General features: G+C 36.4%; 5 protein-coding genes across 15 annotated transcripts; 2 read left to right on the forward strand and 3 right to left on the reverse strand.

The window, feature by feature from the left end:
* Positions 1-32,816: 32,816 nt before the first annotated feature.
* LOC149412554 (uncharacterized) lies at positions 32,817-38,368 on the reverse strand. Its single transcript, XM_089646169.1, has one exon. It carries the CDS (start codon positions 38,030-38,032, stop codon positions 37,295-37,297), a length of 738 nt encoding a protein of 245 aa, XP_089502295.1. The 5' UTR covers positions 38,033-38,368; the 3' UTR covers positions 32,817-37,294.
* A 14,546-nt stretch (positions 38,369-52,914) lies between these two features.
* Positions 52,915-63,866, forward strand: LOC149412555 (uncharacterized). Of its 9 annotated transcripts, none has more exons than XM_089646035.1 (9): positions 52,915-53,032; positions 53,930-54,136; positions 56,316-56,430; positions 57,111-57,278; positions 58,594-58,891; positions 59,020-59,220; positions 60,185-60,350; positions 60,968-61,098; positions 61,907-63,866. In XM_089646035.1, the coding sequence occupies exons 2-9, from the start codon at positions 54,077-54,079 to the stop codon at positions 62,040-62,042; spliced, it is 1,275 nt and encodes a 424-aa protein (XP_089502161.1). In that variant the 5' UTR covers positions 52,915-53,032; positions 53,930-54,076; the 3' UTR covers positions 62,043-63,866. The 9 variants fall into 9 exon arrangements, with proteins under 9 accessions (XP_089502161.1, XP_089502155.1, XP_089502153.1 ...); XM_089646029.1 differs by having other exon boundaries at positions 52,920-53,044; XM_089646027.1 differs by having other exon boundaries at positions 52,922-53,123; positions 53,927-54,136.
* Positions 63,867-64,007: 141 nt separating this feature from the next.
* Positions 64,008-69,647, reverse strand: Tudor-SN (Staphylococcal nuclease domain-containing protein 1). The gene is made up of 8 exons (XM_089646025.1): positions 69,506-69,647; positions 69,040-69,158; positions 68,231-68,534; positions 67,847-68,017; positions 67,458-67,704; positions 67,126-67,342; positions 66,336-66,536; positions 64,008-66,240 (listed from the first exon to the last, which is right to left on the reverse strand). The coding sequence occupies exons 1-8, from the start codon at positions 69,548-69,550 to the stop codon at positions 64,848-64,850; spliced, it is 2,697 nt and encodes an 898-aa protein (XP_089502151.1). The 5' UTR covers positions 69,551-69,647; the 3' UTR covers positions 64,008-64,847.
* A 7,173-nt stretch (positions 69,648-76,820) lies between these two features.
* Positions 76,821-102,067, forward strand: alpha-Man-Ib (alpha-Mannosidase class I b). Its single transcript, XM_089646140.1, has 10 exons — positions 76,821-77,063; positions 81,215-81,343; positions 86,576-86,774; positions 90,135-90,320; positions 90,929-91,077; positions 96,681-96,869; positions 97,260-97,447; positions 99,050-99,350; positions 99,967-100,107; positions 101,749-102,067. Exons 1-10 carry the CDS (start codon positions 76,980-76,982, stop codon positions 101,965-101,967), a joined length of 1,785 nt encoding a protein of 594 aa, XP_089502266.1. The 5' UTR covers positions 76,821-76,979; the 3' UTR covers positions 101,968-102,067.
* Positions 102,068-110,460: 8,393 nt separating this feature from the next.
* LOC149412558 (uncharacterized) lies at positions 110,461-120,909 on the reverse strand. 3 transcript variants are annotated; one of them, XM_089645891.1, is made up of 4 exons: positions 120,675-120,909; positions 118,766-118,931; positions 116,147-116,340; positions 110,461-111,405 (listed from the first exon to the last, which is right to left on the reverse strand). In XM_089645891.1, the coding sequence occupies exons 3-4, from the start codon at positions 116,315-116,317 to the stop codon at positions 111,004-111,006; spliced, it is 573 nt and encodes a 190-aa protein (XP_089502017.1). In that variant the 5' UTR covers positions 116,318-116,340; positions 118,766-118,931; positions 120,675-120,909; the 3' UTR covers positions 110,461-111,003. The 3 variants fall into 3 exon arrangements, with proteins under 3 accessions (XP_089502017.1, XP_089502018.1, XP_089502020.1); XM_089645892.1 differs by lacking the exon at positions 120,675-120,909 and adding an exon at positions 120,489-120,668; XM_089645894.1 differs by lacking the exon at positions 120,675-120,909 and adding an exon at positions 119,811-119,832.
* Positions 120,910-121,896: the final 987 nt, after the last annotated feature.

Raw genomic sequence — 121,896 nt, forward strand, 5'->3', positions numbered from 1 at the left:
ACACAACAGTCTTATTTTACCTATCTTACAAACTCACAACCACACAACAACCGTATCTTACCAATATTACAAACTCACTACCACACAACAGTCTTATTTTACCTATCTTACAATCTTCCCTACCAAACAAAAGGGTAATGTTGCCTATTTTGCAAACTTATCACCCCAAAACAACCCTATTTATTAATAATTTAAAAAAAGTTCTTTCCCTTATGAAATAGGATGTATAATAGTTAGTGTAATAATAATAATGACTGCCGCGATGGTCGAGGGGTACGACTTAGCAATACTAAAGCAATATGGCAAATTCCAATGTGGAAGATACTCTCCGTAGAGGCCTAGTGAAATATGTACTGCCCTTCAGAATTACAGACATTGAAGTATCTTACATTTGAAATGTAAGGTACTTCAGATACTTCCCGACCTCCTTCTCCCCCTTACTTTCAGCCGCACACATATTGGGGATGCCATAGCCTTACCGGCTCCGGGGCGATTGGAAGCAGATGGGACCTATTGTGCGGTATTGCCGAACTTAAGTTAACATGAATTAGATGAAGATAATTGAAATGTAAGGTACTTAAGATACTTCCCGACCTCCTTCTCCCCCTTACTTTCAGCCGCACACATATTGGGGATGCCATAGCCTTACCGGCTCCGGGGCGATTGGAAGCAGATGGGACCTATTGTGCGGTATTGCCGAACTTAAGTTAACATGAATTAGATGAAGATAATTGAAATGTAAGGTACTTAAGATACTTCCCGATCTCCTTCTCCCCCTTACTTTCAGCCGCACACATATTGGGGATGCCATAGCCTTACCGGCTCCGTGCGATTGGAAGCAGATGGGACCTATTGTGCGGTATTGCCGAACTTAAGTTAACATGAATTAGATGAAGATAATTGAAATGTAAGGTACTTAAGATACTTCCCGATCTCCTTCTCCCCCTTACTTTCAGCCGCACACATATTGGGGATGCCATAGCCTTACCGGCTCCGTGCGATTGGAAGCAGATGGGACCTATTGTGCGGTATTGCCGAACTTAAGTTAACATGAATTAGATGAAGATAATTGAAATGTAAGGTACTTAAGATACTTCCCGACCTCCTTCTCCCCCTTACTTTCAGCCGCACACATATTGGGGATGCCATAGCCTTAACGGCTCCGGGGCGATTGGAAGCAGATGGGACCTATTGTGCGGTATTGCCGAACTTAAGTTAACATGAATTAGATGAAGATAATTGAAATGTAAGGTACTTAAGATACTTCCCGATCTCCTTCTCCCCCTTACTTTCAGCCGCACACATATTGGGGATGCCATAGCCTTACCGGCTCCGTGCGATTGGAAGCAGATGGGACCTATTGTGCGGTATTGCCGAACTTAAGTTAACATGAATTAGATGAAGATAATTGAAATGTAAGGTACTTAAGATACTTCCCGACCTCCTTCTCCCCCTTACTTTCAGCCGCACACATATTGGGGATGCCATAGCCTTACCGGCTCCGGGGCGATTGGAAGCAGATGGGACCTATTGTGCGGTATTGCCGAACTTAAGTTAACATGAATTAGATGAAGATAATTGAAATGTAAGGTACTTAAGATACTTCCCGACCTCCTTCTCCCCCTTACTTTCAGCCGCACACATATTGGGGATGCCATAGCCTTACCGGCTCCGGGGCGATTGGAAGCAGATGGGACCTATTGTGCGGTATTGCCGAACTTAAGTTAACATGAATTAGATGAAGATAATTGAAATGTAAGGTACTTAAGATACTTCCCGACCTCCTTCTCCCCCTTACTTTCAGCCGCACACATATTGGGGATGCCATAGCCTTACCGGCTCCGGGGCGATTGGAAGCAGATGGGACCTATTGTGCGGTATTGCCGAACTTAAGTTAACATGAATTAGATGAAGATAATTGAAATGTAAGGTACTTAAGATACTTCCCGATCTCCTGCTCCCCCTTACTTTCAGCCGCACACATATTGGGGATGCCATAGCCTTACCGGCTCCGTGCGATTGGAAGCAGATGGGACCTATTGTGCGGTATTGCCGAACTTAAGTTAACATGAATTAGATGAAGATAATTGAAATGTAAGGTACTTAAGATACTTCCCGACCTCCTTCTCCCCCTTACTTTCAGCCGCACACATATTGGGGATGCCATAGCCTTACCGGCTCCGGGGCGATTGGAAGCAGATGGGACCTATTGTGCGGTATTGCCGAACTTAAGTTAACATGAATTAGATGAAGATAATTGAAATGTAAGGTACTTAAGATACTTCCCGACCTCCTTCTCCCCCTTACTTTCAGCCGCACACATATTGGGGATGCCATAGCCTTACCGGCTCCGGGGCGATTGGAAGCAGATGGGACCTATTGTGCGGTATTGCCGAACTTAAGTTAACATGAATTAGATGAAGATAATTGAAATGTAAGGTACTTAAGATACTTCCCGATCTCCTTCTCCCCCTTACTTTCAGCCGCACACATATTGGGGATGCCATAGCCTTACCGGCTCCGTGCGATTGGAAGCAGATGGGACCTATTGTGCGGTATTGCCGAACTTAAGTTAACATGAATTAGATGAAGATAATTGAAATGTAAGGTACTTAAGATACTTCCCGACCTCCTTCTCCCCCTTACTTTCAGCCGCACACATATTGGGGATGCCATAGCCTTACCGGCTCCGGGGCGATTGGAAGCAGATGGGACCTATTGTGCGGTATTGCCGAACTTAAGTTAACATGAATTAGATGAAGATAATTGAAATGTAAGGTACTTAAGATACTTCCCGATCTCCTTCTCCCCCTTACTTTCAGCCGCACACATATTGGGGATGCCATAGCCTTACCGGCTCCGGGGCGATTGGAAGCAGATGGGACCTATTGTGCGGTATTGCCGAACTTAAGTTAACATGAATTAGATGAAGATAATTGAAATGTAAGGTACTTAAGATACTTCCCGACCTCCTTCTCCCCCTTACTTTCAGCCGCACACATATTGGGGATGCCATAGCCTTACCGGCTCCGGGGCGATTGGAAGCAGATGGGACCTATTGTGCGGTATTGCCGAACTTAAGTTAACATGAATTAGATGAAGATAATTGAAATGTAAGGTACTTAAGATACTTCCCGACCTCCTTCTCCCCCTTACTTTCAGCCGCACACATATTGGGGATGCCATAGCCTTACCGGCTCCGTGCGATTGGAAGCAGATGGGACCTATTGTGCGGTATTGCCGAACTTAAGTTAACATGAATTAGATGAAGATAATTGAAATGTAAGGTACTTAAGATACTTCCCGACCTCCTTCTCCCCCTTACTTTCAGCCGCACACATATTGGGGATGCCATAGCCTTACCGGCTCCGGGGCGATTGGAAGCAGATGGGACCTATTGTGCGGTATTGCCGAACTTAAGTTAACATGAATTAGATGAAGATAATTGAAATGTAAGGTACTTAAGATACTTCCCGACCTCCTTCTCCCCCTTACTTTCAGCCGCACACATATTGGGGATGCCATAGCCTTACCGGCTCCGGGGCGATTGGAAGCAGATGGGACCTATTGTGCGGTATTGCCGAACTTAAGTTAACATGAATTAGATGAAGATAATTGAAATGTAAGGTACTTAAGATACTTCCCGACCTCCTTCTCCCCCTTACTTTCAGCCGCACACATATTGGGGATGCCATAGCCTTACCGGCTCCGGGGCGATTGGAAGCAGATGGGACCTATTGTGCGGTATTGCCGAACTTAAGTTAACATGAATTAGATGAAGATAATTGAAATGTAAGGTACTTAAGATACTTCCCGATCTCCTGCTCCCCCTTACTTTCAGCCGCACACATATTGGGGATGCCATAGCCTTACCGGCTCCGTGCGATTGGAAGCAGATGGGACCTATTGTGCGGTATTGCCGAACTTAAGTTAACATGAATTAGATGAAGATAATTGAAATGTAAGGTACTTAAGATACTTCCCGACCTCCTTCTCCCCCTTACTTTCAGCCGCACACATATTGGGGATGCCATAGCCTTACCGGCTCCGGGGCGATTGGAAGCAGATGGGACCTATTGTGCGGTATTGCCGAACTTAAGTTAACATGAATTAGATGAAGATAATTGAAATGTAAGGTACTTAAGATACTTCCCGATCTCCTTCTCCCCCTTACTTTCAGCCGCACACATATTGGGGATGCCATAGCCTTACCGGCTCCGTGCGATTGGAAGCAGATGGGACCTATTGTGCGGTATTGCCGAACTTAAGTTAACATGAATTAGATGAAGATAATTGAAATGTAAGGTACTTAAGATACTTCCCGACCTCCTTCTCCCCCTTACTTTCAGCCGCACACATATTGGGGATGCCATAGCCTTACCGGCTCCGGGGCGATTGGAAGCAGATGGGACCTATTGTGCGGTATTGCCGAACTTAAGTTAACATGAATTAGATGAAGATAATTGAAATGTAAGGTACTTAAGATACTTCCCGATCTCCTTCTCCCCCTTACTTTCAGCCGCACACATATTGGGGATGCCATAGCCTTACCGGCTCCGTGCGATTGGAAGCAGATGGGACCTATTGTGCGGTATTGCCGAACTTAAGTTAACATGAATTAGATGAAGATAATTGAAATGTAAGGTACTTAAGATACTTCCCGACCTCCTTCTCCCCCTTACTTTCAGCCGCACACATATTGGGGATGACATAGCCTTACCGGCTCCGTGCGGTTGGAAGCAGTTGGGACCTATTGTGCGGTATTGCCGAACTTAAGTTAACATGAATTAGATGAAGATAATTGAAATGTAAGGTACTTAAGATACTTCCCGACCTCCTTCTCCCCCTTACTTTCAGCCGCACACATATTGGGGATGCCATAGCCTTACCGGCTCCGGGGCGATTGGAAGCAGATGGGACCTATTGTGCGGTATTGCCGAACTTAAGTTAACATGAATTAGATGAAGATAATTGAAATGTAAGGTACTTAAGATACTTCCCGACCTCCTTCTCCCCCTTACTTTCAGCCGCACACATATTGGGGATGCCATAGCCTTACCGGCTCCGGGGCGATTGGAAGCAGATGGGACCTATTGTGCGGTATTGCCGAACTTAAGTTAACATGAATTAGATGAAGATAATTGAAATGTAAGGTACTTAAGATACTTCCCGATCTCCTTCTCCCCCTTACTTTCAGCCGCACACATATTGGGGATGCCATAGCCTTACCGGCTCCGTGCGATTGGAAGCAGATGGGACCTATTGTGCGGTATTGCCGAACTTAAGTTAACATGAATTAGATGAAGATAATTGAAATGTAAGGTACTTAAGATACTTCCCGACCTCCTTCTCCCCCTTACTTTCAGCCGCACACATATTGGGGATGACATAGCCTTACCGGCTCCGTGCGGTTGGAAGCAGTTGGGACCTATTGTGCGGTATTGCCGAACTTAAGTTAACATGAATTAGATGAAGATAATTGAAATGTAAGGTACTTAAGATACTTCCCGACCTCCTTCTCCCCCTTACTTTCAGCCGCACACATATTGGGGATGCCATAGCCTTACCGGCTCCGGGGCGATTGGAAGCAGATGGGACCTATTGTGCGGTATTGCCGAACTTAAGTTAACATGAATTAGATGAAGATAATTGAAATGTAAGGTACTTAAGATACTTCCCGACCTCCTTCTCCCCCTTACTTTCAGCCGCACACATATTGGGGATGCCATAGCCTTACCGGCTCCGGGGCGATTGGAAGCAGATGGGACCTATTGTGCGGTATTGCCGAACTTAAGTTAACATGAATTAGATGAAGATAATTGAAATGTAAGGTACTTAAGATACTTCCCGATCTCCTTCTCCCCCTTACTTTCAGCCGCACACATATTGGGGATGCCATAGCCTTACCGGCTCCGTGCGATTGGAAGCAGATGGGACCTATTGTGCGGTATTGCCGAACTTAAGTTAACATGAATTAGATGAAGATAATTGAAATGTAAGGTACTTAAGATACTTCCCGACCTCCTTCTCCCCCTTACTTTCAGCCGCACACATATTGGGGATGACATAGCCTTACCGGCTCCGTGCGGTTGGAAGCAGTTGGGACCTATTGTGCGGTATTGCCGAACTTAAGTTAACATGAATTAGATGAAGATAATTGAAATGTAAGGTACTTAAGATACTTCCCGACCTCCTTCTCCCCCTTACTTTCAGCCGCACACATATTGGGGATGCCATAGCCTTACCGGCTCCGGGGCGATTGGAAGCAGATGGGACCTATTGTGCGGTATTGCCGAACTTAAGTTAACATGAATTAGATGAAGATAATTGAAATGTAAGGTACTTAAGATACTTCCCGACCTCCTTCTCCCCCTTACTTTCAGCCGCACACATATTGGGGATGCCATAGCCTTACCGGCTCCGGGGCGATTGGAAGCAGATGGGACCTATTGTGCGGTATTGCCGAACTTAAGTTAACATGAATTAGATGAAGATAATTGAAATGTAAGGTACTTAAGATACTTCCCGATCTCCTTCTCCCCCTTACTTTCAGCCGCACACATATTGGGGATGCCATAGCCTTACCGGCTCCGGGGCGATTGGAAGCAGATGGGACCTATTGTGCGGTATTGCCGAACTTAAGTTAACATGAATTAGATGAAGATAATTGAAATGTAAGGTACTTAAGATACTTCCCGATCTCCTTCTCCCCCTTACTTTCAGCCGCACACATATTGGGGATGCCATAGCCTTACCGGCTCCGGGGCGATTGGAAGCAGATGGGACCTATTGTGCGGTATTGCCGAACTTAAGTTAACATGAATTAGATGAAGATAATTGAAATGTAAGGTACTTAAGATACTTCCCGACCTCCTTCTCCCCCTTACTTTCAGCCGCACACATATTGGGGATGCCATAGCCTTACCGGCTCCGGGGCGATTGGAAGCAGATGGGACCTATTGTGCGGTATTGCCGAACTTAAGTTAACATGAATTAGATGAAGATAATTGAAATGTAAGGTACTTAAGATACTTCCCGACCTCCTTCTCCCCCTTACTTTCAGCCGCACACATATTGGGGATGACATAGCCTTACCGGCTCCGTGCGGTTGGAAGCAGTTGGGACCTATTGTGCGGTATTGCCGAACTTAAGTTAACATGAATTAGATGAAGATAATCGCTTCTTATTTAGGTATAGGTACTCACACATAAATATAAGAATGTATCTTCCCGGAAAAGCTTGCATCGCGTCGCCTTAGTGGTCAAAAGAAGAATCCGACACGTGCATTTCGAAATGTTTTAAACACTCCGATTAAATGACATTTGTGCGGAATATTAAATATGAATGCACGATATAACGACAGCATTGAGTGTAAGCCGTGCGACTTTTGCGCTAAAGCTGTCACCGTACTGACTGGGCTTCTTCCCAATTTATACCTTCCGGCGCCAATAACACGAACACCAACACCGGCTCCGACATCTGTGCACTGGTCGCCGCGGTAGCTTTACTTTAGCTATGCGCTCCCGGTTTTATGTTACCTTTGTCTTCCCTAAACCATTTCATCTTCTCGGACAGAGCTTAAAAAGCTGGCACTACTTTTAGTTTTTGACATATTAAGAATTTACTAAAAGTTTATCTGTAACGGCCTGCAATCCCGTTTTTAGCGATACTCATTTTTCTCCGTGAACGCAGGAACAGTGTGTGTTAATATTTAATGTTGTATGTACATATTTAAGTTAAAAAGGTGAAATGTACATTTTTTAATGACTTTATATAAGTTATTAAGGCGAAGCTTAATGACAAATCACTATTTTGATTAATCTTTATAACGAATTGGTGTACATTATGAATACCAAAAAATATGCTTTAGATAAATTGAAGGTTCCTATTGTTTCGCTTGAGTAGAATACAAATAAAAAATAAATTACTCAATAAAAATATAAATGTAAACTACTAAAAAAATATTTTTTCAATTAGTATGAACGCGTAAAGAAAACAACTTAAAAAAACATTATTATAGCAAATACTATCTGTGACAGTTTCACTTGATTAACTTTTTTGTTTATTATAAAAATATTTACATTTTCCTGTAAAGTTATGTCTGTGTCGGTTAAGTAAATAAAAACTAGTTTTGTGCTTGAAATCGAACGTTTCTAAAATCCGTTTGCTAAGCGATTTTAATGCCTATTACCTACAATGTAAGGTATACCAAGAATATACACATTTTTGGCTTTTAGGTTCCTCTTAAAGGTTGTTGAAACGTCATTGTGTTATCGTAGAACCAATAATATCGCACGTTTAACCCCTGCAATACCAGAGTTCCTCCTGAGGAACATGAACCAAAACATTAATATATCTTGATTTTGTCAAACAAAGCGTCCCGTATTTTGCCTATTGCTTCTTTTTTTATTTATTTTTGTACTGTTTCTTATGTGAAACTTATAATTTTGATATCAAAGTACCAATGTAGAATTTACCTAATAACTCTCATCTATGTATTTTAAATTCATTCCTTCCTATAATTAGTTTTATAACTCATTGCTCTAGCAAGAAATAAAAATAATAAAATGAGGATATTCCTTCATGGCCTTTATTTTTTAAGCTAGGTTGCAACCAATAGCCTCCAGCAACAAATACCTGCTGTAAATAAATTGACAGATCCCGTTTTGGCAGTTTTGCTTGGACTGGGCTCCATTATTATTTTTATGTTTTCTTGTGCTATCTTTATGTTTATGCATGTTCATGCATCCTTACTAATAAAATAACCCTTTGAGACTTAAAAAAAAATCTAATTAATTAGTGAGGGAAAAAAAATCCGAAAATTTTCTAATAATTTTTTTAGGTGTTATCAAGCACGCAATATGGTATATGTGTGGAAATAAAAGTGCAGTACTGAAAAGGGTAAGCACGGTAGAGGAAGACAGGAAAAACTCTAATTACTTACAGTGAAATATAAATATACCAAATAGCAGAATGCTTCGTGCTTTTGGAAAATCTGGTTTCTAAAATAAAATCAGTGTGAGAAAGAGACCACAAAGAAAATATGAAACATTTAGATTATAAATAGCATTTTCAACTCTCTCTCTCTCGCATATGTTGTTCGCATAACGAAAATGGTTTGATCAATGAAACAAAATCACCTTTCAATTTGGAAGTTGGGTATGGGTACCATTTATTGGATAACCAATACCCCTGCCGTAGGTCACCCCAATTGATTTGCTACGATTGGTGACTTAGCAGGGGTGGCTGGGTTCTTGGCCAACTACTACTTGGCGGGCGTTGAGAAAGACTTTTTGACTTCGCCGGGCATCACCTTGCACAGCAGTGCTAGGGATGGATTCATACGTCATTTTATTTATTATTTTTTTTCGTTTCCATCCAATAATACGCTGATGTAAACGACTGATCAACTCCTGACGAGAATGGACTTATTTTTGAAACTGCACAACGGTCCCAACTGCTCCCAACCGTCTTGGGCCAGAGAGACGATGGCATCCCCAATTGGGTTGAGTTGGGAGGCCGAGGGTAGTGTGGAGGGAAACAAGAAGGAAGAGGAAGGTGGAGAAGTACCTGGCTATTCAGATCTGATTAGGGAATGCAATCCCGGTATTTTTTTTATTTTTTTTTTAATATTTACTCCACACAGGAGGCCCTGAAGAAAATAATTTCCCTCAGGGCCTATGTCATCTTTGGGGATGCTGTGTGGAGGGTCTTTTTGTGGAGAGGAAGGAGTGAACATGGGTCTTGAAGAGTCCCATGTTGTAGGAGGGAGGAAACACAGAGGCCGGCAGTTCGTTCCACAGCCGAGCTGTTGAACTTAAGAACGAATCGTAGAAGCGACCCGTTCTCATGTGACAAGTACCAGGATCCCGAAAGATCCCGCTGGACTGGCGGGATAACAGAGAAGCTTCTACAACTCCATCGACGTCCAGTTCTTCCACATCGGCTCATTGTGAACCTCAACCATCAACTTTGGCAAAGAAGCATAAAATCACTGACCATTTTTCAAGCGAAAACAATACCGTTGAAAAGAGGGGTCTAAAGATGGTTTACCATTCCGAGTTTTCTGTACTTCGTCGGATTTGCGAGATCTTTTTAAAGCTGAGGGTTTTAACTTACCAACATCGTCTAATTCAATCAAATTAATGGTTATGAATTACGGCAAGACACTAAAAATGATGGTTATTCAAGATCTTTTAAAGCTGAAAGAGAGCAACTACAGATTTACCCTCACTTACTCTGAATTACTTCGAGTCCGGTGGATTAAAAGGCACATACCTTCAATTCACTTACAATGCGCTAATGACTATTGTGCCAACCAGCGTGGAAGCTGAACGAGCTTTTTCAGCCGCTGGCTACCTTGTGTCCAATATCAGAAGGCGTTTATTAGATGACACAATTAATACTTTAACTTTTTTACGAAGCTATTTCCAAAATAATGTTTAATTAAACTTATGATGCTCATTGTACAAGAATATTGTTTATCGTGTGAACGTTATTATTTAAATTTAAGTTTCAGTTCAGTTTCAATTTCAGTGCCGGCAATCCGGGCGTTTATTTTATTTTCATTTGTGTACATAGATTTCTTTTACCCACCTCACTAGACAAAGTCTGTTCCGAGGCGGGAATGTTATGTAAATTTATGTCTAATCTTATTCTTTGCCAATTTATGACTTAAACTTTACCTATGTCTAACTAAAGGTATACCTATTAATGAATCATTTAAAATGTCCCAAATAACTTGTTTTATTATAGGTATAAATTTAAAACTCTAAAAGCAAGGTTGGTCGATCGAGGTATTTAGTCTTTATTATACGATTGATTAGATATCTAAGTCCACTCTGCTGGATCCCGCAAATACCTGGATCCAGCGGGACTAAGATTGTTCAGTCCCGCAAATACCTGGATTGACATTTTCTTGCGGGATTGCATTCCCTAGATCTGATCATCATACATGACTAAATCCATTTCACGCAACGTTTCAATTCTGAATAAGTAATTACACTAGGGCGATCATATATTATTTTAAATGAGTAAAGTGTAAATTAACACAAATTTATGTTAAAATAAAATCAAATTAAAATTAATTAATGAGTTGAACCCGCGAACTCTGGCTTGCTAGTCGAGAGCTTTACCCCTCGACCACGAAGAACGTCAACACTTAATTTTGACCTTACTTTTCTTTTTGCTTCTACCGATTCGCACCAGTCATTAAAAGTGATGAAACAAAAACTAGGTTTTATAGTTACCTATGTGACCTATTTAATCTAGTTTTTGTTTCATCACTTTTCATGACTTTATATAACTTTTTGTAGGTGTGTTGAATTGTCATTTTGATGAGATACACGGTCACCATTTTCAGCATATATTTTTTCTACATTTGGTACATCAAAACTATTGACAATTTCAATCGAAGGCGTTCTTATGGGTACTTTCAGTATGGTATTTATGATTCCTTTCTGAACTGTTATATACTTAGATACAGCAGATCGCTATCCTATAATTCCATATTCAATACGAGAATGACAAAAAGCGTAATGGCGTTTTTATTTACCACATTTCTTAGATTTAATTTTAAAGATAGATATATAGATCTAAGATTTTCATCAATTACTACCCCGAGATATTTTATGATTTGTGATTTGTCTATAACTCGGCTGTGATATCGAACAATATTTAATTTAAGTGATTTTTTTTACTGCGCTCCAAATGAAATCAATAGTCTCAAGATCCGTATAACTGAATGTCTAGAAGCAATAACTCGTTGGATGTCTTCAAACAAGCTGAAGCTCAATCCATCTAAGACTGAGTTTCTCTGGGCAGCCACAAAAAAACGTCAACATTTCATAGACAATTCACCTATTACTATTTCTGGCAGCGATATCATCCCAAAAACAACAGTCAAACTTCTCGGTGTCAATTTAGATTCAGAAATAAATAGGACTGTAATCACCGGTTTTTTTCAACTAAGACAACTCAAGTCTGTCCGAAGAAACCTTCCTACAGAAGTAACAAAACTACATATGTAGTACAACTCTTACGTAGTCTAACGTCTCGATTACTGCAACGGTATTTATGCCAGCCTTCCAAAATATCAAATTGACAAACTTCAATCAGTGTTTAATGCAGCAGCACGGCTCATAACCGGGGTTTCTAAATATTCGCACATTTCAGAACACCTTCGTAACCTTCACTGGCTCAAGAGCCCTGAAAGAATCCAGTACAAACTGTGCTGGATGGTGTTTAAATCCATCAATGAAATGGCCCCACCCTACATCTCTGAACTATGCGTCCCGGAAAACACTGGTCTGAGGCAGTCAACTCTTAGATCAGCAGCATCATCAGCTGTAGGCAGACTGATAGAACCTAAGCGCAAGACAAATAATAAGTTTGCTGGTCGCGCTTTCGGAGTATCTGGGCCGAAGGCTTGGAATAAACTCCCTCCGGAACTAAGATCCATAACAAGTCCAACAGAATTCAGGTCTAAACTAAAAACTTACCTTTTTAAGCTGTCGTACCCTTAAATTAAATATACCATTCCTAAGAGAAAGTCCAGTTATATTCAATTTTCCAATTATGTCCTAAATCCTGTATCTAAATTTCGCTAATAAACAATTAGATAATGTTAATTAAGTGTTAATCTCAAGTGACCTACCAGGTAAGTATTGTACTGTATATTATCTCCATAAATAGTTAAGTAATAACATAGATCACTGTAGAGATGTATTATAAGTTTGTACAGCGCCCTTGAGGTGATTTTGTACAAAAACGGCGCTATACAAGTCATCCAATTATTATTATTATTATTATTGTAATTGTTGGCCTGTTGAGTTCATTGAAAATGTTATATATTTAGTTTTGCTTACGTTAAGGGTAAGTTAATTGTTTTTTAAGGTAATTTGAATCATTTTGTATCTGAATGGATATTAAATATTTATAATGGAAAAACATATATTTATATATGTATTTAAAATACAGATATATGTTTTTTTGGTATTGCTGAGGATTGAACTTTCCTCCCCCCGGACTACTATCGGATATCAAGAAGTGAACAATCTTAAAATTAAATATGAAACCAATAACTAAATAAACAAACATACCTGTATTTGTCGAAATTCTAAATTTGAATATTAAGCAAACACTTTAAAACTTTGTGCTATAATTAATCAATTCAAAAATACTGTAATTAATTAAATAATTTGGGTTTGAACCCGCGACCTTCGATTCCGCAGATTCGTAGCTGATAATCGTAACCACACAACCACTGAGGCCGTCAATATGATAATTTAGTAGGTAGCGCCGCGCCGTGGGAAACCTTCCTTCATTTACTGCAAACAGTAAAACGATGTTTATGAAGTTGGATGTTAATAATGTGATACCTACTAGGTGCAACGAGCGAATTAGTCTTGCGCATTTGTTAGTGCGATGAAATCAAACCTAAAATATCACGCAAAACGGGACATTGATGGATGCTGGATATGGATACTAGTGAAATGTTAAAACTAATTATCTTTTGTAATAAAAATACTATAAAGATTGTTGTATGTCTTGCAATCAATAATGGTACGGTGTTGTTGTGTGTTTTATGCGAACGGACATTTTAAGACTTGGGTTTATAGGGGATTCTGGCAAAAACGGGAGGATTAAAGAATTAACGTAAGGGGTAAAAACCAATCGAGGCAGGTTTGGGGTACCGCCGCCCCTGGAACTATTTATTGCATAACCAAAACCTCTGCCGTAGGTCACCTCATGTGGTTCGCTACGTTTGGTGATTTAGCAGGGGTGCCCGGGTTCATCGGGGGGTGCGGAGTGCCAGATCGTGAGAGACTGGTTTGGAGAGACCATTTGACCTCTCCAACTGGTACCTCGACTCATCGCCTTGCGCCGCAGTGGGAGGTATATATTTCTGTTAAAATATTATATACTAATGACATATGTACAAGCATATATTATATTACATTAGTGAGGCGGCCCTGGTCCTTGATTATCGACGAAGTCACTCCACACGAACAACATATAAGAATTTTTTTAAATATTTTATTTTTATTTTGTAAAGGACATTTCTACAGATGCTACTGAAACTGATATAGTAATTCTGCTGAACAACGCGGAGCACTTGGAGTTTTTAACTTCAAATGGGATGAATATTTATAAATTACTTTTTATTTCTTGAATAACGTCGATGACTTGTATAGCGCCGTTTTTGTGAAAAATCACCTCAAGGACGCTGTACAAACTTATAATACATCTCTACAGTGATCTATGTTATTACTTCACTATTTATGGAGAAAATATACAGTACAATACTTACCTGGCAGGTCACTTGAGATTAACACTTAATTAACATTATCTAATTGTTTATTGGCGAAATTTAGATACAGGATTTAGGACTTAATTGAAAAATTGAATATAACTGGACTTTCTCTTAGGAATGGTATATTTAAATTAAAGGGTACGACAGCTTAAAAAGGTAAGTTTTTAGTTTAGACCTGAATTCTGTTGGACTTGTTATAGATCTTAGTTCCGGAGGGAGTTTATTCCAAGTCTTCGGCCCAGATACTCCGAAAGCGCGACCAGCAAACTTATTATTTGGCTTGCGCTTAGGTTCTATCAGTCTGCCTACAGCTGATGATGTTGCTGATCTAAGCGTTGACTGCCTCAGACCAGTGTTTTCCGGGACGCATAGTTCAGAGATGTAGGGCGTATTCCTCTCAGTTACCCTATATATGAGTTACCTATGTGAAAGAAGGTTCCATGGAATATGAAAGACCACCATTTAAAATCGAAACGTTGCGTTGAAATGGCAACGGCTGTAGTTAGTAATCAGATCTGAATAGTCAGGTACTTCCTCTTCCCCTCGCCACTCCATTGAGTAACACAACATATTTATTAAGTAACTTTAGGTTTTTTTTTTACAACATCAGCTCGAAACAGGAGGCCCTGAGGGAAATTAATTGTACAGCCAATGTCATCTTTGGGATTGCTATGTGGATGCACCACACAGTAGGTGCCCTCAAGACTTAGACAATCCTCACTCCATGAACACGGCGCCCGTGCTAAGTCACCAAATGTAGCGAACCACTTGGGGTGCAGAAGCGTTGCTATCAAATGAATGGGGCGGCGGTACCCATTCCCGCATCCCAAATACCCATGTAATAAGATAACAAAGGGATACATGAATGTAACATCAAAGCCGCAACGGCCATTATTGAAACCGGAGGAATCCTTTGGTTCAGTTCCAAATACAAACGCAGGAGTCATTCCGATCCGCCAGAACATTTGGCAAAGAATTGAAGAACTCAATCTCACCCGCACGTGCGACCGCCTACAAACTATCTGTTTGATATTCAATATTTCTCGTGTTATTTGTTAATTTAGGCACGTGCTAGAATAGAGTAAGTACATTTAAACGAAGAAAGTATAAATTATAGGTATGAAGTTTAAAAAGTTTTAAAACTTCAGAAGTATTTAGTTACAAAAATTACTCAGACAGAGATACATTAATTTGTATACAAATAAAGATACCAAAATAAAAACAAGTAATATTTGTATAAAATCTCATTCAAATGACAAATAGAACAAAGAAAGACAAGAGACACAAATATAAATACAAGTCATACTTATAGAACTTACTTCTTCTTCTGGGACTAGTAAAATAAGATTGTTAATGTTGATGTTAGTTGTAAGTTTCTACACATGTAAATATATATGATAGTAGTCATGGGCCTAGTCGTAAGACAGCCCTTGTATGCCTCCGTCGCAAGTCACTAGATGTAAGAAATACATTTGTACAGCGCCCTTGAGGTGATTTTTCACGAAAACGGCGCTATATAAATTAGCCAAATATTACTTATTATTATTATAATATAATTAACATTTTTTTAGCAACAGCAGAACAGTTTTTCTGAATCCTGGACACTCTGATGCTGTCCAAAACGTTGGCTAAAGATATGAGGTAACGCAACACGGCATAATACCCCAACATAATATTTTTGGCAGTGAAAATCTCAAATCATACATTACGTAATGTTTTTTCTGAAATAAACATAAATATAATACATGGTGTTTTTAGTTGAGTTGAGTGGTTTCGGATTCAGTCTGTATTAGGTGTAAGTATTCTATTTCTAAGTAGTAATAAGTTTGTAGGTGCATTATTTGGCAATTGGACCGATAGCCCAAAACCAGTGGGACTATGTCGCCCTCGTGTTGGGTTGTGTCTTTCAGAACCAGCCAAATGAAAGTGGAGGAAGTTCGACGTTGCCAGCTCTATTCGATATATGGATGAGCGTAGTAAAGTAGTAGCACTGCAAAAGAAGAATAGAATACCACCCTGGCGGGGTACGTATGAATAATAAAGATAAAGTATGCAGATGCTATGATATGTGAAACTCGCACAACTGTAAACAGTTTATACTTCTACCAACCAGGGGCTTTGTTGCCAACATCAGTTGCAGCTCAGATTGCAACTATGGATTCGATGTATCTGATCTTCAAGTCTTCAATTCCACAAAACAAAGCGCAATCAAACTGAGAAATGTTCTCACAAGAACGGCGCTATACAAATCAACCAAAAAACAGCCCTTCCAAGATAAACCCTACATAAGCCATTTATTTTTAAAATTCATTTGAATGCATTTTTTGACAGAGGTACCAACTTTTAAAAGGGTGAATATTCAGTGTAGTATATTATTATTATTTTTTTTTTTCTTTATTCATGAAATATTAATGTGTACAGTTTTTACATGCTTTTCGACTACCACACTAGACACACGCCCGTATTATGGTAGTCGAAATTTATATACATAGGTTTATATAATTATATAAATGTAATATTTGATAACTTGTTAATCTAAGTATTTTTTTCTTACATGCAATGTATGTGTATAATAGGTGACACTTTTACTGGTTCCCAGTTCAGTAGATTGCTCAAGTGTACATCAACCGTATTTTAAACTGTTGATATTAATGAGATAAAATGAACACAATCAGCAAATAAATAGGTTACTTTACTTGTTAAAATAATGAAAATAAAGTAGAAATTATGAAAATGAACTTGTTGAAATAATGAAAATAAAGATTAATTAATTAATTATTAAACTTTTTTCTTTACAGAATTGAATGAAAAACAAAAATGACTAATAAAGAAAATGAGCTTAATTTAATGATGGCAGGCATTCCTTGAAAAAGTTCCTTCCCTTTATAAATAACCAATTTTGAACACTTATGACATACAAATTGTGAGTTTTTGATTTTCTGATATCAATACTCAGCGAGTTGAATATTTTGGGAGCAATATAAGAAAACTGCCGCTGGGCGAAAGCTGTTTTCGTTTGGGGAATTTTACATTTTAGGTGTGACGAGTAACGGGTGTTAATTTTTTGTTGTGTTTTATTCACCAAGTCATTTTTCCGTATGTATATGAGAATGGTCTTAACATATAATTGTCGAATATCTAATATTCTGAGTTTTCTAAAAAGTGGTTCTGATGGGTTTGTTGGCTTACATTTGAATATTATCCTTAGTAACAGTTTTTGAATTAAAACCATGGGATGAAGAATCGTTTTTGCACAACCTCCCCATCCCACTATACCATATGTAGTAATTGATTGAAAAAGTGCAAAGTATACACATCTTAGTGTTTGTAGGTTAAGGATAGATCTGAGAGAGTAGAAAATGTAGCATAATTTGCGAAGTCTTTTTGTTGTAGAATTTATATGGGCCTCCCATCGCAGTTGATTGTCTATAATGACCCCCAAGTACTTAATTTCGTTTGATATTATAAGGTTATCGCATGAACAATTTTTGTGAGGTGATGTAGCCATGTTGAAGTTCTGTGAACATGAATGTATGGTAAGTTTATGATAGTTTTGAGGGAGATTAGGTTTGCGTATGGAAAAAAGTAAGTATTTAGTTTTCTCAATATTTAGAGTGAGGAGGTTGGAATCTAACCAGTGTTTTATTTCATTTATACCATGATTTGCTTTTTCAAATGTTGAATTCAAATTATTATACATCCTTTTTCCACAAACTGTAATGTTTTTATTGCTCTCGAGGTATCTGGAGATGATGACATTTCAATACATATTTAAAAAGTGATATAAAGTCAGTTAGTGAGTTTATATCACTTTTAAAAGACGTGTTGAATTGCAATTGCATTGAGTTATCGTGCAAATGAAAGATTTTAACAGCGTGCAGTATCGCCACACAGTTTGTACTTGTTGTAATTTAATAACGTTGTTATTAATTTGCTTCTAGACAGTAACAACACAAGAAACGATAATGGAAACGTGTAAGTCGTGTTACAGCCTATCACGGGGGCACCAACTTTTAATTCATTATATAATAGGACGGTTTCATACTGGAAACCAATACTAATCTATCTATATATAATAGCAACCAATACTAATATATCTATATATAATGGAAACCAATACTAATCTATCTATATATAATAGCAACCAATACTAATCTATCTATATATAATGGAAACCAATACTAATCTATCTATATATAAATGAATGATTTTTGGTTGGTGCCTTATAGACCCCAAAACTACTGGACCGCTTTTACTGAAATTTTCAAAGTTTGTTTTAATTAGTGCCAGAAGTATTAGGGAGTAGTTTGATTGGAATAAGAAGTCGGTAAAGCCCGATAAGTACTTAAGGCGATGCACTACGTCGTGTAATATTTTAAATAGAGCCGCTATCAATAACAACCCTTACGTAGATGGCGATAAGGTTTAAATTCCCGCTTAACACCATCCGCCTGTTTTGATTTATGCAAGAAAAAAACATGGCCAAAAAGTGCCTTTTATTTTATTTTGTGGATGTTCAGGCATAAGTATTTTTTTTTCAATCATTTTATAAATAACTTAATTTGCCACATTATACAATAAAATTATAACCGAAAATGGGTTCGTAAGTACGAGATTTTGAACTTTAAAGCAGTTTTCATAGGCCTTTACATTATTTTTTTTCAGGGCTTATAAAAAGACTTATCTAAAAAAAACTCGATTATTTCAAAGGCCAAGATGTATTCTACTCGCAGTATTTAATTAAAGCATCTGAAACATTTCTAGGCGACCAAATTTTCAAACCAAAAACACATGATTTTGCATTACTACGTATGGCATCGCCTTAATGAACTATCTTTGCACTGGAATGAGATAGGAGTCTAATAAAAGATGGTTTAAACTTATTCCTTCCTTACCTTCAAAATAGACCCAGTTTTCGGGTTCACTACAATTCACAACATCAAAATTTAATCCAAACCATTAATAACCCCGAGCTACGCCGGGTACAAAATATTTAGCTTATTAAATAATATGTTAAAGTTTCGAATTATGAGATTTATATTAAAGTGACATATTATTAAAAAAAACAAAGTACGGATGCGGCATCCTTGAGACGATTTTTACAATTATTATTTAAAGCATATCTGAATAATTTTAATGCGCACGTTACCTACCTACCTACGTTGGTACCTACTGCGTGTTATATTTTTCCATTAAATTAATCCATCAGTTTATATAAAAACCTACCGACTGCGAAATGTTTTCATTTTGTGAATATTTATTGTTCACCTTATTTAGTTGAAAAAAAATTTTTTTTAACGATTTTTTTAGTTTTCACCCAGGGTGTAAATGTAATGTTTACATTTTCTCTTCAAATGAGTTACATATATATTTTTTAAACTACAGTTCAATCGAATGAACAAACTTGTAACGATTCAGTAAAGGAGAGTAAAAAACATGTAGAAGAGTGACTAACATAAACATTCTTTATTCTATGACGAAAATATAGTTTTTATAAATAAAATATTAAATGTACCTAACTGTGTTTGGTACATAAGCTTTGTACATCGCGCATGATTAATAAAATCGTTTAAAATTGTATAAAATTAAAAAAAATAATAACAAAGCCTATGTATTCAATTGTGACGGTGTTTGTTCTATAATAAAACAAAATAATGATTATAATGGATACGGCCCTTGTGAAAGATCTTCTGCTACAATCAAAATAGCTTTAGCTATTTGGTGACCATATCTGAATAGCCAGGCATTTTTTCAGTAATCTTACTCCTCCCCTCCCCACTACCTTCAGCCTACCGACTCGGGGATGCAATAGTCCCACTGGCTCCAGAAGGAGAACGGTTGGGCCTCTTGTGCGGTATTCACATAACAAACAAGGTTTTTGTTAATATTTATTAAACAAAGTACATATTAAACGTGATAAGAACATTTCTAATTTTATAATAAACCTCATCAAAAACACACGGAAATCGTAACAAATAATTTAAAAAGATTATTAAGAAATTTATATTTTATGTGAAGGTTTTTTATGAACATCTTCGTCTCTTCTTGACCATAAAGTACTCCCAATAGCAGGATCCCTGCAGACTCACCTTCTGTCGGGGTCCCGGCGTCTCCTTCTTCCGCAGGACCTCTTCTTCCTGCGCCTTCTTCTGGATCTCTTCCTGCGTCTTCTACAGCCATCTTCGGGTACAGGGTTACAAGTGGACGGGACTGACAGTGGCGCCTCTCCTACACCTTCACTGGGATTGGGTATCTCTCGATCTAGTTCATGATTGCTGTATTCAGCAGTGATTCAGACTTGAAGCACGTATTCTTTAGTTTTGTGATTTTTTTCCAAAATGTATGGTGTTTTCATAATAGAACAACTCATTCCAGTGTATTTGCAGAAATTAATATTCTTGGAAATCGTTTGTTGTATCCCCTATGGACTATAAATATAGCAGTGATAACACTGTACCGAGGCAGGAAAGATACTGCAGAATACTGCAGTCAGGAACTAGATCAAGAGATACGATACCCAATCCCAGTGAAGGTGTAAGAGAGGCACCCCGTCAGTCCCGTCCACTACTAAACACGTAGGACTTCTGCAGCATCTTTCCTGCGTCTTCTACAGCCATCTTCGGGTACAGTGTTATCACTGCTATATTTAGAGTTCATAGCGAATACAAATAACAATTTCGAAGAATAATAATTTCTACAAATACACTGGAATGTGTTGTTCAATTATAAAAACACCACACATTTTGGAAAAATATTACAATGATTTTTTCAGTTTCGAATGTTATTGTTTATTTTGAACACTTTTAGTGGTTAATTTTTTTTTTCGAAAGTTTCCGAAGGTTTGGTGCCTGTCTGGGCAATAATCAGGTAATCACTAAACAAAGAAAATGGAGAACATCCTTTTTTTAGGATTTTTACTTTTATAACGCAAAATATTTGAGTAAGATAAAAAAAATGAGTTTATTTTCATTTGTCGAAAACTGTGTAATTTTTTTTTATTTTATGTTTTAAATAAAATTTATCAAAATCCAGTGGAATTCTTAGCTGTTTTTGCACTTGTGATGAAATTAGTATGTCGACGTTACAATATTTACAGTAAGGAGATTATATGAGGCAAATACGACCAAGTGAATCAGATACTTGAGTCGGACGCAGTCAGAAGTCAGAATTACAGAAGAGTATGTATGAGACGATGTATGAATGTGAATGAGGCAATGAGTGTGTGCCAAGTCCGCGTTGTTTGGCGGTTCGTCCTCTCTGCCAACCTTTGTTAGTTAGTTGGTTTATGATTTATCTAATTTATGTTGGTTTTAGTTGGCTAGAGCCCGTTTAATGGTTTAATTAAATTATCCTTATCATGGAATCCCACCAGATCACCACCACCATAACCACTGGAGAAAGTTATTGGTCCCGTTAATCTCAAATGCATTATTACTATATAATTACATAATTATATAGCAATAATGCATTACTATATACACTAATTCTGCTATATATGTCATATTTAAGGTCACAACTCGAGTTTGCCTCAGTCATTTGGAATCCTCAATATCAAATATACATTGATCGTATTGAAAATATCCAATCCAAATTTATTAAACACCTATCCTATCGCTTTAGTGATCATCGGTTTGACCCTACCGCTTTATATAAACGTAGAACAATTTCTGATGCCCTATTCTAGTACAAAATCGTGAACAATCTTGTTGATTCATCATATCTGCTAGAAAATATTGCATTTCGTTGCCCTCAACACAACACCAGATCGAACGACTTATTTAGAACATCACACTGTAAAGCCAAATATGCGCAAAACTCTTTAAAAGGACGTATCTGTAAAACTCACAATGCCTCTAGAGATGTAGACATTTTCAAGTGTAACTTGAAAAAATATAAAATGCAACTTACTAAATTGATAACTTAATTTTTTTTATTTTATTTATTTAATATCAACGGAATAAATATACCATAAACAATGATAACATGTCACAGTTAAAATCGTAGAAATATTTTTAAAAAAGAATTACAAATATATGTGGCATTTGATTGTGAAATGACATTAGAGAGTAAGTAAGTAAGTAAACAAGAGATACAAGTACATAAGTTTCTATAGTGCAAATAAGGTAGAATTAGATTAAATTAATATTGATTGAAAAGATTATTTTGTGAAATAATCCTATCATCTTTGTTTATTTTATTGATTTTATTATAAAATTATTATTATTCTGGAATAAACAATTATTATTATTATTATTATTATTATTATAATCATGCGAAAACTGTATTACTATTAACAGTCTTTAATTGTGTTTATAACATGTAATTGCATATAATGTTTATTCTTTATATTTTTTTGTCATTTATAAATATATTGTATAGGTGCAAATATTGAATCAACGACCAGAATTAATGGAACATTAATGGTCTAATATTGTAAATAATTGCTGTTTATGCTAAATATATAAATGACTGTTTGTTTCCTACATAAAATTAAAAATAATTAAATACATTTAAAAACTATAATAACTTAATATTTACATTCTCTAACTTTTTACGTGTAATGCATATTATTGTTTATGCTTTATAAACATCCCCACATTCCGGAATAAACACATTATTATTTATATTCAACGCCATTAGGGCTTTTACATAATACAAGTGTTCATTATTTTAGCGTATTAATAGCTTAATAAGAGAGGAACAAAACGAATCAACATTCAGCAAATTAAAAGAAAAGAGAAAATAATTATAGATATCTACCTACCTGTAGTAAATAACCAAACTTTACATTTAAAAAAATATAGTAAAGAGTAAAATTTTACCCAAAAAGTGAGTTATAGATTATCTACCTACGTTATATTATAGAGAAGAGTATCTGTGGCTTTATTATATGAATCTTTTATTCCGAGATTATAGAAATGTTGTCCTTCAAAACAAGAGGAAGGTCACACTGTCTACATGATATTTTGAAAAACCACCCACATCCCCTTGTCGTAATCCTTAAGGCGATGCACTACGTCGTGTAATATTCTAAATTGAGCCGCTATCAATAAAAACCCTTACGTAGATGGCGATAAGGTTTAAATTCCCGCTCTACACCATCCGCTTATTTTGATTTATGCAAGTAAAAAACATGGCCAAAAAGTGCCTTTTATTTTATTTTGTGGATGTTCAGGCATAAATATTTAATTTTTTTACGATTATTTTATAAATAACTTAATTTGCCACATTATACAATAAAATCATAACCGAAAATGGGTTCGTAAGAAAGAGATTTTGAACTTTAAAGCAGTTTTCATAGGCCTATACATTATTTTTTTATGGGCTTATAAAAAGACTTATTAAAAAAATACTCGATTATTTCAAAGGCCAAGATGTATTCTACTTGCAGTATTTAATTAAGGCTTCTGAAACATTTCTAGGCGACCAAATTTTCAAACCAAAAACACATGATTTTGCATTACTACGTATGGTATCGCCTTAAAGCAGTATATAGCCCGGCAACTAACGGTACTTCGGTTAATAGTTATTATTAGAATAGTTTTTACTCAAATTTTAATATGGCATTTATTAAAATATCACCGAGATAGAATTTATTTTCAAGCATATAGCTCTTGAACTGGGGAATGAATTAAATATTTAGCTTTCGATTAATGAACAAAGAACAACAGTGGAAGTCTTTTGACGATGTTTTGATGAATTTTATAAGATTTTAAGTCAGGTGCATTCATTGAGTCATTATCTATTTGTATGAAATTATCAAATAGCTCGCGAGGTTCTTCTGCAAGATAAACTGGATAAATCAAGTAATTTCATTAAATAGATATTATTTATTACCTCCAGATGACTGTTTCTCGGAGATTAATTCGGGCAGTACCCGGCTTTACCCGGCTGTTTCGTCCGTCTAGAAACACGAACGGGGAGTTCCTAATCCGAGTGATAAAGGCGCTATGGGGTATGCCCCCGTTATTACGGGGAAATACGCAGAATTCAGTACTGTGTGAAAACAGTATATTATAATATGTTCTTCTTGTTTATGTCATTGGGTCCTGAAGGATTAGGCGCAAAGACAATAAAGTAGAACTAATCCCCACAGTGCGGCCCGTTCCGAGAGAATTCCCAGAGCAATCTGTTATGTAGTGTGATGCATCCATTCATTAAAAAGGCATGTCTTATAATTATTATTGAATAATTCGTATGGCACGGTTTTTGTGAAAAAAACTCGGGTAAAATACTAATTTGACCATAACAAACAAACATGACATGAAATATGTGTACATTTAAAATCATTTAATATATGGGTGTAAATATACGCACCCACAAATTTACGTATACTTACCCCGGCACACTTACTCCATCACACAAAAATAAAATTAACTGTAAAAATGAATTGTTATCTGGGCGAGAATAACCTTTTTGTATCCGTGAAACTAACAACATTTTACTAAAAAATATATCATGCACCACCCCGTTCTGACCCAATTGGTTACACAATAGCACCCATTGGAAAAGAGTCGAAACAAATAATAAAATCATTATTAAAGAGCAATTTATCCGTATAATATAGGGCTCACTACGCACAATCGGATTTACGGTGACAGCACTTCAAAAGAGAATCATGTTCACGGAGAAAAATGAGTGTTGCTACTATTAAAATTCTCATCAAGTCATTCGTAATTCCATTAATAACGGAATTGCAGGCGCTTAATGAATGAATTGATAGGTTTATGTTAACGTATTACTAAAAATTTTAAGATAAACGCAAGTGCATGAACGTGTTCCGACAAATAGAAATTTATTAAACTAATTAACAAGAAATGGAATGCAATTCTGTTTTTGACCGGATTACCAATCATTTTAAGAAATTCTTAATAAATTAGCTGTACTCATTTTTCACCGTGTACAAATTTTCGTAAAAATCGTCGCGTAATTTTCTCTCCGCGTACGGTTCCCACGTGACTAGAAAACTATATTTGTAAAAATGTTAAAGAAAAAACTCTTGAATGTTTTGCATTGAAAACTTGAGGTAAACTTTTAAGATTTTTAAGGTCATTTTATAAAAAAATCTGCGGTCCTAAATTGAACAGTAAAAACATTAATGTTGAAAATAAATATAAACTATTCAGGGAGAAAAAGCGTATTGCTAATTTATGAATAATAAATATAAACTAAACAAAGAGAAAAAGGATATTGCTAATTTATTAAGAATTATTGGTAGTCCGGTTTAAAATGGGATTGCAGGTCTTTAATGAATGAATTAACAGGTTTCCTGATAAACTTTTAGTAAATCTAATTTTTTCCGTGTATTTTTGTCTCTAATCTAAAATAGTAAAATAGCAACCGTAAAATGAGTGCAGTTTCCATTGCGTGCAAAGTCGTATCTTGTCTGTGTATATTCTGTTTGTACATAATTAGAAAGAGCCTAGGAACAAAAGCGGCGCTTTGCAAGTGATGGGAAGTCGCTGGCTTCCCCGGGAAAACCGAATGCCTTCCCACCAACAGCAACATCCTACGCTACCCCCTCCCCACCCCGCCTCCGCCCCGGACCTACGCGTATCTGCTTCCCACGTTCGGCGCACCGCCGGGTGGCGGGGCGGGTCGGACCCAGCAACAGCATCTGGTGATCTGCGCCGACAAAAACCACATTCATCTTCAGTTGCCATTCACAGCCGGGACTTTATTTCTCAATTCTAGGAGTTTTATAAACCATTTTGTTTACGAATATAATGTTAGATATATCTTAGTTCAAGTGTCAGAGGTATTAAGATGAACGGTTGTGCGGCCCTTTTTATATAAAACCTAAATTTGGATTTGAAGTCAAAATACTGAAAGAATTTAAATATTTATTTTTTAATCAAAAGGTTTAGCAAATATCTAGTAATTCTTAATTAATTTGTGTTTTTAGTTACAAATTACAGTCTACAAAGAATTAATTTTTTATTGATTTTAGAGTCAACTTTGGCAATTATTTGTGAGTTAACGATAATTATTAAAAAAATAAGATAAAAATTATCAATACGTGTATTGATGTTAGTAAATTTAAATTACATATAAATGACTTATTTACAAATTTTTCTTATGTAAATTAATATTAATAATATTTTAAAAACGCTTTCTTTACTGTATTTTTAATATTTTATTTTCTTTGTATTAACACAGTATGTGGATAGGGCAAGATTATTTTTTTAATAATTACAATTACTCACGCAAAATTGAATTCTTTAGAGTAAATATATTGCTATAGCTTTTGAGTAAAAACATAATAAGTCAATTTGGTTGCGTGTTTTTCCTATTTTAACTTATGAATGGAGTTTCTTCGTATTGCATTTAAATTGTATTTGAATCTCTGATTAATAAAATATCACCAGTATCCAGTGGCGTGCGTTTATCTATGACTGGCATTTTATTATCATCTTCCGTCGACTTTTTGGCCAGTGAATAAACGAGCGTATTCGAAAATAGTATATTTTTGGATGATTTGTGTAGCGCCATTCTGATGAAAAATCCCTTTTTTATTTGTACAAATGTTGGGCGCGCGTTTGGCGTGTATCCCAACTACGCACCGGTGCCGAAGGGATCAATGACGCTAGTTCCTCAGAGCATCTTCCATTGTAATACCGATAGAACAAGGACAGCATACATACCTGACGCCTGTGCTCTAAAGATTGCAGTCCGTTTGTTAAGATTGGGGAATCTATCAAACGGACCGCCCGTTTTTGCACAGAGTCAAGGGAAAAAAGGGATATGTAATGAATTTGACCAATGAACGAATGACCCGAATATATTCTTTTCAGGCAGATAAGATTCAAGAGTTACCTGTGAGGTCACTTGGGATTAACACTGTTAAATGTTATTTAGAGAAATTTATTATTATTTCTTGTGATTTATTTTTACCATGGTAGGAACAACATTTCAGCTACCATGCCTCGTGGACTGCACGCCCCTGACCAGTAGGTATGTACACAAGATTTTTCTCACTCGCGGGCTACGCCAAATATATTTCAGAAAGGGACTAAATAAGTCGATAAAATTCGATTTCGACTCGGTAGCCGAGTTCTGGTAGCGAAGTTCTGGTAGCCGAGCGTTCAACCTACAAAGGGGTAGGCAGAGAGGATGTACCACTCCTTGCCTCATTCACATTCATACTTCGTCTCATACATACTTTTCTATTATTCTGACTCTTGACATGGTCCGACTCAAGTATCTGATTCAATTGATCGTGCCATGTCTTCCTCGGGCATCCCCGACTTCTGCTACCATTCACATTTGCGTCATATATTCTCATTACACTCCTTTATTCGTTCATTCGCTCTACATGCCCAAACCATCTAAGCGTCCCCAATCTAACTAATTACGCTTACATCAGCATAGCATTCTTTGCGGATCTCCATATTTCTCACGTGATCATACACGATTTTACCACACTACGCCTCAGGTATCTCATTTCTACAGCATTCAGTCTGCTTTCGTCCTTCCTCTGGCAGTTCCATTCCTTACTGTTAGGGATAGGTATCACCAGGGTAGGTACCAACACTGCATTGTGGACTGCTAGCTTCGCTTCTTTGGACATTTTTTTGCTGGCGCCAACCACGTTCAGTCCTCCATTAATGGAGTTACCCGAAAGTACCCTTCTTTCAATATCTCTGTCAGCCTTCCTGTCTCTCGTTTTCTCTTTACTACATTGGCTCCATTTAAAATCGATTTTAACTTACTCGCTCTATTTAAAATTTACATGGTGTTCAAATATCATAACAAAAACCTTTTTCTTTGTTTATAAAAGGTTGTCATGCAATTTAAATACACGAAAATATTATAAATAATGTAAATAATATGTTTAAAAAAATGCTGAATACCAAAAACACCAAAAATAGCTACGGAACCGGTTTATTATTTATCGATAATTAGTATAAATCCAAGAACAGTGGTTTATTTTAACTACAGTTTTGTTACTAGCTCTGAAGCAAAGTGAGGCGATATTTAAAAATAATAATAATATTAAGTTAGTTGTTATTTAGTCATTTTAAATACATGTAGGATTACGAAAGATTTTTAAATATTTATATTGAGGGATCAATAGGATTTATAGGCCCTGTTAGGAGTTCTACCGATCCGAACCCTCTGATATGAAAATATCTGGAGTCGGTGAATTATTTTCCCATTTGATCTCTGGTGAGTTGACGTGTTGTTCTAGTATTGTTTTGTATTTATTTTGCTTATACATATAATGCACTTGCATAATGTTGATTGACTACATGATCATTTGTGGAAAAGTGTGTGGAAGGGTTTAGTTTTTCCTATGGGGAAGATTTAACCCGGACATAAAATCGAAAGAATTTTTTTTTAATTAAATATTTCTTTTTATATGGTTTTATAAATAAAACTCAGTAACTCCGCTATGGTTAGTTAGTTAGGTTAGGTTTAATCGTAGTGTCAAATTAAGCTAAGACTGGTACGGTCTATTATCTCCATATATAGTTAGTGATAACATCATTGTAGAAATATATTATATATTTGTACAGCACTCTTAGGGTTTTTGCACAAAAACGGCGAAATAATCATCGAAGAATTATTATTATTGTTATTATTGCAATATTCCCGGAAATATTATTACAGGGTGTGTCAAGTTAGCAGTTAGCATGGCGAATGGCGACCCATCTTCGGCTGTAGTTTTATTGCCCCCGCCTTGCAACGCCAGATGCGTCTCGTCATAACTATATACCAGACCTCTCTACATATATATAATAATAACAAAATAGTGAAGATTCGTACATAAACACGGACCCCGGGGCTACGGTTTTCGTACTGTTGAGCGTATTCATAGGTATATTCAATTTAAAAGTTTGCTTGGTTTTTGGAGTGAAATTTTTGTGATGTAATTTTAAAAAAACAATCCTATTTAAATAAAATATTAAATTATTATCGATAAATTCAATATTAATTACAATAGTAGTTGAATTAGTAATGCATATGTCAGACCACGATATGCTGAAATAAGATAAGCTACGAGAATATAGCAAGAGTGTATCAGCTCCATAATACAGGGTTTTCCAATAAGAGGTGTTATTTTGAATAGCCCGCTATTTCAGTAGATGTTACTTTCGAGGTTTGTCATTTTTTAACATTTGACAAGTAGAAACTACGCCATTAATAAACATGGAACGATACACGCTTCAACAACGCATTGAAATTATTAAAATTCACTTGAGTGAATCAAATGCAAATCATCTTGAGTGATGAGGCCCATTTCCACCTCGGTGGCTTCGTCAACAAGCAAAATTATCGCATCTGGGGTTCGGAAAACTCAAGGGTTATTGTTGAAAAGCCTCTTTGTCCTCAAAGTGTGACTGTTTGGTGCGGTTTATGGTCCGGCGGAGTCATTGGACCTTACTTTTTCGAAAATGAGGCTGGGGCAACAGTTACGGTGAATGGATTGCGCTATTGAGAGATGATTAATGATTTTTTATGGCCTGAATTGGATGGTATTGATCTGGACAGCGTTTACTTTCAAGAAGACGGCGCTACGTGCCACACAAGCAACGAAACCATTGATCTTTTACGATTGAATATCAAAATAACAACTATTATTGGAAAACCCTGAATAATAATTAATTAACATAATAGTATTATTGTAATAACTGTACAGTTAAGTGGCGCCCTCTGTTCGGTTTGAAAAACGGGATTGCAGGCCGTTTCCTGATAAACTTTTAGTAAATTCTTAACATATATGAAAACGTGTTTATTTTAACCAAAAAAACATAGAAAACTTTTAAATTCATTCCAACCAATAAATATTCGTAGGAATGATAGTAACTCAGTGTTTAATGCAGCAGCACGGCTCATAACCGGGGTGTCTAAATATTCGCACATTTCAGAACACCTTCGTTACCTTCACTGGCGCAAGTGCCCTGAAAGAATCCAGTACAAACTGTGCTGGATGGTGTTTAAATCTATCAATGAAATGGCCCCACCCTACATCTCTGAACTATGCGTCCCGGAAAACACTGGTCTGAGGCAGTCAACTCTTAGGATGGGTTGTTTCGGAGAATTTGAACAATTCTTCAAATTTCAACGTTAATTTGCGAGCTCTGTGAAAGATATTTTCTAGTTCTGTTATTATTTCAGTTCTGTCAAGAAACTAGCCTATAATGATATAATATCAGAACTTGAATAGGACTTTCACAGAACTCGCAAATTAACGTTGAAATTTGATGAATTGTTCAAATTCTCCGAAACAACTGGTCCTTAGATCAGCAACATCATCAGCTGTAGGCAGACTGATGGAATATAAGCGCAAGCTAAATAATAAATTATAAGTTTGGTGATCGCGTTTTCGGAGCATCTGGGCCGAAGACTTGGAATAAACTCTCTCCGGAACTAAGATCCATAACAAGTTCAACAGAATTTAGGTCTAATCTAAAAACTTACCTTTTTAAGCTGTCATACCCTTAAATTAAATATACCATTCCTGAGAGAAAGTCCAACTATAACCAATTTTCCAATTATGTCCTAAATTCGCTAATAAACAATTAGTTAATCTTAAGTGACCTACCAGGTAAGTATGGTACTGTATATTATCTCCATATATAGTTAATAATAACATAGATCATTGTAGAAATGTATTATATATTTGCACAGCGCCCTTGAGGTGATTTTGCACAAAACGGCGCCATAAATTATTAGTATTATTATTGGTGATGAAGAAAGTTCGATAATTTTTGTAAAAAACACATTAATCATAGTTTGGGAGCACAATACTTTAATTCTAAATATATATACATTTAATATTCATTAACCTTGAGAAAAAATGACACGCCGAAAAATCGCAGATAATGTATTCAGAAGCTGTCGGAGAACCTGCCATCAAATAAAAAGTATTTTCTAAAGCAATATTTAACGCAAGCGATGCTAAACTTATTCTTCATACAGTTCCTTTGTATATAGGGTTAAAATCGCTTAAAAAAATTTCATCGATTTTTGTCTGGAGAACACCTATGTCCCATCCACAGTTGAAAAGTTAAAGTAGCGAAAAATTACAAGACGAAAAGACAACATTATTTGATAAATGTTTTTTTACAATATTCTGAAATGTAAAGCAATCCAAGCGCAGACTTCATCATTTTTCATAACTGTTTTTGCAAACGCGGTACATTTGGTTCATTGCATTTCAACCATAGTAATATAACACCCGCAACACAATTTATAACAAATAAAAATATAATTTTGTCGCCAAAACGACAAGCTCGATTAAGATATTGAGAAAAGAGGTTAATGAATCTTAGAAGGTTGCTTCATTAATGTGTCGTCTTCGTTCTCTCGCTCTCTCTCCCTCCTTTCTGAGGGGTGGCTATCATCAGCGCATCTTCATCCTGAAGGCTGCTTAGCGGTGTCATCATATTACCAAAAATCAATAGGTAGATAATTGTAACAATAAATAATAATACATTTTGTAAATAACGATATCCTAACTGGGATCTCCCGTGCTGAGGATTTCTTTTTCATATTATTGTGCAGTTGAGTGGTTTTGGTTTCAGTCTGTATTTGGTGTTAGTATATTTTATATTTCTGATCCCCCTATGTTATGTATCCATCTTTTTATTTGAGATTTAAGTGTTTTAATAATTTTGTGAATTTTGAACGAGATTGGGATCTTTTTTCCCTAAATGTTGTATTTGTAGTTACTTGTTGGATATGTTATTGTAAAAAATGTCGCCTTCGGGCGCTGACTTTTTTTGTATATTTGTGACCTACTTGCACATAATATTAGCAGCATCACACATACTGGTGATATATTGTACATAGTTTATAAGTTGTTGAACATTCTGTTTATTCAAATCATATAATATAATACAAATGATTTAGTAGTAGAACAAAATATTTAAATAAATATCAACTCTACTATTACCACTAATCTTGTAATAAATGTCAATAGTAATGGAGGTTAAATAGCAAATGTAAAATGTGTTTTAATAAAGTGTCCTTTGTGTGAAAAGTTGTATCTTCTCCATTCTTAAACATTCTAATAAAAATAATTGGCGGCTAGTGACTTTTGATTGTGATTGAGTGTTAAGTTTTAATAATTCGACATTGATGTACTTTAGTACAAAACGGTTTATTAATTTTTTCGAAAAATTCTATTTTTGTATGAAAATTTTCAGAAAATATCTGTTTGACAGTGCGCTGCACCGATTTCCTGAAAGTCTTCATACAATAAAAAGGTTTTCGGTTACAACAACATAAATGATGCAGTTTTAATATTAGCACTCTAGTACACCCAAAAATCACGAGCACCCTGCCTGCCATCTGTATACTTATAAATAATATGGTTAAATATAGTTTAGATGTGTTTGTTTTGTGAGATGATTTTTCACAAAAAAACGGCGGCTATAGAAATTATCCAAATACCTACTATAATTATTAAGGGTTACCACAAAAATAAATAAAACAAAGATTAATAAAAATAATATTTATTTATTACAAACATTGTTATATAATTCATTCGCATATTAACATGTTGAAATTACTGAGAGATATTACAATATAGGAAAATAGTAATTCATCTTTATAAAAACTTATTCACACAAAACATTAACCCTTTTACATATTTACTAAGACGTGTCGTTATAAATCAGGAAGAAAACAACCTTAGTCATTCATCTGTAGATATAGGCAGGTACTTGTATCAAATTTGAAATAATTCATTAGTAAACATATTTATGCAATATTTCTATTATTCTAGTTCATCGCGTCATATATTATATTGTGCTGTCAGGGCCGGCCCTGTGCTATGTATTACTTTAATGAACTACTCGGGCCATGTAGTACCATATCTGTCACCAAATGACACGCCCTCATAAAACTCGTTCTCTCTCCTTTTTATTATATTCAGACATAATATAATACAATAACAGATTTAGAAAGAGAGAATGCCAAGCTTTTATTTACCCAAGTGGTAAATACAACGTACAAAAAAAACCGTCGCAAGCGATTTTAAAAACTTTAGCTAAGTTTTCTTAAATTTTTTTTTAAATATTCATGAAAACATATTTCAGTTAGTTAGTAAAATCTGAAATAATATTTCATCCACTTTCTAATTCAGTATTTAATTTTGGGGTACGTTCATAACAGGCGAATCTATGTGAAAGTGAATTTGAAGCGGTAATTTTGGATGACATATTTTGTCTAAACCAGAGGAGTTAAATTGTATTTTTACTAAAAATTTCACGTGTCACGTTAGTAACTGCCTATATGTATATATTTTAGCACGGAGAAAAGTAAGTATTGAAAAATCTCTTCAAATTATTGGTAATCCTGTTAAAAACGAGTCTGCAGGACGTTTCCTGATAAATTCTTTAGTAAATTCCCAATAAATCTGAACATTGGTTCATGCACGTACATTTGCCTTTAAAATATACAAATAATGACAAAATGCGAAAATTTTAGGATTTTCATGAACCTGTTTTTTGAGATCGTGATATTCTAAATTCGTCATTTGCTACAAGTTTGTCAGGACACATATTAATTCATTTGTTTTAACCTTTAATCCCGTTTTTAACCGGATTACAAATAATTTGAAGAGATTCTTGATAAATTATCAATTCTTATTTTTTCGGTGCGTTTCCTCTAAAATAATAAAATATAATATAATCTTATTTCATTTTATCCTACTTATGTAGGTACATACTATACTATCATTTATTTTCATTATGGTTTTATTAAGTGGTGTATTATACAATATATTCAGTAGATAGAACGTTAAAAAAATATTCCTGTCCAAGTAATACCTTAGATAACTCTAACTGACATTCTATAATATGATTATATTATTTATCACAATTCCAAAAACAAAGATCACAATTTTATAAGAACTAATTAATAAAATTTAGACGTACTCGTTTACTACAAATAACTTGTTATATTTTTGATATATCTAGCTGCTGATTAAAAACTAATTTATATCCTATGCACATTGTATTACCCTACCTAACTTTAGAACTGGGCTTATTACAATTCAATGAAACGTTAATAAATGATTGAATAAATCAGGCCCTGATGAACCCTGTCACCCCTGTTAAGTTACCAAACGTAGCGAAGCACTTGGGGTGACCTCTTGGTATGGTATGGTATGTTGGTTATCCAATAAATTACATATACAATCCCGAATTGAGAATTTATCAATAATATTTAAAAATACAATTTAATATCTTCGTTCGTTCTTTTAAAAATGCCTAAAACTTTTTTGTTTTTTTTTCATCAACCCGGAGATAAGAGTAAAACAGTTGGGGGAAATTTAGGGTTTTTAGGTTTCATGAGGAGAAAACGAATCAATGTTTTACTTTGTGAGATATCTAGGAACACACTAAAAACTTTGGGAGGTGATTCTACATGATGGTAGAAGTAAAAAGGATAAATAAATTTTTCGAAATTCCAAAGTTTCAAAGGTAGTTTCAAAAAATATAAAAATATTTTTGTAGGTATATAAAAAAATAAAAATTTCGCAAAAACTTATTTTTTCTTTTTTACTTCTACCATCATATAGAATCACCTCACGAAGTTAGCGCACTTTACCCCCGAACATCCTGTGTACTAAACCCGTCGCAGTTGATGATAGTGCTATGTGGATCTGTTTGCGTCAATTTTACTGTCACAGACAACACTAAAAATAGTAAAAACCTTATGATTTTACTTCTTTTTAATTATATCTGTCAAATTATAAAATCCATTTATCTTTAAAATTTTCAGTACATTAATATATTAATACATTTCTGCGCGTATCATAAAAAAAGTATATAGTAGATAGACGCACTTGCCCCGTTTCAAGGGGTTAAAGCTTTTACTAAAATGATTATTTCATTCTCATATGGTTCCCACGCTATTAGGCTATTCTTATACATTTATTTATCGAAAACACAGGGCCGGCTTGAGTAGGCTCAATTGGAGCGGTCCACTCCGGGTGCGGACTTGTCAAAGCAAAGCGCCAATAAGCCTATACCTAACGCCTAACACAGCGCCCTTAAGGTTTTCCTAGCGACAGGCGCCTTTTGGCCCAGGGCCGGCCCTGCGAAAATGAATGCAATTTTTTAATGCCCATTGAATTTTTATTGGTAATTGAATCCAATTCATTAATGTTTATGCCGCACTTCCCCGACTGACTAACTAATTATAAAAAAAGAAAATATAACATTATTTATAATATTAAGGCGATGCCATACGTAGTAATACAAAATCATGTGTTTTTGGTTTGAAAATTTGGTCGCCTAGAAATGTTTCAGATGATTTAATTAAATACTGCGAGTAGAATACATCTTGGCCTTTGAAATAATCGAGTATTTTTTATATTGGCCTATGAAAACTGCTTTAATGTTCAAAATTTCCTACTTACGAACCCATTTTCGGTTATGATTTTATTGTATAATGTGGCAAATTAAGTCATCTATAAAATGATCGAAAATAAAATAAAATATTTATGCCTGAACATCCACAAAATAAAATAAAAGGCACTTTTTGGCCATGTTTTTTTCTTGCATAAATCAAAACAGCCGGATGGTGTTAAGCGGGAATTTAAACCTTATCGCCATCTACGTAAGGGTTGTTATTGATAGCGGCTCAATTTAAAATATTACACGACGTAGTGCATCGCCTTAATCTTAATTGGCACAATAGAATTTATTTCGTGAGTATTTTGTTTAATACTAACATAGTAGATTAAAAATATACTAATATATGTTTATATAATATATATAAAGCTACGCGGAGATAAATGTGTATTGCTGATTTATTAAAAAGCTCTTCAAATGGTTAAATAAATCGGGTTAAAAACGGGACTGCAGACCGTTTACTGAAAAACTTTTGGTAAATTCGTAACAATATCGGAAAACGTGTTTATGCACCTGCGTTTGTCATAACAATATATTTTTATAAACAATATATATAATAATACCTATCATTTCATTCGTTATGGGCCTGAAATCCGTTTTAACCGGATAACGAATAATTTGAAGAGATTCATAATCAATTGGCAATATTTTAATCAGTAAGTTTTCTCCGAGTTGCTTTCCCAAGTTGTTAAGCAAGTTGAAAGAAACTTTTCACTCTACCGAAAGGAATATCTACATACAGTGATTATATTCATGAAGTACAAACTGTTCCCCGTAATGCTGACACTCATCAACTGCAATAAGTGAATCGTTGTATTGAAATGAGTTTCAGCATTGATTCATGTTGATCCTGCTTATCAGTTATTGTTCAACAGATTTATTCAAAGACTGTATTATTCAAATTTCTAAATTTTATTATATTATTAGTCAGCAAAAATACAGTATCGAAAGGTAGCAAGGATTATTTTGTGCAAAATATATGTAGATGTGCAAATCATGCAATAATATCATGTTTATGAAATGTCGCATAGGTATCGCAAAATAATGTTAATAAAAAACGCCACAATTGGTGCACATTTTAAAAAGATTTTTTTTTAAATATTGCACTGGATTGTACAAAATTTTATTAATTATGCCAGAATTAAAATCCACAAGATTTGAAAATAAATTTCTACGCCATTGGTTCAACGAATATAAAAAAAAGTTAATTTTTTCATCAATCGAACAGACAAGTTATGTTTAAAAGTACTACCCACGCTACAATCGAATAGAAAAATGCTTAGGAAAGAAACTTAATATAATTAATTTTAACATTTTTACCAAATGTAGGAAGGTAGACAGTTTGGTAGTTTAGCCGACGACGATAATGAAAATTATGACCTTTCCTGAAATATCACTGAAGACGCGCTGAAATTATATTCCTACACATCTAGATATATTATTTCAAATACTTCTCTGCTACTCACAAAAAGTATCAAGTGTTTTTATACCTATCTACTCAAACATAATACTATAAGGAAATTTTGTACAAAAATATATTTTTTTATAATCACATTTGCCACATATTGAAAATGTAAAATACGTACGTACATATAAAATGGTTTTCTTAGGGCTGATCGTGGCCGTTGGTCCAATCGCCCTCCATGCGCCACACAGAGAAGGCGTAGCTGAGCTTCTCGTGGGCCATGTAGGAGCCCTGGGCGTGCGCCCCACCCGCCTCGCCCTCGGGGCTGGACAGCACGCGATACAGGAACTCGATGTAGCGGGAGGCCAGCTTCAGCGTCTGGATCTTGGACAGTTTGTCGCTGGGCAGTGTCGGGATGATCTTCCGCAGATTGGCGAAAGCCTCGTTCAAGCTCTGCGTGCGCTGCCTCTCGCGCACATTCGCCATTACTCTTTGCGTCTGGATGTCTTCGTAACTCTGCGCCGCCTTGCGCCTGCTCTTACTGGTCTGAGACCTGCGACCGCTCTGCTCGTCCAGCTCGGGGGAGATGGTATCCGGAATAGCGTACTCGAACGCCCGCTTCCTCTTCCTGTCCTCGCTGGCGCGCGACAGGGTGGGCGAGTAGGGCCTGTAGAGCTGCTGCGCCGGCAGGTAGGGCGAATGAGCCCCGCCGGGGTAGGGCGAATGAGCCCCGCCGGCGTAGGGCGAATGAGCTTCGCCGGGGTAGGGCGAATGGGCCCCGCCGGGGTAGGGCGAGCACGGCCCCACGGGGTACGGGGCCAGGGTCAGGGGGCCCACGGGGTACGGAGAGCAGGGCCCCACGGGGAATCGACAATCTTCTTCTCCGTAGTCGTCCATTGGTTCACTTTTCAAAGCTCCGGACATATCGGCGTACTTCATTATATGTATATTGTTTCTCAAGAAGAATCTACCCTCTTTGATACAAAGATGATTAACACACTATTTGCACAACTTTTTTTATATTCTCGTGAACTCAACAAAAGCACGACACAAAGACAACAAAATAAAACTGTCTAAATTTATTTTTTATAAAAACATTTTGGTAAATGTATTTGACTTCAATGTTGTTTGAATTCACGTTGATGTGTTTCAGTGAAGTCTTCAGCTGTCAATAACAATGCCGGTTGAGGAAAGCGCTAATGGTTTTTGGACAAACGGGCGACGCGCCAACGTCCACGGACTGTGATTCCTGACACACGACTGACACGACTGACGCTGACGCCGCGGCCGAGACTGCCAGTGCCAGTTAAGGGACAGCTACAGCTCTGCCCTGTTAGCACAGACTGCAGACACTACGCTCTACAGGCCGAGGGCCGAGGAGCCCTCCGTGCCCTCCGTGCCCTCAGTGCCCTCCGTGCCCTCTCTGCCCTCGGAGCTCAGCGGGCGGAAGGTTGTACCAAAGTCACTAGGACCGTAGCCGGGTGGAAAATATAATAAGATGATTTGTATATTACCGGTTTTTGTGAAATATCATTTTAAGAAGAAGCTTCAAGCCAAAAATGTATATATTCTTGCTTTCCATTATATTGTAGGTAATAGACATTAAAGTCGCTTGACAAACGGAGTCTAGAAACGTTCGATTTCAAGAATTAAACTGGCTTTTATTTATTTTGTAAATAATTTTATAAGAAAGCAAAAAAGTTAATCAAGTGAAACTGTCACAGATAATCTTAGCTATAATACTGTATTTTTTAATTTTTTTTTAGTAGTTTACATTTATATTTTTAGTTGCGTAATTTTTATAATTTATTTGTATTCTACTCAAGAGAAACGATAGGAAAACCATCAATTTATCTAAAGCATATTTTTTGGTATTCATAATGTACACCAATTCGTTATAAAGATTAATCAAAAAAGTGATTTAGCATTAAGTTTCGCCTTAAGGGCACGGTAAAAATATATTTATATATATTTTAGAAGTAGAAAAGACAAATATTTTTTTACGAAATTCCAACAATTCATACAATTCCTGTAGTTTTAGGTAAAATTGTTTGCATGGGAAAATAAATATTCAGAATAATAAAAATTATTAATTATATTAATGAAATTTTAGAAATTATAAAATATGTAAATTAATTCAATTTAATTGCCGCACTTCAAAACCTACTTTCCTGGTACTAGTTTAGTTACGCTGAATTGTTCCTGCAGGGTAAACGACGATGACAGATAACTGGTGATAGCCAACATCCGATGGGAGAGGGCACCACGAAGAAGAGGATCGAGAAATTACAAAAAAGCACACTTTTAAGAAATAAATGTAAATAGTAATGCGAGAATCATTATTATTTATTTATTTATGATATTTGGATGAAAAATCACCTCAAAGGCGCTGAACAATTTTTTTCCAGTGCTCTATCTTATTAAAAACAATTATAAACATTCTAGGTATATAATAATATATTTTCGTACAGGGGGTGGCGGTTTCAAATCCCGGCGGGCGCAAGCAAATTTTATCTGATTAATTTGTGTTATTTCACAAATTATTAATTAAAAAAATATATATCATGCGGCACTTTCCAGAGTGGAAGATACTCTCAGATCTGAATAGCACGGTACTTCCCTCCCTTCCTCTTTCCCATCTCCCTCCCATTCCCACTACATTTAGCATCACAACACACTTCAATTGGGGATGCCATCATCTCACTGGTTCCAGACGGTTGGGAGCTGTTGAGAACTTTCTCAGTTTTTAGAGAATAATACGTACCTAGTTGTTTTGCACGCAGCTGACATAATATTGGTAACACTGTCCATTACGTGTTGCCGTTTTGTAATCCTGCTATTTATTTAAGTTCTGCATTATTAAAGTTTATTTACCTTAAAGAAAGGAATATAATATTTACAATGGGCGGTACAGTACAGGGATTTAATAATAATTTAGATTTCATTGTCAAAACATATCCAACAATCAACTACACATACAACATTTGGGTTTTAAACTCTACAACCAAATCCCATTCTCATTCGAATCTTACAAAAATATTATAACATTTAAATACCAAAATAAAAAGCTGGAAACAAAACATAGGAAGATCAAAAATAACTGAAACCGAAACCACTCTACTGTATTAAATATATTTATAATAATTTCAGAAAAAACACTACGTAATATATTTATAATAATTTAGGAAAAACACTACGTAATATATTTATAATAATTTCAGAAAAAACACTACGTAATATATTTATAATAATTTCAGAAAAAACACTACGTAATATATTTATAATAATTTCAGAAAAAAACACTACGTAATATATTTATAATAATTTCAGAAAAAACACCATGTAATATAATATTTATAATAATTTCAGATAAAACACCATGAAATATATTCATAATAATTTCAGAAAAAACACCATGTAATATATTTATAATAATTTCAGAAAAAACACTACGTAATATATTTATAATAATTTCAGAAAAAACACCATGTAATATATTTATAATAATTTGAGAAAAAACACTATTTATTTATAATCACTAATTATCCATGCTACAAATTTTTGATCTGAATTTGTGATTGAATTTTTGATGTAAATAAAATCTATATTTAGTGAGTATTGGTGATCCCAGTGAGGAAATCATTATCTCTATTTGTCACAAAATGGAAGATAAATTTAAATTTATTAAAAGGAATAAAACAGCGCTGCTCACTGGTAAACAGATTAAGGCGATGCACTACGTCGTGTAATATTTTAAATTGAGCCGCTATCAATAACAACCCTTACGTAGATGGCGATAAGGTTTAAATTCCCGCTTAACAACATCCGCCTGTTTTGATTTTTGCAAGAAAAAAACATGGCCAAAAAGTGCCTTTTATTTTATTTTGTGGATGTTCAGGCATAAATATTTTTTTTTTTTGGATCATTTTATAAATAACTTAATTTTTCACACTATACAATAAAATCATAATCGAAAATGGGTTCGTAAGTAGGAGATTTTTAACTTTAAAGCAGTTTTCATATGCCTTTACACTATTTTTTTGGGCTTGTAAAAAGACTTATCTAAAAAATACTCGATAATTTCAAAGGCCAAGATGTATTCTACTCGCAGTATTTAATTAAAGCATCTGAAACATTTCTAGGCGACCAAATTTTCAAACCAAAAACACATGATTTTGCATTACTACGTATGGCATCGCATTATTGAATTGAATAATACGAGTAGTTGGGTGTGTAACATTTGCGTCTGTCTTAGTTCTTCTAAACTACGAAACGGATTTTTACAGGGTTTTCACAATCCTTTAGAAAATTTCTTCTGGAAGGTTTATATAAATAATATATGCATATTATATTTTCATAAAGTAGAGAAAATACTATGTTTTGTAATCAAGACAAAAAAAATATTTTCGGGAACATACTTTGCTAACGATGACTAAACCTTAAGAGAGACATCAAAATAATGTACTACGGAATTATAAGGCATACAGAAAGGTCTGTGATGATATATATCTATCTCCTACCCTTAGGTAAATCCCAGCAACGCCGCTACAGCATAGCACGTTTCAACAATAAAAATAAAGTCTTTATTTATTCAAATGTTTTATCATGATCTCCGTGAAAATTGGAAATTTCGCAGTTAATTTAAAGTTTTGTGAAAGGTCTATTCAAGTTCTGTTTTATATCATTATGGGCCAGTTACTTCTTAATGATTTATAAATCACTTTTTAGCCTATATACCAGTTACTTTACTATAGCGACATCTTTAGGAGACTCAATTTAATAATTAAAACAAAATTTTTAAAAATAAATCTCACAAATTATTAAAGAAATGTTAATTTTGTTAGTTGCATTAAAGGTGAGCCTAGGAAATATTATTGGCATTGGTAGATTGGGGTGCACCTTTAGTCCTTTACCGATGAGTTGGTTTTAACGCCCGGGATTGGTTTTTCCTAAATTACAGCAGTAAATGCATTAGACTTATTCCCGACCACGGAATAACCTGGAGGTGTTGATGCTTATTAACCTAAAAAGAGGTAATAAATAATTAAATTTGATCAAATTTAAAGGTACGCTACTTTGGGTGACTTGAGGTGCACGTGTTCATTTATTTTTATTTATTTATTAATCTTAAGTTAGCTCACATCTTCGTGTGTGCTAATAGTTTTATAAACATATAAACATGTACATTGTTTGGCAAACATAATCTTTTTTTAAATATTTCAATAAAGTCACAAAAGAAACATTAATGATTGAGATAGACATATTTTCTTAATTCAATTTTGAACGTATTAATATTTTCTATCACAGCAATTTCCTTCGGGATTTTGTTATAGAGTTGAACGGCCTGGTACATCAGAGATTTTTGGGTGCTTGTTTTTTTCCTTGTTGGCAATCTAATTTGCTTAGAATTTCTCGTCCCGTGTCCGTGTATCTCGTTATTGTAATTTATTTTTCTTTTCAGTTCCTTAGACATCATCCCTATGTTAATTTTATGTATAAAAATAAGTACATTCAAATACACAGTTTGCTTCACCGTCAAAATATTCAGCTCCTTTAACATGTCTCTTATCCGTGTGTATATGTTGCGCTTAAGTATTATTCGCATTGCTTTATTTTGCAGTATTCAATTATTTCATTGAGAGAGGTATGTCTGAGAGCTGGGTCAATCGATCGCTTTACATGACCCGGGTTCACTCAATGAGTAAGTTTTACTGACTCATACACGACCTGACACCCGAAACTCGATAACCCGGTCACTGTCAATTTCATTCGACGTAGATAGGTAACACATTCAAAGTATGAATTCATATATATTTTAATCTTATCGTCATCCGGAACCGGTTCCATATGAATCTGGAAGAAGAGGAGGTCAAAGTTTCCATGTAGATCTCCGGTAACCGGAAACTTGAACGATAATGGTTGCCTATTGTAGGTTTCAGGAATCTACCATTAATTAAACAAATTTTGTCTCTCGAGAGAAAGTGATTCGAAATGTGATGCCAGGTTTGCAAAATTCATACTAATACTCTTCTATTTTATCTTCCATAGTCGCTCGCTACGCCACCCGATGCTGGCATTGCATGGGCATTCGCATCACCACTTCGGCCACCTGCACCCGTGTTGTGAGAGTAGGTCGCGAGAGTGGGACGCACGACCCGGGTGCCGATAAAAAATAACCCGTTCGCTCTTTAGAAGCTCATGAGCGGGTTTCAATCAGCGGATCATTCACGATCGACTCAGGAGTTACAGGATTAGTATATCCACGTCTTGGAGGCAGCTTAGCGGCCGGAACGGGAAAGGCTGGTTAAAGGAGACCCTTTGACCCATCATGCCGGACTTAATCGACCTATCACCACCTTGCACACCACGTCCACCTGGACACATTGATCCCAAGATTCCTACCCACCCCTCATACGTTTCCTTCCCAGAACTTCCTCTCTTTCCTTTCGCGACCTACTCTTTGGACACGCGTGCCGGTGGGTAGGAATCTGGGGATCAATATGTCCGTCCACCTGGACACATTGATCCCCAGATTCCTACGCACCCCTCATACGTTTCCTTCCCAGAACTTCCTCTCTTTCCTTTCGCGACCTACTCTTACGACACGCGTGCTGGTGGGTAGGAATCTGGGGATCAATATGTCCGTCCACCTGGACACATTGATCCCCAGATTCCTACCCACCCCTCATACGTTTCCTTCCCAGAACTTCCTCACTTTCCTTTTGCGACCTACTCTTACGACACGCGTGCCGGTGGGTAGGAATCTGGGGATCAATATGACCGTACACCTGGACACATTGATCCCCAGATTCCTACCCACCCCTCATACCTTTCCTTCCCAGAACTTCCTCTGTTTCCTTTTGCGACCTACTCTTACGACACGCGTGCCGGTGGGTAGGAATCTGGGGATCAATATGTCCGTCCACCTGGACACATTGATCCCCAGATTCCTACCCACCCCTCATACCTTTCCTTCCCAGAACTTCCTCTCTTTCCTTTTGCGACCTACTCTTACGACACGCGTGTCGGTGGGTAGGAATCTGGGGATCAATATGTCCGTCCACCTGGACACATTGATCCCCAGATTCCTACCCACCCCTCATACGTGTCCTTCCCAGAACTTCCTCTCTTTCCTTTCGCGACCTACTCTTACGACACGCGTGCCGGTGGGTAGGAATCTGGGGATCAATATGTCCGTCCACCTGGACACATTGATCCCCAGATTCCTACCCACCCGTCATACGTTTCCTTCCCAGAACTTTCTCTCTTTCCTTTCCTTTCGCGACCTACTCTTACGACACGCGTGCCGGTGGATAGGAATCTGGGGATCAATATGTCCGTCCACCTGGACACATTAATCCCCAGATTCCTACCCACCGGCACGCGTGTCGTAAGAGTAGGTCGCGAAAGGAAAGGAAAGAGAGGAAGTTCTGGGAAGGAAACGTATGAGGGGTGGGTAGGAATCGGGGGAATAATGTGTCCAGGTGGACGGACATATTGATCCCCAGATTCCTACCCACCCCTCATACGTTTCCTTCCCAGAACTTCCTCTCTTTCCTTTCGCGACCTACTCTTACGACACGCGTGCCGGTGGGTAGGAATCTGGGGATCAATATGTCCGTCCACCTGGACACATTGATCCCCAGATTCCTACCCACCCCTCATACGTTTCCTTCCCAGAACTTCCTCTCTTTCCTTTCGCGACCTACTCTTACGACACGCGTGCTGGTGGGTAGGAATCTGGGCATCAATATGTCCGTCCACCTGGACACATTGATCCCCAGATTCCTACCCACCCCTCATACGTTTCCTTCCCAGAACTTCCTCTCTTTCCTTTCGCGACCTACTCTTACGACACGCGTGCCGGTGGGTAGGAATCTGGGGATCAATATGTCCGTCCACCTGGACACATTGATCCCCAGATTCCTACCCACCCCTCATACGTTTCCTTCCCAGAACTTCCTCTCTTTCCTTTCGCGACCTACTCTTACGACACGCGTGCCGATGGGTAGGAATCTGGGGATCAATATGTCCGTCCACCTGGACATTTTGATCCCCAGATTCCTACCCACCCCTCATACGTTTCCTTCCCAGAACTTCCTCTCTTTCCTTTCGCGACCTACTCTTACGCCACGCGTGCCGATGGGTAGGAATCTGGGGATCAATATGTCCGTCCACCTGGACACATTGATCCCCAGATTCCTACCCACCCCTCATACGTTTCCTTCCCAGAACTTCCTCTCTTTCCTTTCGCGACCTACTCTTACGACACGCGTGCCGGTGGGTAGGAATCTGGGGATCAATATGTCCGTCCACCTGGACACATTGATCCCCAGATTCCTACCCACCCCTCATACGTTTCCTTCCCAGAACTTCCTCTCTTTCCTTTCGCGACCTACTCTTACGACACGCGTGCCGGTGGGTAGGAATCTGGGGATCAATATGTCCGTCCACCTGGACACATTGATCCCCAGATTCCTACCCACCCCTCATACGTTTCCTTCCCAGAACTTCCTCTCTTTCCTTTCGCGACCTACTCTTACGACACGCGTGCCGATGGGTAGGAATCTGGGGATCAATATGTCCGTCCACCTGGACACATTGATCCGCAGATTCCTACCCACCCCTCATACGTTTCCTTCCCAGAACTTCCTCTCTTTCCTTTCGCGACCTACTCTTACGACACGCGTGCCGATGGGTAGGAATCTGGGAATCAATATGTCCGTCCACCTGGACACTTTGATCACTTTGATCATAAGCGAAGATTGAGTATGGTTCTGTGGATGTGTGGGTGGGGAGGGAGAGGAGATAGGAAAGAAGAAGGCAGAGATATACACGGAGAAAAAGGATTTTCTTTGTTAATAACGGGATTGACAAACCTGAAAATCCTGGATGTTTTTTAGTAAATTCCTAATATATCGGAACACCTGCATTTGTCTTGATAATATATAATTACGAAATGAAAAATATTGGGATTTTTATGAACACGTATTCCGACATAATGTATTCGTATTTTACTCAAATTTAACCAGGAAACCCATTAATTCAATCGTTAAGGGCCGGTTAAGGGCCGTGTACAAGATTATGTGGTTAATAAACACCGCTAAAGCCATTTCAAGCAACGTGTCGATTCTTCAACCTTTCACCGAAGTGTGGCCACTTCTGGTGTCCGGGGATAAAATGCACTAACTTCGGGATGATTAATAATTAATTTTTTATAACTACATGATTGTAGAAGTAAGCAAAAAAAAAACTTTTTCATAACAATAATTCAACTGAAAACTGCCTTAAAATTTTGAAAAAAGTTATTTGAATTTTTTTTCCTACGCTATGGTGTAATCCTCCAATTAGCTACCTTTACCCCCAGACACCTTGTATAATCATTACTTATTATAAGAAATGACAGTTGTTGAGGTAATTATTTTTAAAATTATTTATAAAACCAAAAAAATATTGTATCATGATTATTAATTTAATTTAAGCTCTTATCTCTTATTAAGTATAAAATATTAATTTATCTATAAGTAAAAATATTAATTTTCGACAAACAAATAGTTGAGTATTAAAGAGTTGAGCGCAGAAATATACACGCATAAAATTATAGGAAGAATATAACCAAAGATACAAATCAAATTAATAATTTATGTAGAAAATGTTTGGCTTTTCCTGAAACAATAGAACATAATATTATATCGGGATGTTCTGCATTAGCGCCGTCCGAGTATACATTTAGGCAAAATCAAGTTTTTAAAAATAATTCACCAAAGTTTAGTAATTGAACATAACTTGATTGACTGCCGTAATACGAGTATAGTACCATATTATGAATACGAACCAAATCAATTTTATTGAAAATGAATTTTATAAAATATATTATGATAAAACTATACTAACAGACCGAACGATTAGTCATAGTTAAACCCGACGGTTAAAATTATTAACCTCTAAATAACTAAACAATTGTTTCATATGTACTTGGGAATGTTTGACCCTTTTTACTTCTCATTCTCATATGATAAATGTTCTCTATCATTTTGTGGTTAAAAACGTCAATACCTCGATATTATCAGTGGCGATGAGTCGTTCACAATTGAGCTAGCTCTTTTTGATGAGCCGTATGCGTACGACTCCTGGTAAACCGTACCACGGCTCTATTGAACGGTTACTCTTTTTGTCAGGAGATATTTAGAAAAATAGCGTCTTTTAAATTATCCAAATAACAATTGTTATTACATACGCAGATAAATGAACGGTGACGAACCCACTAAGAACCTAGCATCTTATTTTTCTCGTGGTACCAAAATTCGTACGATCATTCATTCGCTAAGAGCTGTGAGCCATATCGGTGGGGGGGGGGGGGGCACAACGAGGGAGCACAGTATTCTCGTACGCTCTGAGCTCGCGGCTCCCGTTGAATTGAGCCGTCGTTCAATTGAGTCGACTCTTTGAGCCGTTTGAAAATGTTGAGATGGTACCGTGGCTCTCGCTCTTAATAAAATGAGTCATGACCCGTTGCTAATTATCAGCTCTGGCCTCCAATTGGAAAATGGTGGGAAAATATAGACATATTGTTTAGTAAAGGTAATGTCGCATTTTGGAACCAACGAGTAGCATATTCAGCTAGTTTATTTTTAGTTTGATTATTCAAATTATTCGAAGGCCAACTAAAAACTTTTCTTGGAGCAAGGAGCCATGGTAGCCATTTACGTTAGCATTAACATTACGTTGTACAAACATGGGAACTATATCCTTCATCGCCACCCGGTTGGGCAACGCTGTGAGGCGGGTTATGTGGGTGACTGCAACATACATTCATAATGCCAATTCATGTTTTCTTAAATCGTATATAAATATGTTATATTTTTTAAATAAATTCATTTATGGAAACGAGAAGACGAAGAAGAAGTAAGAGTTTCTATTTTAATAATAATCCAAATTACAATACTTATGTTACGAGAAAATAAAAATAAAATAAAAATAGAATTCAGTAAATTTTGTGATATTTTTATCCTTGTCAAACTTGTTTGTTATAGATGTATTATGTACTTATACTTAAACTGTTATACAGTTAATTTACCATAATGGGATGTGATTTTATACGAATACGAATCTACCATCATCATTATTATACATAATATATCTACATATATACCGATATGTGTGTTATAGATGTATTATGTACTTATACTTAAACTGTTATACAGTTAATTTACCATAATGGGATGTGATTTTATACGAATACGAATCTACCATCATCATCATCATCATATTATACATAATATATCTATATTCTGATATGTTTTGACGGCCAAAAGTTTTACATTGTTTTATTTTTGTACGATATTTCGAGAAAACTGTAGTTGGAATTACTCAACTCTCAAATCTTCAATAATAAAAACAAATAACCACTTTCATATGAAATACAAAATTTTTAATTAGTTTTACAAATTTGTAAACATTTGTTTTTATCGTCTCCTGTAAAATTTTAGATTTGTGGCTTGTAAAATGTTGTCACTGTAAACACTGGTCTACATTTTATTTTTTATGTTAAACCGCACAAGAGTCCCAACTGCTCCCAACCGTCTGGAGCCAGTGAGACTATGGCATCCTCAATTGGCGTATGTTGTGAGGCTGAATGTAGCGTGGGGAGGAAGGTGGGAAGTACCTGGCTATTCAGATCTGGTCACCAAACACGGACAAAGCCATTTCAAGGAACGTTTCATGGTTTTACACCGGGGCGATACTGATAGTATATTTCGCTCTGCCCCTCTGAAAACTCTTGTCCTCGGTAACGGCTCTCAACCTAGAGTCATACCAATAAATTAGGATTTATAATTAGAGATACAAAATACTGATTAAGACTTTGTATTACTTGGTAACAAAAGATAAAAAAGCAATTAAAGTAAATATTTTGATTAAACAATCAATTATAAATGCGTTATCTGTTATTTGACATTAAATTCTTTCTAAAATCCCAGTCTGGACAGTACATATTTGATTGATTACTGTAATACAGATTTCCACAATAAGGCTGGAATGACAAAATGCAATAGTCGATTCCGCACATTAGTGATGCCATGCCATTAGAGCACATCGAGCACCAAACAAAATGCAATAGTCGATTCCGCACATTAGTGATGCCATGCCATTAGAGCACATCGAGCACCAAACAAAATGCAATAGTCGATTCCACACATTAGTGATGCCATGCCATTAGAGCACATCGAGCACCAAACAAAATGCAATAGTCGATTCCGCACATTAGTGATGCCATGCCATTAGAGCACATCGAGCACCAAACAAAATGCAATAGTCGATTCCGCACATTAGTGATGCCATGCCATTAGAGCACATCGAGCACCAAACAAAATGCAATAGTCGATTCCGCACATTAGTGATGCCATGCCATTAGAGCACATCGAGCACCAAACAAAATGCAATAGTCGATTCCGCACATTAGTGATGCACGTCATTGGAGCACATCGAGCACCAAACAAAATGCAATAGTCGATTCCGCACATTAGTGATGCACGTCATTAGAGCACATCGAGCACCAAACAAAATGCAATAGTCGATTCCGCACATTAGTGATGCACGTCATTGGAGCACATCGAGCACCAAACAAAATGCAATAGTCGATTCCGCACATTAGTGATGCACGTCATTAGAGCACATCGAGCACCAAACAAAATGCAATAGTCGATTCCGCACATTAGTGATGCACGTCATTGGAGCACATCGAGCACCAACAAAATGCAATAGTCGATTCCGCATATTAGTGATGCACGTCATTAGAGCACATCGAGCACCAAACAAAATGCAATAGTCGATTCCGCACATTAGTGATGCACGTCATTGGAGCACATCGAGCACCAAACAAAATGCAATAGTCGATTCCGCACATTAGTGATGCACGTCATTAGAGCACATCGAGCACCAAACAAAATGCAATAGTCGATTCCGCACATTAGTGATGCACGTCATTAGAGCACATCGAGCACCAAACAAAATGCAATAGTCGATTCCACACATTAGTGATGCCATGCCATTAGAGCACATCGAGCACCAAACAAAATGCAATAGTCGATTCCGCACATTAGTGATGCCATGCCATTAGAGCACATCGAGCACCAAACAAAATGCAATAGTCGATTCCGCACATTAGTGATGCCATGCCATTAGAGCACATCGAGCACCAAACAAAATGCAATAGTCGATTCCGCACATTAGTGATGCCATGCCATTAGAGCACATCGAGCACCAAACAAAATGCAATAGTCGATTCCGCACATTAGTGATGCACGTCATTGGAGCACATCGAGCACCAAACAAAATGCAATAGTCGATTCCGCACATTAGTGATGCACGTCATTAGAGCACATCGAGCACCAAACAAAATGCAATAGTCGATTCCGCACATTAGTGATGCACGTCATTGGAGCACATCGAGCACCAAACAAAATGCAATAGTCGATTCCGCACATTAGTGATGCACGTCATTAGAGCACATCGAGCACCAAACAAAATGCAATAGTCGATTCCGCACATTAGTGATGCACGTCATTGGAGCACATCGAGCACCAACAAAATGCAATAGTCGATTCCGCATATTAGTGATGCACGTCATTAGAGCACATCGAGCACCAAACAAAATGCAATAGTCGATTCCGCACATTAGTGATGCACGTCATTGGAGCACATCGAGCACCAAACAAAATGCAATAGTCGATTCCGCACATTAGTGATGCACGTCATTAGAGCACATCGAGCACCAAACAAAATGCAATAGTCGATTCCGCACATTAGTGATGCACGTCATTAGAGCACATCGAGCACCAAACAAAATGCAATAGTCGATTCCGCACATTAGTGATGCACGTCATTGGAGCACATCGAGCACCAAACAAAATGCAATAGTCGATTCCGCACATTAGTGATGCACGTCATTGGAGCACATCGAGCACCAAACAAAATGCAATAGTCGATTCCGCACATTAGTGATGCACGTCATTAGAGCACATCGAGCACCAAACAAAATGCAATAGTCGATTCCGCACATTAGTGATGCACGTCATTGGAGCACATCGAGCACCAAACAAAATGCAATAGTCGATTCCGCACATTAGTGATGCACGTCATTGGAGCACATCGAGCACCAAACAAAATGCAATAGTCGATTCCGCACATTAGTGATGCACGTCATTAGAGCACATCGAGCACCAAACGAAATGCAATAGTCGATTCCGCACATTAGTGATGCACGTCATTGGAGCACATCGAGCACCAAACAAAATGCAATAGTCGATTCCGCACATTAGTGATGCACGTCATTGGAGCACATCGAGCACCAAACAAAATGCAATAGTCGATTCCGCACATTAGTGATGCACGTCATTAGAGCACATCGAGCACCAAACAAAATGCAATAGTCGATTCCGCACATTAGTGATGCACGTCATTGGAGCACATCGAGCACCAAACAAAATGCAATAGTCGATTCCGCACATTAGTGATGCACGTCATTGGAGCACATCGAGCACCAAACAAAATGCAATAGTCGATTCCGCACATTAGTGATGCACGTCATTAGAGCACATCGAGCACCAAACGAAATGCAATAGTCGATTCCGCACATTAGTGATGCACGTCATTAGAGCACATCGAGCACCAAACGAAATGCAATAGTCGATTCCGCACATTAGTGATGCACGTCATTGGAGCACATCGAGCACCAAACAAAATGCAATAGTCGATTCCGCACATTAGTGATGCACGTCATTGGAGCACATCGAGCACCAAACAAAATGCAATAGTCGATTCCGCACATTAGTGATGCACGTCATTAGAGCACATCGAGCACCAAACAAAATGCAATAGTCGATTCCGCACATTAGTGATGCACGTCATTGGAGCACATCGAGCACCAAACAAAATGCAATAGTCGATTCCGCACATTAGTGATGCACGTCATTGGAGCACATCGAGCACCAAACAAAATGCAATAGTCGATTCCGCACATTAGTGATGCACGTCATTAGAGCACATCGAGCACCAAACAAAATGCAATAGTCGATTCCGCACATTAGTGATGCACGTCATTGGAGCACATCGAGCACCAAACAAAATGCAATAGTCGATTCCGCACATTAGTGATGCACGTCATTGGAGCACATCGAGCACCAAACAAAATGCAATAGTCGATTCCGCACATTAGTGATGCACGTCATTGGAGCACATCGAGCACCAAACAAAATGCAATAGTCGATTCCGCACATTAGTGATGCCACGTCATTGGGGCACATCGAGTACCAAATATTTTGTTAAAACTTAGCGGCCGTCCCAAATAAGATAGATTTATAGTTTAATTTAAAAAACAAATTTAAGGTACTTAAAAATATATGTAGGTGCCTGTGAATCTATTACTTATTGTAATAAAAATGTAGAGAATTATGCTTTTCTCAAATTACCCTCAATATAGTAATACTTGAGACGAGGGTCGTTTTAGTAAGAAAAAGAAACTACGCCTTTCACTTTCAGGATACATTTCAAGTTTTAAATTGAGATTCCGATTTTGAAAGAATAAATAATAAATTTTTAAAATTCGGAACATTTTATTTTCGTTTTGAGTATTCGGTGGGTTTTAGCCGAGTTCGGTTTTTTTTCACAAATTTGGGTAGATTTTTGCTGAAATCGGTAGATATATTTCAGTAGGAATCGCATCACTGGAAAAAGGAAAAAACATGTCTCATGTTTCCCTAACATGGCTGATTTAAAAGAAAATAAGGAATACAATTTTTCACAACATGGCAATACTTTTTCATCTTTGGTTTTGAAATGACAGATAGTGTTAGGATTTGAGAGTACAATTTAAAAATAATATGGTGATTATTATGGTAAAAATGGTACTCTCATATGGTGGTACTCTCCCAAAATAATATGGTGATTAATATGGTGATTATTATACCTATTAGTAATGTTTTAAACAGTTGGAAATACTTGCCACGGGTCAGGTCTCTCGTCCACAGTGTTGGTATGCCCAAAATTTGTTTGTTATTTGATTCCGAATAAATATGAACCTTATTAAGAGTAATCAACATTTCAAAATTTCTCTCGATTTTTTTGCTTTTTCCCTAAAAATATAATTTTACCTAAATGTAGGGAAATTTCCCTAGACATACCATCACTGCTCACAAGCGATACAAAAATAAATCATTATTGCCAATTTTATAATGTTGCCATAACGCAAAAACTATAGTAACTAAGTATTATACTTAACCTAACCTACAAAACTAGGCTATGTGAATGTTTAACCGTTATCACACAAAATCATTCAAACATATTTTTTTGACGCATCTGAATACAAAACTGGGATGTTTTTGCTTCCGCTGTAAAATAAGCAAAAACTCACAAGGCCAGTCTTGCAAGCGTGACGACTATGTGCATATTACAATTCACCTAACCTAACCTATTCAGTGGGAGATACTCTCAGTATCGCCCTGGTGAAGGACCACCACCCAGAATCGAAACATTACTTGAAATGACTTTAATAATAATAATAAGAATTTATTCCAGAATGTATGCAGGGGTAGTGCAATGCAATACATTCCATATTTGAATACTTTCTTTCTATTCCATACTTTAATGACCATATCTGAATATCCAGGTACTTCCCCTCCCGACATTCTTTAGCTTCACAACCTACCCCATTGGGAATTCCAGTCTCACTGGCGGGAGCAGATTGGACTCTTGTCCAATATTGATATATTTTATAATTACATTTTTATAAGTTTGGTTTTTTGATTCTTGTCTTATGTTACTTGTCACTGATTACAGCAGATACACGCACATTTATGGACACCTGCTTAATCTTATCTCTGAACATTTTCAAAGGTTAATTTGATTTCGGTTAGTGTTATCAAACACTGTAACCCAAAATTAGTGACACATTGGCTGCAAGTTGAGTTGTTTCTGCCTCAGAAGAGGATGGCCCATTTAAATCTGACGGGCTTCGGTGAGGAGTTGAAGCAGTTGCAGTACAAAGATGTACGTATTAGATACAGGGTGTCCGGGGGTGTGCGCTAACTTCAGGGGGTGATTCTACACGATAATACAAGTAAAAAAGAAAAATAAGAATAACTTTTTTTTTCACTTTTACCACTATGTAGAATCACCTGCCGAAGTTAGCGCACTTTACCCCCGGACACCCTGTATATATTATAATATATTTGTGTCAATCCTTGTGAGCGCCCTGAAGGAGTAACCATCTGTTACTTATGCCAGGGCGGGAAAGAGGTGGATAACCTCCAGTATTTCAATCAATCTCTTCAATAATGTTTAAATAACAAAACCATATACCTAAAAAGTTGAACGCTTGGAAGTCACATTTCCTAAATTGTTGAGGATATATGCTTGAAGTGTTTTTTACAATGTACCTATGTATTTCAAACGTATTTTCGGTAACGAATGAATGCAAATCTAGGAAGCGCAAATTAACCCACTTCCCGATATATGATTGAGCTGAAACTCGGCAGATAAACTCGTTGTCCATGACAATGCATTCTATCAATTCTCCATCTACAATACAAATAAACGTACTAATATATGATTCTTGTATATTTCATATGAATGTTCATTAACATACTAATATCTTTGATATGAATGTTATGAACATACTAATATATGATTCTTGTATCTTCGATATGAATGTTCGTGAACGTACTAATATATGATTCTTGTATATTTGATATGAATGTTCATTAACATACTAATATCTTTGGTATGAATGTTATGAACATACTAATATATGATTCTTGTATCTTTGATATGAATGATATTAACATACTAATATATGATTCTTGTATCTTTGATATGAATGTTCATTAATATTTTTATTTTATTTTATTTTTTTAAAAGAAAGACAAACATTCCTGGGTTACGAATAACCTGACAATATTTGAAAATCTCCTACTACCACCACAGTAAGCTGAAAGTGTTGCTTGTGTTGTGATGGAGGACTTAGCCAGCCGAGGAATTGAACACACTACTCCTGGGTGGGACCCAAACGCGATGTCAACTCGGCCACCGACCGGTGGTGAATTTGATATGAATGTTATGAACATACTAACATGTATATGATTCTTGTATCTTTGAAATGAATGTTCATTAACATACTAATATCTTTGATATGAATGTTATGAACATACAAATATATGATTCTTGTATCTTTGATATGAATGTTCATGAACGTACTAATATATGATTCTTGTATATTTGATATGAATGTTCATGAACGTACTAATATATGATTCTTGTATCTTTGAAATTAATGTTCATTAACATACTAATATCTTTGATATGAATGTTATGAACATACTAATATATTAGGAGAAATATTGCAATGGTGTTAGTGGCGCACAAGCTGCTAAATGGGCACATTTGCAATCCAGATATTCTGGAACGAATTTCTTTTTATGTCCCTGATAATTTCATCAGAGCTAGACAGCACAGATTATTTATTTTTCCAAGGGGCAGGACCAACCTACCAATGATCATGCCTTTGGGGAGAATAACTACTTTGTTAAATCACATTTCTTCTGTGATTGACATTTTCAATTTGAACCAAAGAGAATTTAAGACGGCAATAAGCATACTATTTAACAAATCTGGTTAATCAGATAGTATTGATGTATTTACCCATGCAAATAAATGTATGTACTGACTTCTTATAAACTGTTATTTATAAACTGTTATTTGTGAAATGTAAATGGAATATACTGTTTTTCACAATAAATCAATAAAATAAAAAATGATTCTTGTATCTTTGATATGAATGTTCATTAACATGCTAATATCTTTGATAAAAATGTTATGAACATATTAATATATGACTCTTGAATCTTTGATGTGAATGTTATGAACATACTAATATATGATTCAACATACTAATATATGAATGTTCATGAACATATGAGCACAATACGAAGACCGATACGGTATTGTTTGATCGGAGTGATACTATGTAGGTTTTGACTATATTTTTAGAATGAATACCGCCTTACTCATTAGATTTAGCACACCGGTTCAGCATTGGTATAAAGACCGGTTTAACTATTCCAACATTAAGCACCCTGTAATATTAACACTGTTCTATTAATTAAGCAAGACAGATAGTGTAAACAAACTTTTAGCCTCACATGCTTAATAGATTTTTGTTTTGTTTTAGAATCTGGACTGGTTTGTCCGTTATATAGATATCAATGAACTATGGAAAGCACAGCCGACATATGTAATATCCCAAATTGTTTTTACAATAGGATCACTCCTTACACTAACACACGGTAAGTTTATTCAGAATCTTACAAATATACAATTTGGGAAGCGGTTTTGGGTACCACCGCTCCGGAAACCTGTTATTGGATAACCGACACCTCTGTCATAGGTCTCCCCAAGTAGCAAGCTCCGTTTGGTGATTTGGCAGGGGTGCCCAGTTTCATCGAGTGAGGCGTGTTTAGGATGCGCCAGCCGGATCGGGAGAGGCTGGTTTGGGGAGCCCTTTGTGATGTCTGTATGAATGTGTGTAAGTGCAAGCGAGATAGCATGCTAGCGAGATGCTATAAAAGGCCATGCATACTAGGATTGTGTCTCTTTTGTTACAAGCAGCTCCCCAATAAATACCAGTACATAGATCACCTAAAAGTATCATGCAAGACCTTCACACTCCATACATTACACCCTTTGACCTCTCCAACTGGTCTCTCGACCCATCACCTTGCACCGCTGTGGAAGGAATAGATTCATAAGTCCGTCACTCTTCCTCTTCTTAAAAAGACCCTCACAAATCTCACAAATCCACACAAATTCCTAAAGATGACATAGGCCGAATATATACAATGTAATAATATTATGGCGCTTTAATGAAAATTGGCAAATGCAGGAAACTCCATTGATGGAGGACTGACGTTTGGCAAGGAGTATGTGGATGTGTAGAGTATTCATAAAATGTTATTTTATTTTGCAGCATTAAAGCGGGGAGGAAGATGGCCATGGTTGTGGCTGGCGACAATTCTCCATGGAATGGTTGTGGAGACCATATCGTACAACTTACCCGACATTGACAACTTTTGGCATTCACAAACCACCATTATTTTTCTGGGAGGAAGATTTCCAATTCACATTGTCTTGCTTTGTAAGTTATATCTTAAAATTTAATAAAAACAATCTTACTTTACAACTAGCGTTTCTTAAGCCTAAAATAATCTTTATGATTATGAAATAATATGCTGCATTTGGTGACTGGGTACAACATACCTACAATAAGTGATGAAACAAAGTTACCTACGTAACCTAGTTTTTGTTTCATCACTTTTAATGACTCTATATCACTTTTTAAAGGTGTGTTTAATTGTCAGTTTGATGAAATATCATGTAACTGCAGAATTTATACGTATTGATGATTTTAAAGAACAAGCATACCTCATATCCCTTAAAATAATTTAATTGACTCTTTGTGTGTTACCAAATTAAAAGAATGACCTTATATCTTATTTTCAATTAAACGGAATCATCATAGCTAATTATGGAAATTAACACGTTCAGATCTGAATTAAAACTAGCAGTGGTAGAGCATACGTGATGCTTGATAACAATTGGTAATTTTTGCGAAAAAATCACCTTAAGGGTGCTGTACAAATATATAATATATTTCCACAATTGCTAATTTCATTTGAAAGAACATTAGGTTGATTTAGATTGAACATAAAAATCAAATTTCAAAATATAAATATGCCAGAACTATTAGCTACAATCCAAAATAGAGTGCAAGCCAGTGCTACCAGCAATTGAAAAACTGACAATTCTTATTCACTCTAGAGAGGAAAAAAATCTTAAATCTTAAGTATTTATAAATACATATACACACAGTCCACTAAAAATAGTTAGGTATTTTTTTAGATTTATTCTACACAGGATGACATAAGTCCTGAGGAAAATAATTTCCGTCAGGACTTATGTCATCTTTGGGGATGCTGTGTGAAGGGTGTTTTTGTGGAAAGGAGACCCACGTTGTTGGAGGGAAGAAACACAGGCCAGCAAGCCATTTCACAGCTAAGCTGTTGAACTCGAGAACGAGGGGTAGAAACCACCCTTTCTCATGTGACAAATGTGAACCGGGTGCAATGTCTGGAGCGTATTTGGTATATTTCCAGAATGCACCGGTGTCGAAGGGATCAATGACACTAGTTCCTCGAAACATCTCCCATTGAAATATCAGTAGAACAAGGACAGCATCTCCACACGATGTCTGTGCTCTAAGGATTGCAATCCGTTGGTTAAGATAGGAGAATCTATCAAACGGATCGCCTGTTTCGCAGTCAAGGGTCTCAAAATTCCCAAAGCGTGTAAATTTAAAAAAGCCAGAGCTCAACTTTTGTTGCTGCTTCATATACTTAAGGAGATTTTCTGATTTACTTTTGAGAAGATCATCTTGTATTTTGTATTTTTAGATTCGGTCTTCATATATCACGCTTCTTATGCCGTGTCGCGGCTGCAGCTGCCCGCCTGGGCCGAGCCCTTCGCCGTGGGGCTGACAGTGGTGCTAATCGATATCCCCTACGACATCGTGGCCGTGAAGTTCGTCCACTGGACGTGGCACGACACAGACCCCAACATATTCGACAGGCACTACTGGGTCCCGTGGAACTCCTACTACTTCCATTCAACGTTCGCGGCCAGCTTCTCCTTCTTCTTCCATACTTCTCGTAAACTTTTCAACACTAAAAGTAACAAATGGCAATCTGCAGGGTAAGAGTTACAAAGACGAGTTATTTTTCTTAAAAAATACAAACAGATTCTCGTGGCTGTCGCAAATGTTATCCATCACCATACGTGATTGTGATTTATGAAGTTTTGTCGACATAATTTGTTTTCAGGTTTGTGAAGGAATTTGTCTGCATGACTATTACTGGTCTGCTTGGTATGCCCGGTGGTGTTTGCTTATTCCTCCCCATCTACCATCCCCTTCACGACTTTGGAAAAGTACACTCTGAAGTAACATTCTTCATTATTTTTGTTATATTTTTGACAATCTCTTGGAGCGGAGATAGGACACAAAGAATCACAGAAAAGCTCAAGTAAGTTACAAATAATAATTAACAGTGTTGCCGAAAAAAAGCATGCAAGATTTCTAATCTGCTACATAATGTTAAACTTCTAACAATAATGAGATGCGAGGTTGTTCTGACCATCTCACGCCGACCTATCTGCATAACTAAACTGCTATAAATCCCACAGAACAAACTTTATTGTATCGTAAAAAACAATGACATGGGAAAAATAGAGTAATCTTTTGCCATTCAAATATGTATAATCTATCTTAGAAACATTGTTTTTAGCTCTTCAAGCTAATTTGTTCAGTTTTTTTTAACAAACAGTATTTATCCGTAGGGGCAATTTGTTCGCTTTTCGGAACAGCTCGTACTGTTGTGTCCCCCTTACTGTTATGGTTAGAAATATGAACTACACTTTGAAATATAGAAGTTAATCACAGAATAATTTAAATGTACACCTCTATGAAACCAAAGATAAACTGCAATTTGAGAAAAATTTATGATTTTTTTTAAAATATGAAACAACAACAAAGTGAGGTGACAGTAATAATACATTTGTCTAATAAAATGTGGTTTTTTTTTTTCATTATCTGTAATTTAAGTTTAGTGATTAGATGAAAAAACTTAAGGTGAGCCATTTTTAAAACTTATGAAGTTCGATTTCAATGTTTTTATATTTAAAAAATTATATTTATTTCTGATAGTAAAATTTAAAAGGCCTTTCAAAAATAGTTCTTAGTTTTCGAATACATTCAGAAATAACTCATTTATTTGGATTTTATTGAGAGGCAGAAATGTACACAAATTCTAATAAATGTAATGGTCAATATGCCAGAGGCCTAAAGGGTTAAACATGTTTGCGAGAAAATGGCAAATGATAGTTCTAACCTCAAGTTTTGCAAATTAACTTCTTTTTTTCTTTTCCAGTGCAAGCAAATCTCTTTGTCAATCTTTTGCGCTTGAAATGTTAAATAATTATAATTTGTAGAGTTGACTGGGTGGATTGGGCGCTCATTCTGCACCTTATTTCTCACTACGGCATATATATGGCCTTCACTATCTGGGCTTATCCAGAAAATGAAGTGTCTATTGGATACCACGAGCCTGTCGGACCTTGTGACAACCAAGTCTCCTTGACAACAGCATTCGGCACGGTAAGTAAACTTCTTTCTTTTTAGGAACTGCTAGTATTTTTTACCTCGGTCACAAATTGCAATTGAAAGGAAGAAGGGGAATAATATAATTAGTACAACTCTAAATAGAATGACATGCGTGTATACATATGTTATTATTTGAAATAGGGCTTTAAAGCAGAGAATGGGCGGTTACCTTGGTAGGGTGTCCTCTTTGGATGAGAATAACCTCGTTGAATTTAATGTTTCAAAGGTCCAATCATCTCTACCAAGGTACAAAGTGCTTAGTGCTTAGGCACAGGGGCTTCATCGCAGCCAGTTAAGTTAGTCCCTCAGATACTTAAATAATTAACAACTGCTAACAATCGCAAGTTGAATCAAAGCAAATTGAATTTAGCATCCACCTCTGGTCTGACAGTTCATTTGATAGATTCTCATGTCTCAACAAACGGATTGCAATCGTTAGAGCACAGGCTGGGTGGGAATGCTATCCTTGTTCTACCAGTATTTCAATGGAAGATGCTCCGAGGAACTGGCGTCATTGATCCCTTCGGAACCGATGCAGTTGAGAAATATGCCAAACACGCTCTCAACATTTGTACTCAATTTACATTTATCACACGATATTTTGTTTACAGGTAATACCTAAGCAAGAGTTTTTGTGTATAACAGACTATGATGAAGATTACTTTGACTTTAAATGTTTGCCCAAAGGAAGGACCCCCAAACATGGTTCTGTTTGGTACACCATTTGCGGAACTCCGTTCAGGTTTGTTTGCATTGTTTACCTGCTACAGTTTCACTAAAACCAATATGAAATGCATAGAACCAACACTACAAATTATTACTAAATCTTACTTCAAATATAATAAACATAATCGCGTGAGACCTTTGGACATTTTATGAAATAAATAAAGAGAAATAGACAAACAACAAACACACTGACAAATGAATACAACAGTTTATTCTTTATATGGATCCAAAAACATCATCAAGCCCGCATCGTTTGGCAATCTTATTAAATCGCTTGGACCAGAACTAACTCTTTTCACTTTTTCTTATTCAATCAGTCTGGCTGGGGCTTTACATATGTACGGAAAACACAGCCATATAATCAATAATAATGTAATTAAAAGAAAAAATTGGATTTTTTCTTTTTTAAATGGTCAATACACGGTATGACCAAAAATGCTTGGATACAGAAGACATCAAGAAGCACCAAGTCATAAATTTTATTGGATTAATTAATTCATAGAGTATTTTTGAAATATTATGAAATCCGTGTCATTGTGGGCCTTGCTTGTCAAATATAAAAATAAATATCATAGTTGCGCTTGTAAAAACAGCTATGTACCAGATTTCAGTAAAATACACCAAAAATTAAGAAATCTGTCACAATCTCGGCTATGTCCATAAGTTTAACCGTTATCGCACAGTACTCATTAAAACGTTGTTTGTTAGCTTGCACTTGGAGAGAATACTGGGAAGTTAGTAGTTGGTCTTGCAAGTGCAATGACGATGACAAGCAAGTTAATTAATAAAAAGTCAATTATAATTTTGTTTGTTTCTTTTTACAGAAACCGATGCGAGTACATAGCAGTGCTGGCTACTATTTGCCTGACAGCCTTTGCGGTATTTTACAACTACTACTTTAGAACTGTGAATAGTAACAATGAAAAATCTGACAAAAATAAGAAACTTAAAGTTAAATAAAATATTTGAACTTTATAAATACTGTTATATAAATCAAATTGTTTTCATGTATACATTTATCAAAATAGATACTTGGTTTATTTTGCCAATTTTTGTGAAGACAGTTTTATATAAGTAGAACTAAAAATCAGGTAAATTTCTTAATAAATATTGAATTTCTCACCTTTAAAACCAACATATTATAAGAAAATAACAGAAAAATAATGTACATCATTCAAGACCTGTATTTATGCCATTTAATTTTACAAGATTCATTCATGAAGTCGACAAGTGACTGTTGGGTGAACAAGGAATAGTAATTAAAACGTGTCAATTTGTTGAAGTTCCATAACTCATGAAGACAGATAAATTCTAAGTTAAAGTTTTGGTTCTTCATTCTCTTTTCTTTTCCTAACAAACAATATGGGAAAACTAACAAAATATATTGTAGTAATAGAAAAACACCTTTTTGTGCACAGAAACGCTGGACTATTCCCACCTTTCATAGCAAAATATAGGTTTTTTACCAAATTTCTGACTTCTGTTTGTAAATTCCGACCCATGAATTGTTGTTTTCAGTTTATAGGTTAACTGTCACAAAATATTGTGTCAGAATTATTATGCTTTACAAATTTCGCAAAAATAAAAATATCTCTCTTAGCAGTTGTGGCACATTCAAAAATCCTACAACTGTATAACAACACAATTTAAATAAATAAAAAAAATTATAACTTGGATACACGTAATGAGGCAATAAAGTTATATTATGCGACATTTCACAGTTTTGTGGTGGTAGTATTATGCAAAATCAGGTAGCTTTTGGATTATATCTTCACAAAAGAAACTTCATCATCAAAACTGTGAAGAAATGAATATAAAAAAATAATATTTACTTGCTATAAAGTGTTATGGTAAAAACCACTGTCAAATAAAAAACTAACCTCAAAATGCTTATACACAATTTCAATCAGAAGCAATCTAATTTCTTAAAAAAAGTTTAATGTCCGAAAGAAAATAGCTTGAATTTGAAACGCATGGTTTATAAAGTCATTTATGAACATTCTAAATAATAGGACCTGCATAAGGTCTTCTGTCAATGTTAATTAGGTTTTCAAAAAACATTTTTAAATGAGAAAATAAATATATTTTTAAATAGTCTAAAATCATACCCTCATTCATAATGAATTGTTAGAAAGTTTCAAGAGTTGACAGCTATTTGTATAGAAGGTGCAAATATTATTATGCCATTACACATAAATGTAAAATTTAGAAATGGTGACTAGGCCAATTAAGATCAGACCTGCTTAAAGAAAGGTGGTAAGTTGCGTAACCACTTTCTTTAATTCATCCAATAGCAGCCTTTCATGTGGTTTAACTTTAATAATATTGTGTACCTACACATGCCAATACGCTAGCCATATTATGACCATTAAGTAAAAATAAAAATGCAACGCATACTTACTTCTGCAGTGCAAGATCGTTACCATGTTGAAATATCTGTCTCCAAGTTCATCCTTTGAAATTACCCACTTTCCAAATATTTGTTTGCTGCGATTTTTAATAATTTCTATATCTGCAACTGTTTTCTCTAACAAGTGCTGCAGAAATAAACTGTTTACGCACATTTCGAATTGGTTGCAAGAAACTCTCAATATCTGCAAGAGCAACTCGAGCAGAAATTGTTTTGAAAAAATTGAAATAGGTGTAGTCATCAAAACAGACTTGAGTTATAAAGTTCTGACTATTTAATATGACTAAGGACGGATTGTTTCGCAGAATGTGAACAATTCATTAAATTTTAAAGGTAAAATTCAAATTTTGTGAAAGTTCAATTAGTTATAATTATTTCATCATGGGTTTCACATTGCTTGAATTAAGTTTAGAATTTGATGAATTGTTGAAATTGTGTGAAACAACCCATCCTTCATACATTTATTTAAAATAATATTATATTATAAGAGTTTTCAATGCATAAAATAATAGAAATATTGACATAAAAGTTTAATATTTTGATTTCATTCATTTTGACAACTTGCAGCAACTGAAAGGACATCAACATAAATAAAAGACAAGTTATTCAGTAATTCGCTATGAGTCAGGTAATGGGTAAAACATGTAGCTATCAGAACGCAAAGTTCGCCAAGACACCTCCCTCTACGAGTTGGTAGGTTGGTTGGGAGTTGTGATGAAGGGATGGACGGGGGCGAAGGGAGTCAAGCAACTAGTTCTAGGTCGCACATGTCACCACTTACGAGGTGGTATGTATTACAGTGATGCAGATTCATAATACATATATCATGTCTTGGTATATGTAATAATTAAACATTTCTTTAAATTACCTAAATGTAAATATAATGAGTTCCTATCGAGAGTATCGTATGCAAATCAAGTAGCCCCCACACAATATAACATATGTAACTACACATCCAACTTCCTTGCCAATGAATGAATACACTAACATAGGAAATAGAAGCCGGAATGAACAATACAATCCATTCCATTCCCTTCCCTTTCGATACAATGTCTCCTTTTTGAGCAGTGCTAAAATATAATGCAGATATTATGATGAAAGACCAAATAAGACCCACACCAAATAAGACAAATTGGGAATTTAGCGCTCTTGTTCATTCGTCTCTCAAGAAAATAGTACAAACTTCGTTTCTCATCTCATTAGAAAATATCTTATAGTCTATTCATATAAAATAATTGTAACAAATTTATGTAGATAAAATTATTTTGAAATATTAATAAATCAATTTTGAAATATCGTAACAAAAATGTAAGTGTACCAATGGTGAATACACTTATTCGAGCAGGAAGAAGTAATTAACGTCCGGCTCCGAACTCCTTGGCGTCGTCCTCGGTGATGTCGCCATACTGCCAGATGGCGATGTGGTTGGTCTTGGCGATGTGCTGCGCTGCCTTGTAGTCGGTGACGATCTTCTGCAGGCGGCGGTCGCGACGCTTATCCACCAGCAGCAGGCCCTCGGCGATGAGGTTCTTGGCAATGTCATTTCGCTGGCTGTCGGTCAGCGTCACCTCGGGCACCGGCCCGCGGCTCTCCACGTTCAGCAACACGCTCTTGTTCAGGATGTCGTCCTTCAGCGACTTGATTGCTACTTCTCTGTAGTCCGTGTCGGCGGGTAGGGTGACACAGGCCAGGGTATACTCTTGTGCATACGCCTTGTCTGTTGTGAAGTGGGAGGGGAGGGTTGCCAAGCTTGAGCTGTTCAAGATCTCTCTGTTGCCGTAATCTACGTACAAAACTGATATGTTGGCTCCCTGAATTTTTTCTATTTTAGCACGGTACCATTGCTTGTCGAAGGAGAATCGTGCGGCACACAGCTCTCCCCGCTTGGGGGTGTAAGCTCCGGGGAGTGGCGGGCTGGCACTGAATTCCTGGTGGATCTTCTCCATTAAAAGTTCCAGTTTAGGTCCTTGTTCGGTGTGCTGCGCATAGAAATGTCCCTCATCTGTTACTTCTGTGACAATCACTTTCTCTAGGTTCACTTTTCGTTCTTGCTGTACTCGCTCTTCTTCTGGGCGTTCCTCATCCTTAGGGGCCTCAACGTAGTCTCTCCAGATTCCGATCTTAGAGGCCTTAGCTCCGTCTTCGGCGGCTTTAAGGGCACCTTTGTGTTCGGCGGATCTCTCAGCGGTGGAGTGCATCTGAGCAAGGCCGGCGTTGACCAAAGCAACAGATAGGTTGACGTCGTCAATCCACAGCCATCCAATGAAGTTACCAGCTTTGTCCATGTTTTCGATATTGATAGTGACCTCGCGTTGTAACACTTTCTCCTTTGTGAAGGTGAGAGCTTCCTCGCCGAAAGGCTCAGACTCCTGTAAAGGGCCCCCGTTAATTCCAGGGCGGGCTCCGCGTGGGCAGGTGATTCCAGCTAGCAGGAAGGTCAACAGGCGACTGTCCTTGGGGATGAAGAGACGCAGCCTGGAACCGCTGGCCACAAACTCCACCACAGCCTCGAGGCGGGGGTGGCGCTGCAGACCGGCCAGGGACAGTTTGGCCATAGCCACGTCGCCACTGATGTTGGGCACCTTGTGGGCGGGGATGTCTTTCTTAGCGTGCACTCCAATAGCAGCCTTTGTTGCCTTTAGTTCGGACTCTACCAATTTGTCGTAATGAGCACTCCTTTGATCATCATCCTGCCGGTAGCGAACCACGTGGGCCAGTCCTTTGGCCACTAAATCCACGGCTACATTTCTGTAAATTAAAAAATTAGCATTACATAATATGCAAACCAAAAAATATGATCAGTCCTGCATACATCAGAAGGTGAAAGTACGGGAAGAACTTACGTTTTCCCAATGGTGACTGTGCAACAGCTCTTTTCAGGTAGGTTGTCTCGAGCGGGTTGAATATAGTCGACAGACACATTGACTTTCTTTCCAATCAAGAGTTTCCTCAGGAACTCCCTGGCCTCAAACATCCACGGGATGTCGTAGAGCGGCCTGAAGCCCTTGGGTCTCTGCACGGGCTTACCATCTTCTTCAGATGCTCTAAAACAAACAAATCAAAACATTGGTTAACAACAAGATTCCGTGTTTTTATCCTTTCCATTTTGTTGCTTTTAATGTTCCACCAATACCACAAATTCTGGGTCTAACTACCCAAATATGTACTTCTCATTGCCTGAATACTAATGGAGGGTTATAATATGGATTCATCGGCAGAAATTTTTTAACTTAATAAATACCAAAGATTGTTGCTGGAGCAATGCAGTTATGAATAAAACTATTCTTATGTAAAAGCCCTTAAAAGGACGTTAAATATATATATGGTCACGGAATAAAACTAAAACTAACAGATTCTTTGGCAGAAATGTTAAATGGGATTTTTTTCAATATTGGTCAAAATTTGTAAAAACTATATTTTATAGAAGTATATTATGTGTGCTACCTAAGATTATATTACAAAATCAGACTTTTTTTCATTGAATGTAGAAATGGGACATGTTAAAAACACACTACCTTTTTATCTAAATAATTAAAATCATGAGACAAAAGACAAAAACGCAGTGTGTAAAAATGCAAAAATGCCCTGCAAAAAAATTGAGAAAAATGCCCTCTTAAATTTTTTTATTATTACTTTTCTTTGGGAGGGCGGATGCTGGATAAAAAGATCTTCTTCTGTACTCCATTGTTCTGCTTGATGGTGAGGGCATCACCGTTGATGATCTCCAACACGGTTCCGCTGAACTCCTTCTCTTTGATGGGTACAGCGGGTGCTGAAATGGGGTGGTTCTTCCAGATCTTGAGGTGGTTCTCTCGTGCGTATTTCTCTGCCGCTCGAAGCGTGGCAGCTCCTGGATTATAAAGATTTATCTATAGATACATGTGAAGAAACATCCCGTATTTGTTTGGTTGAACCCTTCATTCTATCGTACATTCTTAATTTAATAGTTTATTAAAAATACTAACCAGATTTCAAGTAGGCAATTGACCAGTCTACACATCTTGCGAATCCCTTCTTGAGAAGGAGCTCGGCGATGTTTCCGTTGGGGTGGACGATGGTGCCCACAAAGTTGTTGTTGTTGATGGACTCCAGTATGATGTCCACATCTCTCTGCAGCAGGAGAGACTCTACAAAGTATTTGGCTTCCTCCACTAGGGGGTCGTCAGATGTGGGGTCGGGTTTGCCAGAGTTATCGAGCTTCACGCCCGGGCACTGAAACAACCAAAACATACAATATTACTTGGATTCTTTAACTTTTCAAAACCATTTGATAATTTATTTTTTTTACTTTTCCATTTGAAATTTTTCATCTCTAAATTATTAAATAAAGATAAAATTTAAAAAGATGACTTACGCGAATCCCGGATAACATCAGTGTAATATAGTAGAATGTGTTGTCTTCAGGCATCAGGAAAGCTCTGACGGTGGATCCATCTCGGACGTGTTCGATAACGGCTTTAATGGGTTGTCCGTTGAACTTGGAAACATCTCGGTCATTGGTCCATTCAATCTTGCGCACATGGTCCTGAAAGAAATATTTAAGGTTTTGTACTAAGAATAGAATTACGAGTCCACATTACACGAATCCCTTCTGAAGTGTATTTGTAAAAGTGGATGAAAGGTATCTCAAGCGTGTCTTATTCTCTCTCTTACATTATCACTTCTCGAATAACCTGTACATAACCTACCTACATGCTTTAAATAAAATGACTCACACCTTCTGAAAGGGAGTGCTTACCTGGGGAGGGTCATGACTGTAGATTCCGCGTGCCTGGGCTTTCGCCATCTCTTCGAACTTCTGCAGGTTTGCAAAGTCTGGTGATTTGGTATCACCTCGCAGAGACACCAAGCCCTCGCTGACCAAGGACTCTACAATGTTCTCGGACTGGGCCAAGGTGGGGCCGAGGAAGATGAATCCACTCTCCCGTGTGGCGTTGGGAGCCTTATCCGCTGTGAAGAACACTTCTTTTCCAATCAATTTCTTTCTGAGGAACTCCCTGGCCTCCCACGCCCAAGGTTCATCTTTGGTGGAGGGTTTTGAGCTGTAAACAAATATATATTGTAACAACATGAGTGTGGAAGCGGCGTTATGAAACGGATGTGTACATTGGTCCAGTCCAACAGGGAGCAAGATAAAATTAAGTCTAAATAATGAGAAAACAATATGGAAGCAAGCTTGTGCATCTAATCATAAATGTACTAACTAATGTAAATAACTGCGATTGATATCATAGATTGATGTGTTATTGTATTGAGCACCACACAAGTGAAACATATGGAATGCATTGTAGATAAGTTAACAGAAAGACATATTGTTGAAGGCATTAAATTAGCTGTATAGATGTAAAATCAATGAATCTGAACTATTAGATATCAATTTCAAAACTTGAATGCCAAATACGACTAAATAAGATGAGAAAAACAAGAAACCTGTCAAATTTCCATTTGTTGCATTCCCAGTGTGAAAAGGGTTTAAGAAAACAATAGGGGAGGCAAAAAGCACAATAAGACGGAAAAGAAACGAAAACAATGGGCTTTTCAACTTACTCATTGGGGCGACGTTCTAGCTTGGGCGCCTTGACAAAGGCGAGGTTAAGCTGCCTCTCAGAAGGGGGTCCATCAAGTCTCGGCCTGCCCTGTATAGTAACAGAATCCCCCGATAGAACCTAAAATAACGAAAAACGCAAGTGTAAATTTCCGCCATTGCTGTAGGCTTTAACTCGGGACAAAATATGGTACTTTTCGGGGAGGAAAAAAAAGCGAAAGCGACGTAATCCGAGCGAAAGCCTTAAGAATTAGAGAGATTCAAACAAAGATGACACCAAATTAAGAACTTTCACCCACGATTAATTCATAAAACCCATATGCTATTGCAATTTGTCAGTGATTGTGGGTGCCAACTCGGCAAATGGACGACATCATCTGGGAGTTACAAACTTAGTAATATTATAATAACTAGTACGAGTTCCATGCGAGTAAAACTCAGGCAATTCATTAATAAGTAACTAAATACCTGTTTAATGGTCCCTCTTTTAATGTTAGCCAACGAAGTATTCATTATAAGTTTATGAACCAAAGGCCACGCGATTCCGGAGCAAAGCAGTCGACGTTGTGAGAAGTGGTGTGTTGGCCGTTGTGGATGCGCGCGCAACCAACTCGTCACAGGCACACTGAGACTAATGCCGTTCACACGAGTATGCCTTAGCTCTCACGTGGCAGACATTCTTTTCTCAAAAACCAAGGAGAGAGTCACGAGATTGGTCGAAATAACAAAATGGCGGAGCTGAATTTATTACGTTTATGAACGAAATATTTCGCGATAGCTTGAAAGACGCAAAGACAATAATATTTACAAAACTTTTTTTTTTTAAATAATAAAAGGTCGTTTTCAAATAAGTCGTAGTCAACCTCAACCAATGCATAGCTAGCGGTGTATTCTGGAATGTTCGATTCCAACTAATTTCACTTCTTCTATTTGATTCTTTCTAATTATTTTTTAGGTACATATGAGTTTTCAACTAATACGTACGCCATGTGCCGTACCTTTTTCTTATCTCCCAGCTCAGACCCCCCCCCCTCTCCTCCACCAAGCCTGCCGACAAAAACTAAGGAATTACAATTTTCAAATACGTCTTACCTATTGTCAAATAATTCATTACTATGGGTTAACCTCCCACTTCAAAAAATTAAATGATTTTTTTTCTAAAATATTGACAAAGTATAATACCAAGAGGGGCATTTAGACACATGAAAAATTTGTTTATGGTAAGTAAATTATTTTATTTATGGTTTTGACTTTGACAGATTTATAAATGGTAAACAAACAGGGTAAAATAATATTATTATGTGACGTTATTACTTAAGCAGTCGGTTTACGAATAGTCTTCTAGAATCAGTCGCCAGGTAAATTTTGATTATTCAGACTCGTTTTTAATACGCAAACCCAAGCCGAGTCCCAATTTTGTATCTCTAAATATTAAAAAATAAAGTTGCTATCCGTGTCTGTTTGTGCGCTTAGTTCTTCTAAACCACGCAGCGGATTTTGATAGGGTTTTCACTATCATTTAGAGAATTTCTTCCGGATGGTTTATATATTTATAAAACATGCATATTATATTTATAGAAAGTAGAGAAAAGTCAATGTTTTGTAATCGAGTCGTAAAAATAATATTTGCGGGAGCTTACATTGCTAACGCTGGCTAAACCTCATGAGATGCATCAAAATAATGTACTGCGGAGTTATATATCTTAAAAAGGCCTACAGAAAAGTCCTGGATGGTATATGTCTATCTCCTAAGGATAACCCCTAGCAACGCCGGGTGCACTCAGCTAGTTAAATATAACATAGGTTTGTTAGGTGTTTATTTTTATCACTTTAGCTCGAATCTAAAATTATTTTCCATTTCATATTCTTAGTTATTTCTTACAGTAATTAGTTGAAACGATGTGTTATTTTAATGACTGCACGATATTATAGAAATAATTAGGTAATTCAAGCCTAATGGAGACTCCAGGAGATGTACGGGATGTAGAGGGTGTACGGAAACTCGTAGTATAAGCGGGAAACTGGTTACTTAAACTACATCAAATTTGGAGTCGATTTTTCTGGTGTAACTTTATTTTACTTGAGTTTTCGTTTTCGAGTAAATCGAGTCCAAAGTTAGGATTTTTAGTTATTTTTTTAAAATCTGTCTTTAGGATAGGTCCTGCGTGGAACTAATGTAAAAAAAACCTCTGTTGATCCTGGGGACACTTTAATATATTCTCATTGGCAATTTGTGCAATGAGACAGGGGAAGATGTGGCTCCTCTAAAAAAATATTGAAAAGAGAAAAATTGGAACTGATTGTTTGAAGTATTCCGAAAAGCGGTAAAGTATTTTAATAATGATGTAATATTTTTGAACATTTTAGAATTATAAATATTTTTGAATTACAGTCAAACTTGGTTGTAACGATCACGAGGGGAGCAACTAAATTTGCTCCTTATAGCTGTTAATGGTTATATCCAAAAATGTTTGTTTAAAGGTCACATGTACCGACCTACCTGCCTCTACTATCAATATATTCGCAATAGTACAGTATATTTTCAAAATACGAGTAGGTATTACTTATTAAAAAAAATAATTACAAAAATACATTTTTACTATTCAAATTTATTTATGTTTAAAAAATTTCGCTTTCATGCTTCTCAATTTCCTCCTCAAAACAATGCATTATAATTATCATCACCTTGTTCAAGGCTTCCAAGAAAAATATCACTAAATTGTCTATCAGAACAAAATTACTTTATTATAATACTAGCTGCACCACGCTACGCATTGCTGTTACTCAGTCCATGATGCTTTTATGTCCAACATGTTTTTCATGTTTGTCCAACAGATTTATATACTTATTTGGAAAAACAGCGCCATATGTTGGACGTAATAGCAACACGCAATATTGTTTCTCTAATATAACAAAAGAGAGTCTCAATAAACTACATTTTAGTAATATATCAAGGAGTGCTTTTTTATATATTTGAAATACATATTACTTATAATTATTTTAAGGTAGATCATATGCATGTATAACTTATACAAATATGTACATGCATATATACACACATTAATACATGCACACATAGACACATATACTATACACATTATAAAATAATAATATAACAGAAATAAAACTTTTTGAATTTCGACTACGAACTAGGTCTAACAATAATTAAAAATACGTATTCATTGTTCCATACCAGATAAACGGGTTGGTTACTTATATTAATCTAAGATAAAAATACGTATTCCAAGTTCCGTATTGTTCCATACCAGATAAACGGGTTGGTTACTTATATTAATCTAAGATAAAAATACGTATTCCAAGTTCCGTATTGTTCCATACCAGATAAACGGGTTGGTTACTTATATTAATCTAAGATAAAAATACGTATTCCAAGTTCCGTATTGTTCCATACCAGATAAACGGGTTGGTTACTTATATTAATCTAAGATAAAAATACGTATTCCAAGTTCCGTATTGTTCCATACCAGATAAACGGGTTGGTTACTTATATTAATCTAAGATAAAAATACGTTTTCCAAGTTCCGTATTGTTCCATACCAGATAAACGGGTTGGTTACTTATATTAATCTAAGATAAAAATACGTATTCCAAGTTCCGTATTGTTCCATACCAGATAAACGGGTTGGTTACTTATATTAATCTAAGATAAAAATACGTATTCCAAGTTCCGTATTGTTCCATACCAGATAAACGGGTTGGTTACTTATATTAATCTAAGATAAAAATACGTTTTCCAAGTTCCGTATTGTTCCATACCAGATAAACGGGTTGGTTACTTATATTAATCTAAGATAAAAATACGTATTCCAAGTTCCGTATTGTTACATACCAGATAACCGAGTTGGTTACTCATATTAATCTAAGATAAAAATACGTATTCCAAGTTCCGTATTGTTCCATATCAGATAACCGGGTTGGTTACTCATAATAATCTAAGAATAAAATTATAATAATAAGTTTAGCAATTCTAATTAACAATGAAAATTGTAATAAAAATTGCCTAGTGTAACCATAGTTTTACTTTTATGAGTAATGCTTGTGTTTGGATAACAAAATGACCACCCTCACATTCCAAATCTCAAATAGAACAGGTGAAAGAGTGCGAAGAAATAATAATTTGTTATTTGTGGGTTTACACAAAGGTTTCGTAAACTACACAAAAATAATAAAATCATAAGAATAACTTTTTTAATGAAAAAAAGATCTTCGTGAATAACCATCCCCCAAAGTTTAGCGGTATGAGTGTAAAATACGCGTGGTGTATACAGGGTGTCCAGTCCGTAATCCTTTGGAGGGCTGATAGGCCAACTTATGACGAACCAGAATATCACAATATAAATAATAAAAGGTCATTAGTTTTAGAGATTTTTATGAATTTTGTAAGAATCAACATTGCAAATCAGTTTTTCGAGTGCCACAGCTACAAAATTCTTTATTATAAGATTCTATTTTATATTACACAACCTGAACCTTATGCACTTTACCACCCTGGACACCCTGTTTTAATATAATTTAACATTAAGTTAATAAATATTATCGCTTTAACTTAATTCATAGAAACCAATAAACGCTGATTCGAAGTTTATAATTTATTTAAATCTTTGCTTTTTTAAATTTAAGTACTTAATTTTGATTAAAGTTTGATTGCTCTTATAGAAATCCATTATTATTCTTTATTATATTTACATTTTCGTACCTAATTTCGAACTTGGGGGACCCTACGTTTATAGCCACTGGTTAAGTGATTTTCAAATTGGCAGTACCTACCCATACCTACCTATCGAACATCACACCGATCAGCTTAAGTGTTTTGTCAAAAATAAGGTTTTACGCGTATATAATAAAATTAAATAGCCCTATTTTCCATAATCGTAAATGCAAAGAGTCGCATATTATTGTCATTAACTCTAATCCAGCCAAGTTGTGCAATGGTTTGCAGGTAAAATCTTCAAAAATGTTAATAATAGAGTGTACAATACTGGATTAGTTGTTTTAATTCCCCGGATTCAATTAGGATAATCCGTTAATTAAAGCGCTGGGTAAACAACTCGCCAACGAATTTCGATTTCAACTACTAACATAGGATGCCCAAACAAACACCTCATCATGAAGTTCCATGAGAATGGTGATAGCGACAGCGAAGAAGAAGATGAAGAATATTATTAATAATGTATCCTTTTAAAGTCATAAACTGTTTTTCTCCCAAATTATTTTCTTCTAAATGATTTTCTCCCTGCAGTTAGATATGCAGGACCACCGAAGCGAAAATGACGCAGCCGAAAGATGCAAAAATGAAATATTTACATTCAGTAAATCATATTGGCAAAATAGAGTAAAAAGTTCAAAACTTTTTTGTTTTTATTTTCCCTGTCATTTGTACGAGATTTTTTTATCCATTTAAGAATTTTTCGTAATAAAACACAATCAGTCTTGTAAATACAACCATCAGATGGTAATAGTAATAATTCCAAATGAGCCGCAGTACTAGTTAGTTAGAAACATGAAAGGGTATTGTTATAAGCCCTAGCTAGTTAGAGGATTACGAAAGAATCCATAAAATCAAAAAAGAAAAAAAAATCATTCCCCGGATTCTTTTAATATCAACGAATATACAATTTCAATTAAAACGGCTGCAATTTTCTTGTATTTTTCAATAAGAAACAGTTTCAAACATTCAATATTGCAGGTATAGATTTGAGCGAGTGTTTTTCACGGACAACTAACTATATGTAGCCCTTTCGCGTGTAACTTCTAAGCAAAATCTGTTTGTGCTGTCTAATGAAAAAAACAGCTGTAATCATTGTACATTCTGTAGTTACTGGCAGTATAGACTGATTCAAGAAAAGACTTCGATATTTCAGCTAATATAACCTAATGAAGTTGCTAAATCGGTAAGCTGTGCAAAAAATGTATATTAACAAAATAATATAAATTAAAAAACAAAACACATTATGTAAAGTCAACTGATTTTTAAAATAATTACTAAATGCACTTTTTGGAACTGTTAATGTCGAAGCGCCAAAAAATTGATCGGATAGTAAATGTGTCTAAATCGCTCGGACACATTAATACATTGCGCCCGTGCGAGGCCGGGGCGGGTCGCTAGTTGTTTATATTGTAATCTACTTAGATAATATTATGTACATTTGATATTACCATTGCTGATTATGATAATTCGAACATAATAGGTACTACAAAGAAAAATATACAGAAATTATCGTGTAATTTAAAAATAAAATATGCGGTTGAATTACAAGTGTAAACAAACTTTAAATACAATATAACTAGGTTAAATTTATAGCAAACATTTATAAGATGACCTAAATTAAACTATTGTACTTGCATCGAAATGACATTGTTATAACCATTTTTCTAATGGTTAGTTTGATGGCGTCACAACATTTTTTCGTAGTAATGCAGGTTTTTAAACACCGGGTGCGGTCATGGATGTATTTTTGCACTTTGGTTCATTACAATAAAATTAATGACGACGTGCTAACACTTAGTGTGTTTTTAATGTTATGATCATAAATATACCACTCTATTATGATTTTTGACAGAATCGATTCCTTGTTCGATGACATGAAAATGAATATAAATATTTCGATGATCAAAAAGACCGAGTAAATCATCGATGATTTCTGGATTGTGCCCATCGCTAGGGGTGCGCCTGTTCACACATTGCCGGAGGATTGGGGGCGGAGCTACGAAGTTTGCCGAGTGAACACGAAGGCTCAAAGCGGCTCGGAACTACGAAGTTTGCCGAGTGTACACGAAGGCTGGCAACAATCAACTTGATTTTGAATAATTTGTTTGAAGTCTTGAAGTTTGACTGTGGTTTGACGTTCGAAAATCTCTCAAGTATGAGGTTTTGAGATTTTGAGTTGAAAGAAACGAAACATGGAGGTCGTTATTAGTAAACATTTACAAGACATAATCAACCCTACGGACGAAAATAAGTATTATTCTGGATACTTCGACAGCCAGGAGAAATACGCTGCATTCAATACTGACTTGAAGGCTTCAGGGTTTTCATTCTCAACCAGAACCAGTTATGGTAGAAAAGGTATGTAGCCCTACCCTACTACAATCACAGAGCGTGCAGCGTCTAGCCCTGCCCTTTTGGCCAACATAAACTAATTTGTATTCCATTTTTTTTAACCTAACCTAACCTAACCTTCTACTTCCTGGTTACGAAACCATTACTAGGATAGGTTATTGTACTTTTTATTACTAACCTCCAACTTACCTAGCTCTGGTAGTTTGTATTGATATTTGAAGCTTATGTTTGTATTATTTAAGCTTTCTGCCAGAAGCCTGACCTCACAATTGTTATTTAATCTTATATATTCTAGGTTTTCCGAATAAAATCACAAAGTAGAAGAAATTTGTGTTTAATCCGTGACCTATCCTGATATTCCTTTACGATAGGCCTACTTCACTAGTAACTCTTAAGATCATTTAAACTTGAATGCACTACTTGTATTTTTATGACAAAGTGCCTTCTTCGATGTAATTGTTATGCAGTCTTATGGAGAAATAACAACCAACCAAGAAAGCCAAGTTCTCATTGTCACAGGTTTAAATTTGCCGGGCAGATATGAAGTGAAGTTCGGATTTCGTAGCTCCGCCCCCAATCCTCCGGCAATGTGAGAACAGGCGCACCCATCGCTTGATGAAACACAGCGGTTCGAGCGGTTCTATGTGATGGCAATCTTGTCTATGTCAATATTTATGACAATCTATGCTTTGAATCTATGGACTAATATTTTCAGCAGTTGTGTGGATTTGTGCATCTTCAGTTTGAGAACTATCAAATAATTATTGTTCAAAAGTGACTAGAGTTATTTTGAAACAATTTTATTATGAGGCTTGGATGCACAAAGCCATGCTGATTTAATTTATAAAATTGTTTTCTAATATGTACGGAGGAAACATCAAACCAGATGTATCATTGTTCTTGCCTGTCAATGACGATACTGCAACTCGAAGAAGTCTTTGGAGGGTACGTTATTATTATTATTTATGTAGCGGTGTGAAATAAATAAATTTAATTGCTAGCTATTGTATTTATTTACTCGTTCAGTGTTCAAATTATCCATTCCCGTTTATCTACTAGAGGGGGGCGGGCTATTACCCTCAAGACGTGTTTCAGTACGGATCTGCTCAACTGTCCCAGCAAAGCCCAACCTTGTTATTACTTAGCTTCAGGGACTGAAACTATTCATGCCTAGTTTTCTTGGACCCCGGTTTGTAATAGCCTGTGCTTGTTATTGCCTAGACGGTTAATGCCCTGGCTTGTTATTACTTACCTTCTGGGACAGACAGTGAGTTGTTTCAAGCTTGTCATGAATAATTTTGTGTAGACAAATTAAGTCAGTAAATTGTATTCTTTTATCCAGGGTCGTAAAGATAAAGTATTGGAGTCGTTCCTCATAAGACTGCAGTACGGCACTTAGTCCGAGTTTAAATGATAACAATCTTAGATTTTGTTTTTTGTACAGATTCAATAGTTTTTGATAGTTAGATTCCACCCAGGCGTCGTGCGTTCAATTCATCAGTCCTCCATCACGACACAAGCAACATAACCAACTAACTGTGGTGGTAGCACGATATTTTCAAATTCTTGTCAGGTTATTCGTTACTAGTTTGTACTTCTATAGCCGTTAAATAAAATCCTTGCTAAAACTGCAATCAATAGGAAGTATTAACCTAAAAACTTGTAAAAATTGGTCCAGAAAGTTATTTGTACGTTATAAAACGGTTTTCAAATAGGTAAGTACCAGTCGATGACTCCTAAATGATATAGGCAGTTTTTATATGGATGGGTTTAGAAAAGGAAAAAATCCTAATGAATTATTAGCGATATCCCTAGCGGAGAAATAATACTAAAATTTGTATTTACAGCACTTTCTGAGATTGAACCTATTCATGCCTAGTTTTCTTGGACCCCGGTTTGTAATAGCCTGTGCTTGTTATTGCCTAGACGGTTAATGCCCTGGCTTGTTATTACTTACCTTCAGGGACTGAACCTATTCATGCCTAGTTTTCTTGGAACCGGGTTTGTAATAGCCTGTGCTCGTTGTTGCCTAGACTTTTAATGCCCTGGCTTGTTATTACTTACCTTCAGAGACTGAACCTATTCTTGCCTAGTTTTCTTGGACCCCGGTTTGTAATAGCCTGTGCTTGTTATTGCCTAGAAGGTTAATCCCCTGGCTTGTTATTACTTACCTTCTGGGACTGAACCTATTCTTGCCTAGTTTTATAGGACCCCAGTTTGTAATAGCCTGTGCTTGTTGTTGCCTAGACGTTTAATGCTCTGGCTTATTATTTCTTAGCTGTTTAGAAATTACTTCCCTAGTTCTAAAATTTATTTTCCCTGTTGGAGAAACTGTATCATCATGAAGCGTTGTTAAAATGTGAATTTCTCTTTTGTCAGTGACATCCTTCCCATCACCACAATAAATAATTATATCTAAAATATGACCTGTCTGCTCATCGCACAAAACATACATTTTTATTCCAAATTGATGGCGTTTGGTTGGAATATACAGTTTAAATGTAAAACGTCCTTTGATCTCTATAATGCTCTCGTCAATGCTTAGATTTTCATATGGCACCATTGTTTCCTAGAACATTTTTCGAGTGTGATTGACCAGAAGTTTAATTTTATTCAATTTATCTCCAGCAATTTAATAATAATATTATAAATTTAAAAATAAGCGCCCTTGAGGTGATTCAGCGCCCTTGAGGTGATTTCTCACGAAAACGGCGCTATATAAATTAGCCAAATATTATTATTATTTGGATGATTTATATATGTAGCGCCGTTTTTGTACAAAATAATCTCAAGGGTGCTGTATAAATATATAACACAGTTCTACAGTTCTAAAATGATCTATGCTATTGATAACTATATATGGAGATAATATACAGTACAATACTTCCCTGGTAGGTCACTTGAGATTAACACTTAATTAACATTAACTAATTGTTTATTAGCGAAAATTAATTAATTACAGTATATAGGACATAATAGGAAAATTTCATATATTTGGACTTTCTCTCAGGAATGGTATATTTAATTTAAGGGTATGACAGGGTAAGTTTTGAGTCACGAATTCTGTAGGACTTATGGATCTTAGTTCCGGAGGAAGTTTATTCCAAGCCTTTGACCCAGATGCTCCAAAAGCGACATCACCAAACTTAGTATTTGGCTTGCGCTTAGGTTCCATCAGTCTGCCTACAGCCAGTGTTTTCCGGGACGCCTAGTTCAGAGATGTAGGAAGGGGCCATTTCATTGATGGATTTAAACACCATTCAACACAGTTTGTACTGGATTCTTTCAGGGCACTTGAGCCAGTGAAGGTTACGAAGGTGTTCTGAAATGTGCGAATATTTAGAAACCTCTGTTATGAGCCCTGTTGCTGCATTAAACACTGATTGAAGTTTGTGAATTTAATATTTTGAAAGGCTGACATAAATGCCGTTGCAGTAATCGAGACGTGAGACTACGTAAGAGTTGATTATTAGTTTTGTTGCTTCTGTAGGAAGGTTTCTTCGAATAGACTTGAGTTCTTAGGTGAAAAAAACCGGTGCTTACAGTCCTATTTATTTGACTTTTAAATGAAAAGTCCGAATCTAAATTGACACCGAGAAGTTTGTCTGTTGTTTTTGAGATGATATCGCTGCCGGAAATAGAAATATGTGAATCGTCAATGAAGAGTTGACGTTTGTTTGTGGCCGCCCACAGAAACTCAGTCATAGATGGATTCAGCTTCAGTTTGTTTGAAGGCATTGGTTACACCAGTGAAACACTGAAACAGTGCTTATTTCTGGTCACTGCATTGTCACTGCAGTAAATACGTTGAGTTCATTAACTGATGTATCTTTCCACCTGCGAAGCTGTGAATGTTCAGAAATAACTTTATACTGAATAGTCGCTTGATAATATTTCTGGTCATTAGCATTGTCACTGAAATAAATATGTAGAGTTCATTATTTCGAATAGTCGCTAGATTATATTTGTTTGTCTTCTTGACAATTTCGGACATTATATTTGTATTTAGAAAGTGTTCAAAAAAATTAATTCTGATAATAATGGGGGCTCGATTATTCCACATGGAAAATCATTAAATCGATGGATGATTGGTACAAAATTTCCAGTCCAATTTCCTGACGAACTTGTTTGAGTAACTTCAGTATCCATAGGTTCATCTTCGTTGTCACTAAGTTGCGTTATAAAATCTGAGTCATCCTTACTTTCCTCAATTTCAGAGTCAAGATTGAAGATGATTTCTCTTATCTCTTCTTCACTGAGAAATATGCCTTGACATATTTAGGGATATAAAAATTAATGTTTCTTTCCGTTTCAAAAGTGTTTGTACCACATAAAAAATGAAATACCGTACTAAATTTAAAAAAATTTCAATTCAGGAATAAAAACATAAGTCCACATTTCCGTCGAACATTAAAAAAACTTTTAGAACCACACAACTGAGATTGTAAAAAGAACCACATGATATCCACACACACAACTTTACGATGGTGGGAGATTTAAACAACTGTGCCAAGAAATCTGTACACCTTTTTTGGATGCTGCTTCGCGTAATATAAACAATATAAATTATCAACTTTGATGAGAGATGTCTTTAAGAAATAGTTCATAATATTTAGCCCCATCTACCGTTAGAACTTAGAAATATCAACCTCGAAACCTTCAGTAAATGGCAGTTGTGGCACGGATTGTTCGTACGCCGATATGTTGACACTGGAAATACATTAATTTTTATTTCCTACTCTAGTTTTACGATTTTCGATGAAATAGTCACTACTTCGTTTATGTATTGAAATGATGATCACATTATTGTAATGACTCTCATGCAATATGTTAACGTTAATGATTAATGCTTAGAGCATAGAATACGAGTTAATTACTACATTGATAATAAGTTGTTATTATCTACAGACCATTTTTATACATCATAGTAATTAAATCTATGGTTGGGTAAAGAGTTTATCAATATATTTATGTCGACACTTCCTGTGAAATGTTCGACTGCAAAACATTACCAGGGGCAAGTTCATTCATAATAATATAAAATCATTAGATTTCATTTCATTATTTTAATAATGTGTGTTAATGTGTGTTTCCAGTGGTGGAACCAGCTATCCCGCTTGCAGCGCAGTATAATATACGTACTTCTTCTGATCACCGTTATTTACTTGGTAGTATCAGAGAGATTTAACGATTCTCGCCAATCCAGCTCTGAAGCTCACGTCGAGGTATTTAACACTTCTTACGTAATGAAACACGTGTACACTAAACTTGTTAATTAATATGCCAACTAGTTTCGAACACAAAAGTTTTTATGAAACTAGTGGTCCAGTTTGACTCTCTGAAGAAACACGAAATTGATATACATAAGTATGTATACAGTACATTTTAACTAACACTTTAATTAGTTTCACCAGTACAGGAATACAACAGTTGAGTCTGAAACTGGTTGACCTATTTATCTCTCCAACGAAACTTTATTCAATGAATTTCAATAAACTTGTGTATGCGAATTTTTAAATCCTCAGTTTTTAACAATTTTGAAAGCAGGTGGAAGACTCACAGATTTTGATTTTACAAACGGATTTAATTTGAAATCTATGTATATAAAAATAAATGCTTCTTTGTTTATATTGTATATATATATGACTCAAAAAATACTAGACGATTTCGCTGAAAATTTGCAGTGCTGGTACTTACCCTAGTGGCAGTTAGGCATGGAACTGGCAGAGGAAGGGTGAAAGTAGACTGAATGTTGTAAGTACCCCGATGAATGGCAGTGAGGCATGGAACTGGCAGAGGAAGGGTGAAAGTAGACTGAATGTTGTAAGTACCCTGATGAATGGCAGTAAGGCATGGAACTGGCAGAGGAAGGGTGAAAGTAGACTGAATGTTGTAACTACCCTGATGAATGGCAGTGAGGCATGGAACTGGCAGATGAAGGGTGAAAGTAGACTGAATGTTGTAACTACCCTGATGAATGGCAGTGAGGCATGGAACTGGCAGAGGAAGGGTGAAAGTAGACTGAATGTTGTAAGTACCCTGATGAATGGCAGTGAGGCATGGAACTGGCAGAGGAAGGGTGAAAGTAGACTGAATGTTGTAACTACCCTGATGAATGGCAGTGAGGCATGGAACTGGCAGATGAAGGGTGAAAGTAGACTGAATGTTGTAACTACCCTGATGAATGGCAGTGAGGCATGGAACTGGCAGATGAAGGGTGAAAGTAGACTGAATGCTGTAACTACCCTGATGAATGGCAGTGAGGCATGGAACTGGCAGAGGAAGGTTGAAAGTAGACTGAATTTTGTAAGTACCCTGATGAATGGCAGTGAGGCATGGAACTGGCAGATGAAGGGTGAAAGTAGACTGAATGTTGTAACTACCCTGATGAATGGCAGTGAGGCATGGAACTGGCAGATGAAGGGTGAAAGTAGACTGAATGCTGTAACTACCCTGATGAATGGCAGTGAGGCATGGAACTGGCAGAGGAAGGTTGAAAGTAGACTGAATGTGTTAAGTACCCTGATGAATGGCAGTGAGGCATGGAACTGGCAGAGGAAGGGTGAAAGTAGACTGAATGTTGTAACTACCCTGATGAATGGCAGTGAGGCATGGAACTGGCAGATGAAGGGTGAAAGTAGACTGAATGTTGTAACTACCCTGATGAATGGCAGTGAGGCATGGAACTGGCAGATGAAGGGTGAAAGTAGACTGAATGCTGTAACTACCCTGATGAATGGCAGTGAGGCATGGAACTGGCAGAGGAAGGTTGAAAGTAGACTGAATTTTGTAAGTACCCTGATGAATGGCAGTGAGGCATGGAACTGGCAGAGGAAGGGTGAAAGTAGACTGAATGCTGTAACTACCCTGATGAATGGCAGTGAGGCATGGAACTGGCAGAGGAAGGTTGAAAGTAGACTGAATGTTGTAAGTACCCTGATGAATGGCAGTGAGGCATGGAACTGGCAGAGGAAGGGTGAAAGTAGACTGAATGTTGTAAGTACCCTGATGAATGGCAGTGAGGCATGGAACTGGCAGAGGAAGGGTGAAAGTAGACTGAATGTTGTAACTACCCTGATGAATGGCAGTGAGGCATGGAACTGGCAGAGGAAGGTTGAAAGTAGACTGAATTTTGTAAGTACCCTAATGAATGGCAGTGAGGCATGGAACTGGCAGAGGAAGGGTGAAAGTAGACTGAATGCTGTAACTACCCTGATGAATGGCAGTGAGGCATGGAACTGGCAGAGGAAGGTTGAAAGTAGACTGAATGTGTTAAGTACCCTGATGAATGGCAGTGAGGCATGGAACTGGCAGAGGAAGGATGAAAGCAGATTGAATGCTGTAGAAATGAGATCCCCAAGGTGTATGTGTGGTAAAACCGTGTATGATCGTGTGAGAAATGTGGACATCCGCAGAGAATGCAAGGCTGATGTATGAGTAACGAGTAAGATTAAGAAAGAGACGCTTAGATGGTTTGGGCATGTGAATGAACGAAGAACAGAGTGTAAGGAGAATATATGATACAAATGTGAATGGCAGAAGTCGGGGATGCCCGAGGAAGACATGGCACGATCAATTGAATCAGATACTTGAGTCGGGCCATGTCAAGAGTATGTATGACATGTAATGTGAGTGAGGCAAGGATTGTGTGATCGAGTTGTTTGGCGGTCCGTCATCTCTGCCTACCCTTGCGGTGAAACGGCGTGATGGTTAGTTAGTTAGTGACCAAAACTAGTTGAGCAGTTAAACTCTCAGTGTGACAAGCAGGATAGCACTGACAGATATTCATTCTCATAAATGCATTAAAATGTGCGGTAACATTAGAGATACAATGGCAGAACCATACACAAATCTACTATTGTGTCCTTGTTTCTTGGCAGATTGAGATTAAGGTTCTTTACATGGATGGCAGACTTATAGCTATGCAAGTTAGGAATTGTTTATTTAACCCATAAGGCCCTGCTTCCACAGGATCTCTATCTGATACTCGACTGTTCAAGTATTTTGACGACTACCATCATACATCCGTGCGGAGGTTAATACAAAGGCACACGTTGCTACCATTTTGTAAATCTATCGGTGAAGCCAGTTTCCCGCGACCAGCCATCAAGTTTGTTGCTGCTCACGTCGTCGAGACTGTAAACGTGGCATGATATATTGTAACAATGCGTGTGCTTTAGATCTATGCTAGGAACAAAACAGTCAACAAAGAATGACATGGTATAAAGATGACAGCTACAGCAACTGTTTGGTTGTGAGTGAGGTTATGAAAGCATTCTAGTTTTGACATTTCAGGACTGCACACTTTTTATTGTACGCTTACAATAATAATGTTCCAATTACTTTGTAATTCTGTAAAAACCATTTCATTAACCCTAAGAATGCGGCACTCTTCTATAACCCGCATAGTATGAATTTAATTTCAATTAGCCAATTGGATGGCCAAAGGGTGCTCCATTTCACTGGCCACATCTTTGAACTAATCATAGCTTCAAGTAGTCCCTATTTGTCCCAAATCTTTGAAATACATTCGAAGCACTTGAATTCGAGGCACATGCTAACTACCCAGATTTTTTATTGGAACTCGAATTCGAATTAGTAGTAGTAAATGCATTGCACTTTTTTTAGATCTAGCTAAAGCGTTCGACACTATCTCGCACAAAATTCTGCTGAATAAACTACAGCGAATTGGGATACAGGGTCAAATTTTCAAGTGGTTGGTTAGTTACCTAGAAAACAGGAGCCAAAGAGTGGATATTAACGGTACTCTAAGTGATCCAGCCAATATTAAATATGGCGTACCGCAAGGAAGTACACTAGGTCCCATATTGTTTAATGTTTATATAAATGACTTATGTAATACTTCATTTGCAGACCACATTATTACATTTGCTGACGATACACTACTTTTATTCGAAGGCAAAACCTGGAATGAGTCTTGCAGTAAAGCTGAATTTGGCATAAACAAAGTTAAACAGTGGCTAGATAGTAATCTCCTCACTCTAAACTCGGATAAAACTAAATTCATCTGCTTCAGTTCAACTCAAGCGGGTCAACCACAAGAAATTATTAACATTAGAATACACCATTGTTACGACATTATTACATGTAAATGCAATACCTTAGAATGTGTGGACAATATAAGATACCTAGGAATTATCATTGATAAATTTCTGAGATGGGACAAACACATAGCCTTTACTTCCACAAAGGTCAGGAAACTTACACATCTGTTTATAGCAATAAGAAATATTCTATGTCTAAATGATTTGAAACGAATTTACTTTGCAATGTGCAATTCCATATTAGACTATGCTTCCTTAGGTTGGGGAGGTTGTGCTAAAACCATACTCGATCCTTTAGCTAAATCCCAGAAATCGCTTATAAGAGTCATACTGAAAAAACCTTTCAGGTACCCCAGCGATTCATTGTTCGCAGAGTTTCGTGTTCTTGATGTAAGACAATTATACATGAGGAAAATCATATTACATACTCAAAAACAGAGGCACTACTTAGCTTCCGTAAACCACTGTCATAATACAAGACATGCAAAAAAAAACCCAACAGTTCCGCCCACCACTTCCTCATCTTTAGCACAGAGACAATTCTCATACTTAGGCCCTAAACTGCTCAATCTCATACCTGATGCATGGAAGGCAAAGAGTACTAATATTCTGCGTATGCAGGTAAACAATTGGCTTCTGGTCTTGGGGAGAGCTGAATGCGAGAATATGCTAAAAAACAGTAATTGAATTGTAAATTTTGTTTTTCTTTACATTCTTCTATACATTTTAATTTATATTGGTATTATATTAGCATTACAGGAACTGTATTTTTACATAAAGAAAGTTCGAAAATTGCTCAATTCTTCGTGATATTTTTCCTTAAAGGAAAAGCTCCTTCTTTACTTTCATTTTTTATTTTTCATTTCCTTGTTTTATATTTATTATATCAGCTAAACAATAGTAAAAAAAAAAAATGTCGTGGTATAACTGAAAGTATACTAGATTATGAATATACATTTGTATTACTTTACCAACAGAATTTCTTCAATTCAGTTTCATTTTCAAATTCATTTTCTTGTTTTTATCTATTAATATTTCTTTAATTTATTATGTCAGCTAAACAATAGTAAAATATGTCGTGGTATAACTGAAAGTATTCTAGAATATGAATATACATATGTATTATTTTAACAACAGAATAGTCAACACTATAATTTACTACAATTTACATGTAAAAATATTATCATATTGGAATGTCCTAAAACGGGCAATCGCCTAGTTGGACATTTTAAGTTCATTAATTGTATTATGTAATATTTACAAACAAACAATAAATAAATAAATAAATAAAAATAAATAAATTGAGCGCTAAACTCAGGGTTATACTGTAGCAAGTTGGATTTTATAATGGCATAAAATGAAATTATCATTCAATAATTTATATATTTTCAGGAGATATCAAAAAATGGAATTGATGATTTGTTAAAATCAAACAAACACTTAGAAAATTATAAAGAATTGTACCCAGATGATAATGTTGGGGCTGAAGAGAGCAACAAGATTCCTCGTGATACCAACTTAGCAGAAAATAATTTGCAACAACAGCAGCAGATTGACCAGCCCGACTCACACGTCGGGATGCAGTTTAGTGGTATGTACTGTGATTTTTACTTTCAATACCAATGTACTAATCTAACATAACCCTTAATCCTCCCTTGCTGAACCAACCTTTCCTTGTTCATCATATTCCCTGCCTTGTGTAACCTAAACTATGCTAGGTGAAGGTTGAAAATATATGAGTTTATAATGCATATTATTATATTAAACACCTATCTATAATGTACTGTACTCTCTTAGTAATCCGTTGCTCGATACCATACCATTACTCGACTACCATAATAAACTGCTGTTATTTTATATTTCATAATTTGTAGTTCGCTCGTGCCTAGACTCGAGCGCCGAGCTCTTACACACTCACCGTCTTAATAATTACATTCGGCCTCGAGCCTCATTTTTAATGTTTTTTCAGAATTTTTCTCTTTCAGCCAGATTTTTATTCTTGATTTGAAATCATTCAAATCTTCTATTCGCTTTATATCAGGGGGAAAGATGTTGTGGAGTTACTTCGCAAAATAAATATAATTTCTTTGTCCGAATGTGGTTTGAGCTTGTTTGATGAGTACGCTGTATTGTGGAGAATTCAGTATTTTTGAATAGTTTCAATAGTATATTTTTAGCATATATTTTTTGTACATTTGAAAATTGAAAATTAAATTATTGAAAATTTCAATCGAAGGCGTTCTTATGGGTACTTTCATTACGGTTTTGTGATTCCCTTTTGAATTGTGTTCAGGTTATGTATATACTTAGATACAGCAGATCCCCATTCTATAATTCCATATTCAATACAAGAATGACATAAGGCGTAATAGTTTTTTTTATGTCCTTTTTATTTAGCACATTTCTTAGATTTTTAAATAAATATATACTTTTTGTAAGTTTTCCGTGATACCTTTGTGTCATGGAAATAATGTATATGCAGGTCCCATCTAAGATTTTCATCAATTACTACCCCGAGATATTTTATGCTTGGTGAGTTTTCTATAATTGGAAATTCACATTGAACATTATTTCCAGAGATGTGCTTTATTTCAAATAAATCCATTTCAAATGGAAATGCAAAATGCAAAATGGGTATTTTCCATTTTGCATTTTAAATGCTTTTCTATAAACCATTTTGCATTTTAAATGCTTTTCTCAATGCATTTTCCACTTTAAATGCTTTTTTGCAACATTCTTCCTACTATCTCCACTCATCTTTCTTCATAAGCCCCAAATATCAGTCGGTCCTCAACCTCGCTATGAGAGATAATTTACATTTGTCAAGTTGCTCCCTGGTAGGAGCCGTGGCAATTGAGTGATACCATTACAAAAAATACTGATTCAAATACTGAACATGGGGCCATGACGCTGTAGTATTAAATGTTAGATAGCAGTTTTTACGTTGGCAACATTAGTCCCGCGCAAATTTTTTGTGGTTTCATAATCTGTAGTCGTGGTGTTTTTGGATTTACCATCATGTAATATGTTTGTTCTACATTGATGTCCATTATTAAATGACAAAATTGTTTAAAAATTCTATAATTATTTAGATTGTTTGACCTGAGAAACAATTTTGCATTTTCAATGCATTTTGAAAATAGGTATTTTGCATTTTGCATTTGAAATGCTTTTCTAAAAACCATTTTGCATTTTGCATTTTCAAATGGAAAAGTTTTGACCCATTTCCATTTTGCATTTCAAATGGTTTTGGTTACCCATTTTGCACATCTCTGATTATTTCTATGGCATTTGTGTAATTTTAGTTGTAGTGATTTTACTGTTTGGCCCCTTGAGTTCATTGAAAATGTTATATATTTAGTTTTGCTTATATTAATGGTAAGTGAGTTAATTTTCAGCCGATTTTGAAATGTACTAAGCCCCTGTTTAGCCACATAAAATGTTTCCGTCCAGTTTTCTGTTCTCGTCTTGTTTGTTTGTTTGTTTATACCAGATAACTTTAACATACATATTTTGTATTTTAATCTTTCGCTTTCACTGATTGGTTTTTGGGCTGGCTGATTAGTGAGAGAGTTCTGTACATGAATTAAAGGCACTAAAGAATTATATGATTTCTGCCATTTTGACTTTCTTTCAATACGTGTTTGTAAGGCATCGGGATCGCAACCACAGTTCAATTGTCTACTGGCTGTGTTAATTCATATATCATCAGGTTACTGTAACGCAGGAATGTAAACCTAAAAATGTTATATACCCTTTTCAAGCATACCTTGTTAAGAATGCACGTCAATGTTTGAATGCCTGCCACTATAGTATTTTATGACCACAATCTATGTATATATAGCTCCCGTGTTACCTAGAGTAGATTATAAAGCATTCAAATTTAACCTCTGATTGATAAGAGTCTCAGTGGACGTAAACATAATATGCACTTACTTACTGTCAATGTTATCTTTTTATCTAAAATGTTCATTTTTGTGGATAAGAATAAGATAAATCTGTTTTATAAAATATTTTAAATTTGAGCTTAGGTTTCCGACCCATAAGAACCCAAAAGAATTGAACATTAAAAAAATACAACATATTATTTTATTATTCATAACCTTGGAATGTTTGTCTTACCCTTTAGTAAAAAAAAGTATGTGTGTTTGTGATTTGTGAAAAAACACTCATAACTTAATATTTTTTTTTTTTTTTTTTTTTATAGTGAATACCTCACAAGAGTCCCAACTGCTCCCGTCTGGAGCCAGTGAGACTATGGCATCCCCAATTGGGGGATGTTGTGAGGCTGAAGGTAAGTGGGGAAGGGAAAGAGGAAGGTGGGGAAGTACCTGGCTATTCAGATCTAGTCACTAAACACGGCTAAAGCCATTTGGAGCAACGTTTCAATTCTGAATGGTGGTCTTACACCAGGGCGATACTGGTAGTATCTTCCACTCTGGAACGTGCCGCAAATATACTATATATTATTTTAATTAATTAATTGTGAAATAACACAAATTAATCAAATAAAATTTATTTGCGCACGCCGGGTTCGAACCCGCGACCTTCGGAATGGCAGTCCAATGCGTTACCACTGGACTATACCGGCCGTCGAAGAATATGGAGAGAATGAATGTTCCACATTGACGGGGAGTAATACACTTGAGCGAGAACTTTGTGCGGTATCTAAGTTGTTCTTTACATCACAATACTCTATAATTTAGGTAATTCTAGAAAAACTATTCCATTATTGATGAAATAATATATCTTCCCTCCACCCCCATTACTTTTTGAAAAAATTCTTCCTGCTAGCTGCAAGTGCAGTCGTAAAAGGTTTTTTTTTAATTGAAAGAGCTAAATGTTGTACAATCTCTTTTACCGTTTGGACTGCTGGGCGAAGATGGGCAATGACCGATTGAATGTGCAGGTAGTAAGAAATATTAAAAGACACTTTGGTCTGTTTGTCCAGGGCCGGGCAATCCGCGGCAGCAGGCGGTGGTGGAGGCGTTCCAACATGCCTGGGCCGGCTATAAGAAGTTCGCCTGGGGCCACGACCACTTGCGGCCTCTCACCGGAGGCTACCACGATTGGTTCTCGCTGGGACTGACCCTTATCGATGGCCTCGATACTGCTTACATTATGGGGTTGACTGCTGGTAAAACACTTTATTCTAACATTGATACCTTTTAAGGTTGTCACTTTAAAAATAGTATAAACCAAGCAAAGCTGTTTCCAGAAAATATTTAAAATTAATTGTCGTCGTTTGCTGTACGAGATAGCGCTACTTATATCTCTGCAAGTTCATCTGATCTCCCAACAACTTGGAAGCCGTCTCGTAATCAATACTATTGGGAGTAGTTCTTAACTAATTAAATATAATATTTGATTATTGAAGACAATATTAGCGATTTCTAAACGAAAATTTGAAACAGAAAAATCAGAAAAGATACAGTCACATCTAGGATTTGAACCCATTGCCGGGGCAGATTTTCATTTAGGAATCGCTAATATTGTCGTCAATAATTAAATATTACAATTTGAGGTATTACTCATTAAGTTATTCCAAAAATAAAATAATTAAATTAAGTAAATTCTAAGATAAAAGTAGTGTGTTGACGTATGCAGCAAAGAAGGTAAACAATATGTTTCCTTATAACGCTGGCCCCCCTCCAATGTACAAATTTTTCAAGAATGTGCTAAAAGAAGAATCTTATCTATTTTTTGTTTTTTGTTGTTGTTGAAATGTTATTTTTTCTTCCGCAGAGTATAAAGAGGCCAAAGAGTGGGTCGCTACCAAACTTTCATTTGATGTTAACAAAGATGTCAATTTATTCGAAGTAACAATTAGAGTTCTTGGCGCTCTTCTGAGCAACTACCATCTCTCCGGGGATGAAATGTTCCTGGAAAAAGCAGTAAGGAAATACATATGTTATATTATGTATGTATCTGTAATCTGTGTTTTTATTTATTTTCTGTTTTATATATTAATTGAGAATTATTATTACTTGCTCGTGTGTACTCAGTACATGTGTTGCTCGGTGAATGGTTGGAGTAAAGTTTTAAGTCTTCCTCGGGTGTCCCGCACTTCTTATCTACCGATGCCACTGAATGTTTTTATCTTTTCTGTTTCACATTGTGCGTCTGAGAGTCATTCATATTATCTTCAATGATTAATAAATATATTATATTTCATTTTTTAAAAGTATCTATATCTCAAAATGTTTATAATCAAATATATTACGTCAGCACGCAATAGCATTAAATAATAAACATAACCGGGAAGGTTATGTTATGTAGTTCGATTAGACGTTGGAATAGCTACCGCTTGCGGAAGACGATTTAGTCAAGTTAATCACTTACTTCCTGATCACGATCAAGAGTGGAACAGCTGGAGTAGCTGGGCTACTCGTAGTACTACTACTACGAGTAGCCCAGTAAATCTAGATAAAACTGGAACAAATTAGGGGAAAGCTGAATTTTTGCATGTGAATATATTGCAGGGAGTTTTATCACAAAAGTCCCCACCCCTCCCCCGCTTGTTTCCCCCCTGTGCCCCACCAAACATTTAAGTTGAAGGTTCTACTAAGTCAGTATATCTCCTAAACTAAAATATATATCAGAAAATTACGTCCAAGAATGAATTTCTCATAAAATTACCTAAAAATAATCTAGAATAAAACTTTTTGCTATCTGCAATAGTTTAGCAAATAATAAAATAGATTGTTAGAAATTTTTTATGTTTAAGTTGATTTTTTTTTTGGCTAAGGGAATATAAAAAAATGTTTTAAGCAAAATATTTGGCAAATGTAATAAGCTTTAAAACGATATGCAACACTGCTTACTTATATCGTTCATACTCATCGAAATCCGTCTTAATCCATAGGCGACACACGGCAGAGGTTTTTCGGTGACCTTTGTGCATAGCACTTATTTATGTATTTCGATGAAAAGTTTAAGCAGGTGAAAAAAAACATAATTAATAAATTCGAAGACACTGTGAAGTCTGTTAACTTTCTTACCACGGAAATTGAAGAAATCAACAACAAAATAAATATTTAATGAAATCTCGCAAATTAAAGAAGACAACAAGACATAACATATCTCCCAGGACCTAAATACAGATCTTATTAAAACACCGGATTACCTAGAAAGAGATAATTTGATTTTTAAAGGCTTAACCCTAGATTCTCTATCTAAGAGGAACATTATCGTTCTAAAATAAAATAAAAAGATTTGATGTAAAATACACACAATAATACATTTTTAACGATAAAATAAGATGAAATAATAACTCATATTGAATAATATCATATACTTACTTTTACTCTGTATAACCAGAACTCATCAAAAACAATGTTTTCAAAATAACTTGCAGTCTCGTCAAACGTTACACTATTCATAAACATTCGTCTCTCAGACGTTCAAAGGTCTATAACTTGTCCACAAGACTTCACTGCGAGGCAAGCGCACCCGCGTTACTAATACACACCTGAACAAAATGGTGTTTGTGAACGGGCTAACAGAATTATTATAGAGAAAGCGCGATTCTTACTTTTTAATGCGAAATTAGAAAAAAAGTTCTGGGCTGAAGCGGCTAATACAGCAGTATACCTAAAAAATAGATCTGTAACTTCAAGTTTGGGAAATAAAACACCCTATGAAGCGTGGTATAAAAAGAAACCAGATTTAAGTCATATACGCCTATTTGGCAGCCCCGTAATGGTCCACATACCGAAGGAAAGAAGATTAAAATGGGACAAGAAGGCTAAAATGCAGATTCTTGTAGGATTTTCAGAAACAGTAAAGGGATATCGTGTATATTATCCCATAAAAAATATTATAACTATAAAGAGAGATATAATAGTGATAGAAGAAGAAACAGTATCATCGGAAATCAATGCAGAAAACATAGCAGAATGGATACAGGATGATGTTGAATTTGAAGGGCATGAGTCTCCGGCAACAAACGAAGATGGCAGAGATTCAGTGGGGAAGTCTTCAATGGATGAATCTCTCCAAAATTCAAATACATCTGTATATACTGATCCGGCTAGTGAACATGATGACGATACAAGCATCACAAACATAGAGACAGATATCTCAATCAGTGAGTTGCAACCAATTCCAGAATTACCAGAACAGGAGAAGAGAACACCAAAACCTCCGGGTTTGGTAATATCTGTATTTCCAATTCCAATCCAGATGTCCAACAAATAGACTTCTCAGAAGCGCTGAATGGACCAGAAGCTGATCAGTGGAGACAGGCCATGCCAGAGGAGCTTCAGTCGTTCGAGGATAACGATGCGTGGGAAATTGTTGATATACCAAGTAATGGATTAATTGTGCAAAACAAGTGGGTGTTAAATAAAAAACTAGATGTGAATGATAAAGTGCGGTATCGTGCCCGACTCGTGGCTAAAGGTTTTACGCAACGACGTGGTATTGATTATGAGAACACTTTTTCTCCTGTCATAAAACATTCTACGCTGAGAATGTTATTTGCTCTGAGTGTACAGTGGGATATGGACATAACACATCTAGATGTGACAACAGCTTTTTTAAATGGAAATTTAAAAGAAAATATTTACATGTCAATTCCAGAAGGTTTTGTAAATAAGCAAATTAGAAAGGTCTTGAAATTAAAAAGAGCTATATACGGACTGAAACAGTCTGCTTTAGTCTGGTATGAAAAAGTGAAAGATTGTTTGCTGAACTTTGGTTTTAAAATAAGTTAATTTGAACCATGCTTGTTTACATTTTTTTATGAGAATGTCAAGATTATTGTAGCTATATATGTTGACGATTTCTTAATTTTTTCTAATAGTATTGCAGAAACAGAAAAATTAAAAAATGTATTAAGTTCTCAATTTAAATTAAAAGATTTAGGTCTTGTTAGACGTTACTTAGGCATGCGAATTAGTGTAAACAAAGAATGTAAGACTATAACTATAGATCAGCAGGAATATATAGAGCAATTATTATTAAGGTTTGATATGTCCAATTGTAAAACTTTAGATACCCCCATTGAGAGTAAGTTGAACATAGAAAAGGCTGAAAATTGTGTAGTAAACCTTCCATATCAAAAGCTAATTGGAAGCCTTATGTATTTGGCAGTTTTGACTAGACCAGACTTGTTGTATTCCCTTAGTTATCTCAGCCAGTTCAATAACAGTTATAATGAAACTCATTTTAGTTATGCTAAACGAATATTAAATTATTTACAAAAGACAAAACACTATTGTTTAACATATTGTAAGGAAAATGCAGAGCTGACAGGTTTTGTTGATGCAGACTGGGCTAGTGATAGTCTGGATCGTAAGTCTTATACTGGGTTCTGTTTTGTAATGGGTGGTTCTGTGATTTCCTGGCAAAGTAAAAAACAAAAGACTGTCTCCTTATCCAGTACTGAGGCAGAATATGTTGCTCTCTCAGAGGCATCTAGAGAAGCTGTTTATTTCAGAAATCTTATGTATGAACTTACTGGTAAAAAATGTGTAATTAAATTGAATTGTGATAATCAAAGTGCATTAAAATTAGCAACAAGTCATCAGGCACATGCTAGATCAAAACATATTGATGTTCGGTATCATTATGTTAGAGATGCAGTTAAAAATAAATTAATTAATATTGAATACATTTCAACTCAGGAAATGCCCGCTGACTTGTTAACCAAGGGTCTTTTGTCAACTAAGCATTATAAGTTCATGCACATGCTGGGAATTAAAGTTAAATAAAACAATATCTATTTATTCTGTTTAAAAATTCACATTTATTTTGTTAAGTGGGAGTATTAGAATAATGGTAACAAAATTATCAAATGTGTTTAGTGGCGCCATCTATATTGAAACAATGTGTAACATTTCAAGTAAATTTCAAGAACAATAAAAGATTATTCTTTTGTCTATTGCGAAAAGCAACGTGTTTTAATATACTTATGTACGATAAACTGAGCAGAATACACTGTACTGGTTGCTGTTTGTAGAAGTGGCAATTGAAACAACGATGCAAAGAAAACCAGCAAAGCTACAAGCAATACTAGTAGATCTGTGTCTGTTCCAACAACCATTTCAAGAGATAGGGAAATAAAGATACAGAATCAACATGCTCTTTTCTGGAAGATATTATACACTGACTGACATCTTTGAAGGTTACATCATTACAAGAATGTCATCATTATTGGCCAAACTATTGCAATAGTAAAAAGTTTTATTTCACATTACTTTTAGTAAATTTTATAAAAAGTTAATTTCTGGAAGTAATTTGCTAATACATGTTTTAGTTTAGGAGATATGAATCCTATAATTTCTATACCCGCTATATCCGATTTTTTGACAAAATGATCTGAGTATGACATCTTGTTCACATTTTTGCGAGCAACAAGAGGAGCCTAAAATTGAGTTTCAAAACCCTCCTTATCACGACCAAAAACCATGTTAAAACTGCGAGTGAGAAACCAAATCCGCTATATCATACAGAAAGTTACTATCAAAATCCGCTATATCGGATTCAACGAATCACAAGCAGTTATTTTGCCAAAATACAATATGGCCGCCGCTCTGACGCCACGCTCGTGTGTCAAAATGATCTACGCGTAAGTTTCTAAACCCGCCATGTCGGCTCAGTTGACTTTTAAAATCACGAAGTGAGTATCAAAATCCGCTATATCCATTTTATTTATCGAAATTACTTAATTATTGCTAGACATATATAGAAAAATAAATGCTTTTCGAAATTTTATTACTCCAATTCATTATATAAAAAATTGTTATGCATTTTCTTATGTACGCTAGAGATGTGACAGTTTTTTGCGGTTTTCTCCAAATCAATGAAAGTTGATATAGCGGGTATAGAAATTACACGACTCATATAATGGCTTTAGTAGAACCCTACAATTTCTATATTTAGGTGGGCACAGGGGGGGAAGCAAACGGAGTAGGAGTGGGGACTTTTGTGAAAATACTCCCTCAGCTTTCCCCTAATTTGTTCCAGTTCAATGCGTTCATTGACTGGGCTATAGCTTGGCCCGATTGGCGAGATCAGCACCTCGAAGAGGGCAGTTTGGTATTCTCTGCACAGTACAAACCTAATTTCCCACTGTCGCAGGTTCTGCAAATTGGAATGACATCATATTTACTAGACAATCTTTATAGAAGAGAAGTGCATAAATGTATTAAAGGGCCTTGAGGTGATTTTCTTATGAAAATGTCACTGTAGAAATGATCTAAACATTATTATTATTTGTTGCTAAATTTGTTCAAATAGAGCTGCAAATCTCTCTATTCCGAGAGATCATAATTACTGATAACCAACCTGAGTTAACACAATTCTGATTTCAGGATTTCTGCTTTTAGTATGCAAGCGAAGAATGCATGTGGTCTTTCACTGCTTGAAGATAATATGCCTGATTTGGTTGGTCAGGTATATATAACCTTTCCCTTAACCACCTCACAACACTACCAGCTAGTTGAACTCTTGCATTAACAGGTTTTGAAAGAAATGTTTGTGATGGTTTCAGATAGATTTGGGTGAGCGGCTGCTGCCAGCGTTTGAGACTCCCTCGGGGATCCCCTACTCCGATGTGAACCTGGCCACGCGGCAGGCGCACTCCCCCAAGTGGTCTCCCGACAGCTCCACCTCCGAAGTTACCACCATACAGCTGGAGTTTCGTGACCTATCTAGATCATCGAACGATCCCAGATTTGAGGTATACATTTCCTGCACGGTTTACTTTGATTATTTTATTACTCTCACGGCGGATTTGTGAATTTGACTTACGAATTCTGGCCTCGGATAGTCGAGCGATGGATTACTGAGAGAGTATTGTATTATGAATTCATATTGAAAAGAATTGCCGAATGTGTCCTTAACTCCACTACACTAATTCTAAACCAAATCAGCTGAGAACTCTAGAATTTCAATATGGCCGCCGAAAGTTTCAATTTTGACATTACATTTGAGTTCATCTCCCCCCTAACCTCGTCTGTATCAGTTTCGAACTAGGTAGCATGATATTGTGTGAAAGTTTTTATACTGAAAAGGGGAGAACGTAATGTTTACGTATTTTCTTACTTGTATTTTCTCATTTCCTTTTCAGAAAGCTGCTGCCAAAGTGTCAGAACATGTCCACTCTCTCGGCAAAACTCACGGCCTGGTTCCCATTTTTATAAGTCCGAATTCTGGACAATTTTTGACATATTCCACCATTACCCTTGGAGCGAGAGGAGATAGTTATTATGAATATTTACTCAAACAATGGCTGCAAACTGGGAAAACTATTAATTAGTATGTATTTTATCAGCGTTTCTTTCTTCATATTAACATTTCTTCCTTACTAGAATTTCTAAGACTTCAATTTACATAATTTTTAATTGTTTCCTAAAACTTTTATCTCCAGTAAATGCGACATTTTTGCTGATATTGAATTAGTATTTTCTTATGCTATATATTTTTATTTATTTATTTTTGTGTTATAATATTTGTATAAGCAATAATGTTATAATAACAATGTAACATTACATACATAATTACATTATGGGGTAGGGGGAGGTGTAATTTTATAATATTTTAAATAATTTTTATATGTTAGTTACATTGTTCAGTTTTCAATATATAATAAATTGAAAAATTTTAGTCCAATATAATAATAACAACCATTTATGTAGCGCAGTTTTGTGTTATTTCACTTCAAGTGCGCTTAGGTATTTATAATTGAATTGTTTCATTGTTATTTTACATTGAAGTTGACGTTGGTGCAGTTTAATTACAATATTATCTTTGTAAAATTGTAATGTTGTAACTTGAATATATAATGCTGTTAGTTTTCTTTCTGTGTGTATATGGTTTAAGTAGAATTGTTTTTATTATTAATTTTAGTTCTGTGCAAAGTCATTGTGTGTGTTTTTTCCACCTCATTCTACAATGCCATATTGTATTATTGATTGGCAAAGGGCGAAGTAAATCATTCTAAGAAAATCTTAATTTAAAATGTTTTATATACGAGTATATATATATGTAAACGTGTTATATACGAGTATATATATATGTAAACGTGTTATATACGAGTATATATAATGTAAATGTGTTGTGCGTTTGTACATTTTTGATTTAGACTTCTAAGCCTCAATCCTATAGATTATAACTGCCACATAGCTGCCCACTGCGTACATATCAATGGATTTTTAGGTTGCCACGATGCGAGCGCGCAGAGGCTGTACACTGCGAGCGCGCAGAGGCTGTATACTGCGAGCGATTGTCTTAAATAATTATTGTTTGGCTTATTTAATATTTATCTCTATGCCACTTGAGTACTTACGTAAGAAACTCTCTTGTGAGGTATTAATGGTTTCAATGAACTGGCAAAAAAGAACCATTTAAGGCGTAGCACTACAAAGTAATGCGAAATAATGTGTTTTGGTTTTAAAATTTAATCGCTTAGAAATATTTTAGATCCATTAATTAAATACTGCGAATAGAACACATCTTGGCCTTTGAAACAATCAAGCATTTTTCTAGATAACTCTTTTTATAAGCCCAGAAAAAAATAAAGCATCAGGCCTATAAAAACTGCTTTAAAATTCAAAATCTCCTACTCACGAACCTCTTTTCGCCTTAATGTGGAAAATTAGGCCTTTAGAAAATTATGCTAAAACATTTAAATATTTGTGTCTGAACTTCGCAAAATAAAATAAAACATTTTAAGGCAAAGTTTTTTTTTTGCATAAATCAAAACAGGTGGCTGGTGCCAAGCGGAAATTTAAATCTTATCGCCATCTACACAAGGGGTGTTATTGTAACCGCCTCCATTTCAAAAGATACAAGACGTGGTGCATCGCCTTATTGTGAAAACTGTCCTTATATATATGTATGTGGGTTTTTTATTTCCAGTCTTCGCGATGATTACATGTTGGCCATTGAGGGAGTACAAGAATTACTAGTCAGAAAAACAGTTCCAAATAATTATGTCTTTTTGGGCGAGCTCATATCCAGCGGCAAGACCCAAAAGGAATTGAAACCAAAAATGGATCACCTCACGTGTTACCTGCCGGGGACACTAGCGTTAGGAGTCAAGAATGGCATGCCAGATTGGCACCTCAAGCTGGCCGAGGATCTCATGTACACTTGCTACAAGACTTATGCCATCCACCCCACCTTTCTGGCCCCTGAAATAACCTACTTTAATTTACAGGTTTGTTACAATTTCCATTGCTTAGTTTTATCGCCTATGTACCCTACAATTGGTTTACGTATTTGACAGTCGGCACCGTGTACTGTACGAATCTCTGCACAGATGTATGGCGGTAGTCAACAAGATATCGTGATACTTGCAAACTCATATTTAAAGAGATAAATTCACAATGATGTTAATAAAAGGATGTAATTATAAAATACTTTTTGATGTAGCGCAATTTTTGTAATACATGACTAATTGAATGATTTTAATTGTTGAACTTTTCAATCATGAACCAGTTCATGTGTAATTGCCTGGCAAACTTTAGAAATGACTCGTATGCATAGAGGTATAAAATTAACTATTTTGAATGCAATGGGTAATTGCCTAGCAGCCATCTCGTAAGACAAACGTTTGAAATGACTCGTATGCTTAGAGAGGTATAAAATGAACTATTTGTCATTATAAAAATTTAAGAAGTTATAGTGTTTTTTCATACCACTTCCCCATCACAAATTGGCTTAAAATTGTTCTCGAATAGCTTAAGCTTATCACATAACTACATCTGTTATTCTATAAAGGTGCACTGGTTAATTATTTTTAATTGGTTATTAATGTATTTTTATTTCCTCAGAATGAAGTTGCCACTGATATGTATGTTAAAAGTAACGATGCTCACAACCTGCTGAGGCCGGAGTACTTGGAGAGTTTGTGGTATTTATATCAGTTGACTGGAAATACAACTTACCAAACATGGGGCTGGCAGATATTTCAGGTGATTCTTAATATTAAACTGCTCTCCTGCTCGTATCTATCATTAAGTATTTAATAAAAAGTAACTGCTAGAAACTATAATAATAAAATGTTCTCCTGAAAACATATATTAGATTTTATTTTGTGGGATTTTCATTGTCACATCTTTAAATAAACTTAATTATATTTTTACATGGGGTGAAATGTCCTACAGAATACTGTCTAAAAATACAGTATAATTTATGTGTATTGGAAAATGGGAGGACAGATATTATTTTCATTGTTTTGTGGTCTGCGTTATTTGAAAACCGAGTAAAAAATAAAACAATTTAAAAAACAGAATGGAGTGTACTGCATTTTCTTCAATTATAATACAGGAAACTTAGTTTATAACTCTGTTTACATTGTTTTTTTTTCCTGAATGTGACTTGCTGCACAGTGTTTTGTCCTGAATGTGACTTGCTGCAGTGTTTTCCCCTGAATGTGACTTGCTACACAGTGTTTTGTCCTAAATGTGACTTGCTGCACATTGCTTACTCCTGAATGTGACTTGCTGCACAGTGTTTTCCCCTGAATGTGACTTGCTGCACAGTGTTTTCCCCTGAATGTGACTTGCTGCACAGTGTTTTCTCCCGAATGCAACTTGCTGCACAGTGTTTTGTCCTGAATGTGACTTGCTGCAGTGTTTTCCCCTGAATGTGACTTGCTACACAGTGTTTTGTCCTAAATGTGACTTGCTGCACATTGCTTACTCCTGAATGTGACTTGCTGCACAGTGTTTTCCCCTGAATGTGACTTGCTGCACAGTGTTTTCTCCCGAATACAACTTGCTGCACAGTGTTTTCTCCTGATTGTAACTTGCTGCACAGTGTTTTCCTCTGAATGTGAATTGCAGCACAATTATTTAATTCACAAAAATAAAAATAAAATTACAATGCTTTATTAGTGTATTTAATTCAGAATTCTCTGGTCAACCTTTACTAAAATCTTCTTAATTTTGTAATTCTAGCAATTTATCGAGATTTTAAAATCTAAAATAATTTTATTAAAACATGTGATTTGAGATTTTCAGGCCAAAAGTATTTTAGTGATTAATATTTGAGTTACCATGCTTTGTTGCGCTTCCTCCTTCCTTAGCTAAAGGCGTCACGAAAACTAATGTTGAAAACCAAATTAATTTAACTAATTATAATTCTGAAATCCCGTCGCTAAGAAGATTAATGGGCGCAAGAAGATATATCACCCCTTCATACATAAACACACACTTCACCAAAATCTTTATTTATTGTTTTTGTGTTTAATTCGTAGAACTCCATTTAATTTTTTTTTAAATTTAATTAAAATCAAATTTAATACTATAATTATTAAGTTCTGAAAGTATTTTTTGTTATTGTTACAGCTGTTTCGGCTTTCAAGGCCAATTTGAACAAAAAACCAAAAAATACTTGCAGAACTTAATAATTATATTATTAAATTTGATTTTAATTAAATTTTCAAAACAATCTTTACATATGCCCTGATGAAGGACACTGTAAGACTCTCTGAAACGTTGGCTCAAGAAGGAGAAAGTGCAATGAGGCATAATAACCCAAAAATAAATCATGATAATAATTGTAATATGCTAGTTTAATAATCTTTAAAAATATTGTTTAACTTATTTCAGGCATTTGAAAAGTATACGAGAGTTCAGAATGGATACACCTCCATTGGAAGTGTAAAAAGCATTGAGAACACGAGACCCAGAGACATGATGGAATCCTTCTTTCTGGGAGAGACTCTCAAATATTGTTATTTGTTGTTTGGCGATGACAAGTTTACCTTGGACTTAAACAAATTTGTTATCAACTCTGAAGCACATCCACTACCAATCAGAACCACTTAATAAGGTTATTTAAAGAGAGAAGGTGGACACAATATGCACACTATTATTTATTATTAAATAAATTGTTTACCACATTTTTACTTTAATTTAATAAAACAATCCTCGGATCTTGGATGTCTTTTCTACCTAGATGCTTGACTTAAATGGAATTACCGATCCTAGCTGTTTCCCCTGTCAGAAACAATTTGTTCATTGTTCCCATTCTCATGGTGCAATATACCAGCTACAATAATGCAAACTGAAAATGAATGTTCGTCATAGCTTAAAATACTAGGGACATTATAATTATCACAGACGACCCGTAGGACAACGAAGATATGGAGAGACAAGAAGAACTCCATCCGTTAGAGCAGGCATGCTGTCTAGGCGTTTTCACTTTTGCAGCACAAAGTCAAAAGAATATTGTTGAATGCATTCTGCACGTCGCTTTATATGTCAGAATTGTGGGTAGATTACACCGCACCCAAATGATATAAACCAAAAATCATCTACAATAATGCTCATCCCCAACTCTTAATAGATATTGGAGGGACGAGTGCACTCTTTCAGAGCACTTTTCCGCCACCACTTGTGAAGTTTATGGCGCAGACTTCGCCAATACAAGAATACCATCTCCGCCATTGCGGCCTGGATGGACTCCCTCCTGACGGCCTGACAGGAGACGGTCAAATGTCCACTGTAAATGACAATTTGCATAATCTGATTATTAAGATTAAATATGTCATACACAGAACTGAGACGAACAGAAGTAGCGCTATCTATTATCAAATAGTGAAAAACTGTTACTCACTCACATGTAAAAAAATCTGAAATTCACTCCAATCTCTATTATGATCGAGTGTCAAAATAAGTCAGAGCCACCCTTCATAGATCTGTTTGTAAATGTAACAGCAGCTTCCAAAATCAACATAAAAAAATTACTACTATGATTATGAAAATTATTATCATCTACACTCCAAATAATTTTACATTTGCCGTGTATTAGGTACCTATAATATAATTAAACATTTTAATTTTGGATGTGAAATATTCCTGCATAATTAACTCAAATTTTCAAATTGGAACTAACGATTTTGTGATTTATAATATATTATGCCTTCACAAAAACTGTAAAGTAGGTTCCTACCTATAACCAAAAATTATTTTTATTTTTTGCAATAATTTAATAAGTAAAACCTCAAATTGTAATATTTATTCATTGAAGACATTGAAGCTAATCTGACCCTATGTCCTTCAATATAATAACCACCAACATTATCTTAATTTTCTTAACACATGTTTTATTGGCTGCTATCTTTATGTATGATCGTAAGATTCTTCCCAAACTAAATACAATCTAGAGAATGTCTTGGATAAATATATAATTTTTTTATTTTAATGTGCGAAGAGAACAGTTGAAGTTTTCATAAAATATTAAAGTAGATGCACATTATATGTACGATGGTTTTCCTCTTTGATGAAATTGTATTCTAACTGGCGTTCTAATTGAATGTCAATTGTCTTTTAGATCGCAGAACGGTTGCGTTCACTGCCACTGCTTTTGCAGTACTTGCATATCACCACACGCCCTCCTGATGTCGTCATCACTGTACAAATTGACTTAACCAGCCCGGAGACCTTCGCGCCCTAGTGGGTCATCCTTCTGTACTGTTCTCTCCTTCTTCTTCACTGTCCTCTTCAAACACATCGAGAAGATTTACGGTGGGACTTGCGGCCAATTCCTCGCATCTCTCTTCAGACTCAGTTCGTTCTCTGTCAGGCATCTTCCGCAGGTCAAGCACATGTCTTGGTACACCATCAACTATGATATTGTTGACTGAATTAAGTCCTGTCACCCTTCCTTGCCTCCAGCGTGATGTGCATCTTTTGTCTACTGGTTTGACCGCAACGACATCGCCCACTTCAAACTCAGTCGATACTTCCTCTTCTATATTCACTTGCGCAGAAGGGTGCCTCCATGAATAAGTGTGAACCGAACTAGAAGGCACAACACCCTCATCCTTCTGACTCTTCGCAGCCAAATTATACCAAAATACTGCCTGCAGAGGATCGCTTCCACTTCTGGCTGCAGTTCTCTTTATTGTTCGATGATGTCGTTCAACTATACCATTTCCTGCTGGACGGTATGCCGCGCGAAATCTTTGACGTACATTCCATCTCTTACACATATCTGCAACACTATAGGAACGAAACGCAGTACTATTGTCCATGAGAACTTAACTGGGCGGGCCTCTTTCCCGAAACACTTCTTCCAGATTTTTGACAATCGAAACTGCGTTCTCTGATTCGATTTCCCGCCACACGGCAAATCTACTTGGCCCGCAATCGATGAGTGTGAAGAAACATTTCCTACCGAAATGAGTGACACCAACTGCCAAGCGACTCCAATTTGTTGCAACATTGAAGTTACCCGCTTCATGGGTTGACGGCGGTGGGTCAATTGTCCTGCATTGTATGCAGTTACGTACGCATCTATCGACGTCCTCTCTTCTCACCTCGGGATCAACCAGCCGGGCAAGATGAAGCGTTCGCTCTACTCAAAAATGATGCTGAGCATGTAAAGCTTCTACGCTTAAAGCACATGTTTGCTCTCCAGTTTCTTTTTCAAGTATCTCCAACCTCTCTTCGTACTCTGAAGATTGTAAGTCTCTTTCATGACGTTTCCTGTCATGGCTACTCTTTACCCAGGCCTTGCAGACCCTAGTAAGTACATCGGCTTTATTTTTACAAGACTCTACAAGGGTGATCGACAATGTGAGATCAAATTCTTCTACAATCTCCTTCACCAATCTCAGACGCCGCTTGACGAGCATCTCTAACATGCCAGAAACTTTTACACGACTACTCCCGGTAAGTGTAGATCTCACCCAGCACAAAACCGTTGCCGAATCTGTAATTATTTCCACAACTTGAAGATTCCACTTGAGAGCTAGGTTTAATCCCTTCAGGACAGCATCTAGCTCCGCTATGTTAATATGCGCTACATCGGTTGTCTTACGCAGCCATGCGGCGTCTTCAACAGTTCTTCCCTCAATTTCCAAGGTAACTCCAAGAGCCAGATTACTTGCATCACAATAAACTCTGGCATCACCTAATGATTCAGGCACTAGCCACTCCCCTTTTACAGGATCGTCAATTCTCACTCTCACCAGAAGCTCTTCAGCCATTTGTTGGGCCCTGTCGCCAACGTAATCATCCCATGCCTGGCCTTGACACTCTCTCTTCATGAAGCTGCAGGCTGTCCTTAACCATCCACACACAGGATAGTGCCCAGTCAGCTTGCCACAGATTGAAAATAATTCCCTTCTACTCAGGTGCGATCCTTCTTGCATTATGGGAATGTCATTGCCTCAATACGCAATCCGAGCACTCTTGCGCCCTCCAGCTTCTCGGGAGGCTTAGTTACGAGACCGTAAGTATGCAAGTGTGCCGCAACCTCTTCAGCTGATATTATGTTTTCATTCACTATAATGTCATCGATGTAGCTATCTGTGCCCCGTCGCACCCTTTCGTCAAGCGAGAGCACCTCGTTTACAATCCGTGTCATGATTTTGGGACCACACTTTAACCCAAAACCTAATCTTGTCAAGCAGTATGTTTTGCCTTTATACTTAATGAGTTGGTACTTCCAAAGTTTTTCCTCAATGTGCACTTGTAAATATGCTGATTGGAGATCAAGCAACTTTAGAGGTTCACGTAGCTTCCTCCACTTCCGAAGTGTCTCATCACACACTGCTACATCCTCACCAGTATGGCACTGAACACTCTCGTTGAGTTCACGATAATCCAAGACAGGACGTACTTTTCCCTTGTTCTTTTGGATCACAGCCATTAAAGGAAGGATACCACCGGAGCTTCCCTTCCATGGCCTGAGCCAGCCCTCGGAGATCCACCTTTGAATCTCTTCTTCAAAAGCTGCCTCCGCTTCTGGTAACTTAGTGCTTCTATAGCACTCTACAGTGTTTTCTAATTCAGCAGGAGAACCTCTCCACACCCAACTCACGCACCAGTTTCTTCCGTTGAATGTAGCTTTAAAGTCCTTGTTCTCAACAGATATTCTGTCTGCCGAGGTTTCACCAGACTCGACACAATTCGCACTGTACTCGTCTAGTCTGCTTCTTACGAACTCTACCCTATCGCGCATTATCGTAACACCACCCAGTTCTTCGATAACGCATGCCCAGTATAACATCGACTGCACTTAATAGTTTTTTCACCACCACACAGTCTACCAGTAGCGACACACCATGCACTACTATCTTGGCGACACCTCGCCCCTCACAAAATACACGACTGCCATCAACAGCAATCACATCACAACCAGGACCTTGTACACTACACAGCCCACTCATCACTACTGTACGAGAACACCCTGAGTCAACGAGTGCACGCACCTGCTTTCCATTGACTGCAACTTGGATTATTGGTAGCGCCTTTATTCCTGATTCAGAAGAGCTGCCGGCGCACCAGTTCTCCTGCTTCCGTTTCCCTTCTCACAGTGCCTGGCCAACTGACCATCTTTTCCGCAGTTTCAACAGACACTTTTCAGCTGCTCACAACAGAATTTGACCATGTGTGGCCCACCACATTTAAAACAATGCCGTCTTGCATTTGGAGATATTGCGACAAATTTCTGTTGGCCCTGAGCTACCGCCACGACAGGCTGATCCACGAGCTCTGCCATAAGAGCTCTAGCACGCTCCATGATTGTTGACAGCGGCATTGTCTCTACTTTTGGCTGCGCGCGCAATTCACGTGATACCACTGAAGGCAGACCCACTATGAAAGCTTTCATGAGGAGAGCATCCGACGTCACACCCGCTAGCCTTGCCAACCTCCTCAGGTCCGTCATATAGACGTCGACCGGCTCATCACGCCATGAACATGTGCGCCTCACGAACTCCGCATAGGCCAGAAACGGGTTTGTTGCGAAGGCACAAATCAACGCGATGGCGTCACCATTGCCCTTATCCTCTGCACTCAGCTCATTGTAGACAGCAAATGCAGGTCCCTCTAGAAACATCGGGATGATCGCGCACACATCCTTTACTTCTTTCATTTTTAAAACCAACTCGACTTTTGTTATCCACTGAATAACGTCGCCCTCGCCATTAAAACACCTTAATAAATCTCCGAGTTTAATATTTGACATCTTGCCGAAATAGCTTGTATTCTAACTGGCGTTCTAATTGAATGTCAATTGTCTTTTACATCGCAGAACGGTTGCGTTCACTGCCACTGCTTTTGCAGTACTTGCATATCACCACAGAAATATTGAAGTAGATGCACATTCTATGTAGGATGGTTTTCCTCTTTAATGAAATATTGAAGTAGATGCACATTCTATGTAGGATAGTTTTCCTATTTGAAAAAATTGGTATTACAGGGAAGATATGTTGGAAGATGAAATTGAAAGTGGAATTTCAGTGGCCATCTTGAAATTCTAAAGTTCTCAACTGATTTGGTCCAAAATTAGTTAAAGAAATGTTAAGTGGAAGATGAACTTGAATCTCAAAACAAAATTCCAAATTTCGGCGGCCATTTTAAAATTCTAGAATACTGAACCGGAATTAGTGTAGGGGAGGTCACGTGGGAGAAATTCAAACTGAAGATATGGTTCGAAAATTGCTATAGGGAAGGTGAACTCGAATTTTATATCAAAATACGCAATTTCAGCGGAGTTCTTTAATTTATTTTTTTCAAATGTTTCTGGCTTTCACCCTTCAAGGATGTTCTATTTCTAATTATGGAGAAAGGGAAGGTGAATTTACATATAAATTTAGTTTAAATTGGTAAATTTCAAAAGTATATGTCAAATTCAGACTTAGAGGAGATGAGATGTTGAATGGAGGGGAGGCAATTTTCGATAAGGCTTGATAGAAGAGAGGATATTTGGTTAGAGAGGGACAGCCAAAAATATGTGATCCACAGTTCCCACTTCTAGACTACAGAATGTACAATCTGAGGAGTCAACCATGTGCATTTTAAAAAAGGTTACAAGGAACGGAATCACGCACAATCCTCATTTGAATAAGTAAGGAAATTTAATTTTTGGAGAAATGGGGGAATTGTTGAAACCACGGTTTTGATGGGATAGTCCTTTGCATTGAGACATAGCCACACTTGGATTGACTAGCAATGTGCAAATACTCTGACCAAACATTGCGGAATCTATCTTTCAGGATGGGAAAAATGACAGATAGGGGAATGTGGTTTACGAGGGTAATAATAGGTTTGGATGTTCCTTGTTTTGCTGAGGAATCTGCAATATCATTACCCACGATGCCAACATGTCCAGGAATCCAGATTAGAGTTACGGTTTTTCAGAGCTTTAAATGGAGGCCATCTGCGCTCGATGGAGAAGAGGACTGGATTTAAGTTTTTGGAGGCAACTGAGAAAATCAGATAGTATTATTTATTAGCGAATTAGAATTATTATTTAAATTTCTTCGTTAATGGGAATTCGTTGGTAGAAATTAGTTTTCGTATGTCTAGTGAATTTCAAATGAAGGAAGTTAAACAGCATACATATTTTACGTAGGTGTGCACACAATTCTTTACAAACTTTGTGAACTATTTGAACATGGTTTTAAAATAAAAATTTCTCAAACAAGAAGGCAAAATTCGGTGAGATAGGTACCTACAAATTTATAATTATTATGATTAAGACGGCCCCGATAGCGAGTTGAATTACGCCATGTACACACGAGGTGTTCGTTACTAGGAGATCTAGTATCTCAAGCGGAACCTTTCATAATAATAATAAAAATGTTTCAATTATTTGCATAGCACTTTTGTGAAAAATCTCCTCAAGGGTGCTGTTTCTAAAGCGCCTCGAGTGTACATGGAAGAGTCGGAGGGTCCTGGTATAATTCCCGCCACAGTTATGGGTTGTGTTATTTGATGTGCAAACATACAAAATTGGCTTTAAAGCTGTCGTAAGGAACTAATAAAGTATTTAATGCACCAGAGGAAAGGGACTGAGCGGAGTAACGCAAGCTTCATACAGTTCATGTGAAGCATTAGCTTGCAGTAGTCAGAGTGAACTATAATTTCCTTCTGGGCCTAAACCCTCTTTGGGGATGCTCTGTGAAGGGTCTTTTTGGGGAGAGAAGTGAATATGAGCCTTGTGAAACGGAGGAAACACAAAGACCGGCAAATCATTTCACATCTGGGCTGTTGAACTCAAGCTGTGACGGATGTCAACCGGGTACAAATGCTGGGCACGCGTGTAGTGTATTCTCCACCATGCACTGTGTCAAAAGGTCAATACCGGTAGACCAAGGACAGCACTTCCACATGTCCATGCTCTAAAAATTGCAATCCGTTGTTAAGATGGGGACATTTATTAAGTGGACGGCCCAATTCTGTGCAGAATTAAGTGTTTTTTTCAAGTATTTTGGTGCTCCAGACCATAGGCGGTTGCCGAATTCAACAGTAGAGTTTAGGAGGGAACAACAGAGGCCGAAAATCACTCCACAGCAGAGTTGTAGACCACCAGCTGAGAACAACGTAGCAACGACCCCTTGGGAGTCGTTAGAAATAATTTCCCCTCATTTTTCTTCTGTTCGGAGTAAATATAACAAATTTCTAGTATTTAATACAATACCCACTCATCCCTTCTCACAAGCGGTGTGCTGCGTTAGAGGACATGTTTCCTTGAAGCCTGTCTTTAATTTTCAGGTGCATTGGACCATCCAGCAATCCATTTCCACAAATTTTTTTTAAGCCAAATAAATGCAGATTTAGAAAAAAATACGATGTTTCTTTTATCAAAAATATTTCAAATTTCAAGAACTCTGAACAGGATATTTATGTTTTTGAGTTTATTGCTATCTGAAAAGGAAATTTTTTTGCCAATAAGTCCTGATTGACAGTGCCTGTGTCAACTGACCATATTATTATTACTGGACATTTGACTATATGGTCATTTTCGTATTTAAACTGACACTACGACACTCGTGACCATTACCTATACATATTGCCAATTTAATTATTGGATATTATACTGTTAAATTTACCGTTAATTATTCAATAAGAAAATCAGGAATATAACGGCAACAAGTTCCGAAGACGAGCTTTGGTTTTTACTTGTTCTTGTTGCAAAAACAGTTAAAAACAAATAATTACCAAATTTTACTATAAAAACGCGATATTCTGTTTTTGCAAAAAAGAATCTGTGTCATAATTGTAATGAAAAGTATATCCAACCAAATATATTTTATTTAAACTTAATAATTAGAGTTATTATGTATATCCTGATGAAGCTTGATCTAAGCAAAACCAGTCAATGTGAAAAATAATAAAAACTGGTGGTTAAAAACAAAGTGTTTGATTTAATCATAAATATAATGTCTAACCACAAAGTAATTGCTTCATACGAAAAAAAAAATTTACATTTATTTTATTACAGCTTTATGAAATAAAAAAAAACCTTTTTATAATTATTATTTATTAAAATAATTAATGTTAAAAAATATATAAAAATGGAAAATACATTTATTTTTCAATTAAATTGAAACCTTCCCACAGAGTAATTTGAAATTTAGCTGCATACCATTTGAGACAGGGATATATATATATATATATTATGGCACTTAAGTTTTTCTGTCTACAACCTCGGAAGGTGTAATGGCGGGACCAGGCGCGTGTAATTTGTAACATAATGAATCATTATACACGAAATGCCGACTAAAAACATGCCCCTTTACGTTTGCCGTCCGATGGAAGCACAGTAGATGGATCAGTGCGATTACATGCAAGGATTGTAGTAGATTGGACCGAGCAAAAGATGAACATTATGAACCAATATTCTTTCTACTTACACAATTTGTTTTCATTCAAGTGATAACAACGAAGAAGAAAAAACGTTCCAACTGCTTGAGGGTGTGTTGGGTCTTTTGTGGAATATTGGGGATTGGGGAAATGGGAAACAGAAGGGTGGGGTAGAAAAAGGTTAGAAGAACCTAAATTTAAGTTAAGTACATAATATCATCTTTTTTTAAATTACTTTTTGATTTGGTGGAATGTATAATTTCAACTGATGACACATTCACAACACTCAACTGTATACATGAGGCATTTCATGCCACACTCTTCTTCTTGGTCAACTTTGCTAGTATCCCTAGTGCTCTGTGTTGCGGCAGGTTCATCATTTGGAGGAGGAGTGGCATCTGTCGTGTCCTGAGCTGCGTCATCCTGGATCTTTTCTTGGGCGGCATTACCTTTGCCTTTCTCACCTTTGCCTTTAGCACCAGTGCCTTCATCGTCTTTGGCTTTATCAGCCCTGGCTTCACCACCTATGGGTTTATCGTCCTGCGCCTTATCACTCTTGCTTTCACCATCCTTGCCTTTCTCACCTTTGCCGCCCTTGCCTTTAGCACCAGTGTCTTCATCGTCCTGCGCCTTCTCACCCTCGGGCTTAACATCCTTCCGTCCCTGAGAATGTAAAACAAAATAACATTAGCAAAGAATGTACTAAACCTACCCACAATCTGCGAGAGTCTGGTACTAAAAGCCTGTAAATTAGAGGTGGGTAAAATAATGTCAAATGATTTTTCAGTCTCAACAGTTTTGTGGACTTTGGGGTAACTGTTAAAGAAATAGTGTAACTAAGTTCACAATGTACCCAAGTAAAATGGTGCCCATAGACTTTGAGCACCTCCCTGCAACATTTTACTGAAAACCTATACCCTTCCACAATGCGAAAAACTTCGCAAGTTGAACAAAAAAAAATTCCGCACATCTTACGAAAAAAAGAAACGCCTGTCTGCTCTTTGTAACCCATTGCAACAAAACGCCTTCATTCGCAACTGTTCCTTGAAACGGAATAATTTAAGAAGAACATACTCGGGGCCTGTTTCATTTTATTTTGGATTTAAGGAGCTTATCGGGCATTTTATAAGAATTTTTTTTTTCAACTTTGCTATCTCATGCATTCCTTTGAGGGGATAAGGATTCCCTCCAGCCGGCGGGACTCATTTTAATACATTGTTATCGGGAGACGCTTAAACGCCCCTTTTCCATATTGTTGGTAGAGAGCGGGAGACGTTTAAACGCGTCTTTGGTGTACTGTTGGTAGAGAGTGAGAGACAGTTTAACGCGTCTTTTGAGTACTGTTGGTAGAGAGCGGGAGACGCTTAAACGCAACTTTTGCATACTGTTAGTAGAGAGCGGAAGATGCCTAAAGCATTTTAAAGCAATTGATAGATGGCGTGAAATGTGTTGTTATTCTGTGAAGTAAAAATTAGGCGCCGTGTACTAGGACCCAAACATTGAAGTTGTAGAGTTATTGCCAGGTGGCCTGGTGATTGAATATTATTCACCTGCGATTTACTTTTTAATCAACGTGTTCTTATGCTGTAAAAGATAACACATAGCACTGCCGTCTCTATTTACATAGCCGTGCTGTAGATTTGGCGGGAAGTCAAATTTCAAAGTAAAGAGGCCTATTTCCCCAAGAAGCAAAAACATCATTCCAGCTCTGATTTTAAAGGTTCTAATGAATTTAATTTAAAGTGAAGGCATGGATATTTCATATTTATAAATACTTACCTATTTTACCTATGCAAATCGTTTTGATTCATATTAATGAATACATACTCACCTAAATCCTATGGGTAAAAAAAAATATATTTACTGTGGGAAGTAGATATTTTAGAATTTCATGGATAAATAGTAAAGTAATTTGTTGTATAAGTATATATTTTATTACATTATACACAATACAATTATTTTCAATATTTGTATTATAATATATGGATAGGAACATTGGAGGGGACCCACCATACAAATATCTGAGTCCATAAAAATAAAGAAACAAAACATTATTTACAGTATTCTGACTCTTGTCTTCATAATTAACATTGTCATCTATATTAATATTATGATATCGTACCAACTAATTTTCTAATTGTGACCGTAAACTCAATATCATAGTTTTGGGGAATAACCACTTCAATTCACTATGAGAAAGTTCATTTGTTCCGACAAATACTTTGATATTCAGATTATGGTCAACTACAACTTGAGAACTTAAATATAAATGTTTATCTACATTGTCAAAGTTTGTGGTGTATAAATATGTTATGTCATTTATAGTTTTTACATTCCACTCACCGAGTTTAATTTTTATTTGCATATTTCTAACAAAATCACTATAATTCACTATTGTGTCACTTTGAAAGAAAAATTCAACTTGTTCCTCGTGTCGGTGTTTTATTTTTAACTTCCTATTTTCGGGATTCACTCTATCCAGTGCCTTTTTCTTTGTTAAATAACTTGGCAAACCTTAAAAAATACTTGGTGTAGCTCCGATGGCCAATTTTGGTTTTTTAGGGTGCGATATAATATCCTTTTTGTCAAAATGATTGATGCAAACGGCAGCGAAAGCACCTGGAATCCAATTTTTGCGAGGAATGGCCCTGATCCATGACTGTCTGCGTTCTTCCTCCGCTGGAAATTTGAAGATGGTAACCGCTCCTTCCTTCTTCAGAGAACTGGTGTAATTTGCTTTGCATCCGGGAACACAGCACTTATGAGGCATCTGAAAATAATATCCACTAATAAATATATTAGTGGATATTATCAAAACAAATCAAATTTCACTTTGAAAACAAATCAACAATCGAGTTGAAACGAAGTATCATTTCCAAGTGCCTACTAAAAACGTGGCGGCTTATGAATAACCCAATTATTCTCTCAGAAAGCTCTACACATGTTATTACATAGTACTATTATGTAGATTATATTATATTATGTAGATTATATTATATTATGTAGATTATATTATATTATGTAGATTATATTATATTATCTAGTAAATTACACCATTTCTAATGATAATCTGTACAGATCCAAAGCTAAGCGTCATCCGCCATTATGAAAGTTGTTGAAAATATTATTTACTACGTTAAAATTGTAAATATATTTAAAATGTCTTACCTTGACGATCGTATATAACCACCAACGTATTGTTTTACAAAAATGGAGTATATATATTGCAGAAACGTGATGTAAAATGTAAAATAACTGCTTCAATCAGTTGCACACACTTTCCAGACGCCTACAAAATTCATACTGGCGCATAGAAAAAAGCTACCACGAAGTCCCAAAAACAGGACTCTTTGAATGTCAGTTGGTTTTCTACAGCACGGCCTTCTATAGAGACGGCAGTGTACATAGTGAATTGTATGGTTGTATATTGAATAATTAATGCGAAAATGTTTTGTGTCTCTGCCATTTGTGGAAAAAAAACTTATTCTGGATACTGGAAATATTGAGTTATGGAGCTTAATGGATTTATGGAGATAATTTTTAACGGTACCTAATTGTATCTTGTTCATGGGCTAGCGTCTAGATGTGCATATTTGATATCAAGTACATAGTAAGTATGAGTATTAACATTTGATGTCCAGCATCCCTTCTACAAAAAGTCACTGACCGCCAATGATATATATATTTACTCCATAACGCATGATGGGAATGACGTTACGAGCATTCAATAATGACATTGGTAACAAAAATAAATTGTGCAACATTCGAATGATTTTTCTGTTTCAGACAGTTTTTTTTTTTTTTTAGTTTTTAACAGATTTTTGTTTTATACTATCTACCTAATGATTATTGACGGAGAAATTTCCAATAAAAATTAAAATTTTTTGGCAAAAGTGTTACAGCCAGTTTGGCTAGACAAGTTTAAAATTCACAAATCCAAACACAAAACATATATATACACACACACACACGTAGTTATGCTGGTAATACTATTTGAAAGTAAAATATTTTTTCATACTTTGGACATACTTTTTAGCCAATACGATTTCTGAGAAACGTAAGGTATGTGTACCCAATTGGTAGGTAAGTATACAAACCAAAAAAGGTTGGCCTTCGGAGGCCGTATATTAACAAAGTAAGTATGTAATGTTAAATGATTTACAAAACACATAATTGTTTTTACTTCAAACTGCCCTACAAATGTGTGCGCTAGGCCATCGACCTATTCCTCGTATAAACTAGATTGTTTTTTATACTGACTAAGTAGTGTTTTACAAAGTGTATTTTTCATTTAATATACACGGTGTCCGGAAACTCGTAGTACAAGCGGGAAACAGGAGAATCTACACCACATGGGGAACCCAAAAAAACATAAAGTTTTTTGATTTGAGCATTTTCAAAAAAAAAAAAAAACCAAAAAAAACTATTTTTCGGCTATTTTAGGGTTAAAGTTTTTTCTGGTGTTTAGGGTTGAATAACAGATGTTTTAACCCTGCAGAGCAGAAATATTTTATGATTACACCGGGTTAAATGAAGGGTGATTTCAAAATAATGCTTCAAATCCGAGTTTCTTCATTTGTTTTACTTTCAAATAGTTTTAATTAGTTGGGTACTTTGATCTTCAGTAATAATTTATAAGAATTTGATTAAAAAAAAAAAAAAAAAAATCAACTTCAAACTCGATTTACTCTATAACGAAAGCTCAAATAAAAAAAAAATATACTACAAAATCGACTCCAAATGTGATGTAGATTCACCAGTTTCCCGCTTGTACTACGAGTTTCCGGACACCCTGTATAATGTCACATCACAAAGTGTTTGCTTCCTTCGATAATATTATATATTCATTTACTGCATCAAAGGCAGTTTTTATTACAAAATCATGTAATATTCTTCACAGAAAAGATCCAATGTAACGCTCAACTGCCTAGTATTTTAGTAGTTATATGTGTCGTTCTTTTACGAACATTAACTATAGAAAATTATCCTATAACACCAAGAACGCGTTAAAAAGGTTAGGAGAACAAAATATGATATATGCCCAGCTTTAAAGCATGTCAAAAGGGAACTAATTTAGGTATCTAAAAAAGGGCACAAGTTGTTAACAAACATTAACTACAGAACATTATCCTATAAGAACGCGGTAAAAAGGTTAGGAGAACAAAATATGATATTTGCCCAGCTTTAAAGCATGTCAAAAAGGAACTAATTTAGGTATCTAAAAAAGGGCACAAGTTGTTAACAAACATTTACTACAGAACATTATCCTATAAGAACGCGGTAAAAAGGTTAGGAGAACAAAATATGATATTGGGGCTCAGCTTTAAAGCATGTAAAAAAGGAACTAATTTAGGCTAAATAATTATACCTAATGAAGTGCTAATAAACTTAACAAAACACTCACATCTTTGTCTTCTGACATATCTTGGTTGATAGGCCTGCTGGTGCTAGCAACAACTTGCTCTGCGGCTGGATCCACCTTGGATGGCTCTTCAAAATCTTTCCTGATCACGTCTTTAAGCTCCATCTCGTCCCCTTCAAAAGCAATCCCGTTACTTTTTTGTTCTGCTGCCATCTCGGAGCGCCAACAACAATAATCTGGAAAGTTTAAAAAAAATTGAAATCAAATACAAAAACCCATCTGCTCGCGAGGAAGATTATGGCCAAATGATTGCAGCGCTGGGAACTATATACACTAACTAGACAATACACATAAAATTCTGAAAACGGTTGCGTTGGTAAAAAAAGTCCTAGACTAAGCATCTGTCAATAACATGCAAGGTAAGGAGTCGGCTTTCATTTTGATAATTCTGGGAATTTATGCATAATAACATAAACATTCACAATTTACTTATGAAAAACTACAAAGAAAACTGGAGAGTTCTAGAATTAGAATCATTTTACAAAAATATATTAACATTATACAGTGTGGTAAACATAAATAACGAAAACTGCGCTAGTGTACAAAAATACAACAAAATATTATTAAAAATTACTATCCACTAATTCAAATAAAATGTAAAGAAAAAACTTTAAGGGCGCTGCAAACGAGAGACTTAGTTGCGGCAACTATTTCGTAGAATAAATACAATCTAGTGAAATGACAATTTAGTCTCCTTCAATGGAAATAATCTTCCCCACATGCCTTCCATTGATATGCTTGGTGTAACTCTAAGTGACCAGCTCAGGCACGGAGGCATCGTAGCCAGAGTCAAGTTAGCCTATAAGAAGCTGGGCGTACTGTACAGGGCCCGCAGATACTGCATATAGCACACAACTGCTTACCCCATACAAATGACAAGTGCGCCCCATTGTTGAATCAGGCAGCCACCTCTGGTCTGGAGTACCAATATACTTGAATAAACCCTTGACTCTGTGCCGGATTGCAATCCTTGGAGCATATATGGGAGCAAGGAAAGCATAGGTTTGCTGTCCTTGTTCTACGGGTTTTACAATGGAAGATGCTCCGAACAGTCTCTGAAGACTTTAGATATAACCTTAGAGCCATGGAAAAACTTGCGGTTGCCGGCAGCCACAACCAAAAAGTAAAATTTGAATTCGGAACAGTCTCTGAAGACTTTAGATATAATCTCACAGCCATGGAGAAAGTTGCGGTTGTCGGCAGCCACAACCAAAAAGTAAAATTTGAATTCGGAACAGTCTCTGAAGACTTTAGTTGCGGTTGCCGCCAGCCACAGCCAAAAAGTAAAATTTGAATTCGGAACAGTCTCTGAAGACTTTAGTTGCGGTTGCCGCCAGCCACAACCAAAAAGTAAAATTTGAATTCGGAACAGTCTCTGAAGACTTTAGTTGCGGTTGCCGCCAGCCACAGCCAAAAAGTAAAATTTGAATTCGGAACAGTCTCTGAAGACTTTAGATATAATCTCACAGCCATGGAGAAAGTTGCGGTTGTCGGCAGCCACAGCCAAAAAGTAAAATTTGAATTCGGATCAGTCTCTGAAGACTTTAGATATAATCTCACAGTCGTGGAGAAAGTTGCGATTGTCGGCAGCCACAACCAAAAAGTAAAATTTGAATTCGGAACAGTCTCTGAAGACTTTAGTTGCGGTTGCCGCCAGCCACAGCCAAAAAGTAAAATTTGAATTCGGAACAGTCTCTGAAGACTTTAGTTGCGGTTGCCGCCAGCCACAGCCAAAAAGTAAAATTTGAATTCGGAACAGTCTCTGAAGACTTTAGATATAATCTCACAGCCATGGAGAAAGTTGCGGTTGTCGGCAGCCACAGCCAAAAAGTAAAATTTGAATTCGGATCAGTCTCTGAAGACTTTAGATATAATCTCACAGTCGTGGAGAAAGTTGCGATTGTCGGCAGCCACAACCAAAAAGTAAAATTTGAATTCGGAACAGTCTCTGAAGACTTTAGTTGCGGTTGCCGCCAGCCACAGCCAAAAAGTAAAATTTGAATTCGGAACAGTCTCTGAAGACTTTAGTTGCGGTTGCCGCCAGCCACAGCCAAAAAGTAAAATTTGAATTCGGAACAGTCTCTGAAGACTTTAGATATAATCTCACAGCCATGGAGAAAGTTGCGGTTGTCGGCAGCCACAGCCAAAAAGTAAAATTTGAATTCGGATCAGTCTCTGAAGACTTTAGATATAATCTCACAGTCGTGGAGAAAGTTGCGATTGTCGGCAGCCACAACCAAAAAGTAAAATTTGAATTCGGAACAGTCTCCGAAGCATATGCGCATGCCAATCTTTATTTGCTATTCCAACACAATGTTTTTGTAGATTCCCCTGTGATCTAAAACCCCCGACTGGCTCCAGATGGTTGGGAGCAGTTACATTTTGTTTTGTGTTTCTAGTCGGCACATGGAATTTAGTAGTGGCAACGATGGCAGGGCTGTCAATTAATTTGTTAATGACTCTGTGTAACACAATCAGGTCTGAAATAATTCTACTGTCAGACAGAGTTAATAGATTCAATTGATTCATCAAACTGACATAATTAATATATTCAATTGGAATTTTGAGCTTAAAACATAGAAAAGCATTTGAATTACTTACATATCCGTTTTACTACATATATATTTATTTGAATTAGTCTATAGTAGATTTATTACGCCGTAATTTCTTGTGGTTAAATTCTGCGTCACATCACTTGGGCCGTCGTAAGCCAAAGGAACCAAAATGGTTCCAAAGAAAATATGTCAGATCAGCATTAGCCTCATTTCTGTAACAAAAAAACGCCAGTTTATGAGTTCATTTTACTACCAATTGCATTTCAAAATTACAGTTTGAATAGCGGAGCAAAACGTTAAAACAAAAAGTATGGTAAAATTATAACGCAGTACTTTTTACACGCATAAATGTACAATACCATTTTTAAACCAATATAATATTTAATTGTATTTTAAGAAGCAATTAGTAGGTACAAAGACATTTAATTCAAATCTGTGTATTATATAAAATAAGGTATTTCCATAAGAAACATAAAGTGAGGCATGGAACTGGCAAAGAAAGGATGAAAGTAGATTAAATGCTGTTGAAATGAGATCCCTGAGGCGTATGTGTGGTAAAACCATGTATGATCGTGTGAGGAATGTGGATATCCGCAAAGAGTGCAAGGCTGATGTAAGCGTAATGAGTAAGATCAAGAAATGGACGCTTAGATGGTTTGGGCATGTAGAGCGAATGAGCGAAGAAAGGAGTGTAAGGAGAATATACGATGCAAATGTGAATGGTAGCAGAAGTCGGGGACGCCCGAGGAAGACATGGCACGACCAGGTGAATCAGATACTTGAGTCGGGCCATGTCAAGAGTCAGAACAATAGAAGAGTATGTATGAGACGATGTATGAATGTGAATGAGGCGAGGAGTGTGTGTCAAGACCGAGTTGTTTGGCGGTCCGTCCTCTCTGCCTACCCCTGCGGGGAAACGGCGTGATGGTTAGTTAGTTAGTTAGTTAGTAACATAAAGCACTCGTTTAGCAGGTGTATTAGGTAGGCGACACATTACGCTATACACATCATGGCTTGGCCTATTTCAGAGTATCGCCGCCATACACTACCAATGGGATAAGGAGGGAGTACACAAAATGACCTTACCTTACCTTTGTTTATAGTTGTTGGCTAAGTGGAGTGTCTCAACGCAACAATCAACAAGCAACACAAGATATAATATCATATATTCCATAAAGGGATGAGCTACACAATGTTATTTATTTGTTATCACAAGTTTTATTTGTTTAATATATTACTTGTTCAGTGAGTGATTGATTGATTTATGAACTGTTCACTTTAGGTTGTAACACACTACAGAACTGGATGTACAAGATTAACAGCAAAACATTGTAAATATAATGGTTTTTAACAGCAAGTCGCATTTTGGGTGTGTTTACTCATAAAACAATTGTTATTTAAGACATATCATGTAAATAATATACATATTTTTGAGTTATAATGGAAATGCGATATTATTTCATATAATCATTAGAAATAAACAAAACATTTAGAAGTCAATAAATTAAAACAAAAATTTCTTCTGAGGTCAAAATTATTTATAAACTAAACCAAAAGTTTGAAGTATTTGAGATATTGACAAAAACATTCCGAGGTTAGAATTAATTATTACAAATGTTTTCAGAAGTCGGAAATATATGTAAAGTTCACAAAATGTTAAATCTAAATTCTAAAGTTGAAAAAGAGTGTTAAAACGTTTTTACTAAAATGCTATATTTGTATAATAAATCAATCCAAACGTGTCCTAAAAATATATTGAAACTTGTTACCACGCAAAATATGTTCCAAGGCTTTGTAAAGTGTAAAGATGTGAAGGTTCACAAGGAATGCGCGTTTCTGGCCGTGAAAGCTCAACTTTGGAAAGTTTAATTTATGTCATGATGTGGCAAATCCTCACAAATAAATGTTATGCTTAAAACAAACAAAAAACTTAAAAGAACAATGCTGTTACTGACCTGTTTGAAAGTCAGTTTAAAAAAAGTTTCAAAAACAAGTATAGCACTGACGTATAAACTTGTCAATTGTTTAAACAAACTTATTTTATTGTTTAGAAAGTTTAACTTTGACACTAATCACTAAATGGAGTGGTTGGCTGAGTATTGCGAGGTATCACTGTGATAAAATATGTTTTTTCCTACATTATTAAAAGAGTTCACTGATGTAAACAAAGATTCAAACCAGTAGTTGTTCTTGTTGTTGTATGACAAAAGGCTGAGGTGAGTGGGAGCAGTGATGGTATGCCCAAAATGTTTATTCCCTAAATTTCCCTAGATTTCAGAATGGATGAGTGTGGGGTATTGTTCACTCAGTATTGGATTCCCCACAATATTTTTCGAAACCATGTTGGGGAGGCGGGGGGTTGCTAGGGAATTTCTAAGAAGAATAATTACCCACAAATGTCCTCTTATGCGTTTCGTATAAAATTATTGTTTTTCCAGAATGTGCCCTAATTTCGTCGAACAAATCAAAATTCCCCGTGATTTTGATTTTAATTCTCCTTATTTTTTTCCAAAAAACCCTCTTTCTCCCTTTGAAATTTAAAATCCCTAGATTTGGGGACTTCTCCCCAGATATACCGTCACTGAGTGAGAGATTGGGTCAATTGGGTGACGCAGAGGCGGATTTGCCCTTAGGCCTATGTAGGCCCGGGCCTAGGGCGGCCAGATATTAGGGGCGGCCAATCGTGACAAAAAAGTCACAGATGATAACAAGAAATTACTTCCTAAGTACCTACCGCCCGCCAAGACCTGGACAAATCTCACCCCATGAACCATGAATGATAATGGCAGGAAAATTAAAACGGTTTTGACCCTAGGAACTTACTGAAAAGTTTGGATACTCCTGATAATATGATGGGTACTGAGAAAGGGGCGGCTACATGGTCTGGGTCCTAGGGCGGCCAAGACTGCAAATCCGCCTCTGGGGTGACGAGAGACGAGAGTCGAGAAACAAAACTAAACGAGAGGCTAGATGGGTCGCACTGCCTTTGTTATTAAACTCACCTATTGTATGATTATTTTATTGTCGCTGAAGAGCGGAAAAAAACAAAAATGTGCGCATTTAAATGCACCAAAACTTGACGAAAATGTTGAATTCGCAGAAATAATTTATTCATTTATTGCATCTCACTATAGATAAATCATTTCTCTCATTGAAATCAACCACACTAAGACTAAA

This window comes from Hesperophylax consimilis, chromosome 23, assembly GCF_061612785.1.
Source record: "Hesperophylax consimilis isolate HC1 chromosome 23, BYU_Hcon_1.0, whole genome shotgun sequence".
NCBI lineage: Eukaryota > Metazoa > Arthropoda > Insecta > Trichoptera > Limnephilidae > Hesperophylax > Hesperophylax consimilis.

What these genes read in the sequence shown, in the direction of transcription:
- Tudor-SN (XM_089646025.1), bottom strand. Translation starts at nt 69,550, where the DNA reads ATGAATACTTCGTTGGCTAACATTAAAAGAGGGACCATTAAACAG. An exon ending in TGATGTTATCCGGGATTCGC is followed by an intron (nt 67,705 to 67,846) that starts GTAAGTCATCTT and finishes TGGTTGTTTCAG; the next exon opens with TGCCCGGGCGTGAAGCTCGA. An exon ending in AATTGCCTACTTGAAATCTG is followed by an intron (nt 67,343 to 67,457) that starts GTTAGTATTTTT and finishes TTTATAATCCAG; the next exon opens with GAGCTGCCACGCTTCGAGCG.
- LOC149412554 (XM_089646169.1), bottom strand. Translation starts at nt 38,032, where the DNA reads ATGAAGTACGCCGATATGTCCGGAGCTTTGAAAAGTGAACCAATGGAC.
- alpha-Man-Ib (XM_089646140.1), top strand. Translation starts at nt 76,980, where the DNA reads ATGTACGGAGGAAACATCAAACCAGATGTATCATTGTTCTTGCCTGTC. An exon ending in CTCGAAGAAGTCTTTGGAGG is followed by an intron (nt 77,064 to 81,214) that starts GTACGTTATTAT and finishes GTGTGTTTCCAG; the next exon opens with TGGTGGAACCAGCTATCCCG. An exon ending in GCTCTGAAGCTCACGTCGAG is followed by an intron (nt 81,344 to 86,575) that starts GTATTTAACACT and finishes ATATATTTTCAG; the next exon opens with GAGATATCAAAAAATGGAAT.
- LOC149412558 (XM_089645891.1), bottom strand. Translation starts at nt 116,317, where the DNA reads ATGGCAGCAGAACAAAAAAGTAACGGGATTGCTTTTGAAGGGGACGAG. An exon ending in ATATGTCAGAAGACAAAGAT is followed by an intron (nt 111,406 to 116,146) that starts GTGAGTGTTTTG and finishes TTACATTCTCAG; the next exon opens with GGACGGAAGGATGTTAAGCC.
- LOC149412555 (XM_089646026.1), top strand. Translation starts at nt 53,006, where the DNA reads ATGGTGGTACTCTCCCAAAATAATATGGTGATTAATATG. An exon ending in ATAATATGGTGATTAATATG is followed by an intron (nt 53,045 to 53,983) that starts GTGATTATTATA and finishes ACATTTTCAAAG; the next exon opens with GTTAATTTGATTTCGGTTAG. An exon ending in TGACAACAGCATTCGGCACG is followed by an intron (nt 60,351 to 60,967) that starts GTAAGTAAACTT and finishes TTTTGTTTACAG; the next exon opens with GTAATACCTAAGCAAGAGTT.